Source organism: Phycomyces blakesleeanus (assembly GCF_001638985.1).
Source record: "Phycomyces blakesleeanus NRRL 1555(-) unplaced genomic scaffold PHYBLscaffold_3, whole genome shotgun sequence".
NCBI classification, from domain to species: Eukaryota; Fungi; Mucoromycota; class Mucoromycetes; order Mucorales; family Phycomycetaceae; genus Phycomyces; species Phycomyces blakesleeanus.
Genome location: NW_017265136.1, coordinates 1547403 through 1685222, shown reverse-complemented (window position 1 = coordinate 1685222; position 137820 = coordinate 1547403). Strand labels below are relative to the sequence as shown.

Genomic DNA, 137820 nt, shown 5'->3' with positions numbered 1-137820 from the left:
TGCATTTATGTGAGTGAGTGAGTGTTTGTGTGTGTGTATAGGTTTTCCTGCTTGTTTGCTTGATTGATTGCTTGATTGTTTGATTGTTTGATTGTTTGAGTGTTTGTTTGCAATGTGTATTAAAAAGAAGTATTCTATGAAGTAGGGCACGCAAATCCACCTGTTGCAGGCGTGGCAATAACTGTGGGTTTGTATCCCAGCCAGTCGAGACCAAACAGATGGAGAGTGATCCAAAAATGGAGCTGCAAGGACTCTCGCTGACCCTGGGTTAGATTTGCTGTTGCAGGCTGGGGCGTGCATGCTTTTGAGAGGTCAACAAAAGTAGTATCGGATGCATCTCTGGCCTGGTAATCTACACGGATTGGCAGCTGAATGGTAGAGATCGCTCTGGGGGGCAGCACAATCACTTCTGGACTAGGATCGTTGTTGTGCAGCCCTTTACCGATCAATAGGCCAGTCAGGGCATCTTTGGCAATTACCTGGATGGCCACAAGGCGGGTCGGTATCCGGTTCTGACGGTTATCAACCGTAACATTCACCAGCCACTCTGTCTCAAATGCTGCATTTCCGATCATGATTCCTTGTCTGGTCTGGGTGATCTTTGCTGCACTAGTCAATGAGGCTCCTTCAATCCGCATCAGTGGTGTCCGTGGCCAGAGCAGATAGGATATCACGGCAGCCATGATGACTGTAAAGAAAGTGCAGATCACCCAGCTGCGCCTGCCACAATTTGAGTTTGCCTTTGCTTGGCGCTCCTCACCTTCCTTTTCACGTCGCTGCTGCTGCTGTCGGCTCAGGGTGCTCTGGCTCGGACGCTGGCCACAGCTGAAAAAACAGCATCCGATCCAAAAGCCGCGCGGAGGTGGGGGAGGTGGGGGAAGTGGTGATTGGGACGATGGAGTTTCAAGAGGCTCTGCAGACGGTGTGCGTGGCTCTCGATGGGTCTCGCGTGTGCATTTCTTTGGGTGGGCTGCTTCCATGGCAACCGGATCATCAGCGTAATGATCTTCTTTGTCATCATGGTTTTTGAGAGTCAGTACCGAAGATGCATCCTCTGTCAAGGGCCGATCTTCTTCAAGGGACGTCTGGTGGTCGTAATCCCGGTCGTCATGGCGCTCGACAATATATTCATCCAGAGAATACGATCGGCTGGTCGGACAGTATTCACTCGATTCTTTTATACTGTGTGTGGGATGCTTTCCGGGATCGGTAAACTTTGCATAGATTGGTTTTTTTCTGTCAGATTGGACAAGTGTTTCCTGGCTACCCCAGGGGCGGCTGCTGCTTCTTCCCTTGACAGTACTTGACGGAGAAGCGATCGAGAGATCAAGATTGAGCAGATGGTTGTCTAGGACGGCACTTTTGCGTGATCCAGGTCCTTCGAGAGGATGTATATATTCAGCTAGACAGAATGAGGTTTTATTTATTAAAGAATTTGATATATATATATATATCTTTTGGTTGAGAGACTTACAATGTGGATATCTGTGACCGAGATCAAGTTCATCCATTATAGAGCGGGATCTAGTTCGATCCATTCCGATCCCATCAGAGGGTGATTGTTGGGCAGAGTTACTTCTCATAAAAGTATCTGCAATAGTGAGTCTCTTTGGACCAGGCACCAGGGCGAGGGAGCTGGGGTTGAGTAAGGTCCGCCCAGAGAAATTGGAGGCAGATCGTTCTCGCATAGGGAGAGAAAGAGTATCGTTTGAGTGCATTGACGAAGCCGAGGACATAAAACGGTCTGCTACAGAGAGCTTGCCAGTGTCTGTAGATGATTTGACCTGGTCTGGTATTGAAACTATGACTGGGCGGGGTATGTCTTGCTCTACTGACCGGACTGTGGAGGCTGACGATGAGGGTGAGACGTTTTTTGGTTGACTGTAGTTGTTACTCATGAAGCGGTCGGCAATGGACAGACGGGGTGCAGAAGAGGTTGTACTGGCACTTCGCAGAGTAGGTGCAGATCCACTTCCATTTCCATTTCCATTTCCGTTTACATTTACATTTACATTTATATTTCCATTTCCATTTCCAGGTACAATTCCAGTTCCGGTTCCTGTTCCTGTTACAGTTCCTGTTCCTGTTCCTGTTACAGGCACAATTACAGGCACAGCTCCAATTCCAGTTCCTGTTACAGTTCCTGGTCCAGGTACAGAAGGTCGAAATCGTTCGGAGGATTGTGCATTATCTTGGGTTGTTGAGAAAGAGTGGGTGCGCCGTGATCCAGAAAGGGGTACAAGTGTAGGATTTGTTTCTACCCCAAGGGAGGGAGCAAGTGATGTAGAAGGTCCGTCAGATAGTCGGCTGTAGATAGAAGGGCGTCTTTTTGTGTTCCTGTCCGTCTTTTCTGGAACTATGGATCCGGTGGTAGATGGCCTGCGTGAATGTGGATGTTTTGCCACCATCTGTATTTGTGTGTGTATAATATATATATAAATATATATAAATATATATATATATATAGCCTTTATTATTATTTTTGTTTCTGTTTTTATTGCGTACTAATTATCTTCTATTACTACTACTACTACTACTACTACTACTACTACTACTACTACTACTTCTTATAATTTATTAAAAAAAATAGTATATCTTTATATATTTATACATATATTTGTACATATATGTATATATGAGTGTGTATGTATTTATGTATCGATATACTTTTATATATATACGAATATACAAGAAATGTTTAAGAAATATTAGCTTGTACACAGCCTATAGAGATATTTTGTGTACAAAGGTATAAATAAAATAACTTAATAAAATTAAAAAAAAAATAAGCAAAAAAAGAGAGAGAGAGAGAGAAAGAGAGAAAGAGTAATAGGATAAGAACAACGACAGCAACAATAGCAACGGCAACAGCAACAGTAACAGCAACAGCAGCAACGGCAGAAAGAGTAAGAAAATAAAAACAAGTTGGAATAGAAGGGAGACGAAATAGAGGAAGATGTGAATGAGGGGATAGGGAACAACACAGATATGGATTGTGTTTAGGGAGCTTTTCTTTCAAGTCACTTGAACCTAACGGGTAGGGGAAATAATAATAATAAAATAAAAAATCAAAGAGAGACTCTTGTATCTTTTTTTAAAAAAAATAATTCTTACATCGACTCCTTGTACTTGCCTTTTTACTTTGTATCCTTGACCGTGCACTCCTGCGAAAGCTGTCCAGTTGGGTATGGCGGGAAATTCTTGTTTGCAAGTTCTGTTGCCATATTGGTCATCCAACAAACTCGGCGTTCTCCTTTTTTGATCAACTAAACCTTTATGATTATATGTAAGTAGTTGTTCTTGCTGTTCTTTGACAGCCTTTCTTGTGAAAAGAACGGTTTATCGTATGGTGATCTGTGCGTATCGGTCGATCTTTATGAATCTTACACAAAAGATGTGCACAAGACAATAGAACAAGATTTGATTAGATAGGAAGAAATTGATCATTATATATATATTTATATCAATCAAAATAAAAAGTTTAAAAGCCCTTGGGTCTAGAGACCTAGATAACAGTATATCTATCAATAGCCACGCCTATCAATTTTAATATGTATATTTATATTGATATCCTTATGTTTTGAGAGTATAAATATACCTACGTATCTATATGGCATATTGTCTATTTTGTTTTGGAGTCTTAACATTCTATTTCTTGTACTCAACTTATGGGGATCGCTTCTTTGTTTCGCATTTTTTTTTAATAAACTATCCTTACACTCCAGAAAACAAATAATGCTATATTTGAATTAAGAAATTTTCAAGCACAAGATCAATCGAATACTAGTCTTTACGTATATGTATATATGTTTGAATAATGCTGAGATTAAGACCAATTTAATGAAGTTCTAAAGAGACTTTTTATTTTACAGGACAGCTATTTATTTAATGGCTATCTACATGAATTAGTCGTGCGCCCAATATAATCTATGTCATATTTTTTTTCAAGAATCTCGAGGGAGTTATTAATAGGATTTTATGCTTTTTTTTAGGGACAATTAAGCGTATCCAATAATATGGTTTAATAAACAAAAAGAAATGAAGTACTTTTTTTTTTACCATGCTTATTGTTTCATCGGGAAACAGGCAATGGCCGCATTGTTCTAGTGTAATGATAGTAAATATTTGCCAATTAGTTCTGGACATTAGCCAACAAGTATTCCTCTCAAACAAATCCATAATATATACCTAGCTAGTTTTCTCAAAATTTACTACTGGTGCTTCTTTCTCTCTCTCTTTCTCTCTCATTGTTCTTATTACTCGAAGCGCTCTATAATATAAAGAAGTCTAAAATAGACTGGAGACCATTCGAACTTTGTTTCTACTTTATAGGGCTAGTAAATGAATCAAAATTTAATATTACCAAAGTGTATACAAGAGCTTATCAAAGTGACATCTTTGAATGGATTTAGGGAGGTAACATATAAAGGTATATAAAGACATCCCTCTTTATTGACATGATTTGATCGCCGTAGTATTTTTTGTGTAGTTTTCATTTCTTTCTACTGGTTTACTCTTACTATTATTATCATTCTTATCTTGTAGAATGTTATTGATCAGAACCTCTCCTTTTCTTCTTCTTCTTCTTCTTTTGTTCTTGTGCAAAGAAGCTTTTATTCAAACCACACACGCTATAAAATAGTTATACATAAATTGGATCATCCTGTTAATATAAATGCTTTACTCTACAAGATCAAATTACCCCCTCCTTCTCTCTCTCTTTCTCTTTCACACATACACACAAAAAGGGAAATAAAGATAGACAGCCAAAATAAAATAGGCAGTTCTTGTTGGAATACATTTTGCATTACCATCAGTAAATGTCATTGATTCATCGAAAGACTCTATGCTCTCTTCACTGACCAATATATTTGAACGACAACACATCCCAGAACCCGATTTCTGGATTTCGCTCTCTTCTCTTTTTCTTTCTTTCTCTCTCTTTGTCAAGCCCTTTTTCTTTCTTGTTCTTCTTTAACTTGGGCCTAAAGTCTACGCAGATTCATAGAATACAATGACTTTTATTTATGAAAATAAAAGTAGATTTATATACATACATATGCATTATTACCAAGCCTGTAGTTACTCATAAAGAGCATTGTTAGTTTACCCCCTCTAAAAGAAAAAGAAAAATCGATTTCACAATCACAGATATAATAAATAAGTAAATTAATTTAAACAATAGTCATTCTACTCATAGAATCTAAGGTCAAAGCAATCTTTGTAAAAGGACAAGGCCATTATATATATATATTTGTTTTCAATAAACTCTGTTCCATTCTTCTGCTTTTTCTATCTTTCCTGGGTCTTAAAGACAGTCAACCAATAAAATAAAAGGAAGAGAAAACATTGATCTTCTTCGATACTGTAGTTGTCTCATTTACAATAATGCCGGCGGCTTCAAAAATATACAAGTACAAGAGAAAGAAACATATATCAAGAATTCCAGATAGCCGGATACAACAAAGACTTGAAATATTATGATGTGACTCACTTGACTTTGCAAAAAGGAATTTTACAAAGTGTCCTGTATTTGATTGCAGAGTAACGTATTGGCCTATACGCATTGGGATCTTTTATTTGAACTATACATAGCACTCTTGAGCTGATATCTCGATAAATATGGTGTTGAAATGCCACCTTTTTTTATTTTAGCTCTATCTATAGCTATTTATTCAATTGGCGTGGTTAATTTTTTTTATGAGAGGAAATAAGTCAGTTACTAGCATACAAAAACAAAGGTACATTCTAAGCTCAGTACTAAATTATAGTTTTTAGACCCAAGAGTCCAAACACTATGAGAAATAGGTGGTGATTCTAAATTGTATTCCTGCATATTTTTCTAATATCAATGCATTGCTAAGATACTTTACAGCATTATCAAGTGGTATTTTGTTGTTCCTGTTGTTCCTGTTGTTGATTGAATACTCCTTGTCAAAAGTAGTAAGGCTACTATTTGATCAAAAGCACATATTTCCTACACTAAGATTATTACTGCTTTAAAAATAGTTTCAAATATCCCAAACACATTTCTTATCGAGCAATATAGGATTGATATTCTTTGATAAAGAGTCTCTGCTGTCCTGCTTATACAAGAGTTATTGTTTTGGAGCTCTGTTTTATCCCAAATAGTGCATTACTCAGATCAAGATATATAAAATACCTTTTAAACATGTAAAGCTCATAAAATCCAGCCTTTTTAATTAGCTAGATGGAATCTACCTATTAAATTGTAGGCCTACCTGATTTTAACAAAAACATGAGCAGAGTCTTAAAATAGATTCCAAAGAAAATTGCATACTTTATTAGGAAATTATTGAATTACTTTTTGAATACCGACAACGTGCACAACATTGGGAGGAACCGATATATATATTTTTAACTTTTTCCTTTTTTCTTTTCTTTATTTCGTTCTTTCTTTTTTTGGCTTTTTATTTTATTTTATTTTAGTTTTTTATTTTATTTTTATAGTGTCTCCCTTTCCTCTCCTTTACCTTTCCATTTTTAAGTTTACCATGAAGTTGTTGCCTCGTAACCTGTCTGGTTACCAGGCCACTATATCATTATTTACAGTCACAGCATGTCTCTTGAGTTCTGTAAATGCTGACAATTCAACCGACCCTTGTGCAGCCATCGCCCGTAAAAAGATTGCAACATTCACTGAAGCCAAAGCATGTCTTCAATATTTCCCATTCGATAAAGAAGCCGCAGACCAAACCCTTGACACTGTCCATAAGATTGTTACAGAGCTTTATGTCTTTAAAGTAAAGATACCATATACATAATACATAATACATATATATATAGTCTTATTCTTTTAATCAATCAATCAATTTATTTATTTATTTATTTATTTATTAATTATTTTGTTAATCTAAAACATATTATAATTAGGACATTGCAGCATCTCCACCAAAAACAAAAGGTCTTTCAGTCGTACCAGTAGATCTCGAACACGGAATCAACATCATCAGAAATCAGGCATGGAATTCAGATCAAGAATTCCAGGATTCTATATCACTACTTCTTGACAAAGTTCATGATGCTCACTTGGTAAAAAATAATAAAATTCATTCTTAATGCTCTCTTTATATCTCTTTATTTTATTTTATTTAGCCACCCCCTAATATTATTACTATTACTATAACTTTTTTATTGATTTATTGATTTTCTTTATTTTTGTGCATCGCTTGCCACTTTCATAGGCCTACTCCCCTTACTGCTACCGTCAGTTCCTATTCTGGCAACCAATTCAGCTCAATGCATTGATCCGAAACCAACGACTGGTTGTTAACGTAGCCTATGTAAAAAACGATGTCTGGCCCGAAGCCAAGGAATCTTGGGTTGGCTGCGAGGTTACCAAGATCGATGGTCGTGATGCATTCGATATGGTTGTGGACTATGCTGTAAACAACAACGGCGAGAGCAAGGACGTAAACACCTGTTTCAACAACATCATGAACACCAAGAGCTACTTCCACGGCTGGGACGACGGTGCTGATGATCTTGGCTATCATCGTTTCTTGCCCGCTCAAGAAGTACACGACTACACTCTCCGATGCCCTTCCAATGGAACCTCGCCTTCGAAAGAACAATTCGACGAACCTTTCACCGTGAGTATTCCATGGGTCGCACAAGTCCCACAGGGATTTCATTCTGCAAAGGACTATTGGACAAATTACTGTTATTCTGGACACTCCACCTTCCGTAAGCGTAGTCTGTCCGAGAACGAGGCTGTCAACGCTGCAGTCCAGATGCTCGACGTAGACGAACTGACCAAGATTCACAACAACCATGTCTTTGATCTCACGCCACCTGCACAGAATGCCGGTCCTGATAGCTCAGAAGGCGAATACGTCCATTTTGCCGCGCTTGAAGGAGAAAACTCCAAAGTTGGTGTGATTGATATCCGCAGCTTTTCGATTGCAAACGAAGATCGTGATGCCTTTGCTGACAACTTTACTGCTGGCCTTGAGAGCTTTGAGAAGAAAGGAATCGAAAAGATTATTATTGGTAAGAATATATATATATATAACTATACTTGGTGCTAATACTTACTTGATTGTTTAGATCTCTCTAGTAATGGAGGTGGAGATGCTTGTGCCGGTGAATTCATCATCAACACATTTTTCGACGCTACCCCTGAATATGCCTCTGACGTAAAATACTCACCTTTCCTTGAACGTGTGATCAAAAAGTCGTATGAGACAGACTCTGGAAAATGGATTGACTACAAGTCCGAGAAGTTCAAAGGCGCCGAATGGTACACACACCCTGTTGAGTATGAGCGCGGTGGTAAATCCGTGAATTTCTCTCAGCCCATCACCCTCAGCTGCGAAAGCTGGGACTCCAGCTTGACAGCCAAGCGCTACAACAACAAGATCTGGAAGGCGTCCGATCTCTTGATCCTGTCTGACGGTCGTTGTGGATCAACCTGTGCTATTGTGGCCTCTCGCCTGCGTCTTTCTCACCTTGTTCCTGCCATGGGTCTTGGCGGTGTTCGTGGCAACCCTATGCAATTTGCGTCCTTCCCGGGTGGTGAAAGCGAACGTCTTTCGGGATTCCTGCTTGAGCTCCAGTCTCTTGGTCTCCAGAATGATCCTGATGCACCCAAGCCTTTCCCCCAGAGAGCAGACATGGGCTGGACTTTCCGTGAATCTTACCGCCCCGCCAAGGACTCGGATGGACCCTTTGGGGATTCAAAGAACTTGCTCGAATACACAGCTACCAATGCAGACTGTCGCATGCATTTTACAGATGAGAATGCAGATGATATTGAAGTACTTTGGGGACAAGTTGCTCAAGTGGTCCTCAAAGGACAATGTCCTTTAAAAGAGGAGTAAGATAATATATATATATATATATATATATATATTTATTTAAAAAATATATAGTTATTATTTTTATAATTTTCTTTTCTTTTTCTTTTTTTGATTATTATATTTCATCTTCTCTACTATTCCACTTGTTGTCCTTGTCATTTCTATCTTTTTACCTTTCACCTCCTGGCCACCTCTTATTAACACCTTATTCTCTTCTTCCTTGTCCTCTTCTTTAAAGCAAAGAAAAACTGTGACAAATAAATAAAAACTTGATGATTTGAAAGCATTTCTATATCACATATTGTAAATATTCACATCAGTCTCGCTCTCTGGTTCAATAAGCTATAAAGAAAATATGGTATTTTAAGATATTACATGGTTTTTATGGTGTATTTTTTTTTTTTTTACTTTTGCTGTTAATTATCTATTTGAAATTTAGAGTCAGGATGTTAATAGTAGACTATAAAGTATTTGGTACATTAAGATATTATACATAAGGATATTCTTTTACTTAGCTTATCTATATTCTATGGGCTAGATTTACTTGGACACTGAGTTAGGTATGTGACCTTATGTCCAATCTATGGTTCTTCACACGGCTTAGCTTCTATTATTTTCTTACACTAAAACTTGCGGGATACGCTTATACCTAGAAGAAATGGAAAGGTACAAGATTTGAAAAAAAAAGGTAATTTAGACCATATAAATGTACAGCATTGGATCTTTTTTTTTCAGCAATTTTCAAAGTACCTTGAGTCTATAACTACAACAAAACCATCTGTTCTGTTCTCTTCTGCTGGTTGGACAAAGCTTATACTATATTTATTAATCTTTAAATTTATAAAATAAATAATAGTAATAGTGAGTTATCTACTATAAGCATAGACGTTAGTTTCATCGCTAATATTTGGGATGTTCATGATACCATTTTCCCAAGACTATGTACTTGAAAGAAAGTAACTTTTTCTTAGACTACCATATAAAAACAATTAGTTGGATTTTCATAGGGTTTTAGAAAAGTGTATTGAAACCTTTTGACTTATAACGAACGTCTCAGTTGATGAATTGGTTGAATTGCTAAATGTTTGCTTTAACTTCTCTTATGATGTACTCTATAAAGAAAAACCTCAAAGTATGTAGCGTTTCTTATTTATTTTTTTATTGCTTGGTGTGGCTGTGCATTTTTACCTCATGATGTTGTGTCCAGGTGTATAAATTAACCGCAGCAAACTTTATTTTTTAATATATGGTTATATTCTACTAGATTATATACCATGACTACTTTAATAACAATTAAACCCAAACGCGATAACCTACATCTTTCTCTACTTGTGATATTGCAACTATATTAGCCCTTTATACTCAATAATATATATAAATACATTACCCATGATTGCTGCTACCTTGCCATTCGAACTTCTCACACACATTAGTCTCTTTTTGTCTACAAAGGAAAAATATACATGTTCCTTTGTCTGTAAATCATGGCAGGCTCCGTTTCAGGAATCCTTGTGGAGTCTCCTAGTAATCTGTAGTCAAGTCGGCCTTACTTCTCTCTTCAAACTACTTTCTTCCAACGAAAATATCCTTGAAAGAACAGAAGATCAGTACGTACTCTGAAAGTACTTACAGACGTACATACCAACTCTGAACAATTCAGTCATCTCCAAAGCACTTTTCAAAACATTAAGTACCTAGACATTAGATACGATGGTGTATTGGTCTTAGATTTGTGGAAAAGCACAAACTGGAATCTTTGGAGTAATCTGACTCAAATGTGGATTACTTTTAATACGTTAAGAGCCGAGAATCAGACGGAATATTTTGTCAATACTATGTCTTATTTACCTCAACTTTGGAGGCTGTATATCAAGAACGCATCTGGGAAACAAGTCCTCAATTTTACGATGCAAGACTTGGAGAATTTACACGATAATTTACCACGCCTAAGAGAGCTCACGATAGTTAAGCCGACGATCTTATTCAGACCTGAAGACTGTCGCCATGTAAACGATGTATATCCAGCCAAAAACTTGAAAGTTCTAAAACTACTCGAAGTCGCCAAAGTACACCAGCAATGGATACATTATTTTTCCCGAAAATACTGCAACTTAAATACACTGATATTCAAAACCACCCATTTTATCGAACTTTCCAACCAACAAAAAGAAGAGTATGAGTCGATTAGCTCAGACCACAATCCTAGTTTTCCAGATCTGAATACCGTTGAAATCAGCTGTCTTAACGATCTATCAAAGATGCACACTCCCTTTTTTAACACCATTCGTACCCCAAGCCCACCACTCAAACGCCTGAAGCACACCTTTGATTTCAGTCATGATAACTCTGAAAATATCGAAAATACGCTCAAAGACTACATTAATACCTATCTCTCGACCCTTGAAACTCTTTTAGTGAACATTGTTAAATTCCGTAGACCTCCATATACACTGGCCGATATGTTTTATCCTTCTCCTAACATTGTTGAATTGGAAGTTACGGCACAATATTCCGACATGGCATTAGATAAATTTTTGGAAAAATATGTGTCATTGAGAAAGATGCGAATCTCTGAAGCCAGTATCTTGCTAACTCCAGATCTACTAAATAAGAAGCCAGCAAATACACATCCTCTTCGAGTTATTGAAATTAATGACGCAAAAGCCAATGCAGATGCTTTAGAGTATCTGTCTTCTCATTGCAAACATCTTAGCTACATGCGTTTATCCAGAGTTGATATATACGGGAATCAAACTCAAGATGCAAGAAACCTCAACATTGATATGTCCCACACGCATTTCAAAAAGTTGAATCTCCAGCTCGTCAAATTCTATCCGTTTTATGACCAATCGGTAGTAGACCACATCTTTACCTTTATTGCAATCTCCCCGACTTCACAGGATGTAAAAAGACGAAGCATAAGCAACCGCGGTGACGATTCGCCAGTGGATAACAATATGAATAACATTGATAATCTTGGGTTATCTGTTGGATCAAAATGGTTCAGCGTGACTTACAGTAAAGGATTTCGCAACTCACGCAAGTATTTTCTTACTAAGCTGGATGAGAGCGATGCCCAATGCGCCAGCCAGCATTTCTTTTCTAACAAAGAAAACCCTGATCCCGTCAATATTGTAAAGGAGCCATGGCCACCCAGACTTTTCAAGTACACTTGCTACCACACTCGAATATCAAACTCACAAGCTTATTGTAACTTCAAGTATGGCTCTATTGATAGCTTTAAATTTACTTTTGATGGGATACGTGATCAAAAGATCTGGGACAAAATCTTTAAATTGAATTGAATATATATATATTAGATGATTGGGCTTGTAATGTTCAATGTCGTAAAGGTCTAGTTACAGAATATTGTACTTTATTATAGTTTATTTAAAGCTTAGGATTTTCTCTATAATTTTCCCTCTTCTCTTTCACAGTGCTCTTTCAGATACTCTTTAAAAGAGCTATTAGATCAAAGCATGTTGTTTGTTCAGTTTATTTGAGCCTTTATGAAAGGTGTTGGCTTTAAATATTCTTCATAGTTAGAAATAAATTGAAAAAAAAAAAAGTTAACAGTCCATGCACACACATATTTGTATAATAATAATAATAATAAATTATCCAACTCAAATATAGCGATAATTTATATGATTAGCTTAACAGAGTCTTGATGAATTACCTTACTATGCCCACACATACACACCCTTTTTAAAGCTGGTTTTGGTAGCGAGATTCAAATCTGTGCCAACACTCAACCTTTTTTTTTTCAAGGTGTAGATATATGGCTTCCAAGTCTATTTTAAAAAAAAATCCTGGTTTATTTGACAAGTACTCGGGCCAACTCCACCTTTATTAATAAGAGTATTGACTACAAAGAAGGATCTTTCTTTTGAAGGACGATAATTTTATATAAATATATAAATATATAAATATATATATCTTAATATATTGGTTATTGGTTATTGGCTTGTATTACATACGCAGAAACACACACAAAGGAACACACAGACAGACAGAAAACTAAGAAAGGTAAAGTCTGTATTAGACCAATTGAAGTAATAGATGAAATCAATGGCTTATTAATCGGGTGCTTCTAATTCGAAGCATAGTATTATTACAAAAGCATGACTTTTGGTTCATTAGATTTTTCAAGCTTGATAGTGTACAATTCACTCCTTTAGATTTCATGTCCAAGCTTATCAAATAAAAAATTAAAAAGAAGAAGAAATGTGAGGTCAGGCGACTACAAGTACGATTTTATTTTTTGATTTGATTTGGTTTGGTTGGTTGGTTGGTTGGTTGGTCAAAATTGTGGTACTCTTCTTACTGTGTGAATTGTGTCCCTCACCCTTATCCCCACCCCTTCTCCATTTTTTATATACATTTTTTTATTAGTGATTTTATTTTCTCCTCTTTTCAGTAGGTTTTTAATTAACCAATCATCTCTAGACTTTAACCCCTCCTCTCTCCTGTACTTTCTTTTTTGATCTCTTGCCCTCTCTCTCTCTCTCTCTTTCATACATACTTTCCTTTCATTCCTTTCAACTCTCTTTAATTATTAGTTTTACTACTACTATTATTCTTGTGATTTCCTTTCTTTTTTGTTCACTCATTTTTTTATTTTAAAAAAAAATAACTTTCTATAAAAATGCTACCTTTTATTTGGAGAGTCCTGATCCTTTCGACAATAGGCCTTGTGTCTGTCCAGGCACAGGCACAGGCACAAACACCATCACAGACGCAGACACAGACACAGACACAGACACAGACACTTACAGGCAATACGAACAGCACCAACGGTGTGTCACCGGTGTCTACACAGTATAACGATGCATTTAAATACCATGGCGGAAAGATGCTTTACGATTCAGTCAATGGTATGACTCCATTCAATCTCATCACTTTGCTCATTCACTACCCCAAGTCTATGTAATCTTCTATGGCAACTGGACTTCTGATCAGTCGGCCAAAGAACAAACAACTCTGCTCAATTTTATCGGAAATGTGTCCAGTACACCCTGGTTTAAGCAATGTAAGGAACCCCTCTCCCCTTTTTCTTTTATATATGTATATACATATGGTGTACCCCTCTTTTGTAGTCAAAAGAACAATAATATATATATATATATAAAATAAATAAAATAAAACCTCGTTAATTTCTTATGTACATATATACATATATACATATTTACTTATTTACTTATATATATATGCTTATATGTATATTTGCAGTACAAGAATACAAAGATACCGACGGACACTCAGTTGCTGGACCCTTGAAATTATCGGCTGCATTGACTGACTCTGGTAGCCAGGGTCTTAATCTCACAGATTCGGAAATGCACAAAAAGATTGTCCTTGACGCTGTTCATTCGGGATACCTTTCGGTGGATAATCAGATTGATCGAAATGGTTTTTATCTGATAATGGGCGCAAGTGATGTCAGTGACACAGATTTCTGTCGTGTAAACTGTGGTCAACATGGCTACAGCGATGAATTCCAGTATATGTTTATTGGTTATCCTGGCATTTGCCCTGATCGGTAAGAACAACATATCATAATTTATTTATTTATTTATTTATTTATTTATTTTTGGTGTATGGATTAGTTGTATCCCAAGCCTCAACCAACAGAACTCACCAAATGGTAGTCCTGCACTAGACGCTGCGATTACCATCTTTTCGCATGAGATTCAGGATGTGCTGACAGACCCTCGAGGTGATGGTTGGGTTGTCCAGAATAATGACGGCAAGATTGAGCTCGGTGACTTTTGCGCCGGCTCAGGTGTGACACAGCAAACGTGGTTTGGTAATGTAACACAGCCTGAGGGACAGAATGGAACTTATAATCTAGTCATTGGGGATGCCAAATATCTCGTACAAACAATATACAGCCATGAGAAGAAAACGTGCGGGCTTTTATAAGCTCAGTATGGCTTTCTTTTCTTTTCTATATATCTATTTATCTAAAGTGGTTTATATATATAAAATAGTAAAAAAGGAAAGAAAAAAAACAAAAACAAAAAGCCATGAATATATTTATACGTTTATCTTTCTGATACACACGCAAAATCAAATCAAGAAAACATGAGTCAATTGGATCCACAGAAAATCTAGATGTGTGTGTAGGTTACTTTAATTACAAGACATATATTTATGAGAGGCCGAATCCATGTGTTTGTACCTTTTATTATTATCGCTTCTTTTTTTATTGCTGTAAAATAAAATATAAAGAAAATTGATCGCTATTACAGTAACAAAATAATAATATTAAATATTAAATATATTTAAATGACAGAGAGAAAAAACCAAATCAACTGGCTTTAATATTGAGCAATCTAGAATCATCCGTGCTTTTGTTCTTTGTTGAAATTATATTATATAAAAATAAATTAATAAATAAGTTTTTTTTTAAAAAAAAAAAAAGAAAAAAAAACAGTTGAAATTAATGGTATCGCACTGGTAAAGAAGAGGTTTGGTTACTGGGCTTATAGTTGATAATCTTAGTATTAATATTAGTATTAGCGTTGGCGTTGGCGTTGGTATTGGTTGTATTTGAGTTTGTGGAAACCATGACTGCTCGATCGCTTGGTCCAAATGCAGGCGATGAGACAGTTTCCCTAAAAGCTACGGGTCCTGGATGGGATACAGAATTTTCAAATGAGCTTTGCATGCGAAGATTTTCGGGAATGTTGAACGAAAGTGTCTGATTCTTTGGGGTTTCTTTGGTCTGTGCAGGACGGGTAGAAATAGATTGCGAGTTGGAGTCCAATCGGGAAGACGGGATTGACGTAACATGGAAATATTCGTCGTCGTCAGGGTATTTTCGATCAGAACGACTTCGACTAGAACTTGAGTTGTTTTGTCTGGGCAAATACTTTATTTCCTACAATTAACAAATAATATATATATATATATATATATATATGTTTAATCATCTTATTATATATTTAATTATAAGTATAATTAATTTTAGCATACCATCCCGCAGTTGTCGCAAAATGCCCCGGTACCGGTCTTTCTTTGGTCAAACCGAAGAGCTTCGACCAAAAGCGTAGATTCAATAAGCTCAAAATAGACGGTGAATGCCTTTTTGCGAATATTTATTTTTATATTTGTATCCGTTATTCGTTATTTCGTATTCGTATTTTGTATTGGTGTTTATGTTGATGTTCGTATTGGTATTAATATTGGAGTAACAAACGGCTGTTAGTTTTTTTTTGGCTAGACTCTTCCCCATCAAGTATGACGGATAAAGTGTGTGCGCTTTATACATATATATATATATATATATATCTATAATTTTTTTGGAAAACTTACATCAGATCTGTCGTTTAGGAAAGAGGTTACTTTGAGAAGATTCATGACCATATTGACAACGAATGTCAATACCAAACACCAAAGTGATTTTCTAGCAATGTGTTCAATAGTACGATTTTGCTGACTGATAAAAGACTTCGAAGTATTGATGTGAATATAAAGTCTAAAAATAATGATGATAATAAAAAAGGTTTACAAATTATTAGTATTAGTAACACTTATTATTTTATTTCTATGGTGATGGTGGTAACTATGGTGGTATTTTACCTTCGTACAAACATTCCACTTAGAAATAGTGTTGCAAGTGTGTCAGCTATAACATTAACAATCAAGACTCCATTACCCCTATGATAGTAACATAGTAAACATATTTAGTTAATCAAACCAAACGAACAAACATATAAACCATCAATACATATCAGTGTTGATATATTACCAAGATGCCCAGCATGTCGTTCCTTCTCCGATTATTTGAGTTGATATGTCTTTGATATTGTTGTATGCTAGTTCATAAGGCCAGTCTGCAAACCGGAAAGTGATCAAAAGTATTCCAATCGCTTTGATCCATCGAGAATTCTTGTCGGACTCGAGAATAATTAATCGCATAAACATTACTGTGTAAAATAGTATATAATCTAGAGGTAATAATATAATTAATATAATTAATATGAGTTATATAGCATTACAAACAATCAGCATTAAATATGAATATGCGTATAATCTATGTAATAGATACACAACATATATCTATCAATATCTTACTGATGTGCCATAGTCTAAACAAAAAACAAGCAAACAAACAAACAAGCAAACAAAACGCCCCAAAAAGAAAACGCCATTTTTTTATTAGTTTCTTATATTTGTCTTCTCTATGCATATGTGTGTGTGTATTCTATAAATTGACTTACGAAACAAGAAATGGATAATACACGCAAGTTGTTATTTCAAATAGTGGTATGAGACCGTAAAGTAGTCTGTGGATAAAGAAGACGGCAATTTGGGCCATATTGACTAGATGACTAAATTATTATTATTATTATTATTATTGTTGCTGTTGCTGTTGCTGTTGCTGCTACTGTTACTGTTACTGTTACTGTTACTGTTACTGTTACTGTTACTGTTCAGATTGATACTTTACGATCCTTTATATTTATTTTTTGAAATGTTAATAATACTAATACTAATACTAATACTAATACTAATACTAATACTAATACTAATACTAATACTAATACTAATACTAACAATAATAGATCATACATACATTTTACCGTGCGTCCGTTTGTATTGTTTAGAACTTACAACAAAGTTGCGAACACAAACCAACACAGCCAACCACATTCCTATCATATTTAGACGGTCTACGACACGTTCTCCGTACGGTGATAACTGGACCATAATGTGTATAATGCATCAAGATCTAAACAAAAACATATACATATATATATATATATATATTTATATTTATATATATATATATATATAATTGGTTGTTCGAGATTCTTTGTAGGCAAGACTAATTGTACGAAAATTATAAACGGGCTCTTTGCTCTTTGTGTTGTTTGGATTTTGATACAAGATGTAATAATGGGAGGTCAAGTGTGTGTGTGTATCTTTAATTGTTATAGAATTTATAGTATAATGGAGTATATAGGATAGTAAAGAAGAGGAATGAAAATACAATAAACCGTTGAATTCGTTTAAAGGAAGAGAGAGAGAGAGGAAGAAAATACAAAAATACAAAAAAAAAAAAAAAAAAAAAAAAAGCTGCGTCACTTTGGTTAGAGAAAAAATGTAACCTGGTGGGAAAGGCGGAAAAAAAAGAGTATAAAAAAAAAGAAAAAAGAAAAAAGAAAAAAGAGAAAAAGAGAAAACCTAATCCAATTCAAGTGGGCCCAGGATACCCCGCTTTTCGGTCACTGGTGGTCAATATTCTTATTATGGGTTGTGCTTACTATTTTATTTTATTTTATTTTTCTATTGAAAAATATAATTATATAGAGAGCAAAATATTCAGATAGATATAGGTATGGAGAGGTAAAATTCATCTTTGTTACCTCGACCATGCTTGTCATTAACCCTTTTGTTCTTCTTCCAATTTGCTTCATTGGTCATCTAAATGACTTTTTTGATTTATTTTACCCCATTTAAAAGTCTAATTTTAGGCTTTAGTAATTTATACAAATATATATATATATATATATATATATATATAGATCCAATCCGTTGCCATGGTTTTGGTTATATAAAACAAGGCAGCAAGAAGGTTTTATATATATATTAAGTATTTTTTTTTATTCTATTTGATTTTTATTTGATGTTTAACCAATAATTGTCATGTCAGGAGAGATCCAAACTTCCCAGTCTCTGTCATCCAACGGATTCCCAAATATTTTGAGAGCCGAGAGTTTGATTCGATAGATTCCGTGGGGCACATGGGCAATCCGACTAGATGTATTATTATTTGTGGTTGTGGTTGTGGTTGTATTATTAAATAGGGTTGGCAGAGTAGTAATGTGCCCCCTCCAATCTATGTTGTGTTCACGGTTTGTGTCACTATGGTCGTTCCTAGACAACCACTCTTGCCGAATCGCTGGTATCTCTCCTACACTGACATTAGAGGTATCCAAGAGTTCTCCTTTCAACAATGCTGTTGGATTACCCAGACGAAGGTACAGGTGAACAACGTTTGCTCGGCTGAAATCATATTTCAGAACCTGCTTTGTTGTGCTGTTGGTCTGATTGTTCTGATTGTTCTGGCTGTCTATCGTAGACCCGGATGATTGATCTATCGGGGCTGACAACCTTCTCCCGAGATAGTTTCCGATATACGGATATCCTTTCTAATAAGTAAATAGGAATATAGGTATATGTTAATGGTATTCTTATAAATCACATGCATGCTACGTATAAACGTATTTCTGGTTTTTTTACCTTTGTGTCAAATATAGGAAGATCTCTTTGCCTTCCAAGCGATCCAAAGTAAGGAACATGTAGTACTTCGGTCTCTGTATTATTGCTACTAGACCGTACCCGAATATAACCACCGTACAAAAGGTGGGGGTTGTCAATTGTATTGGTCCAATTGGGCGGAGAGAATGTCAATTTAACAGCTCTGGATTGATTGAATCCAAGTACAAATGCAGTCTCATTTATGGCTACATCTGCTCTATTGTCTTTGTAGTGAGGGCGACGCAATGGTACTGCACTCTTGGTGAAATTGTAACCTTGGATACCAAAAAAAAGATCAATACAAAAAAAAACGACAATTGTTTTCTTTCTATCCTGTTACTAATATCATATATGTATATATATTTACCTGATACTGCAATAGCAGCAGAATGTGATATATTGTACAAGCGTGTCATATTCGATGTGTTGGTAATTGTTATTATATTAATCTTATTAAAATATTCGGTGTCATTCAAGGTGATCTTGAAAGGATCTACAATGCTTTTGCTGTGTATTGTGTTGTGTACCTGTTTGTGTAAACATGTGCATATATTTAATTAAGAATTGTAAGAATAGTCATAAACGATCAGCCTTTTTTTTACTATTACTAAGGACCATTTGATTTTTACTTACTTGAACAAGTCCTGCTCCTTGCTTAATAGGAGATTCCAATCTGTGATGATATGTGCCAACTATTGGCCTTGCATGATTTAGAAATGCACGGTATACAGTATCTGGATTACGGTGCTTGGTGGCTTCCATATAAAGTGCCACACACCCGGCAAGGTAAGGCTATCCCAGAAGAAGAAGAAAAAAACCATAAAGCATGGGCCACACATCAGAAACTTGAGCTTGTCACCGCCACTACCGCCACTATCATTACCACCGATACAAATACCAATATCGCTACCGATATTACTACCACTAACACTACTACTAACACTAGTAAATGATAGAGATAACAATAAAAACCAGTCTAACATAATCTCCGGGTATGTATGACAGTAGTCCAAGAGCATTACTTACAGTAGCCATGCTTGTACCACTCATTGATTTGTAGCTACCTGTAATTACATTATAATGTTATAATTGTGTACACAAGCACATACGCATAGATATACAGATATATAGTTTTCTTCTTCTTTATATCTCAATCTACACATTACACACATATCACACACACAAAAGAATTATCCGAAATTGCCTTACCCATATTCACAGGAAATGTAGAATACACATAACCACCCACTGCCGCTATTTCTGGCTTAAAGTGTAGCTGCAATATACAAATTACTAGATTAGGAAACCCAGGCAAAAGAAAAGAAAAGAAAAGAAAAAAAAAATTGGCCAATGTGCATTGAGCACATTTTTTCCCAAAGTACAGAATCGCCTCTGTGTTTTGAACTCTTTTTTTTTCCCTGGCTTACCTCTGCATCAGGACCCCAGCTGGAGAATCTAAAATGGGAGGGTGGTTTTATTTTTATTTTTCAAAAAGGATTAGTAAGACATTTGATCAAGCTGAATATTATTATACACGCATACACCCATACACGCGCACTGGCTCACACATGTATGTCTGTGTGGGTGAGTAAGTGAATGTATATAAATCTTGTACAAAAGCAAAGCCTTTTTTTTCCCCTGTTTCCTTGTGTATCTGGGTAAAGAATAAAGTATGTATATAATAACTTACAGAGAAGGAAGCCCGGCTGTTTTGATTGGAGCCATTTGGTTGGAAAACGCTGCACCAAAACTTGTATTGCCATCCCCAGTACTCGAGAACATGGAGAATATGGTGCCACCGTCTTCTCCATTGATTGATCCAACTGGTATGGTGATATTCGCACCTTCGAGACCTATTGTCGTGGTCTCTTCGCCTGGGTTGTTGTACACCAAAAGACCCACAGCCCCTGCTTGTTGAACGTTTAGGGCCTTTCTTGAGAACTGACACTTTCCTCTGTGGACAAGCACAACCGAACCCACAAATCTATTGGGATCAAGTGGTTGGCAGCCATATTCAAAAGTATAGCTAGTGTTTCTGGTCTCGGCTCCAGTCTGTGACCCATTATCGGAATTCACTACACTATGTCCAGTAGCCATAATACGATAATACTTTTTGTCATCAAAATCAACCGAGACATCTGGCGAGATTTGGTATTCTTTTTTTTTTTTAAAAAAAAAAAAAAGGTACAATATATATATGAATATGATTAGGAACAGTTAACTGATAATATAATTATAGTCATTTTGCTCTTTTTCTTTCTTTATTAATATTAATATTGATCTCGATTTTAATCTCGATTTTGATTTTGATCCTGATCGTGATCCTGATCTTGGTCTTTACTAAGAGAGAGAGAAAGAAAAAAAAATAAAGCTTACCAAAATCGTACTGATGACTATTAGAATTTATGATATGTAACGTTCTGGTCTGTCGTTGAACATTGTCTACAGAAGCCACCGTGAGTACCCGCCGGCCAATAGATGGAGATGGTGTCTGTGAGATGCCTGTGAATATTATTTATTTAATTTTATAATAATAATAATAATAGGGGAAGAAAAATAAGTTTTTTTTTTTAAGTATTTATTTTTCCCACTAGGATTCTTTTTCACACGGTCCCCTCTTTCTCTCTTTCTCTCTCTCTTTTTCGTCTTTATAACTCTTTGAGCCATTTCTTACCGTCTTTTCCTTCGTTTCCTTGTGCTACTATAACTACTACCCCTCTGTCGACCAGGTTTGATAAAGCAACAGCCAAAGATTCCTACAAATACAATAATACACATTTATTTATTTATTTGTGTTTGTATGTATGTATGTATTTATGTATAAAGAAGAGCAATAATTATCGTTACAGCAAAAGTAAAAAAAGATATTTGCAAATAAAAATACCCAAGTATAAATGAAATAGGATCAATTTTGTATATTTATATAAAAGGGAAAAAGGGAAAAAAAGGAGGAAAAAAGAAAGTTACATCCAATAGTATTATTTATTTGACATTTTGATCTTTTTAATTTTTTTGTTACAGTTGACTTGTCCTAATATTATTATATTTATATTTATATTTATTTTGATCTTTATTTTTGCTCAAATTTGTCATATATATATATTAAAAAGAAAAATAAAAAGAAAATACCTCTTCCCAAGCATTTTGAGATCCACCCAAAGATAAGTTTATAATGTCCATACCAGCATTAAAGGCGAGCTCCTTTATATTCATATACATATACATACATACATATTTATTTATTTATGAGATATAATGGGAATGTATATATATATAAACTAATCAACTAATCAACTAGCTAACTAACCGCAGCCTGGAGTATAATGTCATCGTCTGTCTCGCCTTCACATCCAAAAATGCTTTTTTATATACATGTTTAACATACTGGTATATTGCGTGTCTGTATGTATGTCTGTGTATAGATATTAAAGATGTACTTACCGCCAAACACCCAATTCAACATTGGGTGCAACACCTTGAAAATTCTGGTAAATTATAAAAAAATAAATATATATATATATATAGCCGATGGAAGAAATCTATCTATTAACCTAACATACCTTGAGTGTATCATTAGCAGCAACTAATATTAATGAATTTATAAAGAAAACAGCCTGTGGGTGGTTAGAATATTAGTTTAATGTAGAAAATGAATACTTGCTTATGCCGGCTATATGAGTTCCATGACCATCACAAGTATCACTAAAAAAAATGATAGTATTTTGATTAATATTGATTATGTTATGGTTATCCTTGAATTATGTATGTACATTGGATCATTGTCAGCAAGTATCTTTCCTTCCTCTATAAAAACCAAAAAAGTTAATATATATATATATATATATATATATATATTTGAACAACTTACTGCCATAATTATCACCAACAAGATCATATCCATACGCTATTTTACATCCAGGCTATATATATATATATATATACATATACAAATCAAGTTAATTAATAAACCACAAGTGGTTATGATTAATTGAATATAACACATACACCAAAACATCCACCAAGGGCTGGATGAGTATAATCTACGCCAGTGTCAAGGATACCAATTTTGATGCCCTTTCCGGATATATTCTCAGATCTTACACGGGCAACGCCTGTGAGACGATGAGCTGCGGGCAGGTTGGCTATTCCTTCTTCCACACCCGTGTTTATATTTCCGAAGACAAAATTACGGGTATTATGTGTAGTTGGCCGAGAATATCGTTTTCCGGCCCAGTGCTTTTTTACTGATGGATGTGAGGCTAAAGCAAATCTTAAAGCTTGAACTTGAGCTTGAGCTTGAGCTTGAGCTTTATTTATTCTATATGTGCTATGATTTTCATTATTTTCATTAAAAATGTTGTTGTTACTGCTGTTGCTGTTAGTATTATTATTTTTCGAGGTCTTGAATGATGATGGTGATGATGGTGATGCTGCTGCTGGTATTGATGATGGTATTGATCGGGAAAATAATGAATTTTGATCAAGTGTGGATGTAGATGTGGACGTGAGTGTTGGTGTCAACTCGATTGATATGGCATTGATGACATTTGTGTATCTGTATCGAACCCTGAATTGGATTTGATTGGCAGCAAGGTGATCCAAAAATCTGTCCTGATCTGCTCTGGCTGCCGCCTGGGTATCTCCTCCAGGAGGCGAGTGGAATTGGACGGTAAATCGGTGCGAACTGGGTAAAACAACAGCTGATTCGTCGTCTAAAGGAGGGGGAGGGGCATTGATTCCAGAGTCACTTTTGGCATCATTTTCCAGGGCCCTGACCTTGTCCCCCCTGTGTAAAAGTGCGAGAAGTAGGAGATAAAATATTTGTTTGATAGAAATATTAACCTTCATAAATAAATAAAAAGAAATAAGATCAATAGAAATATAAAGAGCAAGTAACCAAGTAACCAAGTAATCAAGTAAACAGTAATAGAGGGAATATATCTATATATCTATATTGTTTGTTGGCTAATTTGAAATAAATGGAATGGGCCGTCGACTATATATATATATATATATATATCAAATAGTGCCATTGAGATGATGACTGAATGATACTGGATCTTTATTATCTTATTATTTGTATTGTAACTCTTTACTATTTCTACACATTCTTGCTTTTTTGTTTACTACCATTATGATTATGATTATACAACGTCAGTACACGTCATTATAAAATCAGTTTGATGGTATTAATTAATTAATTCATTAATTAATTATATACAAGGAAATAAAGAAGAAGAAGAAAAAACTATATGCTGACGTGTTTTCCAATAGCTTAAAAGTACAAAACCTATTGATCCATATAAAGCTACTTCTATTAAATATTTATAGTATTCCTTGGAGGGAACTTTGATTTTATTTTTACTTTTAAAAAAGACCCAACTTGAAACCATTCTTTATTTTATTTGATGACATAGATATATACATATAAAAAACGTTGTTTAATATTGTAGGCTTAACAAGGTATAAATCCAAACGAGATGCTAGAATATAGAATATACAATTTGTTAAAGTATTCTCACGAATGCCTACCTTTACCCAAGAACTTGTTTATATATATATAATGCCTATACCTACCTACCTACCTACCTACCTACCTACTTATTTATTTATTTATATCGGAACTTTGAAATTTTGAATTGAAACGATTAAAGATGTATAAGGTAAGTAGCCTATTAATCTAGTGTATCTAATTGGTGTCGTCGCAATTTCCTTTAGTCGGGTGTAAAACATAAAGGAAGATAAGTAAAAAAAAAAAAAAAAAAAAAAATCCAAAAAATCGCCTTTTGAGATGACTCGGTGAAAGCTAAAGAAGAAAAAAAAATCAACCAACAAAACTACATGGACCAACTGAGTTTATTAATCTTTTTTATTTTGATTATCAAAAGAACGCAACAACAAAAAAATAAAAATAAAAATAAATCAAAATTGAAAGAAGAAAAGAAAAGGATAAAGTCTTTTTTCTTACTATTATTGTATTAAGTAACTAAAGAATATTTAAATAAATAAAAAGGGACTCAATAAAGCATAATACAAGAAGTAAGTAGTAGAAGAAGTAAGTAGTAGAAGAAGTAAGTAGTAGTAATAATAATAATAAAAAAAGGTGACTATTTGATCTGGGCTTTTTTGTTTTTTTTTTTGTTTTGTTTGACTGTGTATTTTTAATAATCACCAGTTTCTATGGAAACGGTTGACTGTTTCAATAACTCAAAAAGATAAAATCATATCCACATATAGATAGATATAGATACAGATAAAAAGAAATATATATAATAATACGTATAAGAATATCCTTATCATTTATTACTTTATTTTTTGAAGTCCTTTCTACTTGAATTGAGTGTTGAATTGTAACACAAAGACCTAGCGGTGTTGAACACTGTACCCCACTCACCTCTTTTTTTTTTTTTTTTGCTCTCCTTCCTTTTCTGACATTTAATTGCGGAACCTTTTCCGTTTCGGGTAAATCTGTGGTAACCTATGGTTACTTGTGGTTATTTGTGATACTTGTGGTACTTCTAGTGCGTCAGCTAAAGAAGTCCATTATGACGCCAGACAATCTTGTTCGCCACTAAGAGAACGCCATTTGATCGGTATGAAAGACAAGTCAGCTTGTAATTGTGGGGTTACTGACACCGACTTTTTTTTTTTTTTCTTAAAAAAAAAGTCGTATTAGCTTGAATTCATTTATTTTGGGTCTCAATAATAAGAATAACAATATGAATAGGAATAGGAATAGGGACAGCAATAATGAAGAACAAAAAGGAAGTACCTTTAAAAGATGTGCGCGTGAACGTTTGCGTTTGTGGGGTTATACAGTTCAATACATATATAAATATATATATATAAAAAAATGCTCCCCTTCATTCTCCATTTTTTTTTGCTTTATATCCGGGGTTTAGGTTGTCTTTATTTCCACTTCTTTATACATACATATATGGTTATTACTATTACCACAACCACTAATACTTCTTAGCCTTCTTTTTTTTGTAGCAATGACAGTATGATAATTATTAAAATTGTACATGATTGGAATCATGACCAAATCTTGCTATAATCTGCTTTCAAGAGATTATATATGATGTAGATGAATTCAACAAACTTAATATTTCAGATTTTTCAGTGTGCATTAAATCACAAGACATAAAGCCACACACAGAAACACAAACGTATGCACATGGTGTACTTCTAGTTTAAGCGGTAGATTAAGGGTAGGCATTTCAAGCAGAAAACTCATATAGACATCTGTGTGTGTTGTACACTGTAATACATAATCCAACTTGCAACCAAAAGGTCTCAAAGTCCCTGTTAACTTTTTTTTTTTGACTTCATTTTTTTTTAGTGTGGGTAGTAAGTATGTACGTGTGAGTGTGTTTACGTTTATACGTTTACCCTACTAATTCCCTTGGTTTTGTCCCAATAATTGGTAAATTCTAGACGATTTTGTTGCCTTGGCGTGGGTAAAAAACCAAAAAAAAAAAATCGATTCATTTATATATATCAACTAACCAAAAAAAAACTAAAAGCTATAGTTATAGTTATAGTTATAATAATGGTGTGTACTGGGAACTAATGATCTTTGTACTTCTTCTGATTGTATATTGACCTTTTCCCATTTTTTATTTTTTTTAAAAAAAATTGTTTCAATTTGAGTCAATTGGTTTTTATGATCAACATTTCTTGTTTCTAAAAAGATAGTACCTGACAATAGGCACGTGGAAAAGAACAAAAGATTTGGTTTTATTGGAATTGGCTTTGTTTCAACTATAACTCTTTTCTTAATACATACAAATATATATATATATATATATATTCTCAACTTAACCCGCGGTTTTATAGATTTGTGGTTTTGGTTTTGTTGGTTTTTGATAGGAATACCAAATTGACTTTTTTTTTTGTCCTTTTTTGTCGGGAATTAAAACTGGAGGGAGAAGAAGAGATGAATCGAGTAAAATGAATACCTTAAATTGTGTACAAAACCAGATTTCGTTTATTCTGATCTACGATCCTTGCGTTGCACAGAAGCACAGAAACACAAAAAAATGATGCCTAAGGTAGTCGCTCTTGCAAATCCAAGAAACACAAAACAGTTCTTTTGTCCAATATGAATCCAAAGAAGTAAGAAAGGCAAGTAAGAAATAATTATAAAGTAAAAAAAAATAAAAAAAAAAAGACAAAAGGGACTCCGAATCGAATCAGAGTCGAAAACTAAAAAAGTAATTTTTTTTTATATTTTATTTCAATTGGTATTCTTTATACTGTATATATTTTGGTTGCGTTTTAAAATAATAACAACTAGGTATTATTATTTTTTGGTTGTTTCTGTTTCTGAAGTATATGTTTTACATATAAAAAAAGAAGAGGCCTTCCAAAGAACTAGTCTTGGAATCAATACAAAGGTTCATTTGAGTTAAATAAAGAGGTAGAGATATCAATGAAAATACATCAAATTTGTTACAAGAAAAAGACAAACCAAAGCAAAGTCCGTCTTTGGCCTTCTTATTCTTCTTCTTGTTCTTCTTCATTTTTGTTGGTTTTTTTTTTTTTTTTTTTTTTTTTTAAAAAAATATTGACATTTTCGAATAACGATTTATAATTCAGTTTCTATATAATTTTTATTTTAGGAATTATTTTTTCCGGGAAAACCAAAGAAAAGAAAAGAAAAAAAAAATTAAAAAAATTTAAAAAGAAATAAAAAAACCAGGTCCAAAGTGTCTTTTTGTTTTTTCAACTCTTTCATTTCACATTTCACATTCTTCTTTAAACTTCTTTATAAATATACTTCTTGTATCCAGACCCAAAACCAAAGAGAAAAAAAATTGAAAATCGAAATTAAATGAAAGAGTTCATTTCATCTGTTATCCGTACCGACCGATTCAAAAACGAGAAAAATTCTTCTTCTGATGCAGTGAGCGATGTCTATTCTGAGGACCACGGCTCAAATGAATCGAATGACTTTGGCCGCGGAAACGGTACCTTTATCACAGCCTATGCCAACATTGTGTGTGTCATTGCAGGCACAGGTACTCTCGGTCTGCCCAGAGCATTTGCTGACGGTGGTTGGCTCGGTATCCTGATTCTGATGCTTGCCTGGTCCATGGCCATCTACAGTGGTGTGGTCCTCATCAGATGCCTCTACCACAAGCCCGGTCAACGTCTTAGCAACTTTAAGGATGTCGGTTATGCTGCCTTTGGCTGGCCAGGTTATGCTGCCGCTTCCGCTCTTCATTTCCTCAACTTGTTTGGTTGTCCTGCACTTTACCTTGTATTGGCATCCAGTAACCTTAACGAACTTCTTCAGGGAACTGTAAGTTTCTTTAATTTATCTTTATTTATTTTTTACTAATCTTTTTTTTTGGATTTAACATTATAGAAAGGTGAACTTACAACTACCATCTGGACGTGCATTGTTGGTTCTTTCTTGCTCATCCCATGCTTGGTCATGAAGACCCTCAAGGAAGTTACTGCAATTGCTGCCATTGGTGCTCTCTCTACAATCATGGCTGTCTTCATTGTCCTCATTCAGGCCCCAATGGACTGTCTTGCCCATCCTGAAATCGAAGTCGTTCGTAACGGTGTAATCTGGGAAGGTTTCCCCACCGCTCTTGCCACCATTTCCTTCTCTTTCGGTGGTAACAACACCTATCCTCGTAAGTAACAAATCTGTAAACTTTTTTTTTATAAAACATACTAATTAAATATAAATTCATACCATAGACATTGAACATGCTTTGGGCAAGCCTCAGCAATGGAAATGGGCAATCTTTGCCGGTCTGTCTACTTGCACATGTCTTTACATCCTAACTGCCGTTCCCGGTTACTGGTCCTATGGCGCATCAACCCAGTCGCCTGTCTACCTGTCTTTGCCCGACGGTGCTGCCAAGAAGATTTCGATGATTGTCATGACAATTCACGTCATCTTGGCCATTCCTATCTTCACAACCTCTTTCTCTCTTGAATTCGAACAGTTCACAAAGGTCAACGAGCGCTTCGGTGCCGTTGGTTCTTGGTTCTGCCGCGCCATCATCCGTATCTGCACCATGGCCATTCTTGTCATCCTGGCCATCTTCGTGCCTTACTTCCACGGCTTCATGAGTCTCATCGGTGCTTTGGCCACCTGTGGTCTCGTGTTCTTGATTCCCATCTTGTCCTACTTGAAGCTGACTGGTTTCCGCAACAAGCCCTGGTTCGAACTCGCATTCTGTACCCTCACCGTATTCCTTGGAATCATCGGCTGTGTCTTTGGTACCATTAATGCTATCAAGGGTCTCATCAAGGACTTCCAGTCTGATGCTTAAAAGAGAGAGAGAAAAATCAATAATAATTACATCCTTGATTAAAAAAAAAAAAGGATGATGATGTACTTATAAACCATACACACGCATATATATATATATATATATACATATATATGTATAATAATTTATGTATTTTACTTTTTATTTTATTTTATTTTATTACAGCAAACAACCCACCCACCTACCCACCTACCTACCTCACCTTTACCTTCTATACTCCTCTACTTCTCTACACCTCTACCTACCAAACATAGTATTCTTTATATATAAGAATATATACATATATATACATACACGCAAACCCTAGTTACTTCTTTTTTTTTAAAAAAAAAAATTCCTTTCTTCCTCTCTTCCTAATGTCTATTTTTTCCTTTATTTATTTATACATAAATATATCAAACAATTACAAAAAAAATCAACAACAACAACAATTTTATACATTGGAGCAATTACATTTTAGAAGTTATATAAGTTGCGATTTTGTTTTCTTAATTTTGTCCACCATGATCTGTCAAATATTTATTCATTGATTATTATTATTTTTGAGTGAAATTTTTATTTTTTATTAAAAAAAAAAAAAAGGAATACTATATCTATATATCTAAATCACATTAACAAAGAAATGGTGATGAGAATTGTGCTTTTCTTTATATTCTCTACCGGGAAAATACTTTTATAATCCTTGGTTATATACAAATTTGAGAGCTCCGCATTTATATATTAAATACAGGCAAGCAGCCAGACAGTGAGAGCTATAGATATAGATATAGATATAGATATAGATATAGATATAGATATAGATAGATAGATAAAATAAATACTAACTGTAGGTAGTATATAAAAATATATACATTTACATATACAAAAGAACCAAATCATATCTCCCCATCTGTGTGACAATACGTATATAGGTTGGTATTAATATTAATATTATTATTATTAATATTGTTGTTCCTGCTACTGCTGCTACTGCTGCTGCCACTGTTGCTTTATAAGAGAGTATACATATACACTTTATATATATAATGTCAAGCAAATTATAGGTAGATACAAATATGGGAAAAAAAATAAGAGAAAGGGGAAGAGGGGGCGAATGCTTGGTTCGAATACTATTTCTTCTCCTTCTTCTTTTTTATAATATATATATATATATATATACATTGTGTTGACTCAAATTTGCCTTCTGGGTTTAAGTCGGATAACAAGATTGTGGTCTGTAAATTTCATAACAGAATTGATACTAAAAAAGGCTTTGTCTATAATTCTCATTTTTTTTAAAAAAAAAAAAAAAAAAAAAAAGCTGTCAAACTAAAATAAATAGATAAAGATAACCAAATACTCGGAAACCAAATATATATATATATATATATTTCAGATAACTACTGTGACAATAAAGGGAATTCCAGGAAAAAGATAATGAATCAACAATAAGAACAGGAACACAATTTATGAATGAATTGATTGATTTACATGGTTATATATTTGAAATATATAACCAAATCATTAAAGTCAAGTCAAAATGGAAAGCATTATAGAGCTGTAGTGTGTTGATCAGTAACTCTAAAAAAGAAAAGAAAAAGAAATGATAGTTCTGCACATGTCTATCTATATCTATACAAAAGCAGTAGCAAGAGCAAGTAAAATAGAAGAAACAGACTTCCTGTGTAGCCCTGATCCCAACTAAGAAACCCAACAAAGAAGAAGAAGAAGTAGGCTATACCGGGGGATATTTTCTGCCGGCCCGGATTTACGGGTTTCTACATTCACCTGAAAGACAAAAGAAATAGTTGACTGTACACACAATAGACTTGAGTTGGTCCAAGCTAAATCTATATGAATTTACATGAGTTCACATGTATAGTGTCTTGGCTGGTTATGATCAAAAACCATGAAATATTAAATACATATCCTTAATATCCTTTATCTGAATTCCGTTATCGATGAAAGAATATTTGGTACCGTAAATTGGTGTAACTTATATTGACTGTAATGAATGCTGGAGATTAAAGGTAATTTCCTATATATGTTGAGATTTATTTAATATTTTTTTTATATTTTATTTTAACTTTTTGAGAAATAAAGAAAGAAAGAAAGAGATAAGGGATAAGGGATAAGGAAAGCACTGAGATTTGTAGATTGTGTGTTATTTGCAAGATATATATTAGACTGTATAAATCAAACAATCATGTAGTTTTCTAATAAACCTTTATGTATAAAAGTAGTGTTAGGTTTAATTCATATCTCTTCTATCTGCAAATGGCTGTACTGCTATATAGCAATCATGAATAAAGCTTTGATCAAATCAAGTGATTTATATACATGATATATAAATATCGGATAAAAGCAAATAGAGCGGTTAAACACACAGATAGACATGTTGAGTCAATATGTAGCACAATCTATCTTCTTTCTTTATTACTGTGTTACTATGTACCACCACCATCTGGTACAATCTGGTGGTACGTAGTACTAGTAGGAAGAATTTGATTTTTTTTTTATCATTATTTTAGTAAGATACAGCCACAACCCACGCTACGGTATTTATGGTGTATACTGGGGAAAACACCACAAGAAGTCATTTCGCCACTATTATATATATATATATATATATATATCAAAATAATAAAAGCAATTGTCACACGAAGCTTGAAATGTCCTCTACATAATCTTCATACACACGTCAGCTTTATGAATCTTAACATCTATTAATGATCACATTTCAGAATGAGCAAGTAGACAATCAGGCAGTCAGAATACTTTAATTCTTGTTTTACAAAGATGACCAGAGTCATTTTGATTGATGAGCATTTGTTTTTGAATCTGTGGATTAGTGTTAATGAGAAAGTTTGTATGTTCTTGGAGTCATAAATGATATCTATTTCTCTCTTTCACCAAATAGACATGGGTGTGATATTAGTTAACGTGTCTTGTAATTGACGGCACAAAGATATGAGTTTGTTACTGTGCATGTTCACAACAGTCCAAAAGTAATACAAAACATTTGTGTTGTTTTGACATGGGAGCCAAGGCTTTATGCATTTATTCGTTTATTTTTTATTGAAAAGACCTTTATACGGCTCTGCATCATACTAGTATCATTACTTCTGAATTGTCCACAAAGAATTGGGAAAAAAAATAGTCTGCACAATATAAAAGGTTAAATATTAGTGCAATGTAAGACCTGTTTGGCGCAAGGGGACTTACCAAAAACCTTGTTTTTTATATATATATTTCATTATACTAACAAAACAATATTATGTATATAGTGAGAGAAATTCATCGAACAAGTCTGTATTTCCCAAGAGCTTAATTCTGTTTATCTATATTTTTTTATATACCTGTATGTCAAAGAAAAAAGGAAAAAAGAAAGAAAAGCCTACTTGATTCTTATTATTGTATAGTTTAAAATACATAATTTGAACGAGATTCTTGGTTTTGTATGTTCTTTATGCATAGCCTACGTTATCAGTGTTCTACAGGTATCCAATCAATAAAGATGCTCTGGGAATTATGCATTATATATTTATCTAATTATACATATTGTTTGTTGTGCTTTGTTGTACATTACAATATTGTGAAATTTATTCTTCTTGTGCTACTGTAGATGTCAAGTTCAAAAAAGGGAAAGGAGGTTATTGTAAATCAGAATTCATATGGATCGTGGCACTTGATATTATACTGTATAATATTCAGCTATTATTTTTGATTGATTGAATGCAAAGGGAATAGGTTTCATTCCGTCATAAGAAATTCACAGGCTGTACCAGGTATCAAATTTTTTTTGTATTGTGTGTTATTATGGGGGTGGGTCGGTTATTGATATGATTGGTTTGAATTATAAGTGGGTTATATGACAAAAAATAGAAAGAGAAAAAAGGGGTCGTCTTATCAAAAGGGTTAAAATGATAATAATTTATTTATTTATTTAATACGCCAAATCAACCCTTTAAAATAATCTGATGCGCCCTTTTGTTGGATGATCTTTTCAATCAGAAATGAGGAGCAGTAAATATAAGCACTATACTACAAACCAACAGAAATACTTTTATGTGTGTCTGTGTTTTTATTTCTATTACCTACAGACCAAACCAAATCGATACTAATCAATAAGAAGAAGAAGAAGAAGAAATAAGGGCAGTGTAACCTATGCTAATTGAGAATCCGCAAAAGCGTGTGTTTTATGTATTCGAAACCAAATAGATAAGGAAAAATCATATTAGAATAAAGACTTTAAGCCATTAAACAATCAATACATTTTCTTTATATGTATTCTGTAGATAAGATAATAGAAAACCTTTACTTTGTTTTATCTAGTCTAGCTATCCAAAAGGTAAAATAAGATTCTTTTGTGCATATAAATATATTCAATACTTTCTTTGTATTTGTTATAACTTCATGTGATGAATCTATTTGAAATAAACTGTTTCAACAAAAAACTTAAGATAAATAGAAATGACTCATAAAGACTAGTTTTTCTTACCCCTTTATCTGTTTCTTTTAGACAATAAATATAACAACAAAAAGGAGAGAGGTCCTGGTGGATCAAGTTACAAACCAAGAGTCACTCTGACGCAGCCAATACTTTTAACGGAAGAAAAACAAAAGAAAAAAAAAATAAAGGGCCTACCCGAATGATATGAATGTAACAATATCTCGCCATTTTTAGACATCAGCCTTTTTTATTTTTACTATTCAAAAAATAAAAATAAAAAAAGGTTCAACTCCTTCAAGTTTCTTATTTTATCGAAATTGTATATACATTTGTTTGTTGGAGGAGGAAGAGAAAGAGGGACATTTGTCTAATAAAAACAAGATACAATATATATATATATGTAAGTGGGGGAATGGTTGGTCTTGATTGGATAAAGAATAGGGAATAGGGAAGGCTAAGTTTTGGTTCTTTTTTTTTTTTTTTCCTTTTGTTTCAAGTATGACAGGAAATGAATCACATGAGTATAAAGATATATTTACCTGTTTTCTGTGGTGAGGTCGAGTGAAACAGAAGAAAGTGTCACCAGTGGTCAGGCTGACGATACACAGAGATATATACATCTATGTACATATAAGGAAAGGTCTTTATATCTAATTATATTTCATTAGCGAATAATCAAAAGGTCAATACTGTGAAGTTAAATGTTAGTAGATTATAATTCTTGTCAAACACCTAAATTACAAGATTATCTTGTTTTGCATCTTTTAACTAACTAACCAATCAATCAATTAACCTCAAGAATATTTTACATATATATATATATAAGAAGGGGAGGATCTTGGTGACGATCTCAACAAATAAATAAATAAATAAATAAAAGTACAAGGGGTGGGGTAAAGATAATAGTTGATTCCCAGGAACCACGAAACTGAGACACAAAATAGTTTACCAAGGGCAGTAAAATAAAATAGAATACATTACATTACATTACATTACATTACATTAATCAGAAAGTTGGTCATTAAAAGTCATGTTCAAAAGACCAATCCTTTCAAACGTCAAAGTCTTCTTTTCTTATTGGGGCTGTTTTTACAAGTATCGAACAAATCGGTAATGAACCATGGTGGAATAAAAGTTATGCATCGTTCCTCAAGTAACGTACAACATAGGTTCTATATTTGATGATAAACCAAACAGAATAATATAAAATACAGTGACATCATGTCTTGCTTATAGACATCAAAAATGACAGACTGTTTGCGTTATCACTATTTTATCCAAAGTAAGAAACTAAATAACCAAATATATATATATAATTTTATACATACAAAAAGAGTCATTACTTGAAAAGTATGGTAAAAAAAAAACAAAAAATCAAAGAATACACCCACACACAAACAGCTAATTTGTTTGTGATCCTGCAAAACTTCAAAATAAGCGGGGTGAATTACTTGTTATTTTGAGGTTGGACAAAAACAGCCATAATCTATAGCTTTTTTTTTGTATTTCCGCAAATTAGCATTGGTGGCACTGTATGAGTCTTTAGATATTTATCTAATAACCAAAAAAAAATAATAATAATATCATTTTTGTATTTTCAGGGGATACGAGAAATTATCTACCCAGAAGGTTATTTTTGTATAAAAAGACCAGCCATTTTCTTTTTCTTACCTTTCTTTCTTCAATATATAAATATTCTATTCTATTCAGTCAACCAAATACAAACACCAAAATAATGTTCACACCCGTATCTATGCCTGCAACCTGTGAAATGTGCGGAAACTGGCTTCCAGAACACAGCGTACGTCAAGATGATCAATATTTGACTATATTTGACTAACATTGTCTTTCTTAGTCAGAGTGTCCCAGAAATGGCGTTCACCCATCACAATGGGCCTTGTCTTGTCCAGACGACTTCTTGTTATCATCTTTTGACCTTGACCAAGATATCATCCATAACCACCATATTTCATTTGCCCCACAAACCTCTCAATTATTGTCGGCCTCCCAACTCAATCTCTTGACCGAAAAGTAAAATCAAACAAAATCATAATTTTACTATTTCTCATTATATTATGTATATCTATCTATCTATCTATCTATATTTCACACTTCAAACATATACCTCATGTATAAATAATGTATCATACAAATCTCCTTATTCTTTCTTATTTACATAGCTTCTTTTCAAGATAATCTTATAAACCAAAACATATAAACATAAATATAAAATCAATAAAATCAATAAAACATTATTATTATCATTGTTATTGCTTGTGTGCTGGTTATGTTCTTGGCTTCATCTTTTGCTCAGCCAAGGATCGAGGCTCATGGCAAATTATAGACACTCCCGTCATGCCAGCCTCTGCTAGGGCACTCGCCATCCATTGAATCGACGTCACGGTTGTCCATCGATAGGTATCTCCACTCCCAAACACATTCGCATGGAACGAAGAAAACTGGGTACGGATCTTTCGGCCATTGTTCAACTTGGCCCGTCTCGCCGGAGGTTCAAGTAGTTGGTTAAATGCTTCCGAAGGTGCATCCGGAACAACCGTAATCGACAGAGGTGGCACGCTTGTCCACAAGTCCGGATCAAACACCTCAACACCATTTCCACTCTTACCATCCCTATCTGTCTTTTGATTACCAAAGTGTGCCCTCAATAGGTACCTAAACCGGGCCTGCTCAAGTGGCCCTCCAATCACATCCACAATATTCTTGAGCCGGTCAAATGCTGTCTGGACCATACAGAGCCTTTTGTGTTCCAGCACCTGTCTGAGCTGAGGCAGGACAGGTACGACCGCCTCCCGTGCTGCCTGGATCTGCAGAGGCTCGCCCTGGACCTCGTCTGGCGAACACGCGTGGTGGGCCATCTCAGACAGCAGAGCCAATGCGGTCCCGACATCGATATTCAACACCGGCGTCGTCAGGTCAAACGGATCGACATCCTTGACCACCCCCGAGTACGTCTTTTCGATCGAGTCTGAAGAATCTCCAAGCATATGCACAATCACTCCTAGCTTCTCAAGTCTTGTCATCATCTCTCCGACAAACGCATCGTCATCTCGTCGGATCCGCATAAACGCAAAAACCACAGCCGGCCGGCGGAAATGAACGTGATGAGCCTCTGCACTCGCCAGAAAATCTCTTGCCTTTTTAAAGATCGGCAGTTGATTGATGTCATCCTCTCGTGATTGATAAACAAATCCATCCTCATCCTCATTATCACCATCATTTCGGCCATTTGAATCAAAACCAAAATCAGAATCTTCATCTTCATCTTCGGATAGTTGTTCAAGTCCTGCCATCTCATATCGCATAGCTCTTGCATTCTGAGCAAACACCTTGATCCACACTAGCTCACTTTCGGCAACAATATCAATCTTGATGCTCCGATGACGAATCATCTCTGCACGAGATCTCCACATATTGTCATTGACTGGAACAGCTACGGTCCGCAATACCTCCACAACTCCACCTGAGCTAATCAAGGCTTCATAGACAGCTTCAATATAAGTGAGGTTTGTGGTCTGAATGTATTTTTTCTTGATACGGGTTGGGTTATCCAATAACTAAATACAAGATATATGTAATTATGGTATGTGTGTTATTAAGGTATAAAATAAATATATATATATATATATATATATATGTATACACAAAATAATACCATACGCGTTCTAGAAATTGAATCTCTGAAGCAAGAGATTTGGTGAGCCTGTGGAGTCCTGGCAGTGAATGTTCTTCTAGCTCTTTACAGTTTTCTTGAATGAAAAGGCATCGTTCCAAGAGTCCTTGGACTTGGGGTATAAGTTCAGCTGACAATATTTGATCTTGTACTTCTCCTCCTGTTCCTCCTGTTCCTCCTTCATCATCACTATCAACGGATTTCTTTCTCATTTTGGAAACTTGATGATATAAATATAAATAATATGTATTTATTTATATATAATGAAACAAGTAAAAAAAAAAAAAAAAAAGGGAAATAATCAAGAAAATATATATATATGTGTGTGTGTGTATTGGTGACTGGATTTATAATAAGCGAATATGATGAATAAAAATTGGCCAAGGCTCAAAATATGGGTGATGGCACACACACACTTGTATATAGTAGGTATTGGAAATGACCTACTCAGCATGTAATTCTTCTTATAAATAACATTCATATTCACACTTGTAATTCATAGCTATATAGGAATGAGAATGACATTTTGTTTCTCTTGATCCTCCTAAAAGGTGGGGTAATTTAATGATGTGCACGAAAAATCTTAAAAGAAAGCCAGAGAAATAGGAAAAAATGGGGTAGACGATTTTTTAGAGTATAAAAGCATTTATATATTGGTATTGAATTGAATTTCATGTGGCTGAATATAATAAAGATTTGCACATTTATTAAAGAGTTTCCACATAGTTTAAGTTAGTATTTAATTATTGTCTTTTATTGAATTTCTCTTTAAAAGACACTCTTTTTCAGACTAACTGTTGTTTTTATAGCAGACAAGTATAATGTACATTTACTCAGTATAAGCCTCATTTTTTTTAAAAAAAAATCATATGAAAATGATAAAGACGATGTGTTTTTATGTTTTAATATTTTTTTTTTATTATTATTAAAAATTAAATTCATTTAAAATTATCCAAGACGCGCCGGCTACTAATAAAGTACATATTCTAATATCTGTAAAGAAAGAGAGACATTTATGAGTGAAAATGATCTTTCTTAAATATTTGTAGTAACAAATTGTTTATAATTATTATTATTAATTATTATAGTCAGGAGTGCTAAAAGTTGTTGCGTAAGCACCCTTAGGATGTTTGTCCGTCATGAACTCTCGGACTGGTGCCAGCTTGATATCATCATATAAAATAATAATAATAATAGAAAAGAAAAGAAAAATATATAAAGAAATATTGAAAAAATTGATAATTACCTTTTTTGTTATATATAAATATTCATATCAGTTGTTTGCTTTTAGTCATAAAAGTGAAAGAAAGTATTAAAAAAAAAAAAGTTACCAGGCTTTGTTTTTATAAGCTTTTTTTTTTTTTTAAAAAAAAAAAAATTATATAAAAATTTATTCAGCCAACAAAAATGTAGCAGTCAATGTGACCGGCAACTTCAAGATTTTTTTTTTATAATAATAATAATAATAATATAATAAAAATTATTTATATTAAAGTAATAAAGGTAAGGGTACTGAAAACCAAAAGAAAACAAAAGACCTCTCTCCTCACAGTGCACTAGAAAGACAGTTAAAAAATAAAATAAAAAATAGGGTGACGTATATACTTTTTTTTTTTTTTTTTTTTTGGCTTTGAGAAAAGTCACAAAAAAGGGTTGATTAAAGGGTGGGATTATTAATTTATTAATTTATTGTGGAAATATCCTCAGTTTTGAAACACCAGAAGAAGCCTATAGAAATTAAAGTATAAATATAAGGTGATCAATCCTCGATTTACAACCTTTGACTTTTTTTTTTTTTTTTTTGCTCCTCTCACCTTCTTAATTTGATTCTTTTCCAGAATAGAACCACAAAGATTTTGACTAATACGTTAGTAATAAATATAAATAAAAAATGGACAGGCAGTTTAATTTATATTTGCCAAGAGCTTTATTTTACTTTATTTTATTTGTGTTCTACTCGTTTTCTTCCTCTTTCTTGCTTTGTAACACTTGCTCAGTTTTATCTTAAAGGAAATTTCGCTTTCACACAGCACATTATTACCATTAGATAATATGCTTTTTAAAAAGATGAATAGTTAAAGGTAGTCTTTAGAAATCATATTATATTAACCATAGTATATCATGAAATATATGATATCTTTCTTACTTATCAATATTGTTTCTATGTCGAAGATCAAGTTAAATTGATTTTGTATATAGCAATCTATAATGACATTTGATCCAAGAATCCTTTCAAAATAAAAATCTGATAAGAAATACAAAAGGCTTTTTCTTTTCTTTCTTTTTAAACCAGTGCAGTCTAGAGAAGTTTGTCTTGCCGATTCTCGGCATCAAAATATAACTTTTCGCCCCTCCCCTCTTGGTTTGATCATCATTTTTTTCTTTCTTTATTCGATTCCTAATAACTGACCACAAAGTGTTTGATTGGAGTATACCCAATAATATATATATATATATATATATACTATGGTCAATAAGGTACAGCGGTAATCCCCGGGATACTCATACATTTTTACCTTGATAATTTAGTTGGAAACCAGAGAAATGATCCATGACAAATTTCTTATAAGAGTAAAAATAATACCTGATTTATTAATGACACAATTTTAGAAAATACAAAATACAAAATACAAAAGAAAAAGAGATATTTCAATATTTCTAATTTAATAACAAAAACCCACGATTAAGGTGTCTTTTTACCCACACTAATCAACGACAGTTTCTTTTTTTTTTTTTAAAAAAAAATATTATTATTATTATTCTTTGCACCTTTGTACAAAAAAGGAGAATTTCTTATATATATATATATATTTTTGTAAAAAAAAAAAAAAAAAAAAAAAAGAGTGTGTGTGGGGACACTTTTGATTTTGTTTCAATTTTCTATAAAACACATGTCATTTAGTTTACTATGCTGCTATATTTTACTCTATTTTACTTTGTTTAGTTTGTTCTTCTTTTACTTTTACTTTTTGGAATAAATATGGTCTTTACCAGTAAATAGCTAAAAATATACAATTCATTTGTCCAAAGAACAAAATTATATGTATATATAAAAGTAATGACAGTTTTTGTAGTGATTTATTTAAATTCAATGTAATTAGACATTTGAGATGGTCAAAATAAGGAAATAAAGACAAAGCTATAGACAAACAAATTAAAGGTACCTTGAGTAAATTTGGGTAGTTTATTAAAACAGATATGTATATATGGATATGAAAGAAAGCATTTAAGTTCTTACTAGATAAATCTCATGAGTAGAATTCTTTTTTGTTGTTGTTGCTGTTGTGGATCAGGTTGTCTGCTCTGGTTTGGAAAATTAAATAAAAAATAAAAAAAAGTCTATTGAAGCGCACTGACTCCGCTTTTTTTTTTTTTTTTTTTTTTTTTAGCACACGTGGAAAATGACTGGCAGAAAAAGAAAACTTCTGTTGCTTGTCAATTTGTATGATAAGTTTATTTTTGTTTCAAATTTTGAAATGTTGCAAAACAAATTGATAGTTGATCCTTTTACATCTCATTATTCACAAGCAATCAAATATACATACATAGGTACCTGGTAGGTCTATATCTTGTACAACTCTACAAACGTGTTATAGTCTTTTCTTTTTCTTTTTTGATGATAATGATGATATACATAGCCACAATACACAGCCATTCGATTTCACTAATTAATGTATTTAAAATTGTTGTTGCCTATTCGTTTGTTCTTTACCGATAAGAATCTTCAAGTTTTAATTGTACCTTTTACCAAGAATGGTACATTTGCTTAGAATATTATCGCTAACATCTTGTAACTCTATAACCAAGAACATACCCTTTATACATATTAACTAAAATATAAAAGATACCTTGCATCGTATTGCTTGGTTGCTTGGTTACTTGATTACTTGATTACCTTTTTATTCATTTTCTCCTTTCTCTGATTATTCTCTTATGGTCTGGAAGATGTTTCTTGAATTGCCATTTAAAGTTGATTGGTGAAACAAGATTGTTATTTTTATATATGCAATTATATATATATATATATGTGTGTGTGTGTGTTAGAGATATGAAAATTCCACAGAGCCTAGCAGCTCTCTTTATCTCTTTCTTATTTCTTCCTTTTTCTGTATACTACCATTCAGGTAGATTTACTTTTAATGTATATTTAAGGCTGTGAACGATGGGTGTTAGTTTACTGATAATCTATTATCATAATAATCATACCTTCTATATATATATATATCTGTTCTTTCTTGAACAAATTAATAAACAAATAAATAAATAAATAAATAGATAAATAAAGTACAAAATAGTAAATTTCTGACCAAAGCTCACTCGTGCTGTTCAAACTGAAATAAATAATAGTACAAAAAAGAAATGTAATAAAAAGTTGATACCCTATTCTTTTGACTCATGTTCACCCCCTTACAAGCACAAAGTACGACAATGACAAAGAAAAGGCAGTGATGCTATAGGCCGATGGTTACGGTTACTTGCTTAATCCTTTATTTATGAATTTAAAAGAAAATGATAAATTAAATAATTAAAATGCTGACTATGGAATTTTTTTATTTTATTTTACAGGCTACAAGTGAAGTCATGAAGTGTAACAATAAATATACTAAATACAGAGACCAAAAAGAGAGATTTTCTGGGTGGGAGTTTTTTTTTGTGTGCGTGCGTGTGCGTGTGCTTGTTCTGAAAAAAGAAAACAGGGCCAAAAAATTGAGCTTCTTGAAGAGGAACACAGCAGATGACATTCTCTAGAATTACAAGAATACGATTCTCGGAAATGTCAAGGAAGCACTAGAATTACAAGTATTCAATGCCAACCGTCGATAAGAGTAAAATAAAGTAGATGTACTGCAGTGTATCACTAGGCAGCCAAGGGTACCAAGGTTTTTTCACAAATTGACCACGAAAGAGACAAGAGAAAGTAGCACATTAGGCGTAGAAAAAGAGAAAGCAAAACCAAAAGAAAAAGAAAAAGAAAAAAAGGTCGGCAATATACACAAATTCAGCCATTCAGTTTGGCCAGTCAATTAGTCAGTCAGTCAAGTAATCATAGGTCCCATTGTTCCCATAATTACCGTTTTGTGTAATAAAGAGTGACCAGCATACATCACTATTTTCTATTTCTATTTCTATTCAATTTCTTTTTCTTCTTTGGGTTCTGAATTTTATAAACCCACGATCAAAACCAATGAGTGGAAAGAATTTCCTTTATATATAACAAAGTTTCAAGTCGTACCAAAGTCACCCCACACACACACAGAGTAGGTACTCGGTACCAAGTACAAAGTAGCTAAACAGAGATAGTAGACAGAAAGCCCCTCCTATCTTTGTATTCCTTTTAAAGACTAAAGAAGGTTAAGAACACACTGTCTACTGTACTGTGTTCACTTTGGATCACAACAAATAATAGAATTATATATATATAAAACACGATGCAGAAAGTCAAAAATAAATCTACAAACCAGCCTTTTTATTTTACTTTACTTTATCTTATTTTATATATTCACTATTTATCTATTTATCTTTCAATTTCCTTTCTTTTTTTTTGGATTTCAATCTTTGTCTTTTACATTTCTTTTTCATATTTCGATGACGCGCAGTTACTCACACTTTCAACTATCAGACTTCTTCTCCAAGGGGTCGATCCAGAAACCCACCTCATTTCCTGGATCATCTACACCCACATGCCTTGCCATTGTTCAGCACAGAAACGGAAGCCTGGCTACCAAACCACTTGTACCCAACAAAAAACGCTCAAAACATAAGACCCACAATGCGTTCCGACGGATCTTTCAAAAGGCCCAGCAGCCCATCCAAGTTCTCAAAAAGACCCAGCGATTGTGCTCACTCCCAACCGAAATACTCGTTTCTATCATCTCCTTTCTCGATCTGCCTGCCTTGCTATCCCTCTCATCCACGTGCCACCTCTGGCACCGGCTCTGCAGCCCTAGAAACCATATCGTCTGGAACGAACTTGTCAAAGCCGACTACCCTACTTCTCTGCAGCTCGGAGATCCCTATGCAGTCTACCGAGAAAACCACGCCTTGATAAAGCGCTGGAATGCCGGCCAGGCCAAGGTTTCGCATCTCACAGGCCACCAGGACAATGTGTACTGCATGGCCTGGGTGAGCAAGAGCCTGTTTGTAAGTGGCAGCCGCGACTGCTCCCTAAAGATGTGGGACATCTCCTCAAATTCTTCTTCATCATCATCAGTATCGCCCGGGCCAGTCAAGTCCAAGACTGTGCACCAGGGAAGCATCCTCTGTCTGGGGGTCTCGGAAGACAAGAGCATCCTAGTGACCGGCTCTTCAGACTCGACTTGCATCGTATGGAGCCTTCCAGACCTGACACCCAAGCCGCTCGTCTTCCGCAACCACCAGTCCGGAATTCTTGATCTCTGTCTTGCTCTGCAGTACTGTGTCAGCTCGTCTCGCGACAACACCGTCCGGGTCTGGAACCACACGACCGCAAAGGAATGCCACTCGCTGGTCGGCCACAGCGGGCCTGTAAACGCCCTGGATGCCGAAGGACCCTGGGTCGTCTCTGCTTCCGGAGACACAACCCTGAGACTCTGGGACGTCAGGACCGGCGAGTGTCTTCGAACATTTTCCGGCCATGCGATGGGCTTAACGTGCGTCAAGATCCAGGCATCAATGATCTATAGCGGCGGCCAGGACGGCAGGGTCAAGATCTGGGACCAGAACACCGGCATGTGCACCATGACCCTCGTCGGCCACACCAAGCTCATCCGTGCCGTGACCTGCCAAGACGGCAAGGTTGTCAGCGGCAGTTACGATCGAACTCTGCGGGTCTGGGACGCCAAGACCGGAAAATGCGTATTAAGGTACCAGAGTGAAGACTTTGGGTGGATCTTTAGTGTCCTGATGAACCGAACCCAGATGATCAGTGCTGGACAGAGCAAACAGATCATGGCTCTCGATTTTGGTCTAAACTCACTCACCAACCACAGTAACATAGAAATTTAATTGAGAAGTCATGTCTCCTTTGGATCTACAGTTTGGAATGCCTAACAACAAATTTACTCTGTTCTTTGCCGCAGTACACTTTTATACCCCCTCTTTTTTTTTTAGAAGACTTTCTAAACTTTAGATCACTTCTTTCAACACCCAATCTTCATGTTTAGTTTTCCTTTATATATATATATATATATATTATCTCTCTCTCTCTCTCTTTAAAGCCACATCTCTTCACCTTTCCTTTCTAGACCTTTTTTTCTTTTTTTTTTTCTTCTTCTTTTATCTTATTGTATTTTATTTATTTAGTTTTCATTATTATTCATCAACATCTATATATGTTACTCAAGTGAAGATCAAGGAAAAAAAAAACAAAAGAAACAAGAAAGAAAAATGCGTACATAATTCATTACAATTGTATAAATTTCTATATATTATAAACCCTAAATAATTATAACTATAATTATAATAATCATAATAATAATAATATTACCATTAACCCAATAACCCAATAAATTTCTTACATATGTAATGAAGCGTAATGCAGTGTAATTTAGTGTATTTGTACGTATATATTAATGTGTATGTGTGCCTGTGCCTGTGCCTGTGCCTGTGCCTGTGCCTGTGTTTGTATTTGTGTTTGTGTTTGTGTTTGTGCTTGTGTAAAGGATTTGCATAAGCATAAGCATAATACATATATATATATATATATATGTATGTATGTATGTATGTATTCGTAACTTTGTGAGATATTGTTACATTGTTGTTGCTTCTACTGCTTCTACTGCTTCTACTGCTTCTACCCCTACTGCTGCTAGCACTGGTGCTGGTGCTGATGCTGATGCTGATGCTGATGCTGATGCTGATGCTGGTGCTGGTGCTAGTGCTAGTGCTAGTGCTGGTACTGAATATGTATCTTTTATGTTACAAAAAAAAAAGGTTATTTAACTTGGATAAACATTGATATCTACAGCTTTCCTTTCAATCTGTCAGTCCTACCAAATCTAACCCACTCTGCACTTCTGTACACAGTTGCATGGAAACCAGAGAAACCAATAAATACATAAATAAATAAATAAATGTACTTTTTTTATTTATTTAGTTATTTATTTAGTTACAAAATAAGAAAAAACCACCTTCTTACCTTTCCTTTACCTTGTTTTGTTTTGTATGACTCTTATTCTAAATACCCTGGTTCAGGTCGAGAGCTCAAAGTGGTACAACGAGGCGTAAAATTATTTATTTAGTTATTTTGCTTCAAGTAAACAAATCAATCAATAAATGAGATATCTGTTTATTTTATTGACTATTTCTCTTTGTCAAGCCACATACACATTCATATATATATTTCCAAGTTGTTAGATTGTGTTGCCTTGCTTTCTCACACCTTGATGCCTATTTCTATCTATCTATCTAATCTGTCTATCTGTCTCTTGGGTTAGAGTGTAATTTGTATATTCTGGTATTCTAGTCGCACACAATTCTTTTTATTTATTTATTTATTTTGTGTCAGATTGACTATCTAATAGAATGGTCATAACAGTTGAAGCTATTACTCCTGGCTCTTCCATTGCACCAATACCTAATATATAAAGAATTGATATGTTTAGTATGATATACACATATCGCAAAGAAGAAGAAGAAGAAAAAATATACTAGAAGATAGGCTTACCAAGATCACCACAAGCAAGGAGTTTGCTAATTGGTGGAATTACTTTAAAATGAAGAACATCCTGGAGTATGTTTAGGTGTTGTGCCGTAAAAGGATGATTCCACATGTTGGTATTCATGGCCGGACAGACTACAACAGGCTTCTTTATATCCCATGCTCGCAATATACAAGTCTATAAGAGCCAGCGAGATAAGAAGATATTAAATTTCGGTTATTTTCATTTATAGTCTAATCGTTTCTTTTCTTAATATGATATATCTATACATACCAATAGGTTGTCGCACAGCCCATTGGCAATTTTGGCCAGTGTGTTGGCATCTAGTGGCGCAATAAGCATAATGTCTGCCCAATTACGAAGCTATAAAGAAGAGTTATTACACATTACATTACATTAAATTACATTACATTACATTAAATACACATACACATACACATCTATATAAAAGAAATTATTGAGAATATTCATACATCAATATGAAGAACTGGATCTGTCTTCTTTTTCCAAATCTATTTTTTTTAAAAAAAAAAGTATAAGTAACGGTGGAAATTATTCACAAAATAAAACAGAGACAATGAACTTACTGCCCATTCTTCTTCATCAGTATGTATCTGAGCATCGATATCTTTTTCTTTAAAAAAGAAACTTGAAGCCTTTGTTGGAACTACTTTTACATTTACCCTAGGATTCTTTTTTTTTTAAAGAAAATTTTACATTGTAAATGAATGTCATTATCAGAATTAGATTTTTTTTTAAAAAAAAACTAATAATAATAATAATAATAATAATAATGTACCTGTTTGAGGTTTAGAACAAGCTCGGACAACTTTATGCTAGCAACACTTCCTGTTGTGCCAATGAGGATGTTAATTTGTGAACTCATTTAATAGTAATGTAGCCTTTCTTCCATTCATTCGTTCATTCACATTTTCTTTTTATTTTATTTTATTTTTGGGTCCGACAAGATAAAACTGCGTCACTTTCCCCGCACAAATGCACTTCTTTTTTATATATATTGAATGGTGAACATGAGATTATGATCAAATTCCAAGTAAATGGCACTAGCTACCACCCACCAGAGATTCATAGACAATGTGATAATAGTAATAGTAATAATAATAAGAAGAAAAAGCAGCTGGGAAATACAGGAACTCTCCTTATACTCTTGTAACAGGTATGCTCCAATAAAGTTAAAGGTGAAACCAAACGTCAAGATGGTCAGACCATGTATTGGACTTTGATTTAGTTGGTATATAACATAAAGAAGTTGAAGAGTAGTTTATAGAGTTGATTTCCAAAATAAATGTATAAACTTTGTAATTTTGAATACAGAGGGATTAAAGAAAGAATAAGTTGCCTAGCTGCCTAGCTGCCTAGCTAGATTGGTATTAATTTTCTTTCAAATAAAATATAAAACGCCGCGCGGTTGTATAAAACTCTAATTGTATCATACGCCTAACTGTAGGTATGTATTTTGTGGGAGATACACATGAACTCTATCAATAATTCACAATATATATATATGTATTCTTTAGTTAGTTGGTTGGTTGATTATTGAATATGCTTATGAAATTAGGATCATAAAAATAATAATAGTAATAGCATGATATAAAGGTAATGGTTTGAGAGGAGCAGTTTATATGAATTTATTGCAAAAATGGAATTTATTGAAAAAAAGAAAAAGAAAAAGATCTTTACAGTTCAACCGACTCTAAAGATTGACCACATAACAAGCTAGTTATCTTATTGGCTTGAATAGAAATATATATATATATATATATTAATGACATGAACTCCTTATTTTAACAGATAGATAATGTATCTGAACTAATTGTATTTTGATGCCCTTGAAAATTATAAGATTTGGTTGGTGAGGTTCTAATTTTAATATATATATATATATATATAAAATTGGGCTTATGAAATACAAAATAAATAAATAAAAGAAAATGATGGAGATAATCAAAGCCTGTTCATAACAAATTATAGATAAATAAAATAAAGAGTCTAACTACTAATTATCTACTTATTACTATTGGTATGAAAGGGTTTATTAGATTCATACTGTTTGTAAATAGAGAGATAGAGTGGGGGGGGGGGGGGCTGTGTACGGGATTAAGGGTTTCTCCTCTCTTTCTCTTTCTTTTTTTTCATTTATGCACTCTTTTGAATCTATATATCCTATACCTTGGATACACTATATACAGTAGTTTAATTGGATTTCCACTAGAGATTATCTATATCTATTTAGCTTGAATAGCTGTACATATTCTAATGTGATTGCCAAAATAGAATAGAATATAAAATAATTAATGTCGTTAATGAACAAATGAATAAAGCATTGTCCCTCTATTATAAGATTCATAAGCTACCCGAGGGAACATGCTAATAACTAAACTAGGTTTTAACTATGACAAATGTTTGCCGTCATGGCTTATCAACCAAACAAACACTTTAATTCATTTTCTATTGTACAGCTAGCTTCTCTGTTTGCTTAATTCCGTTTGGACAATAAAGCTATCGATATTCTAGAGTATATTCATTTTTTTTTCTTACACCTAAATGATATGGTCTGGTTGTGTGACATAAAGGAAACCTATATACTAAACCTATAGTCTTTATCCTTTCTTTACTGATATATTTTATATAGGTGTGGGTGTTGGATTTTAATGAAAAAAGAAAAGAAAAGATAGAATCCTGATTGTCGACGTCACTTGCAATTACCGTACTTTACTTTACTTTATATGTCTTGGCAGAACCAAAAGACAGAACAACCAAAAATAAAATAAAATATAAAAAATTAATGTGAATTTGAATGTGAATGTGAATGTGGCCCATTCAATATCCGACCCATAAAGCTAGCACTCACAATGTAACACACCCCACGATCATCTTTTCTTTCTTATTTTTCGAGGCTTCATGGTTGACAAAAGTAGAAAAAAGACCTTTCTTTTTTTTTTTGGTCCAGTTTTTGCTTTTATTCCTCTAACCTCCAAGCCATGACGATAGACAAAATGTCTCATAAGCCTAACAAAGATATTCAGCTTATTATTTTTTATATTAAACAAAATATGCAGACTACATTATACAAAACGGAAATCTCATTTGGTTCAAAGCGGTCTTCTGATAACAAAATCTAAAACAAATAAACAAATATATATATATAGATATATAACTCATAAAACACCAATCCTGAATACGCAGCAGAATCACATGACCCCTATAGTTAGGAATCCTTTATAAAAAAAAATTAGCCTATTCTGCTCCCTCTTTTTCTTCTTTTTCACCGTTTCATTCCCCACTATGAAACTCACAATGAAGCTATTGAATGCCATCCTTGTCTTGGCATTAGGCAAGTCTTATCTTTTGTAGCTTAAACGCATTCAATACAATTACCATAAAAAAATAATATCAATTTTTTGTTATTAATAAGCTAAACTCTTACTTTTTATTTTTTATTTTTATTATCTTTTATATATATATGTACAGTCTGCAGTGTGTGCGCTGCTCCAATCAAAGATGTGTCAGTGACATCAGTCGATCTTTCTGAAGCTCCAATGAACAACAAGGGAGATGAGCACCTCTATATTACAGTTACCCGTGTTGACGACTTGGTTGACGACGATGGTTCTCTTCTTGCCGAACGTGTTATGGCTGTCCGTGTCCAATTCGATGTTCTTGAACAGCAGGTAAAAATATTAATAATATCTATATATAAATAGATATATTGAAAATAGTATTTTTAGTACAATAATCATCTTCTCTATTCTATTATCCCCCCTCCTCCTCCTTACTCCTTTATACTTTTACCATCTCTCTTTCCAACTCCTTCTATCAAACACTTGTACATAGATAGATATGGTAAATAGATACACATTCATTTATTAACAAAAAAAAACTTCTTCCGTTATAATCAATTTTAGCTGCGCTGCAATGGTGTGCCCGTGCAAATTGGTGTATCAAATATCCAAATCGAGGCCCAGATGGCTGCCAACCCAGCCAAGCTTTCGATTGAGTCTGCTGAAGATGCCGCAGTCCTTGAAGACAGCTTTGACATTGGCCTGGCTACCGTTGAAGTCAATGTGTCTTTGATGGACCAGATGACAACCGAGGATGGCCTTACCTTCCGCCGCCTCTTGGTCCAAGAACGTATTACCGAAATCAACGGACTCGAGGTAGTCCAGACTGAAGCCGGCCAGCAGGTCCTTGACGTATTTGACAATGGCAAGCTTACCCAATGGGGCGTCGATCCCTTGACTGGCTTTATGCTGCCCGAACCCCAAGCAAATGCTGACCAGAAAGCAGAGGAGTTTGGTATCATGTCTGACTCTCAGACTACCGGATGTGCAGGTGCCTTTGTTGCCGACTGGTGGAATACCCAGACCACCATGGTCCGCAGTCTTATCACTGGTACCCTCTGCGCCGCCCTGTTCCTCATTGCTGTTGCAATCCGCCAGTTGATTGTCACTGCCAGTCCTTATGAGTCTGTCAGCCAAGAAGCCGAAGACCAGGTTATCTGGCAAAAGGCCTCCATCAAAGAAGAAGATGAGAAGCGTCCTTTTATCTCTCAACAGTAAATACATAGCATAGCATAACAAATCCTAATGGAAAACCCCCAAATTCAAATTCAAATAAAATATATATCTACTATATCAAAGAATTCATTTGCACTTATTTTGTGTGTGTGTGTGTCTATTATCTATTGACTTATTGCCCTCTCTATACATTATCACACATATGTCATCTATGCAATGTCATAAATGCCATGTCATTTTTATATATACATTAAAGCCATTCGAAATAATAACTTTTTTTTGTTTTTTTTTTTAAAAAAAAATTCTTTATGTAGAGAGTAAACTCAAAATACAGATGATATACAAGAATAAATTTGTTGAATCTCTTGTTTCTATGAGAGAAAAGAAAAAAAAAGGGTGGATAATTTGATCTTTTTTTTTTGGTAGTTGTTTGATATTGTTGATGATATTTCATATACACACACACACACGCACTCTTAAATTATTGTGTTTAATCAATATCCATATCCTCCTTCTTCTCAGCGTGCTCCTCCATAGGAGTATCAGCAGCCTCAGCCTCGACAGGCTTGGGGGCAGGCTTGGGGCGGTTCATGATAGGAGAAGAGAAGGCCTCGACAGCCTCTTCTTCCTTCAACATGTCACGGACCAGAACAACAGGGTTCTCGTGCTTGATGGCCTTGGCCTGCTTGGCCAATTCGGCATCCAACCAGCGACGGGCACGGTCGCAACGGTCGACGATATCCTGGCGATCCTGGGGAGGGATGTGAGAGTACTTGTCATCAGAGTTGATGGCCTCCTTGGTCCAGCGCTCGCACATGGCGCGCAGGGAGCGCTCGGCACGGGGACGTTCCTCAGCCTCGCGGAAACGCTCGACGACGGGGTTACCGACATTCTTGAGCTTGGTCAACTTCTCGAGGTACTCGGACTTGGTGGCATCCTCGCCATCCTCGTAGATCCAGTCAACGACGGCGTTGAGGTCAGAGGCAAACGAATCCTTGACATCGGGGTGGATGTAGTCGGAGTAAGGGCCGAGGATCTTGTCACGCATGTCATAGCCGTACTCCTCAAGAGAGTTCTTGGCAGCCTCGGTGGCAACGATCAACTTGTCGTTCGAAGCCATCTGGCTTTCCTTCTCGGTGTACTCGTTCAACAACTCGCGCGAGATCGAGGTGTTGGACGAAACGACAGGGAGCTCACCAGTCTTGACAAGCTTCTTGACCTTCTTGATCTCCTTCTCGCCATCCTTGTTCTTAACTTCCTCATCAACAACCTTCTCCTCGACAGTGTAGGCAGACTCGACAGTCAAGATACCGTGGATGTTCATTCTAACCTTGACCTTGACCTGGGCAGGGGCCTTGTTGACAGGGGCAACGTTCTTGATGTTGAACTGGGCGATCCAGGGCTTGGTTCCGCGGGGGAGATCTTCAGGGTTGGTGTAGTAGGCCTCGAGGGTAAAAGGCTCGCTGCGGAAGAAGGTGAGGATCTTGGTCGAGGGGATCGAGTTGTTGCGGTCAAACACAACAAACTCGGTGTCCTTGTCCTCAGGGGTGGGCTCGCACTGGAACTTGATGGGGTAGGTGACGATGTCATTGACACGGAAGTCGCGGACCTTGAAGACGGGCGAGAGCATGGCGCACTGGAGGGCAGCACCACGCGAGACAGCCTCGTCCTGGTTGAGGGTGGTCGAGATCTCCTTGTTGAAGAACTTGGAGATGGTGGTCTTGATGGCAGGGATACGGGAAGTACCACCGACAATCTCAACAGAGTCAATGTCCTCAACAGTCAAACCGGCGTTCTCGAGAACCTTCTTGAGGGTGACCTCGGTACGGGTGAAGAGGTGGGCAGCCCACTCCTCAAAGTCGGTACGGTTGACAATGGTAGAGACATCCTTGTCATCCATAATGGATTCGATGTTTACGGGAGCCTGGGGGTTGGCAGAGAGGACCTTCTTGCAACGCTCGGCAGCGACGCGGAGACGGAGGAGGGCCTTGGCGTTGGAGTAGACATCGATCTTGTACTTCTCCTTGAACTCGGCAGCGAGCTTGTCAACGATGACCTGATCAAACTCACGGCCACCAAAGTGCTGGTCGTAGGCAGTGCCACGGACGTTGAGCTGTCCCTTGACAAAGGAAACAACGGAAGCGGAGTAGCTGGAGTGACCAACATCAACAAACACAACATTCTTGGCCTTCTCTTCGGGCAAATCGGTCTTGGTGATACCGTAACCCAAAGCAGCGGCGGTCAAGTCGTTGACGAGACGGAGGCAGTTGAGGCCAGCAATCTCGGCAGCATCGAGGATAGCGCGACGCTGAACCTCAGAGAACCATCCGGGGCAGGTAATGACACAGTCAGAGACGGGACCCTTGATCTCGACGGAGGTGGTCTCCTTGAGCTTGCCAAGGTACATGGCGAGCAACTGGACGTTGGAGAAGGAGTGCTTCTCGTTGAGGTAGTTAACCTATGATATAACATACACTTTTGATTAGCTTACATTTTTTCTCAACAAGACCACCGATGTTTGATTCCAACCTCTTTACTGTTTATCCAAAACAACAGTAATTTCTCTTTTCCTCTTTTGCTCTCTCTTTTGAAAATTTTCTCTTAATTTTATTACCTCGACACCAACTTGACCCTGGACATCAGCCAACTGGGAGAGGATGTAGGTCTTCTCAATTTCCTGAACCTCGGGGTCGTTGAGGCTACGACCAGCAAGACGCTTCAAGCTGCCAATGGTGTTCTTGAAGTTACTGATTTCCTGAGTCTTGGCAGACTCACCGATGAAACGCTGCTTCTGACCGAAAGACAAAAGGGAACTAAAGTAATAAAAAAAATTGTTGTTAATTACTGTTTAGTTTTTTTTTTTGGTTTGAGTTTGAGGGGGATGAGATGGGTCAAGCGAACTTACGGAGTAGCACGGTTGGAGACTTCATTGCAAATGACATCAATACCGCGGTTTCTGGCGACGGCAATAACTGCCTGGAGGTTACCGAGATCAATACCCTATAATCGTTTGGAAAACAAAGCAGAACATGTTGTGTTGGTTATTTGATGAATTTGGGTCATATAACAATGGTGATTGTTGACTTTTTGACTTACAACAACAGACATGATGTTTATAAAAAGCGAATTAAAGTAAGCTGGTTAAGAAACAGGTACGGCCAGCCGGCTATTTGGATCATTTGGTTTTTGCCTTTCAGCGCTGAGACAAAAAAAAAGGGAAAAATTCTTACACCTTCTATTCTACGTCATCCACAGTCACTATAGATACCTTGGACAGGTAGGATGAGCGACATGGTTTTTTTTTGACCAATGATACAGTGTATATAATTTCTTTGTTTTGGGTTCATAATGGGTATCTTTTTTTTTGGTTTCTGAGAAAAAGGAGTCTAAATGAGAAACATATGGGTAAAATGAAAATAATAATAATAATAATGATATAAAAGAAGCTAAAGGAGAACAATGGCTTAAGACTCCCTATGATAGACTAGTATAGTGATGATAAAGAAGAAGAATAGTAATAATTTTTTTTAGGGATTAAATACAGACTTATGTGCAAAAATTGTGTGTACTTTTCTTTTTTTTACTGCCTTTTTTGGGGAAAAATATATACGCAGTTAGAAATTATATAATATGTATATCCGGTATTTAAATTAAATTAACTGAATTATTGTCATTTATGGAAAGTGATTTATCCCAAAACCAGGGACAACTTGCCCAGGTACATCCATCACTAGTTGGCATGGCTACTACTATTACTACTATTACTACTATTACTACTACTACACAGACCTTTTTTTTTTTTTCTTGGTTCCCTTTCTTCCTCTTACTGCGTTCATTTCCCAGTTTAGAGAATAGTAATATATATAATAAGATCCATATGTTTTTAATCACGATTATTATTATGATTATGATCAATAATATCAAAGGAGACAATTAAGTGAATTGAAGGAATGCAAAGTATGGTATGACAATATTTTGTTAAAGTAGTATCTTTTCACAAGCAAAATGCGGTATGCATTTGATCAATTCAAGACTATACATACCTGTGAGATTGTGAATAAAGACACGTATATATAAGGCCACAATTATTTACTAGCAGTATTGGTATTAACTTTCATCTTTCTGCAATTCATATACTTCAAACAACATGAAAATCTTCTTCCTTACCTTTACTACTTTGATCGCCTCCGCTTTTGCAGCACCTTATGGACACACTACCTATGGAAAGATTGGAAGTGACGGAAAGACAATAGGCATGGTAAGTCTTGGAATCTATATCATTATATATACATATATATATATATATATATATATTATAATTGCCATTAATATTTTTGTCTTTTTTGTATTATAGCTCAACAATGTAGCCGAAGGTGGTCTCTTTAACGACAACTCCCAAGGTTCTGGTCGCAACTAGCGAACATGATATCAAGAATCACTCTGTTTCATAAATACCTGTCATATTTAATATAATTACCATTTCATTTCATTTCATCCTACTTCATCCCAATTCATCTCATCTCATTTCATTTACATGTGCAACTTCATATTGATATTTACAACAATAAAAATATTTATTCAATGACAAAGGATAATAATAATAATAATAACATTAAGAACAAAAAATAATAAAGGGTATTGGATACATTAACTTAGAAAAGGAATACAGATTGAGTAAGGGGTAAGCTTGAGACTGGGTCGCACACACAATGCTTTCCGTCAGCCGTAACTCGATAGGTCTCTGGATCAATAGTAATTTTAGGCATAGCATCGTTGAGCAGCATGTCTTTCTTGGATACATTCCGGCAATTCTTCACAGCCTCGGCACGCTTTTTCAGTCCGTACTTTTGAACAGTCTTGCTATCCAACGACAACTTTGACACAAACACCATACAGCTCTTTGAAAGACTTGAAGGATAAGCACCAAACATCGGCCGTGAGATGACAGGCTGAGTGGTAGGAATAGAACCGTTTGCATCACCCATTTGGCCCCAGATAATCACACCGCCCTTCAGAATCAATTCGGGTTTGGTTCCAAAGAATTCGGGCTTGAACACTACCAGATCTGCAACCTTGCCGACCTCGATTGATCCAATCAAGTGGCCTACACCATGAGCACGGGCAACGTTTATCGTGTACTTTGCAATATAGCGCTTGATTCTAAAGTTATCGCCCGAAACATCCTTGTCTTCAGGCAGCTTTCCACGTTGGTCTTTCATCTTGCTGGCCGTCTTCCAGGTTCTCAAGACTACTTCGCCAGCTCTACCCATAGCCTGAGAATCCGAACTGATGATACTAATAGCGCCCATATCGTGAAGGACATCTTCAGCAGCAATTGTCTCAGCGCGGATACGACTTTCAGCAAATGCGACATCCTCGGGAATATTCTTGGACAAGTGATGGCAAACCATCAACATATCCACATGCTCATCGAGAGTATTGGTGGTGAATGGGCGGGTTGGGTTGGTAGATGAAGGTAATACGTTGGGCTCACTGCAAACACGCATAACTAATTTTTTTTGTTTATAAAAAAAAGGGAGAAGAGGTTCAGTATTGAAATATATATATATATTTTCCAGGATAAAAATAAAAATAAAATAAATTACTTACTGTCAGGAGCATGTCCTCCACCTGCACCCTCACTATGGTACGTATGAATAGTACGTCCCTTGAACGCAGCAATAGAAGACTCAACAAAGCCAGCTTCATTGAGGGTATCGGTGTGAATGGTTGCTTGTACGTCAAACTCGTCGCAGACCTTGAGACAGGCATCAATTGATGCGGGGGTGGTTCCCCAATCCTCGTGAAGCTTGAGACCAAGACAACCAGCTTGGATGTGCTCAACCAACTCCTTTGTAGACGAACAATTGCCCTTTCCAGTGAAACCGAAATTCATTGGTATGTCATCCGTCGCTTTCATCATAAATTCAATGTGATGATTTCCAGGTGTACACGTGGTGGCGTTGGTTCCAGTATTGGGGCCTGTACCACCACCGATCAAAGTAGTAACTCCACTTGCGATAGACTATAGTAATTGGTTAAGTCAATTAACTTCAGTTTAAAGATATAAATAAAATAAAATAATAAGTTTACCTCGTAACAGATCTGGGGACAGATAAAATGAACGTGTGCATCAATGGCACCAGCTGTGAAGATCTTTCCTTCACCTGCCAATGCTTCTGTACCGGCACCAACGATCATACCTGGAGTGACACCGTCCATGACATCTGGGTTACCAGCCTTTCCGATACCCGCGATGATACCGTTCTTGACACCAATGTCGGCCTTGTAGATCCCATGCACATCGATAATCAGACAATTGGTGATCACAAGATCCAGTACATCCGCATCCGCCCGGTCGGTACTTTGACCCATTCCCTCGCGCAACACTTTTCCACCGCCAAATTTGCATTCGTCGCCATAGACAGTGTAATCTTTTTCTACACGAGCCCACAATGAAGTGTCGCCCAGACGAACCAGATCACCCGTGGTTGGTCCAAAGTGGTCTACATAGTATTCACGGTCAAGTTCATAAGCTGGTGCATGAGGCAACAGAGGTGTGTTGGCATCGTGCTTGAACCCCTGGACAGTCAAGTTCGACATTATGGACGGAAGACGCGAGAAGTCTACAGGGCCAGACGCAAGACTGTTTCCACCACTGATGACCTTGTTTCCACCAATCTCGACTAATGTGACGGTCTTGAAATCTCCGGGCTCAAAACGAACTGCCGAACCAGCAGGAATGTCGAGACGCATACCGTATGAAAGGGCGCGGTTGAAATGGAGGGCAGCGTTTGTTTCGATGAAATGGTAGTGGGATCCGACCTGGATGGGGCGGTCTCCGTGGTTGGTAACTGTCAAAGAAATGCGTCTGCGATTGGGGTTGAGGGTGATTTTTCCTGGCAAAACGACAATTGCGCCTGGTGAATCTGTCTTGGATCGACTGGCAGGTGCAGCAAACAGGCTCGGGTCAGGCACAGGTAAAAATGAGCCGTAGAGTGCTATGGTGAGGTTGCCGGCGTCTGTGCAGATTGGATCATGAACTGTGACAAGATAGGTGCCGTCTGGAAATGTACCCTCGACTTGGACTTCATGAACTGTGTCGCACGCATCGGGCAAAACATGTCGGCGGCCGAGCATCTGTTTACCCATGTCCATCAGTTGTGCGACAGAGTAAACACCATCTCGCATAAATTCCAACAGTTGGGATGCAATAAGGGCTGTTGCCTCTGCGTGGTTGAGTCTGATGCCGCGTGCGAGCCGTTTCTGAGCAAGAAACCCGACTATAAAGATAGATAGATAAATAAAATATGGATAATCGTCAAATAAGAAAATTAATACATAAAAAAAAGCTTATAATAAATATAAAATCGATTGTACTTTACCTTGGTGCAGCAGAAGCTTGTCGATCTCGCGAGGTACCAGACGCATATTTTTTTTCTTATGAGAAAAATAAATAAATAAAAGAGGAGAAGAAGAAGCAAAAGAACGCGATGATGGGAATGGTCAAAAGTCAAGGTTAATTTTTAAGTGAACGCTTATCAGTTTGAACAAAATGAGTTTGATAAGAAAATGAAGAAGATTGACTGGTTTAGGCTCCCTTTTTTTTAAAAAAAATTCTTAATATGGAAGAGAGATAGTGGATTGGTTTGCCTTTTTTGTTAAAAACTGGGGCCCTGTTATCTTTTGTTGTATATATATAGCTTTTAGCTTATTAGATACACAAGTTATCTTGATTTTGGCTTGATAAATATAGATACATAAAAAATACTATATATCTGCGAGTATAAGAGTTGCTTGTAATAGGTATTTTGGGTTTCATTCTATATTTTATTGACCAATCACATTCCTATCCTTTATCTCTTTCTCGAGCACATACCATCTGATCGAGTAAATTAAATATGAAATTTGTTCTTTTTTTTTGTTAAATCCTTTCACAATTATTTTCAAATGCAATTCTACTGCGCACACAAGAATCATTGGGTTTTTATGCTACTCATCATATTCATCTTATATGATTTTATATAAACTAGCAAGGATAGTGCCTAGCATATCGTATACACACTCGTAGTATCGGTTCAAGGGTGCACCAGAAAGGTGGAGAGAGTATATATATATTGCATATCTTTCATAACTTTTGTTAAATATACATCTTTTTTTATTTATTTCCATATTTCAATTCCATGGACTGATTGAATCTATGGACGCTTAGGATATGTCAAAGGCTCATCATAAAAATCTGGTATGATTCTTATTTGGAAAGCCTTTTTCTCGGTTCTCTCCAAAGAAAGTTTGATTTTTACCAAATTTATAGTTTAGAAATACAAAGTCTTTCTTTCAAAGTGCCCTCTGCAGACATCATGGCTATTCCAATCTCTTTTTTTAAAGTAATACACATGAAAAATAAACGCATAAATGAGGGAGCTCCCATTGACCAATAAGCACCAAAAAAAAAAGATTGCATAAATAATAAGTTTATTTATTTCTGTATCTCATATATAAAAGATCATATAAATTCTCTGCAGAGCCAATTTTTGCTTGGAGTATATATTCGTTAAACCATTCTAAAGGCTCGTCATCAAGGTAAAGGGGCAAAACATAGATGGCATCCTCGTCATTGATCCCATTAAAACGAAGATATCTCTTCATCTGTCCGATCCAATGACTTATAGAATTTGAGTGGCTAGGATACACCGATGGTTCGTCCCGGAGACCAAGTAGATATCGAGAATCTTTTCTCGCAGGTTCCCTTTCCGATCCTTGTCTAGAAAGCTCTATCTCGATTCGCTCCACAGATGCTTTGATTAGCTCCAAAGTAACCACAGTGTTCTCGTAAGCTTTTAGGTAACTTTGCTCTGCTCCCATAAGATATTTTATAGATTCTTAGTAAATAAAAACCAAAGTAAAGGGCTATTGAACAGTGCACCTTTATAGATGTATTCCAAGAGACTTAAAACCTTTCATTTATCATATAAATCCAGATGATTAACAGTACTATAAAGCTCACATGGTTGGTATAAAGATCTTGCTATAATACACTAGAGAAGTATATTATTTTATCATTCAAGTTGAAATAACATATCAAGCGAGTAATCTTGATATATAGTCGAGTTTAAAGATCATGAAAAGATTGATAAAGAAGAGCAAGCCTTTTTTTCCTCATAAAACCTAAAACAAAAAGTAGAATGTGAAAAATAATCAATTTTATTGGCTATATTTCTGTGACTTTTGATATTAATGTCATTAATTAAATATCTCTTTATTGGTATTCAAAGTAACCAAGCAACGGACACAAAGAGTGTAGTCATCTCTTTCTTTTCTTTTTATTTCTTTTCATTTCTTTTCCTTTCCTTTACTTTCTCTTTATATTTCTCCAATTTTGGTAATTATCTTTAGAGCAAATATTATTACTATTTTTTCACTAAAAGCATGCGTTTGTCTTTTTTTTTCACATCTTTATGCTTCTTGATAGATGACTCTTTTTTGTCCAATATTTACCTTTATTAACCACATTTAAACTGCAGTTTCTTGATTACTAATGCTGTACTTGTAATATATGACCACAAAACAGCTCTTTAAGTACATATAGCAATATGATATCAATACATGCTGAGCCATCTGGCTTCTATAACCCGACACCTGGCTAATTAATATACTACTAAACGGATTATTATTCACGTTATAGCTCGAAAGTCAAGTCGTCAGAGTTTTGTAATGTCAAAAAGGTATCGTGTAATTCAACTATTGGCTACCAAAAAAAAAGTTCTTCTTTATATGATCTGGATGAAAGGGTCTATTCATCAAAATATGATACTGATCTAGTTTTCCCCAAAGTAAATGTCTATTAAATGTTTTCAAAGAAGTTTTGTCTACTAGCAAAGGGTCAATATGTAAGATTATATATCTGGCGTATGGTTCTCAGAAGACTCCCCCCCCCTAGATTGAAAGGATTAGATAGATCATACACAATTATATTTCACTTCATTTTATTTGCGCAACTAAACCCTAAGCCAGGTAGCAAGTCAGCAAATATTACTAATAGATGTAGAGAACGTACCACAATTAGTTTACATTAAAAATAAAAGAAACACTCACTGAAACGTAAACAGACTCTTCTCCGTACTCCAAACATAATGATCCCTCTCTTTCCCTTTGAAATATTGACCAAGATTGGAAGACTTCTCTCAAAGCAAGACCAAGCAGAATGTACACATGTCTGCAGAGCATGGAAAATCCCCTTCCAAGAATCCATGTGGAATACAATCGAAATACTAAGTGACGCAAAGTTGGATCAGATATGCAGCTCGACAACCAACGGAATGCCTTATCATAAGAATGGCCATCTTGTCCGAACCTTGTTTCTGGAAAAATGGCTCAAGGCAGAAGATCGTCAACTCTTTACGGTCCAAAAGCGTTTCCAAAAGATAAATCGCCTTTACATCCGAGAAAAAAGCGTCATAAACAGAGACTTTAACAATATGGCAGACTGGAGTCGGTGGAAGTCATTGACGCACATGGAAATATGCATTTCCGGACTGTACTTGGAAAATGAATCGAGAGATTTTCTCAAGATCCTCGAATGTCTGCCGAATCTTAGATGGCTAGAGTGTCCTCAAAGATATGGTTACGCGTGGCCCTATACGTTAGAAGAGTTTGACACGATCCATTCTTGTATACCAAAAATTGAATACCTCTCATTAGTCCTTGATCTTGCACCAATTACCGAAAAACACAAGACAATCATTGCAGAAACACAACCCACGAGCTACCTGAAAGTAATAAAACTTCGGATGAACAAGGTAGACCTTCGATGGCTGCGTTATTTTGCTCACAAATATCCAAATGCACACACTATCGAGTGGCATTCAGATATTCGGTCGGATACAAGCAACGCATTTCGAGAAGAGGCAATCTCGATGTTTTCTACACTCTCCTGCGCGTTTCAGCATTTGGAGAATATTCTGATAGACGGAACATCTGGACGAGAGTGGTGGTATATCACATTTTTGGATCTCTTATGCCATTTTAAAACCACGAAAGCAAAACGCATTGAATATCGTATGCGCTATGGACACAGCAACTTAGACCTCGAGAAAAGAATCATACATCAATGCGCACAAACTTGTCCCACAGTCATGTCACTTAATTTTATTTCAAGTGATCTCGATTTACCTGATCCAACTATGATCCCAGTAACAATCGATTTCTGCCCTAGTATTCTAGACTTGCGTATAGATGCCCTCTCTCTTCCTATTGCAGTTGACATTCTCTTGGACAAATGCCCGTCTTTGAAAAGGCTAAGATTAGCTGTAAAATCTCTCAGTATTAGCAAAGAAGCTACTGGAACTCATGGATTGCGGCTGATAGAATTTGTGGGATCAAAGATATGTACCAATGTATTTTCATACCTGTCTTTTCGTTGCAGATGTCTAAACTATCTGCGGCTGACAAAAATGGAGGTAGTTGGACCAATGTTTCAGGGAGGATGTGTGTGTCTTGACATGTCCTATACACATCTAGAGTATCTGCAGCTTACTTGCGTGACCGTTTCGGCATCAGATGGCGACGATTTCAATGTTTCTACTGTGATTAATCTGATTGCTCTCGATCAGCTTAATAGGGTTCCACAACAGGATAGTGTCATAAAGGCAGCATTAGCTACTAAAGATATTTATCCCGTCTTTTCCAAACTGCTCCCATGGGCTCACATGTATTGTATCTGGGACGGAGGTTATGAGATGATTAAATTGAGAAAATTGGTATCCGAGGAAGCTGCATATGTCCAAAGCTACTACCAGTCGTTCGAACAAAACAAGGAAACCTATGGTAGCGCTCATTCATTTAAAAGACGGCGGTCTTATCTTGGCCAGTTGGACCAAGAGCATTGGAAAGAAGATCTTGACCGAGGATTTGTTTTATTTCGATGTGGATCCGTGAGAAATTATTTTATTGATACTCTTGGGTACTACGATGATGAATTTTGGGAGAAGCTTCAAACCAAGTTTATGTAATATGCACTCACCAGATAAGCTTGATAATTATATATCAATATTTGAAATACAAAAGATGTTCAATGAACAGTCTGTCCATACGACATTACTAACACATAAATTTATAAAATAAAAATAAAAAAAGGTTCGTTTATTAAGATTGGTATTAATAAATACATGCATAAATATTTATATTGGGTGGCTTTATTACGATTATACAAGAGAAGAAATACAAAGAATATATAGGTATTGGGGATTTTGTTTTATTTTTACTTGTGGGAAACTTGAGTCTTTTCAAAACTGGATGACTCGAGTTCGATCTGACTGATTTGGGGTTTACCGTCTCCGAATTCTTCAACATCCACTGGCTCATCCACATATCGAACTATGTGGCAGCCCCAGATTGCATAAAACAGGACATATACATATGCAATCAATGGGATGACAAAAGAGATGTGAATACCAACGCTGTCCTTGATTGCCGCCTGAACTGGTGGGAGTAAAGCACCACCTCCGACACCCATAATAACTAATTGTTACAAAAAAGTGTTAAATACAAACATTAAATCCAAAAAATGTATCTAATTACCCATAGATGCTCCTCGTTTGTAGTTACGGCCCAGATCTCTGGTTGCTAGCGCAAAGATTGTTGGGTACATAACAGACTCAAAGAACAGTAGGGCCAAAAGAGAATATGTTGTCTTGGGAGTACGCATAGCAATAACAAAAATATTGATGATAGAAGCACATGCAGAAAAAACTGCCATAAGATGGTCTGCACGGAACTTGCGTAAAAGAATAGCTCCAAAGATACGACCAACGGTAAAGCACAGCTGACCATACGAAAGTAGCTGAGAGCTATAGGAATCCTTAAACCCTCCAACCTCATTTCCATAGAAAATGAAAAGAGAAGCAACACACACTTGAGCACCTGTGTAACAGAATTGGGCCAGCGCGCCAAGCAAGAGATGTGGAGAGGCAAGGGAAGCACGACGAATCGTAACACCAGTTGCAAGAGCTTCGGCAGCCATCATAGCCTCTTCATCCACTTCAGGAATCTTTGCAAAGCAAAACAGTACACCAATAACAAACACACCTATTTTTTTATATAGAATATATCAATAAAATATGATTTATTGACCCTTTGAAGAAGAAGAAAACTTACCACATGCGACACCAATATATGTCCACTTGACTGTTTCCAAGCTATCTGTGGCCCCTTCATCACCACCAAAGAAAGCATATGATGCAATAACTGGAGCAACAGCAGAGGCAATACCGTTGAATGCCTGGGCTACATTAATACGGAACGGTGCCCATTTACGAGATCCAATGATAGCAATATATGTGTTTGCGCCTTTAAGAATATACATGAGAATCTGATTTAAGAACAGTCGGTTTCGAAACAGCCTTGTACTTACAGTTTTCAAGTGTGGCCAAACCGCATGCAATAACAAATAGGGAAGCGACGAAACCTCCATACTGGAGTGTAACCGCTGAGGGGTAGAATCCGATAGCACCGATAACGTATAGTGCTAAACCAAAGATGATTGCGCGCTTATATCCAAATCTTTTTGAGATCATACCAGCACTATATAAACAACAAGATGTGAGAACCAAAAAAAAAAAAACAAGAAACATTACTAGATAATGCCATCTTGCTAACTTACGGTATACTGAATACAAAGTATGCACCAAAGTATGCGACTTGCATAAAGGTTGTTTGTGTAGTTGCTAGATAGGTTCCAACCGAGATCAGGTTAGGAGAACAGATCAAACTATCATAACATGAGTATTATGTACTTACTGATATGAAGTACATTTTGAAAGTGTTTATTTAAAGTATCGAGAAGTCCATAACTGAAACCCCATAAGAAAAACAGAACAGTAACTAGGGCACCAGGAATGAAGTAACTTGGCATTTCCGGGTTGTCCGGATCGACCTGTTTCTTTGCAAACACAGATTTTGTCTTTTGTAATAAAGTCATTGGAGATCAAGAACAAGTAGAAGGTTTGGATTAATGTACACCAAGCCGATATTGCGTTAAGGTATTTATATTTTTTTATTTTAGAGGGAAAAGAGCTAGATATATGACGAAGTCGGCTAATGTTCTCAAGTTTTCCCACCATTTGGAAAGCGGGGTAACCAAACGGAACACAAGATATTAGAGTAAAAGTTCAAAGACATTGTTAACTACTAAAATAACACAAAAAAGTCTGTAATGTCTCGATCAAGTGAACTGTAAGTAAGATTAAATCAAGTAGCCTTGATTAGAATATATTTGATGCAGCCCTTAATAGATGCTATCTTCCGTCTTTTACCAATCAATATTTTGGTAGTAACAAAAACAATTCCGCATGAGTTGCCTCTCTGCTTTTACTACTCGGAGATTTTTTACGGAATAGTGCAACCTCAATACAATATTACCAGCCATGGCTGATCAATTAAAAGATCCCTGTTATTTACCGTATTAGTCTTCGTGGGGAAAATGGTCACTGGGTCTTGTAGCTATTGAGTTAACCTTGATTTTCTTGTAATAGTAATAATTGAAAACACTACTAATAGGAATACCGAAAGAAATAGGAATATCAAGATAAATAGCAATGCATCGCAGCGCAGTTGCTACATTTGTAATAAAATAGAAATGTTTTCTACAGCTCCTAAATATCCATTTATTTTGGGAAATCAATTTTTCTTCATCTCTATAGTATAATACTCTTAGTAACATATTGATTGACAGAATTGATCCTTGTTGGAGTATGCAGAATAAAATGTTTACATAATAAATCACGGGGAACTTAATAATGATAAATTCAAAGTGAATCAGGTGACCGCATAACATACCACAGTATCACGGTGTGCTACTGGCAGGGTAACAAACCTACCTTTACAGAAACAATATGTCGAGAATACAGCCAATATCTCCAACTAGTCCTGAATTCAAAGGAATCTTGGAACTCAATATTATCTACGAAGCTGGTAACAACATTCCGTCACACAATTACGAAATTAACCCAAGAAGAAAAAAATAAAAATAAAATAAAAATAATAATAATGCTTGTTCAACCCGTCTAATGCCACTCAGGTCTTGATAGTGAAAGTAGACCAATTTTAGTATTATGCGCAGACAACCTCCCAGACCCAAAGGCAATCGACTACAACCTAATTCTCGGGTAATTTTTTTATACTGGTACATTTGACAATGAAGCAAAAACTCAATCACTTTATTATAATTCAAGATTTATCTTGGCAAGACTGTAAGTTTTATTACTGTATTTTATCCTACGCGACTGCAGGGCTATACGACTACTATCATATACGACTATTATTATACATGGCTACATGACTACATGACATGATTTTATGACGTCTCATTGACTTAATATTAACATAATCATGAGTCTATACGACTATGTGTATATCTTATAAAATGCATTCGGGTGCTTGTAAAAAAATATTGGGATACCAATTGATGGGGGTGGGCTGGGGATATATTGCAGGGTAACTGACATATGCTTATTTGGTAGAGACGAATTTGTCGAAAGTGATTATGTGCTTGTATTTTTTTCATCACCAGCAAAATTCCGCCCTTCCTGGCTGTGGCTCTTACAAGCCTATCGCTCTTTAGATAGAAAGTAATATAAATTAATACGCTACGTTTATAAAGAAGAAAAAGGGAAATTAAATTAAATATTTATATATGTAATCTCTTTACTTAGATACAAGAAAAACCTAAAAGCTCTTTATGTACTTCATCTCACAAAAGGCTATCGTATCATTTTCAATCTCGCAAATAAGATCACAAGGTAATTTGAAAATAAAACTAAAAATAAAAATAAAAATGAACTTTGCTAATACCATTATACTCACGTTTGAAATAGCCCAAAGTTTGCCAAGAAGCTGCATTATCTTTCATCTCTTAACGAACTTCGCTCACAAGTACCAATCCCCCCTAATTTCATTCCACAGTCTGTTGTCAAATATGATCGGCAGGCAGCTGTCAAACCATATGTACCAAAAACAAGAGAGGTCACCCCAATGCAACATGTATCATCGAAACCATCACTTGCTTTTGGGAGAAGACTGGAAGATTTGGCGACAATTGAGGCCGATGGCAAACCAGATGTCTTTGTTCCCAAAGTAGTCAAAGCCCTCGTGAACCATTTGCGTCTTCATGGTAAAAAGATAGCGAAAGAGAGAGAGAGAGAAAGGTAGAGAGGTATATTATACATATTTTAACACAAAAACTTAGGAATGGACAAGGAAGGGCTGTTCAGAAAGTCGCCCTCTAGTAAAGAACTACGTGTAGTAAAGGAAGCCTTCAACCGTGGTAAGAAAAGTTTAATTACTGAATAAATATAAATATAGATGATTAATTACTGTAAAACATAAACCAATTTTTGTGTGAATAGGTGAATCTGTAGACTTGTCTCAGTGTGGAATAGAGGTTGCTGCTTCACTACTCAAAGTGTTTATTAGAGAATTACCAGAGCCTTTGATATCCATTGATACAGTGCAAGAGATTGGATTCATTCCAGGTGAGAGAATATATTATATTTTCACAATGAAAACGCGCCGCTTTAAAAGAGGAAAAATAAAAGAAGACCTTGGCATGACTAATTTACCATCCCGTCCGTACTCAATAACAGATACAGAATCTTATTCGACCGAGCAAATCGAATTGGTCAAAGCAAAGATAGAGCCGATATACATCAAAAAACCCTATGAGGCCGCTCTCTTAAAATACCTCCTGGCCTTTTTAAGAGAGGTTTCCGAGAATTCAGACAAGAACCTGATGACTGTTCACAACCTCGCTGTCGTGTTTACGCCCAATCTGATTCGAGTCACCGAAAATAATAAGGAACACTCAGAAATTGATGCAGCTGAGGTTGAGGAGATGGTTTCTGTAAATGCAGGACTTTACTTGCATCAAATGAACCAAGGGATTGGCTTGGTGCGGCTTTTGATTACTGAGCGGGATCGTCCATTTGGTGTGTCTTCCAAATAGCGTTATCCGTATATGACTTTTGTGTGTGTGTATATGTATGTGTGTGTGTATTGTTCATACCGCGTTTATTTCCTTGCCCAGATCAAGCGGAAATATGTTTATTACCTATCCAATAACCAACGCAAACTCTGTTGCTTATACCCATGCCACATCTATTATTATTATTATTTTAAAAAATTTTAGAGATCGCGATAAGCATATTTTTCAACCTAAAGTCTAATTTTTTTTTCTTAAAAAAATTCACTTAATTCTTTTCTCTCTCTCTTTTGTTTGTTTGCTTGTTTGCTTTTTTCTCTTATTTAAACGTCATTACAGAGGCGTATATTTAGAGAAAATGTCCAATTCCTCGCCCACATTTAAGCAGCAATCAATTGACGCGCACAAAGCCGTCAATGATGCTCTCAAGGCTGACCCTAACGGAAATACAGTATATTCATTTAACCCAGAGCTGTCGCCAGAACAAAAGAAGGCTCAGGCCGAAGAAAGTGCAAAAAACAAAAATTTACCTAACACAAAGTTAAGCACACCAAAGGCAGCCGAATTGAAAACAGATCTCGACACAACAGATACACAACAAGTGAAAACAGTATTAAAAAGCGCTTCAGTAAAGCCAACTATAAAATCCACGCCTGATGATAAAGCATTGGACACGACGCCTGGAAGTTTTACAAATAAATCACAAAACGGAATACCTGAATGGTACAGCGTAGGGTGGACGGCATTTTCGACTTTACCGAATCCAGGCGATGAGAAAGCAATCAAAGAACTGTCGCAAAAATTAGGACCAGATACAGTTGCAGAGCTTTATAAAGGCTCCCGAGCACAATCTGGAGCGGGGGATCAAAACGATCTACTCGCACAGATTATTAGTGACAAATACTATGGAAAGTGGTTCCACAATGGAGCTGCCCTGGGGGCAGCAGTAGTCTCTACATGGCTATTGACAATGTTTGGATTTGGGTTACTGTCTTGTCTTATAGTGGGTGCATTTTTAGGTAAGTGTGTGCAGATCTTCCAAACTTTAATATCTCATGCAACTTACTATTTTTTTCATATATCCTTTTTTCTTTGTCTCAGCCACTTATTATCAAACCTCGATTCGCCGCACCAGGCGTGCTGTTAGAGATGATATCGAGCGCGAGATGATGTTGACCCATCTTGATACTGATGCAGAGTCAGTCGATTGGATGAACTTGTTCCTTGCTCGATTCTGGTTAATCTACGAGCCCATCTTGTCTGCACAGATCATTGGCACTGCAGATACCATTTTGGCCCAAAACACTCCGTCCTACCTTGACTCTATTCGTCTGAGTTCATTCACCCTAGGAACCAAAGCTCCCCGCATTGAGAGCATCAAGACTTACCCCAAAACAGAACCAAATGTTGTCGTGAGTAAATAAAGTAAAGTTAGATAAAGTATCATATAATGTTTATCTAATTTTCTCTTTAATGATTTACAAGTGCATGGACTGGAAACTATCCTTCACGCCAAATGATATATTGGACTTGAGTGCTCGCGATCTCCAATCCAAAGTCAACCCAAAAATTGTTCTTACCATCAGAGTTGGTAAAGGGATGGTTGGAGCGGGTATACCTATCCTCCTGGAAGATGTAGCCTTTAGTGCTCTCTTGCGCGTCAAGATCAAGATGTTTAACGAGTTTCCTCATGTAAAGACGGTCGAAGCCTCATTTTTGGAAAAACCATACTTTGACTATGTACTAAAGCCAGTGGGTGGCGAGACATTTGGGTTTGATATTAACAATGTAAGACATGCCCCAGGTTCATTTAGCATGTTTATCAAAGTCTTTGTTTTCTTAGATTCCTGGTCTAGAATCATTTGTAAAAGATCAAGTTCACTCTACTCTCGGTCCCATGATGTACTCTCCAAATGTATACACTTTGGATGTAGCAGGAATGATGGCAGGCACATCAGACAAGGGTAATAATGAAATTCATATAAGCTAACTATTTATGCTATACTAAATTAATCAATATTTACTGTTTGCAGATTCTGCTAATGGAGTACTTGCTCTCACAATATACTCTGCTAGTCAACTCAAAGGAACAGATATATTTGGATCGCTTGATCCATATATCACTTTTCACATCGGTAGTGCAAACCAGCCAGAAGTTGGGCACACATCTGCTCATGAAAATACGTCTAGCCCCAAGTGGAACGAGACCTATTTTATCTTATTAAACAACTTATACGACACTCTCTTCCTACAAGTCATGGACCGTAACTCGGGCCGCAAAGATTCAGAAATTGGTATTGCTAGCTACGATTTGAAAGAGATTGTAGACTCAGATAATATTTCTGAAGGCTTGTAAGTACAAGATATATTGCGATAAGTCTACATACATTTACATTATGTGTGTGTATAAACAATAGGAACCTTTCTGTATTGAGAAGTGGAAAGCCAGTTGGTGAGGTAAAGTGTGATATGCGATACTTTCCTGTATCAAGAGCTGAGAAGCAGGAAGACGGGTCAGTTGTTCCACCTGAAGAATCAAGTAAGTCTCTTATTCTTATACATAATACATACTGGATTTTTTCTAAAAGAAGCATTATCATTATAGACAGTGGTATCCTACGTTTCACTATCAATCAATGCAAGGAACTCGGAGGTGGTTCTAAAAAGAGTGGCTTTGGTCTTCCTTTGATCGCTGGAAGTGGGGTTGATGTGGATACTTATGCGATTTTGACTGTGAACGGCAAGGAGAATATGCGTACACCAGTGTTTAAGCACAGCATTAATCCTCGCTGGGACAAGTCAGTTGAGATATTTATTGCGGATAAAACCAAATTAGATCTTGGTGTGAAGATTCTTAATAGCCGTGACTTTGGTGACGATGATGTCGTTGGTCAATGGTCGTCCAGTTTGACGAAATTTGAAGACCAGATCGTGAATGAAAAAATGGACTGGTGGAATCTTCAGAATGGCTCAGGAAAAATTCATTTGAGCATGCAATGGAAACCAGTGGCCATGACAGGTTTTTCTGAAGGTTTAGGTCACGGAGCTTATCGTACGTATAGTTTAAGGCACACATACACACATACACACGTGCAAAGAGTCTAAATATTAACTATTTTTTTGAATAGGCCCTCCTGTAGGAGTTGTCAGAGTCGAACTGTTCGGTGCTACAGACCTGAAGAACGTGGAAGCTTTGACAGGAGGAAAGTCAGACCCTTATGTTCGTATATTGTCGGGGATGCAGATCCGTGGCCAGACCGAATATGTGGAAGACAACTTGAATCCCGAATGGAACACCGCAATATTTGTACCTGTCCATTCTGTTCGTGAAGACCTTATATTTGAAGTTATGGACTGGAATGACATCCAAAAGGACAAGTCATTAGGAATACACGAATTTACACTCAAGAGTATCGTGAAGGAATCAAAGACCGATTATGGTCAAGCTGTGTATGAAGCCTTGGAACCAGTCGATAGGTAATTTAACAAAGAGCGACAAGAAAGCATATACATAATTTATTTATAACACAACTTTTTATAGTTGGGTCGATCTTATGGGTAGTGACCGCAGAAGAGGAAAGGGTCGTATTCACTTTTCTGCAGCATTCTACCCTACAATGGCTTTAGCAAAAGCAGCAACGGCAACAGATAAAGCATCATCAACAATAACGGAAGGAGAAAACAAAATAGCAAATACTAAAGACAAGGGTAAGAGCTCAATTGCTGCACCAGTAGCAGAGTCTTCTTCAGAAGATACCTTCAGCAGAACAGCATCTGGAGATCCAAGCGACCTGGAACACCCTGAGAAAGATCTGCACGGAGAGGTGATTCAATACTCTAAAGATGGATCCAAGATCGATCTTCTTGCGTACGATGCTGGTGTTTTAAGTGTCACAATTTATAAAGCAAATATCCCCACACGTGAAAAAGTTACGGCCGATATCCTTTTAGACTCAAATGATCCACAGTACCGAACCGCACAGATCAAAGGCTCCAATTTGCCTTTCAACGAGACAGGTGATGCATTCGTAAAGGAAATGGACTTTTCACGCTTGGTTGTTCGCATCAAAAAAGTTGACGAAAATAAAGACGACTCTTGTATCGGTTACTGGGAAAACTCTGTAAAAGACATTGTACGAAACCTTCAAGACCTTCCTACTAGCTCCGATGAGTCTAGCGAAGAAGTCAATGGAACCGATTACAAGTTGCTAAATTGCCAAGGTGGAACAATTCGATTGGCTTTCAAATACACACCCGTAGTACAATTTAAGCTGGATCCTCGCGACAGTCTTGAAAGTAAGGCAATCATGATATTCTTTTATATATAATTGTATATAGCAAGTACTTAATACTCTTTTTTTTTGTTATTTTTCTTTGGAATTATTGTTTTTTATCATATAATTACAATCAATAGATCAAGGCAACCTCTCGGTTACAGCAATTAGAGCCACCAATCTCAGAGCAGTAGACAGATCCGGGACCAGTGATCCTTATGTTGTTTTTACTCTTGATGGAGCAAAAGTGTTCAAAACTCAAGTCTATAAAAAACAGCTCAACCCGATATTTACCAAAGACGAGAGCTTTGTGCTTGCAGTACCAGGTCGCATTGGAGCTAACCTGGAAGCGGCAATTTATGACTGGGATCAGTTTGGAAAAGGAGATCTTATTGCAAAGGCTAAAATTCCTTTTACGGATGATGTTCTTGAAAGCTTTTTGGCAAAAGAATTCGAAATCCCACTTGAAGGCAATTCTTCTCTTACTGTTCGACTTTTGTGGCAGCCTCAGCTTTTACCTCGCAAGCGGGCCGATTCGAATGTTCTTACAGCTACGACGCGTATGTTGACATCTGTCCCTGGAGCAGGCGTTCATTTGGCCGGTGATGTAGTTGGTACTGGTTTGAACGTAGGCACTCAATTGGCTAGTGGAATTGTTGGTACTGGATTAGACGCAGGTGGAATGGTGCTTGGTACTGGTACCAAGATTGTCGGAGGTGGTGTTTCAGCTATAGGAAGTGGGATCAGAGGTATTGGAAAGTTTGGAAAGAAAGACAAGACTGTCGCCAAACCTTTATCTGAGTATCCAATCCCCCCTGAGCCAAGAACACACAATGAAGTGCACGACCATTCAGATGTACAGACTTATGGAAGCTCAGGGTTTGATTCTCCAGTGGACAACAGATCATTGAGACAAAAGTCGATTTTTGATGGTCATCCTGGAGGTAAATAGTGCCTTGTTTTCATATATATATATATACATATAGGCACAAACAGGTTGTACATCTTTATAGCAATATTGATTAATCTCTTTATTTATTTTTTGTGATAGATAATCCGATTTCTATAAAGATAACCATCATTGCTGGACGTAACTTACATCCTATGGGTAGAGAGAATATGAACGATGCTTATGTGCGTGTACGTATTGGAAAGCGGGCAGTATACAAGACACAGCACATCAGCAAGACAAATAATCCAGAATGGTATGTGTTTTTTTATCATTAATATTCTTTTAAAAAGAAATTATAGCAATAATAATAATAACCTTATCCACTTTATAGGAATGGCTCATTCAATGTGAATGTGAGCAAAGACAAGTCTGTATTGAACTTCAAGGTTAAGGACCGCCATTTATTTGCCCACCTTGACGGTGGAGATGTGTCCCTCAATATGTCAGAGATTCTTGTATCTCCAGATGAACCTTTTGATCAGTGGGTTGAATTATCACCTAAGGACAGTGGATCTCTTCATATTCGTATCGAAGCTATTTCTTAATTTGCATGATGTTTTTCTTTTTTCTTTTCTTTTCAATATTATATAAAGAGCAGAGCCTTTTTGTTAAATAGTAGATGGGTTGCTACCTAGTCCTTTAAAGTATCGGCTTAGGCTAAGTGGATTACGAAATTTGCAAAAATATTCTAATCCTAGCGTTGATTCTCTTGAAGTTCTCTGTTTTTCGGTATAGAGAATATCCCGTTCTTTTAACCATACCTTATTTGCTTTACTTTTCCAAGACATTTTCTTACAATTCTATCAGTCGTGCCTTTAAAGAAATAAATGAGCCAAAAGTCCCTCGACTAGCAGTGAGCTATCATATTTTGAATTGGTATTTCTTGTTGCTAATCATTGTATTCAAAGGACACGTTGTAGTCAACTTGCCTACTGCTCTTTTTTTCTTTTAGTTGAAATGTTTCTTCAATCAAACAGGATCACTCTTTACTTGGAAGAAAGCACTAATTGATAGCATTAGTAATCCATAAGTCTCCAATCATGTTAATTTCTATATAAGCATATATTTTATTACGACGGACTCTCCATCATAAAATAAAGGATTTTAGAGCCTCGTTTCATTACTCTCTCTATCTTTTATTTTTTACCAAGCCGTTTTATAAAAAAAATACCACACTTCTAAGCTTACCTGATTCCATATTTACCTGCTTACATATATATCCTTATGTTCTTTTCTATACACATACGCACAATAGTGAGAATATGGTTTAACAGACTTGTTTCTTCTTTTTCTAAATTTTTCAAAACGACAATCATTTTATAACAAACCGCCAATCATTTCTCAGCTAGTGCCACTTCTTTTTTGATACCCGACATTTATTTTTCTGAAATCACCATGTGGGTGTATGTGTATGTGTGTAGTCTATTCAATTGGAAAGCTATCGATTTTCACACCTTGGGCACAAGAATTCACACACAAAGCATTTGATTTCTCTCTCTATATTTCTCTTCAATCAATTACATTATATGTAAGCAACTTTGTATCCCCACAAAGTCCAAAGCCTTCTTTCAAGGAGTTTATATAAAGATATAAATATGACTAATACCAAAAATATACGATGGCTGTACACCTTGGCGGGAAAACTAGTATTGGGTAAACTCCGGGAAATATATATATATATGTGTGTGTGTGTGCGTATATTTGTATCCTATACCATTACACTCCTTCTCCCCAATTTCATGTATTGTATGTGAAGGTAAAATATATATGCCATGTTAATGAGAAAAGCACCTTATATTTATATACATATAAAAGAAATATTCCTATAATCAGAGTATAGTCTTTTGGGAGAAGAGGCATAAAAAAAAGATGATATGGTTTTTATTCATTTTGTTGTGTACCTGATCCGAATTTATCGCCACGGAAACAGTCTAGATGCCTCATAGTTTATTTTACATATATATATAAATGTTTTACCACTAATAGAATTAGGAGAGAGTTCCATAAATAGGATTAGAAAAATGTAGGGGAGCTTTTACAGTCATTTGGCCAGCTACGGTTTCATTTTTTGTTTCTTTGATTAACTACTACTTGAAAGGCTTGTAAGTAGTATTTGAAATATGAATTATAAAGTCTTGGCATCCTTCTTACTATTTGACCAAGTCTGTATGTGGTGTGAATGTGGGTGCCTTGGGTTAATAGGTTTCGGCCGACTATTATGACTTATATAGTTAGATCAAGCTACAATAGAACCATCTATATGTATTATATATTAATGAGTAGATGCGCCACAATTGGATATGAACTGATTGGTATACCAATATTAGCGGAAAAAAAAAACAAATACATAGGCATGATAAATGTTTCTAAATACTGACACACAAAACTATAGTCGTGCAAAAGAAAATAATGATGGTTCCTTTTCTTTTGATACCAAATAACAACTGTCAGCAAAAACTCTGTTGAAAACTATGTATAGGCTTTTTTCTCTTTCTCTCTCTTTGTATGTATAATTCTATATAATGTAACTAAATGCAAATGGCCACATAGTAAATATAACCTTTGTATCAATAAATTGAAACATATATTTTCATTGTTGTTTTTTTTTGGCCTTTATCTTGAATAATCTGGTGTAAACATTAAGTATCTGTACATCTTTGGGCAAATGTAATTTTAATCATTTAAGCTATTCTCAGTATGACGTGAGAAATTTGGGATGCCCTTAAATACATGGGTAATTCCTTTATTATGATTATATTAAAAAATAATAATATTAGGGAACTCTGAGGAATAAACGGTAATCAGTACGACAGAAAAATTAGATATATATATGCATGATCCATGGCAAGTTATTTTTTTTTCTCTCTCTCACTCTCTATATGTAAATTGGTTTCTAGTACAACCTTTAATATAACCTATATAATCTTTGATTTGGCACATGAATATATTGACCCAAAGAATAATCAAAATTGAAACAAGAAAAAAAAAGAACAATGATAGAGACATTTTTAAATTAATTAATATAAATAAATAAATAAAGGGCTTCAGCAGTACGATTTTTTCTTTAATATGTCCTTGTAGCTAGGAGATAAATGACACTAAATTCATTTTATTTGACGATATTAAAGGTAAAATTATCTGTAAGAATACATTTTTGGTGCCTGCATTAGTGCGAGTACCTGCACAATAAGTATGATATTATATTGGTTGCGGAATTGACTTGACTTTACAAGGGGTGAAATAAAAATCAAGTAATTTTGACGTGTCCTTATATAAATATGTGTGTAATACTATTGTTTATTTATTTGTTTATTAATTTATTTATTTATTTTAATAGAATGAGTTCCGAGACGTATCATTCTCATTCTAATATCCTTAGTGGTTTGACCTGAATATATATATATATACGTATTTATATATGTGCGTGTGGCGTTTTTGATAAGGACTTTAATCCACATCTAGTATTATACTTGCTATTGACAAACCTGCTGTGACATTACTCTCAAAAAGGGGGCGTAATAATGTACATTTCAACTCTGATCCAGTTACTGTTCCAGAGTGTACTTTAACTTCCCTGCTTTTATGATCATTTAACGTGGCAAAAATCAAACACTGTACCATCAGGCCCCCTTCTCTCTCTCTCTCTTTTTTTATTTATTTATTTTCTATTTATTTTCTGCCTCCTTTGTCGAAATTGTCTTGGCCTTGTATGGCAAAAAATACAATGAACTCACAACGTGTTTTTGACAAGCACACGGATATGAGCCATTTTCGAACTCGCTTTCTATAATACGCATATGTATATATACAGGGTTAATCCAAAGGTTTATGTAAACCTTTACAACAGCCAAGAAATAAATAATAAGAATAAGAAAATATACTAAAAAAAAGGTACTTGGCGGTGCCTGATCCTTGTGCTTAAATTTCGTCTTCTTCTTGTCCTTTAATAGGCTTGTGTTTCCTTGATCCCTTTCTCTCAGTTAATGAGATGCCATAATAGGCGCATTAGTGTAACTATCAAACTTCACCCGTATCAAACCCCATCGGAGGTAGTCTCTTCCTGTCCTCCCACACCCTCTCTCCTTCTTCTTTTTTTGTTTTTTGTTTTACTTACTTTAGCTTGTCTGCTATCAATTACCTCCAAGATAGTCAATGCAAACGTCGGCATATTCTCTAAACATTTTCTTTATTTCAAACAAACTTTCAACCACCAGACCTTGGTTTTTCTCCGTGTGGAACAAAAAAAATAATATTTAAAATTAAAATAAAAATATATATAAAAAGATGAAAGTGGAACAGGCGTGACTGTCCATCCTCTCACTCATTTGTGCGGTGATGAAGCTTGCACAACTGCTTCTTCCCAAAAAACAATTAAAAAGGCCAACGCGCCCACCTCATTTGGTAACCAAGCATCCTGCTTTCACTCTATTTTTTTCTTCTTCTTTCCCCCCCTCTTTATCATACTTGCATTCACCAAAGTCTTAAAACAAAAACAAAAAACATATACACACACATACATTCTTGACAACAACTCCTCTCATTAGGAAACTCCTCCTATCTACGCTGTCACTTTAGAACCAAAAGAAAAAGAAGAAAAGAAACGAACCTCCACTGCCTCATCTCACCTTCCTCTCCCCTCTCTAACCCTCTCCAACTCGTCCCCCCTACCCCTCACACATAAAGCCACCGATTCTAGAACCCTAATGTCCTCGCCGAGCAAGCCATCGGCTCTTCACCGATCTCTCTCGGGCCATCTCCAACGCCTTCATATCTCCGGCTCAACAAATGTTCCAGACATGCCTGAAAAGCGTTCAGGTATAAATAATAGTAAAACAAAATAATATCAATCAAAGCTACACACACACGCATATTTGAATACATATAAATATATACATTCATACATTCCTAAATTCCTACATTCCTACATTTATACATTACACATACACATACGCATACAATCACAACCATAATAAAATATGAATTTTCAAAAACAAAAAAAACAACAAAAAGAAACCAATTATTGCGTCCGAGAATCCTATTTCTGATGATGTTTTCCATTCTAGTTCTGGGACGCAATACATCTTCTAACCGCCCAGCTAACGACAATGGCACAGACGTCTCTAGCACAGCAACAAATTCACCACTTGGAACACCAATCGGAACACCACCCCCACTCTCCCCCGTCTCAACCAAAGAAACCTCGGGCTCGTTTCTTTCCAGAACGTTATCCAGTAAACGCAACAGATCCGGCTCTAGCAGCGGCCGTACACGCCATTCACCACCCTTGCCACCCTCTACCAGCTCTCCTCTCATGAAACAATCTACTCTAAAACATGATACCAATCTATCCACACAAGAACCCCAGCCAAAACGCATTAGTGACCAAAGTGACGAATCTGGGTCTGGCAACAGTGCGTCTTCGCCATCCAAAGAAGTACTCAGCACTTCGGCTGGAAAGACAAAGGATCGAAATGCGTTTAAAGAAGTATTCGAGAAAGTTGTCGGAAGCTTTAATGGTAGGTTTAATCGTTGTTTTCTTTTATTTCTTAAATATATAAATATCCATATCTATACATATCTATACATATCTATATATAATTATCACTAGTGTATTCTCTTGTTGCCATTTGAGGTCTGACAATGCTGTAGATTTGATTAACAAGGACAACAGTTCAAAGCAACAGGAGAAGGAAATGGAAATTTCTGGTCCTTACAACGCAAAACACGTTACACATGTCGGGTTTGATTCAACTTCTGGAGAGTTTACTGGTCTGCCTAGTGAATGGCAGGTTCTCCTGAAACAAAGTGGAATCACAAAGACTGAACAGTATCAGAATCCTCAGGTGAGCGCAACAAACTAAACGGATCGGCTGTGATGTGGCATGCACAAGAGAAAGAAAGAGAGAGAGAATGAATAAATAAAGAGACAAAAACTGATGTTGAGGTTGTGACCAGGCTGTATTGGATGCTATTGGATTTTACCAAGAAAACCGAGACCACGATGATCAAGTCTATCACAAGATGGAAAAAGCACATGCACAGGGTAGTGCCACAATCCCTTTGCCTTCTACAGATACCAACGGCACATCGAGTGATCAAGAAGTCTCCTCTCCTTCTACATCCAATGGAAAGATTAGCGGCTTCCAGCATTTACCCACCTCCCCTACACCCGGAAACAAATACAACAATGACTATGACTATGCTGCCGACTCTAACAACGACAATGGTTTCTACCTTGACGGCCAGGAAACTCCCGGACACCCAGCTTACCAAAAACCCCAAAACGAAGGAATTACGGTAAGTATTCGATACAATAATAATAACAAAAAAACGCACGCACATACTCGTATCTAATTTTACTCGAAATTACTTTCTTTTTTTTTTTTAAAAAAAAAAGCACTCTCAATCGACAGGTGTACCAAGCAAAAGTAAGCATTATTTTGACAGAAATTTAATTAACAATTTTCACATACTAATTACTTCCTTATTTTTTTTTTAAAAAAAAGATCTCGAACGCCAAGAACCACAATCAAAGACCAACGAACGATTTTATGCCGAGTTGGGTATTGAACCTCCACGATCCAGTCCATCGAACAGCCAGCCAGCTCGAGACTACGATATCAAGCGAAAATTGAGCAACAAACAACGCGAGAAAAAGGAAGACAAGACAAAGATTGGAGCCACTACTACCACTACCACCCTTACTGCATCTCCAGGTACGGTCAAGCAGCGAGTGCCCCGAGAGCCCCGGACAGCTATGAGAGATTCTCAGGTGATCTCAAAACTTCAGACGATCTGCAAGGTGACCAATCCTCGCCAGGCATATATGGGAATGAAGAAGATCGGACAGGGTGCTTCGGGCGGTGTTTACACAGCCTATTCTGAAGGTGGATCCGGACCTGTTGCGATCAAGCAAATGAACCTCGAGCAACAACCCAAGAAAGAATTGATCATCAACGAAATCTTGGTTATGAAGGACTCTCACCACGACAACATTGTGAACTACATTGACTCTTACTTATGGCAAGGTGACCTGTGGGTTATTATGGAGTACATGGAGGGAGGCTCCCTGACAGACGTTGTGACCTGCAATATGATGATGGAAGGCCAAATTGCTGCAGTCTGTCGTGAGGTCTTGCAGGGTCTGTCCCACCTTCACTCACGCGGTGTTATCCATCGAGACATCAAGAGTGATAATATTCTGTTAAACATGCATGGCGAGATTAAACTTAGTAAGTTGTGGATTTAATTGGACTGAATTTATTCTTTTTTCTTTTCTTTACAAACAGAAAAGAAGTTGGAATAAAGTAGAGTAGAATAGAGTAAAATAAGAGAAAGATCATCTGGTTACTTACCTGATATTTTCTTAGCTGATTTTGGATTCTGCGCACAGCTCAACGACTCACAAACCAACCGTACCACTATGGTCGGTACACCTTACTGGGTAAGAAACTTGATCAATCTTATATTGTATATTATTAGAAACAAAGTGAGAGAAAGACATTAAGTCTTTTACTCTTTCTCTTGATTTTGTTACTTTTAAACTCATGTCACACACACACACATATATATATATATATTATGACAACAGATGGCACCAGAAGTTGTTACTCGCAAGGAATATGGACCTAAAGTGGATATCTGGTCTCTCGGTATTATGGCTATTGAGATGATCGAAGGAGAGCCGCCTTACCTCAACGAGAACCCTCTCCGTGCACTTTACCTGATTGCTAACAACGGAACACCTACTCTCCAATGTCCAGATGCACTCACTAGAGTATTCACTGACTTCCTTTCAAAGTGTCTCTCGGTCGATATTGATCGTAGACCCACAGCCGATGAGTTACTTCTTCATCCCTTCCTCAGACTTGCTGACCCACTCCCAACTCTGAAGCCTCTCATCAAGGCAGCAAGAGATGCGGCTAGACGTAGTGACTGAGTTGTATGATTTTTTCCCAAAGAAATCAAAACAAAACAAGTTGTACATGCATATTTCCAAGTATTGGGGAACTCTACAAATCAAAAAATTCAAATAAGGGTTTCACATTTCCTTCCTATCATTCCGCATTGGCTCCCTCCATCTATCTATCTATCTCACTCTCACTTCTTCTTTCCTCCTCTCCTGTGCTCATTTCTTCCCTCAACCTTTTCTCTCTCTTCCAATCTTTCTCTCTTTTTATTATTACCTTGGTGGCTTTTGTATATATATAGAGATTTAATAAAAATCATCAGTCAGTCTCACAAGGATTGTTATTACAGGGAAGTGTACTAAAACAAAATGAATGCTAAAAAAAAGAAACCATGCCAAATCCATTAAAATTATAAATGTATATGTGTTAAAATTTGGCATGAACAGACTGAAAGGTTCAAGAAACTCTGGCTGATTGGTCTTTTTCCATTTCCAATTGAATTGAAAAGAAGATCAGGCTTTTGATAGAAGAGATGGTATTATTAGTACTTAATTTTATCGAGATGCATTTGAACTTTTTTTTTGAACTTTTCAGTCTGTCCACACCAAATATGTTCAAGAATAAAAAAAAAATAAACTCCGGAACTCATGAACATTAAGCCCAAAATCAACCAACAAAATAAAATACAAATACAGACACAAAAATTAGGATACATGACCTAAGCTGAATTCATCGTGATTTCTTTATTGTTATTTTATTTTTATAATTGGTGTTATTGTAGCAGCAATAATGACACAGCATTCTACTCTTTCACTCTCAGAAGTAAACTTTTTGATTACTTTGTTCATTCATTACATTGAATACATTACTCACATTTTAAGTCTAGTTGGCCAAAGCCTTGGGTTCTGAAGGCGCATCTGCCTCTCAGGTCCAAGGTACATCGGTAAGACGTGCAATCTATTTTCAAACACTTTACACGATCTACAAGATCAAAATTCTGAATATTTATTTTTCTTTATTCTTTATATATAATAATAACTATAATATTACATGTAATAATCAATTAATTAATAAATAAATGCTATATGTATGCATGTATTGGAGTAGACAAAACCGCTCTGTGAAAACATATTTGATGTTGAAAGAGGAGATCTATATGATGTTTTGCAGAGATTACGAAGTGCCTTTTGGGCTGATTCTGTACAGAATACCGCTATCACACCCACGCCTTTAGTAAAACCTACATCCCAACCTACAGACTTAGAGAAAACATCAAAAGAAGCAAAGAAGGCTTTGGAGAATATAAAGGTGCTATCACAGACATTAGCAAGTTCACCACGAAAAAAACAAAAAACAATGCTAGTTACACCGCAACCTCACCTTCAACAACAACAACAACAACCTCAATCACAAGCACAAGCACAAGCACAAGCACAAGCACAAGCACAGCCACAGCCACAGCCACAGCCACAGCCACAGCCACAGCCACAGCCACAACTGCAACTGCAACTGCAACTGCAACTGCAACAACTGGCTCCAGCCCCAGCTCCACAACTACAACCGCGACAGCAAAAACCTGCGTTAAAGATCAAAAAACCAACGGCAGCTCTACCAAAATACGTCACCACAAAATACTCTTCATTGTGGCCTTTGAAAGCCCATATTATGCGTCAACTGAAGATGAGTCAAATGAGTAAGTGAATAGATTAGAATTTAATTTCGTTTGTAATTATAAATGATAATAAAACTAATAATAATACACGCACATATATTTATATGTAATCTATCTCCTCTCTTTATTTGTTATTTCCAGATTACAAAGAAGCAAAGGTATTGAAGGCACTGTCCGAGTATGAGCAGACACTCGGTGTGGTTCAACGGCGTCAATTGGCAGTCTATCTATTACCAGTTGCCACTGGATTCAGAAAACCTACTGTTGAAAAAGTATTACAAAAATGGTGTTGATTTCTATCTCTATCCCTATCTTTATCTCTACCTCTTGCTCTGTATTTTACACAAAAATGTGACATTCTTTTTTTTCTTCAATTGTGAAACTCAAGCTCTTTATTCACCTAACAAACCCCCAAACAGAAAGAAGAAGGTTGCTTTGTAAATTTATTGCATTTAAAGTATAGATATATATATGTGTGTGTGGGTGTATAAAGCTTATCATTAGAGTGTACAAAGATAAAGATTTGTATTAAAATATCAAAAAAAAAAATACTGACTACGATTAATTGGCGTGGTCAATATAACGAAGATACATCGGAATGAGATAAAGTGAGCCTCTATTGCAACATAATAAATTATTGTTTGTGATTTATAAAGAAATTTTTTTTTTTAAAAAAAACGAAGGCACCTCACCGGAAAAGGCTGGGAAAATATAAAAGTTGGAAAGATAGAGAGAAAGAAAAAATGTAAAGATCAAAGGAATGGCATGGTGGATTAAGTTCAAAAACAGAATCAAACCCTATTTGATTCCTAGTGATTTCAAAAAGTACGTATAGAGGTTTGTGTATTTATGGTATCCCACTGCTTTAATGCCCAGGATTCAATCTTGTACATCTCTCTTGGACATATTTATAGAAATTTACAGCTAATGATATAATGTATAAAATAGCAGAGCTGCAAATAAGTTTTTAGTAGATGTAGTTAGATATTCTACGCAGGTAATATGATGATTTTATTCATTGTTATGTTTGATATATACCTTGTTTTGATCTTTTGCAGTTTAAATATAGCGATATTCGAAATTATATGAGTGAATGTGTAAAAGAAGTATATATACTTTAACACGCAACATAGGTTAATTTGGAGCTATATGGCTGATGTGATTGTATCATATAATTTTGTAATTGAATTGAATTGTCATAAAAAAATTCTATGGGAATTTCCCCCCAAAAGACTGAGCAATAGATACTGCCATAATAAGAAGCATCTACTGATAGATCAAATTCAAGATTTTCTATATATTTTGAAACAATAATGCTAAATACTTGACCCGATATTGCAAACTTGATGCTGGTTTTCAATGTTTATATCACTTACTATTCCAGTATTATTGTAAGTCTTCTTATCATTACAAAGTGAGATACAAAACTCAGCATGGCCAATTGGTTCCTTGTACTTGTTTTTATAAAGCACGGTGTCATAAAAGAAGATGACTATCTGTAGAATTGAATTATACCTCGAGCCATTTTGAAGATAATTCGGTATGCCTCATAAAATGCACGAAAAACTTGTACAACAATTGAAATAGTCCAGGTACGCTTCGTAGCATTTTTCCTTTTCTTCTTTATTATAAATGGAGCACCAGATTCTTCAAGATAGACTAGAGGGCTGATATATCATAATATATACAGGTACCGGATTTAAAGAGCTGTAGGAAGAGGGATGATATTTAATTGCGGAAAGAAACAGAGCTTCATGTATTCTTGCTGAATTTGTTATTTCTGCTCTCTAACAAAGAGAGACGAAAATTAAAAAAACATCTTCTTTGTGTACTATATATTATATTTTTACTTTCTTGGTTCTGCTGTGAGCTTAATATAATTAAGAGATGCAGTACTATTAATTTTAGTAAAAGAAAAAGGGCAAACGCAAATAAATAAAGTTCAATATTATTTATATACTTTATTTATGTTAGAATTGGGAAATATGTCAACTTTCTGCATACGTGTTGAGGAGCCGGTTTAAACACCGAATGCCATTTGGTGCGATAAGTTTATCTACTATAGAATGCAGGCAGTCATATTTTTCCGAACCTGAAAGAATTTGGCAGGTCCGGCACAAACTCGGTGTGGACAGACTAAAAGTTCGTAAAAAAAGGTTCAAAAAAGGGTAAAATGAGCTCATCTTGAACTTGGCCAATCAGACTAATTTAGGACTGACCACACCTTTAAAAAAGTTTGAAATTAGTGGAAGTACATTTAGATAAAATTGTACTTATAATTCCTTCCCTGTCATTAAGTAAAAACCTATTTTTGCAAGTTATTCTAGATCTCACATTCTATGGCACATTGTTGCTATAAAAATTGATCTTTTTTTGCCCTTTGCCCTTTTTTTTTACCTTTTTTTTTACCTTGAAATTATCACAACTGGACACCTTTATTACACGTACTCCCTTGATAGGCAACTTCTTCAATAAGCCGGATGTCATTTATACTTGGGCTCATGTTCATACAATATTCATCCAATATTCGGCTTGAGCAACAATTTATCAATTGATTGGAACTTTTGATTACGTCAAACCCGTGAGAACTACGCATTGGATGTTTACCTCTTCGTTTTCTTTTTTTTACCAACAAAAGAAATCGTGTAGAAGGGCCGGTGAAAGACTTGGAGGAATCCTTCTTCATTTCGATGAGAGACCGCGTATAAGAACTTGTCAAGCAAACTAAAACTCAAGATAAAACAAGTGAACTGAAAAACAAGCTCCTAAATATAAAAATTCTACCTGTAGCAATAATAGCTAACGTACCACAACTTACCAAGTTGGACAGAAAAGAAATGCGCTCACATATGGAGCACCACCCTGGGATAAAAAATGTTGAAGAATGGAAGTTTGTGTCTCAAAACCTCGACAAAATAGCCGAGGCTGCCATAGGTTCGATCGTAAAAGACATAGCTAAAGAATACTCTTATGCTAATCCACCAAACAAACAGCCTCTTCAGAACGGATCTCCCTCCTATTGTAAAGACATTTGTGTGTACTAGATTACAAGATTCGATGGTTACCTCAACATACTATACCCGTTGCCTTTCGGCACTCGTAAATATGACAATCAGTGAGCTGAGGACTAGCGATTTTTTCTTTGACAACAATGATATCAAGATTAAAAAAGTTCATGGCTTCAACCTCTCAGAATTTCTGCCTTTTGTTACAGCCACCGAGCCAAAACATACTACCCAGCCGCTGGACAAGAATTTAATTGGCTCTAAGCGGTTTGATACTGACTTCAAGTGTCTCTTCACAAGCCAGAATCTGCAAGTCATGTATAGCTACTTTTTGGTGCCTGTGGTGCTAAATAAAACGTTTTAAACGCCATCCCTATGCAGAATAGTCTGTTTTGTTTTTTCAAAGAATCCGGTCTTAATAAACAGAGCTTCTGTCTTGAAAAAGGGTCATAATCGGCAATGGTGATGGCTCTTAAAAAGTACCTGGTCAACTTTGAGAATATGTGGGACGGCAAAAAAATAATCGACAAACTTTTGGACAAAGTGATACTAGTGCTACTTCGCCACAATCTTGCCCCCCCTCCCCCATAGAGAATCAAAGCGTATCTCAACCACAACAACAAGGAAACCACCTGGAAAGGAGGCTATGAGAAACCATACGCGTTATTTTTGCCGTGCAGAGGATAAAAAGCTGAAAATTTTGATACAAAAAAGGAAAAACTAGAAGAATCAGAAGGAGAAAAGTGGACAATTAAGCTAAATAGTGCGAAGCAGCGTCTAGCAAAGTTAAGCCATACTTTTAAAAATATAAAGTGGAAAAGCTCTTTATTGGCTTGAAATCGCCAACTAATGCTTCGTTTTATTATAGAAGATAAGCTAAATGCTGAATAATAGAAAGCAAGCTTCTGCGGGACACGAGCTCGTTGTTCAGGATCTAAACATCGCGGAAGAGCAACAGGATTTTTCTGGAAGAGGAAGGGACTTTGGATGATGATGTTTCAGAAAGGAGATTGAATCAACTCAAGTCCATAATCAAACACTTGGTTTTTAGCAATGATACGCCTGTATATTTAGAAGATGTCAAGCATCAGTCTCCTGAGGCCTCCACAGTTAAACAGTCAGTATGCTCGTTAATCTGCAATATGTTGAAGAAGTTCCTGCCTCCGAAAAAACAATATCGCGTAATTGCGTATCAGATCTATTTCTGTATATTCACAAACGACGTTCTTAAATATGCACGTCATACAACTTTTACTCGCGCATTATGTCCGTCAACAACATTTTCGTGATTAAGTGCACTATACCCGGATTCAGTTGCATTATATCAGTTATTGACCCAGAATCCAGATCAAAAAAATAGGAAGAACCATCATTACATACCAGCCAGCAAGAAAAGAAAGGGTATAGTAGAATGATACTCTATGGGTATAATAGGGATGAGCTGATAGGATCTCAAGACAAAGCGCTTCAAAACAAACATGCCACATTTAACGCGGTATTTGATATGGGAGATATTCAGAGAGCATGTGAATTGTATAGTCTATCTTTTGCACATCGGACAACATGTCTACCAGGAATAAAAACAATACGATTATTGGGATCTAAAATAAAAACCGATGGCACCGTAAAGAAGGGGACAAAACAGTCATATGAAGCACGAGTCTTAAGAAATCCAAGCATTACACAAGAAGGACGAAAAACAAAGAATGTTCTTTTTACTTAGCTTCGAAGCTTAACAGAAGAAGTCAAGGCACTTGAATCTGCCCGTAAAAGAGAGTTAGAGCTACTAAAAGATAGCAGCTTCCGAAAGAAAATCAAGGAATGCAAATCAAATTGAGGGAAACCAGATTACAAGGATCAGTTATACTGGGCGATTAAAAGTCATAAAGAATCGAGATATAGATCTTATATGACGGTTAACAAGACCAGAAACGAACTCGCCGAAAAAAGACACCAGCTATATTTCCGACAGATGGCAATTCGCTCCAAATCAAAGCTCCACGATGTTAAAGATGTCCCTCAAGGTAGTAGAGCCCCAATTGAGAAATGGGACAAAGATGTACCTAGGGAGGAGAACCGAACTGTTGCGAGTCCTGGTGACTTTAACTATGCGGGTACTGACAATGGCACGGTAAATATGACAACATCAATATTGATGTTGTTAAAAAGACTGAAATTTCACCTAGAGCTTTTCAACTATTACGCCGCGTTAAGCAAGGACTCCAATGAAGACAGTATCAGCTTAAATCTATCTAAAGAAGAAGAATTATTCCTACATTTGCCATCGGTTACGAGTACTAAGGCTAGGGATGATGATGTTGGCTGTGGGTATTTTCGTCAACGAAGATATTTAGAGAGACGAAAGAAGTATATGAATGCAGGAGAAAAGGTCCAGTTAATAGAAGATTGAATGAGAGAAATAGAGTCGACCCCAATCACTTCTATTGACATGGTCCTCCAAAGCTTTCGTAATAAATACGAAAAACGACGAAGACGGCGGGATTTCTACAATTCTCCAAAAATCATCAGCCAAAAAAGACTTGTAGAAATCCAACAACACCGTTATTGGCATCACCTCTGTTGGCGAGAGAGATTGGAATTGGAGAATTTAGAGAGTAATAATTTGTTACCAATATTAGTGTTGTATTCGATTTTTATTAACGCATATTATTTTGGCTCAACAGATAAGTCGTCTTCTAAAAAGCCCTTGATACTCTTCATTGGTGATCAAGGGACCGGTGCCGGTTTTCAAATCAAAGCCTTTAGAAAGTGTAGTGGTAAGTGGAAGCAGAATATACATGGGGAAGCAGTTAATATCTGCATCACAAATGAGTGCAAGACCTCCCAATCGTGTATATTATGCTTTTCGCCTTTAACCAGCCCGAGGATTCCTGGTAAGAAGGAAGGAAGTTACAAAGTCAACAAAGGCACCTTCCTTTGTATCAATCTTCGGTGCATAACTGTCAAGAATCGATGTTCAAGTAGCCCGAGAGATGCACTTTTAGCTCTCGCCATTGCACTGGTAGGGCTAGGATCAGTTATATTTGGTGCTGCGCCATCTCCTTTTTACAACGTCAGTCAAATAACTGCTGAAATTATACAGAAACTACATCTGACTTCTGTACACGAAGAGACGGCTTGGCAGCTACGCTGTAGCTTTAGAGGTAAATACCATTGCATAGTACCAATGCCTGTATGAATTTTTAATTTATTAATTATTATTACCATTTTTTGTGGTAAATAAAAGCACTCCATTTATGGCTAATTTGAATGAAGCTCAATTTGATTCCTAAGGCCATATCATTAGTTACAGCTTATCAAAACACTGTAATATACTGATAAATAGTATGTTTATTAATATTTTGTGGCTTACGCTGGTAAACACTAAAATTCATTATAACAATTGAATATGAGAGTCTATAAATACATTATATGGCTTGGAATAATGTGTAGGTTAAATAATTGTATAGATTAAAATGCTTTCAAATGCTTGCTTTAAGAATAAAAGCAAGTAGATATTCGTGTATCCATATTCTTTTAGCCTTCAGTCCTTCCGATTTGTACCGAGCTGTATGAGAATAATAATAATAGTAATAGCTGAAATGTATTTGACTGATGTGTCTTTATTTATTCATGTTACACTCAATTATACAAGCATTCTCTCTCTCTTTCTCTTCTGAACAAATAAGTTTTAGCAGCATAGTTCTTGATCTTCTTCCATAGCTCCTTGCACATATTAGGAGCTTTGATATTTTGCTTAGAATATTTTTATTCTATTTTTATGATTGTGTATATATTTTATACTATATAGCAATAAAGCATTTAACTTCTAAGCACATTTTATACTAGATAGTACACACTACACTCTGTACATTGTTTACATAGTAACATTGAGATACTGGGAAATTTTTACTTGCAAGCATTTAATTGAAATGTAATTTCAATTGCAACAAAAAATAATAAATCAATCAATAAGGGTTTTTTTAAAATATTATGGCTTGTTATTTTGTGACAATATCAAAAAGAAGCAGTCTTTTGAGCTTTTAATACCTCTCCTCCAAAGATCATTGCTTATTTGTTGTTCTTCATAAAATCCAAAGTTTTAAATTATGGTACAGTGCAGTACAGTACAATAAAAGCTATTGTATTCTATACTTTGTTCTGACGTTCAAGGGCAATTGCTTTCTCATCAGTGGCGTAAAGGCTCCTCCTCCTACTCATCATGCCTAATTCAGTCACATATAAAGCGTATGCATGACATTTAAACCTACGCTGTCTCGTTAAATCAAGAAGTAAAAAGAAGAGTATGGATATCTAGAGTAGGAGGAGGAGGAGGAGGAAGAATAGGAAGAGGAAAATTATATCAGAAGAAAAATTTAACTTTAAAGAATAGCAATCGATCCTACAAGTTAAACCCATACACCTATACATTCCTCTCTTTTTTTTCTCTAGGAAAGTATATAAAGAAATATTTATTTCTTTCTTTTCATTTTATCTATAATTTGTATCTATTATAAATGTATAACATTCAGTCAGCAGCACAATCATCTTACTCTGCAGCGCCTTCTACCATTAGAAACTATAGCTGGAAGTACAATTCCGGATCTTCATATGTGAAATTTGATGAAGGCGTCCAGGAATTTCTTGAGACATTGTTCATCAGAGGTACCAGCGGAAATGTACAACTGCCCTCCTTCGACGACAGGCCAGTCTTTGTGGATCCTAGCTCAGGCATACTAAAGTACGGCAATGAGACCTACCATATGGTCCGTTTCTAAGACTATCAAAAAATGCTCCTTCTCCGCCGATCAATAACTCATCAAACACTATCCAAAGTAACAGCAGCGGAAGCAACAAGAGCAAAAAAACAACAACAACAAAAGCAACAAAAGCAACAAAAGCACAAAAGCACAAATACTATCCAAATATTTTGGAAAAGATCCCATTATTGAGGGAGCCATTTTATTATTCAGTAACAGAAAAATACGTCTTTACACCTTAATTATTAGTTCTTACAACATATACTTATAAGTGGAATAAGTAAACCCTCAATATGCCTTTACGACTATTCAATACGTACCATTATCATTATTTTTGCTCAAAAAACCCCTACAAATATCCAAACATGCATTTCTTCTTTTCTTATTATATTTGTAATTTATAATCGTATACTGTATGCCATACTTTCTCTATTTTATATGCTCTATTCTCGCTATTCTGTATGCTCTACTCTCGCTATTCTGTATGCCTTACTTTCCCCATTCTTTATATATAGCTTTTTATCCTGTATATATGTAAATGTATGCATTTAGAAATATAATTTATTATTTATTATTTATCTTTATCTTTATCCTTGTTTCTTATTTTAATTTTCCATTTTCACAAAGCAAAAATTGTTAAATATATAAATTACTCCAATTGAACACACACACACACACGCACATATATATATATGATTAGAAAGGATTGAAAGCTTTATATATCATATTATCGTGTATGTGAATAAACGCTTTATTGTATAATACAAATCTACTCCAAGACTACGGGATAATGCTAACAAAAAATATGTCTTGGTCGTAAAAACAGCGTAAAATATTTCAATTACAGAGTCAAATGTCATTTATAGTAATATATAATAATAATAATAATAAAAATATATAACATGAGCTATTGATACGAGTCGCTTCTAATAAATAATACACTATTCACAGAGTCATTGTACATTTTTCCGATTATAAGATGTTGTTCTATCATATTTGTATTAGAAAACACATCTTACTATTATTCTTATTCTTATACATTAATTGTTCTGACAGAATGACATTTGACTAATGAGATCATGTGGCAGCAATAGGGATGAATGATGTTGTTCTGGCATAATAAGTCCCATCTCTCTCTCTCTCTCTTAGACAGAATATTAAGAAGGTGTTGACAAAAACATAATCATACATATTATTATTAAGTATTAAAAAATGGCTTGGAAATCAATAAAAATTTAAAGTTTGAGAAGCCATATTATTATCAGTTATATTATAAGTGATACACAAATGTTTTAATCTATAGTTTATTTGCTTGATTTTTAAAAAAGGAGACCAATGACACCATGCAGACTAAAGTTAAAGCCAAATAACTTTACAAGAATACAGTGGTCTTGTAGACTTCAGTTTTTTTGTTCGGGTAAGTGTCTGATGAGAAAATGGCGAGAATTCAGAGTCTAGAGTTTGAGTCCAACTAAAAACTTTTGGAATCTTTTGGACAGTTGTGCGCTCAATATGTTATTTCACCTCACAACTCCGAAACAAACGCGGTAGAGAGAGCAAAGCCATGAAAAGAAAGGAAATTACAAACGAACCGGTTTAACCAATTGTAAAACAAATTTTTGTTTTCTTCTTCTTCTCAGGATTCATAATAGTATTGGTATCAATAGAAGGATAAGAGGCTGTAATTTTGACAAGCATATTGCTATAAATTTATCAACTGTATATATCTATATGAAGAAATAAGAAAAAAATGTAAAGATAACTTAATTAACACCCATCTCTGAGATTAAAACAAGTAAGACCACTAGTTTTCCTTCTTTTATTTTAGATATACATAAAACTATGGCTTCTACACAAGTAACCAAGAAGATACTACAGACCTACGCTTATATACATTTATATATATAGTAGGTATTTGTTGACATTCTAAAGAATACAAAAGGCAAAATACAAATTGATGGTACATTTGTACTCTTGAATATATTACCATATTTATACAAATAATATTAATGGAGATTTTGAAGTAATTATTAGATAATACAATAACCCATATCTCAGACAATTAACAATCCTGTATTTTTTTTAAAAAAAAAAAAAAAGAAAAAAAAAACCAAATTCATACATATATATAAATATATATGTAAATATGTATGAATGATCTAGACTTGTCTAATATTACAAGACCTGTAAAACGCATCTTTATTGGGATTTTTTCACATGTCTATTATATACATCTCTGAACTTTGGTCTTTCTACATAATTATTTTTTTATAATCTTCTTTTGTACATGAAAATAAATAAATTAGTAGACAATTGATGAATATAATGGATAACTGAAGGTCATTCATAGGACCATATCAATCTTACTCTCTAGTTTGTGTGTGTAAGAGAAAGTGTACATTTTCAAGTATGTATCAAGTATAGCGAATCAAAGTAAAACACAAAACACAAAACACAAAACACAAAATAAAAATAAAAATAAAACCGGTGTGCCGTTTGTTCCGAGAAATGGTATTAGAAAGGTAGGAATGGTATTTATACATATATATATATATATATATATTAAAAAAAGTGAAATAAAAACATAAAGTCTATTAAGTGGTTTTTGATGATCCCCACAGCATGTTCTTAACTGACTGCCGCTTTGATTTTATGCTTGCAGACCTTGAACGCTCTAGTCTTGTTGGAGGATGAAGAGGATCATTGCTATGGCTACTATTGGACTGTGGTACTGGAGGAAGTGGAGGAAGGGGTTGTTGTGCGTGAGAGATGGAGTGGAGTGAGTTTCCACGGTGGAGTGAAGGTGGAACAGGGAACTCTGAGTGGATCGAGAACTGATCAGAATCATGAGGGAAATCAAGGTGGGCATCATAGAACGATTGACTTTTCTTGTTTTCTATTGTTTGAAATGAAGGCTGCTGTTGTTGTTGGTGTGGTGCTGATGATGATGATGATGATGATGTTGTGGTTGTGTTTGTTGTTTTCGGAGGAGGAGGAGGACCTGTTTCCGATTCTCGAGGAAAAAGGGAATTTTCGGAAATTCCGAGAGTACCGGATTCTACATTGGCCAAGAGAGTGTGGGGTGCAATTGAAGGGTATTCGAATGAATCTATATCACTTTGGCCATATATTCCCGGCGAAAGCAAAGGGGAAGACATGATTCCAGTTGGCTTGGCGTCTGTTGGAAGACTTGAGATAGTCGAGGCAAGGTACGGATGTCGGGAGTGAACATCGTACGCACGGTCCTGGTGAAAGTGAGGATCAAGAAGACTGGCCGATATTGCGGCCGAGGAAGGTACTCCAGACTCAATTGCATATTCTCCATAGCTATTGTCAAATGCTTGCTGCTGATTTTGCTGTTGTTGCTGTTGCTGTTGTTGTTGTGTAGAACGATCGTTTTGGCTGATCGACTGTTTGGAAGTAGGGTGTAGATAGTGTGTTTGATTAGCACGTCGGTTCAATTCCACTGTCCACTCGCGTTGCTTCCGTCGTGCTTCCTCGAAAATGGCAAACCAATTGACTGGCACTTCTACACGTAAATAACGGGTCCACAAATGTACAGGCGGATTTCCGGCTTCATCAAATGCATTGTAAGCATCGAAATCACCAGGGAGATACCTTTTTTTTTAAGAAGAAATATTAGATTTAGCCTATCGCATTTATTTTCTTTTCATTCGATATTGTTAAAAGTTCAATTGACAAAAATCATGTGTATTTTGCTTGCCTTGCTTCTGACCACCGCATTGGGGTTGCATCCATGCCTTTTTTTTAATAAAAAAAATCAATTCGATTCAATTTGATTCAGTTCGATTCAGTTCGATTCAGTTCGATTCAATTCAGTTTAATTCAATCACCCAACTAACAAATAATATTATCATGTAATAATAAAATACTACTACTACTAATAAACAGCTTGTACTTACGGAGAACTGAGAAGCAACAAAGGTCATCGTTCCAACCTAGATTTCAGTAACAAAGAATATATAGATAAATACATAGTCAAATAGTATTTTAATAAAGAAAAGAAAAGAAAAGAAAAGAAAGAAAAAAAAAAAAAAAAGGGGGGGGGGGGGGACCTACCCTCAAAGAGTGTGACTGATACTTGGTTAATCTTTAGGATATAAAGAGAGCCTTGTTTCAGCTCATCATGTTCGAGGGATTCCAAAGGACCATCAAAGATAGATTGACCAGCATTCTTCTTATCGGCTTGGGATGAGTTTGCCGAGGGATGCCAACGGGCAAGTTTCTGAAGTGCGCTGGCGTTACTATTTCCTCCGCGCGATTTTCCTTCCAACATTTGTATGGGTGATCTAAATGAGCTTGCAATAAATAAGAAAGGAAAAAGAAGAACAACGAGTTTAAAATACAAGTATTTAAATAATTATATATGTGTATATCTATATAAATATACACTTTAGTTTATCAGCATCAAATTTGAGTATCAGACTCAAAAAATACCTATTTACCAATGGCCCAACTGAGAAATCCTGAACCAGGAAAAAAAAAATTTAGATGAGACGGAGTGAAAAAAACACAGTCTGCCCATACCAATTAATCTGTTTAAGAAATCCGTGCAACTTGGCCAACATACACACATACATACCTATGGACTTGACGTATCATATTCGCTTTCTCAGACCAACTTATGAATCTTTCACACCATTTTTTTTCTCTCTTAAAGATTCATAGTTAAAATGAACCTATATCACAATTTTATATCAAATTATCCGTCAATATTTAACATTATTCTGGTGTATAGATAATACAGTAGCACCGATTAAAAAAAAATGGTTGAACACTTTATAATCAAGAACTTTTTACATAACTGTAAGAATCAACAAATTTGTTCAGTATAGCATGGATCCAGTGGTTTGTACCTCCAAAGTGCATACCACACCAGCTGTGTCTACCTAACCGAATATAATGCACACATACTTTCTCTATTTCTATCTCTTGATTTTTTTTCGTGTTTTTTTTTATTATTATTTTATTTATAAAAGAAAATAATATATATATATAAAACCGAAACATTGGAGGGAGGAAAGGATGCGATAAAAGAAAAAGAACAAAACGAAAAGAAAGGGAAGGAAGGAATGAGTGATATTTGGTAAGATGTTAAAAGAAAATAAAATAAAAAGTAAATTGATCAAGATTTGTTGTATGTACATAAAACGAGGTTCTCCAACAAGGCAAAAAAAAAGGGATAAGAAAACACTAAAGAAAAAGAAAGGAAAAATAGTAATAGTAATGGTAGTAATAGTAGTAGTAATAATAGTAATAGTAATAATAATTGTAGTAGTAGTAGTAGTAGTAGTAGTAGTAGTAGTAGTAGTATAGAAACAAGTTTTTTTCTGAGGTCCAAATTCCTCTTATGCAAGATGTGTATGATGATAGAAAAGAATAGCAGTAATAAGAGAAAGAGGGAAAGAAAACAACAAGTAGCTTCAACGAAAGAGAGATAAATAAAGAACAAAAAAAAAGACTTTTATCTTGGTCGTTGCCATAGCCTTCTCAAGCCATTTGGATCATTTGTTAGGCTTCTTCGTTTGCCTTTAGGACCATGTTTTTGAGGAATTTTTGAAGAACGTGGCGCATGCGCTGAGGAGTCATTTTGGGCGAGTATTTGTGCATGCGATACTCCAGACACCGACTGATGATATCCTTTGACACAAACGATCGCTGAGACTGTTGGTCTGGTCTATTATCATCCTGCTGAATATGGTCTCCGAACCGTCTCTTTTTGGGCAACACAACCGAGGTGGCAGGACGACTGTAGTAAAACGAAGGCGACATCCAATTTGCGTGCGAGTTCTTTTGTGTAGATGCCGAGTACCACGATGGTGACATCGACATGCTGGGCAGAATCGTATTGGTAAATGAAGGCTGGTAAAGTGGCGGTGGCGGTGGCGGCAGGTGCGGTTGGCGGGTCGAGATAGACATTGAGGTCGTCGATCGATCGTCGTCTTGGTTACCAGACTCACCTGGTGGGGACGACGGTTGAGGAGATGATGGTGTGGATCCCGATACCGATGCCGAGGATGATGCAGCCAGATGAAGATAGTTGTTTCGCATGGCAAACTCTGGTGGTATGATGTCCAAAGTGACCGCATTCGTCTCGTGGAGGTTCTGGATGGCCTGAAGTATCTCTGGTACGTACACATACTCTAGAAAACATCTGTTCTTGAAGATCTTCTTTTCTTGCATGCGCTGGATAATCTTCTGCCAAAAGTTGGTGCGTGTGCTCCAATAGGGCCAGCCATACTGCATTAGCACAATCATATTTCCTGCTTTCTCATCCCATCGCATTGCAGAATCAATCGATGCCATTCCGCCCTTTTGTCCGGATTCGCTATCCAGACTGACAATCAAGTGTTTGATGCACCGAACCATCAAACCTTCTTGGGTTACTCTCATCATACCAAACTCGTGGCCCTGGAAGATCGTGGCAGCGGTGTAGCAGTCCTTTTCATCCGCAATAAAATCGTTTTCATCAAGTCCATTCGGTGTAGGGAATACAGAAAGAATAATCGCAATCTCCAATGTCGATTGCTATAATTAATATTTAACACGCAAACACAAAACATTTATAAGTGAGTAAATTAATACCAATATATATATATATATATATATATATATATGTATCTTACCTGTAGGCTACCAACCAGCAGATAGATCACTCCAATATTATAGAGTACTCGAAAGGCAAACATAAACGGAATCTCAAACTCAAGTTCGCTTGCACTATCTTTCTTCTCTCGTCTTCTCTGAAGCTCAATACGATCACAGATCGTCTGGGACAATTTAAGCGCCTTTGCTAGGTTTCCAGGAACCGAAGGCTTTTAAAAAAAAATTAGAATAAAAATTCAACCCCGGTCATTATAGATATATAAATACATATGCTTACTGATGAAAGGGCAAGATCGCTTCTGACTAACAAGACAGCATTGTGGATATCAAATGGCAGTTTATAGGTATCAATAGACTTGCAAAATTCTATGCAATTTATAAAAAGATAAATCTTGGTTAGCCTTGATATTCCGAATACTACTACTTATATATTGGGCTGTATCAAACAAGCAAAAAATAATAATATTTAATTTACCTTGTTCCCAGCTGCCATAAATGTTTGCCCAGTTTGTGTTAGGTGCCGCAACATTAGCCCACTCCCAGAGATCGACAATGTGTCGCAGGCAGTCGGCAGCTTTACTTAAGATCTGAAGTGCTTCGTCCACACCACGCATACAGTAGGAATCCAGTCCTTCTCCGCGTTCTAAATTAACTCCCGCTGCTGTTGATGTTGCTGGCTCCATTCTAGCCTTTTTTCGTTTGCTACTGTCGTTTTCACTATTCCCATTTTCGTCTTGTATTCGACTTTTGTCAATAGAGTTGGCTGTTTCGGTAGAGTGAGCATCTCCTCCCATTAACGTATTGACAGGCTTTGATTTTTTGGGTCTTTCTTCTCCCCTGTTACTGTCATCCATACCATCATTACCATCGTCGTCATCGTTACCGTCGTCATCGCCATCATCATTATCACAATTAACACCAGTATCATTCTTGTTGTTGCTATTGTTTTCTTTATATTCATTTGTCAAGAGTGTCCGATGAGGTGCAAGTGAGGGCTGTATAGCACACACAGGAATCAAACACGTCTTTTCGTCTTTGTTGGGCGCATTGTCATCCAGACCACACACTGCTCTGTAGTACTCGTGGCTAAATTCGACAAACTGGGCCGCCACTGCCATAAACTCACACATGAATGCCACTGCCACATGAAGCTCTTCGTGGTAGTGTGTGCCATCAGACGGAGGTGAATCAGACTCGCTGTCTTCGAGATCGAGTCTGATATATGATCGTTGGTTTTTGAGATATTGGAATCTGTTGACATGAGATTGAAAGCATAATCTACCAAGACGAGCATATCTAATAGTGATAATAAGATAAGATAAAATAAAAGAAGATAAATAAAGTTAATATACATACACAAGCACAAACACAGATATTCCCTCTCGTCCTTTTTATTTTGTCCCTGATTTTCCTTTTCTTCAGTACTTTACCCGCTACAGTCCAACATCGCACAAGTGAATTTTGTCAATTCTTCCCATTCACGTTGTTCAATATAATATTGCTGGCCAACCAGCATGTACTGTTCGAATAATTTGTAGGATATGACGATGTAGTGTTTGCTGTCTGTAGATTTTATGGACGGCTGCTTATCTCCTCTTGCCAGCATCACGCGTTGTTTCCATAATCGAGGTAACAGTTCGGTAACTATTGATATTAAGATTAAGATTAAGATTATTAGTATTGGTATTAATATTAATATTAGCGTTATAAATATAAATAAATAGTGCCAATTAAGCCCTATTAAACTTAATACAAATAAGATTGCACAAATAGTATACTATACAATAAAATAAAATAAAATAAAATAAAATAAAATAAAATAAAATTGCTTACCTAATAATTTGATGCATTTCTTGCTGGCATCTGGTTTCATGGCCTGAGCACACAAAATTAGTAATTTAATGGAGCGTATCTAAAATAAATAAATAAACACACGCCAAAAAGAAAGAAAGTGGCACAATTGGTTAATTTTATATCCGGATTCACATTACAGTAATTAGCAGAAGAAATATATTATATATATATATATATATCTTTTTACCAAGTATTTATACGCGTGTCGTGGGTATGCTTGAATATAATCAAATAAGACGTGGAATGCACGAAAGGTATCGGCTTCTTCAAGATAGCCTATAACCACCACACAATAATAATAATAATAATAATTACTATTACTTTTACTTCTTCTTTTTTTTTCTCTATTTTTTTTTACTTTACCTGTTGCGCTTTCTACTATGGTTGACTGGATCAGTGCAGGAAGAGAAGCAAAGAAGCCTAATGATGTATCAATTATCAAAGAGAAAACAAAATCAAAAATACTGGATTTTTAGATAAAGAAAACATCTTTGCTTGAAGAAGAGCAGCAAAAAAGAAAGAAAGAAGATAAAGAAGAAGGAGAAGAAACGAACCTCTTTCTCTTTCTTTCTTTTTTTGTTAATTCATTAATTCATTAAGTAGATATATAGATAATACTATGATACATATCTCTCTCTCTTTTTTTTTGTTCATGCTTTGATACTTACGGGTCATGTGGGTATCTTTGGAAGGGTCAATATGGTCTGCAATAGTAAGAACGTATTTCTGGAATACGGGATTATCTGAGCTGTTGGTTTGCCTGCGAGACAAATTTATGTCAGAAATAATATGTTGCTTCTTTTTATATATTTATATATGTATAAGCCATAAGAACAAATATACTTACAGCATAACAAACGATTGTATAGCTTTTTCAAAGTTGCTTTCTTTTACAGCTGCCTGATGACTTAGGAACTACAAAAAAATGAAAAGAAATGAAGGGTCAAATTAACTACACCAACTAAAACATGTATACAAAGAAAAGTAAGGTCTCGGAACTACTTTCTTACTTCAGTCTCAAAGTCATATGTCGATGATGTGTAGGTCCGGGATTCATCGTTTCTTTGTCCAGAAGTCGTGGCAGGACGGCTAATAGACGTGTCTTTAGGTCCTTTTTCTGCCTGACCGTCAGATGAATCAGGGGCATGGGACATGGCAGCAAAAAGAGGAGTGGAAGGGTGTGTATGTGTGTTCAAGAAAAAGTACCAAAAAAAAAGAGACAGCAGATAAAAGCTGTCCCACGCATGTGTCGATTTGAGCGCTGAGCAACAAAAAAAAAAAAGAAAGAGAAAACTAAACAACGCTTGTTAACCGAGGCTTGCTTACCTAAAAGATTTCAAGGTCCGGATAAAATTCCCAAAGAAAGAGGAGAGCACCAGAAAAAAAAAAGATAGCCTTGCAAAAAAAACAAAATATGGAAAAAAATGGAAAAATAAAAAAAAAAGCCAATCGAATGTCTTTCACAACTATGTAGGGGATTCAATTATAATCGCAAATATGTCGTTTACTGAAATATATTTTTTATTACGATTTTATTTATCTTGGATATTAAGTCTATTTAATAAAATAAAATAAAAAGTCAGGTTGAATCAGTCTTTTATACTTTAGATACTTCAACCTTCCTTTACTTGTATAAAGGAGAGACAACTCAAATAAAAATCCGAAAATAGAGGGAGAATAAGGAATATTAAATGCCTTTTGCCTTGAGAAGCAAGAATGATATCCGGTTGGTATTTAAAAATAAGTGCGAGGAAAATACAATGGCAATATTATTAGAGAAAAAGAAAGTTTAAGAAGAATGGCAATACTGCCTTTCTTTTTTACTTGCTAACAAGCACCAAAGCAATGACAAGCTGTCTAGATTAGTATAGGAATTTACTAGGCCAGGCATTTCATTTACTACAAATCTTTATTTTTGTTTTATTTTAAAAGAAAAAGAAAACGTAGATTCTAGAAGTGCATTTAATTTACTTTTAAAAAAACACAAATTCACATTTTTTACGCTATATTTATATTTGATTTCAATGTCCATCGGATCCAAAAGCAAAACGCCAAAAGAGGAAACCTAGAATATTCTTCTTTGCTGTACACACACACATGGGGCCATCATTACACGAACAAGGCATCTATTTGCCTTGATTTATTCATTTGTTTACTTTGTACGAATAGGAAAGACGGAAAGAGATAAAGAGAGGGAGGAAAAAGAAGAAGAAGAAAAAAATGTAGATCAGAAAGCCGGGATTGATTGGTTGTCTAATATTCTTTCTGTGTATCCAGTCCATTAATACACATACAGCTTACCTAAGCTACTCTCTTTCCTCGGACCACTGTCAAAAGGTACAAATCCAATAAAATGTAGTACAGCTAAATCCAATATACACACACACACACTTATTCACATTACTCGCCATTAATCAATATTAATATATATATATATATATACAAGTCAACAAACATTGAAAAAGATCATAGGAGTAAGAGTAAATATAATTCATCTCTTCGTCTCACTTATTTATACACTTTGTTAAGATCAACTTTTGTATCTATAAAACGACACTCCAATATATGTATATGTATATGGCCTTTATATCAAAAAGGCATTATTGTTACTATTATTTTAATCTGTCGATGCCTCTGTCGGAGATCGTGTTCCACGCTTTCGACTCTTGACCTGAACAGGTCCTTCGCTAGAATCCAGCAACGGACTAGAGCTTGTGATCCCACTCGACAAACCCGTGGACTCTGGCACAGAAGAGTTTACAAGCAATGGTGCTGCCTCTTCATTGTCGTTAGCTTGCCTATCTACTCCTCCCCCTCTTTCTCTTTGGGTATCCAAGGTAAATGGAAGTTGTTGTTGGTTTGGTGTTCCTTCAAGACACCCAGGGCAGCCTTCCAGAATAACTCCAATTCTATCTGATCTAGATCGTTTTCGCAGTAAGCCGTGTTTGGCTCCTAGCAACAGAACGTAGCCCACATAAGCCGACCAGAGCCACAAAATACTCTCGAAAAAGTAAGGCCAGAAACCACCGTAGAAAGCTGCAAGCGCCGCAAGTTCGGATATCCGCCACAACAGATAGACGATCTCGAAACCCTTGAACCAGGCCCGTTCATAAAGCTGCTGAGAGCGGTGGCCATCGTTACTGTTGCTATTGGGGTTACTGCGACAATAAAGATCACAGGAATCAACTGTACGCCAGGCAAACAGGAGAACAAAGACAGCAATGTCGTCGCAAAAGTGCATGGTGGCATACATCCAGGTGTCGGAGAGCGGAATCCATTGTTGATTGAGAACAAGTCCCCACATGTAAAAAGTTCCCAGTCGTTCGTCGGCCGTCTCTCCGGTGGGGATAAACTCTGCCCTGAACCAAGGCAAGCACACCAGGCTAAGGATTGTAATCCAACACATAAACCAGCTCAGGAAGTCAACCTGGGGGAGTCGTACGAAGCGCAAGTACCACAAGAGACACTGTCTGTAGAGACCTTGATAAGGACTCTGGTCTACCTGGTCCAGTTTGTGGATTTCGACCAAGATCTGGTCTCCTTTAGACGGGTAGATATCTGCCCACACTTTTGGCACCAGCAGCAAGGTCAGTAAGCCAACTACGGCCAGGATCGAAAGTCCTCGCAGGGTGGTCGCGAGCTGGCCCTTCATGACCAATTTGCCAAAAATGCCTGACTTGATGTAGAGGCGCGAATGATCAACTCGGAACAATACCTCGGATTGGCCTACTTGTCCATCTGGTGCTGTGACCTGAACAACCAGGTTGTGGGTCTGAAAGTCATTAAAGTCGTTGGCTTCCCAAGAAGACACCCAGAGCGGCAACGACGAGTTTCCGACAAACAAGGCCGGGAATGGGTGGCGGTTTCCGTCGACAGACAGCCGGACTTTGAGCTCATCCGGGCTGTATTCAGAGAAGATGAGCATTCGGATATGGGTACTTGTGCCAATTCGAGCAATTGGTTCTTTGTGGGCTAATGTAAACTGGGCGTCTTTTGGATTGGTGATCAAGATGACCGGCGCAGGTTTGATAGGCGGATCGGGCCACTCCAGTTCCGGCGAGGGTTCAAAGGCTCCTATTTGCGCCAATGGTAGGTCAACGTCCACAAATGAAACCAAATCGTGGTCGACGGCGACAATTCGGTATGCGCCATGGTCCTTGAGGTCTCCAACCTCGAGCTCAAGTGTGTCGGATGTTGGATCATAAGATTTCAATACATCGCCTAGACCTTTTTATGATTGCAGATAAATAGATATACCAGAAAAAAAATGAAAAAAGAAAAAGTATATATATATGTGTGCGTGTGTGCGTGTGTGCATGTGTGCATGTGTTTGTGAGCTTTGAATATCTATGGGGTCATTTTTTGATGCTACTGTTATTGCTGTTTCATTACCAGCAACAAGACGATGAAGATGGCCACAAAAGTAGACACTAATATGCTGGGCAATGTCGTGGTAAGTGTGGCCAGTTGAAGAAGTACCGAAGAGTACAGTTGTGGTAGGATAATGCACAAACTACCAAAAACAGACAGACAAAAGAAAGAAAGCATAATTATGTATTAGTAACAGATAATACTAAACTAGATTAATAGATGAACACAAAATCAAAAGTAAGTTGCAATAGCAAGGTTAGTTAATAATGACAATTACAAGAAAAGTGTGGTTGTATGATCCTTCCAAGACTTCTGCCTCTAGTCGATCCATAGTGGTTGAAGGCATGTAACCGAAAAAGTTGAAAGGTCGAGCTGGACCCTTTTTGGGACTAATGAATTATAACATATACGCACACATATATACGTATATTATTTGTTAAATGAATCAATTAGCTATTAACATATATATATATATAGATATTCTTTACGGCTTACCACACATCAGCAGCAATAAATTTGTATTGTCCAAAAGTCTTATTGGCGCTCCAGCTGTAAACTCCCTGGCCTTGTTCTACAAGTGAGGCACTCTTTCCGTATTTGCGATAGAGGTTTTGATCGGAGGACCAGGAAGCCATGTTGAAGCAATCGTGGTTTCCTCGCAAATCATACCACGGTGTGTCTGATCCTCTTTCTTTTACAGCTTTTTCGTAAATTTCCCACTCTTCGGCTGATTGATAAGAATTCACTCCTCCGGGATCTTTTGCATCTGTTAAATCACCCGTAACAACCACAAACTCTGGTCTATATATATGTATATGTAATAATAATAAAAAGGGACATTATGCTTAGTAACTAATTTACTAAAAAGTTGAAAATAAATAGATAGAAGGAGACATGGTAATAAATAGTGTATATATATTTGGTGTGGAAGTAAACAATACTTGATGGTTGGAAGCGATGACTGGAGAAAGTGTAAAAAGTTTTGAGTATGGCCTTTTGTCTTGAATCGAGAAATGTGTATGTCAGAAACCTGAAACCAAAAAAAAAAAGAAAGTTTTAGATTACGCGACATTTTTTTTGTATATCTATATCTGTCTGTATTTTATTGAAACTTGCTTGGATAAAATAGAATATATTAGAGGGTTTGGCTCCAATGACTAGTGGATCGTAAATTTTTTTTCTCGCATTTAAGAGGTCGAGATCATTGTTGTCTAAATGACTTTTGGATGGACGAAGACTTTTGGTTGAATCACGATACAGATTACATGCTCGTATAAATGCGATGAATGTAATGACAAGACAAAAGAGTGTTGATGGTGATATTCGTTTATTCCACACCATAAGTGTAAGCAGGGAAGTCTATATGCGTATATAAAATACAAAGAAAAATGTTTATAGGAACAAAGAAAACCAATACCTATAAAAAAAAGGGTATTTTATTACTATGGTTACTGAAATAAAACTATTACTACTACTATTATTATTATAATTTATTTTAGAAAATTGATTTCATCATTGCCAATTGAGATTCAACTCTATAATGCCTCTTTTTTCTTATCTAAAATAGTTCGATTGTCTAATATCTCTATAGTATATATAAGCGCTTAAATTATCTTTGCTTTCTTATCACTCTTGTATTTATAGCATTTATAAAGTAGAAGAAGAATTCAAATATTGTAAGGCCAAAAGCCTGAATCTTAACACCTATACACACGTATTTATATAGAAAAGTTCTTTTTTTTTTCTCTCTCTTTATTTTTGGTCTGTTTGTTTGTTTGTTTATTTGGATCTACTCTGTATCACTTCTTTACGGACAGTTATTTCTCTTCTTCTCCTGAATAATTAAAGGAACAAAGGAACAAAGGAACAAAAGGAAAAAAAAATAGCACGATGCTTTGTAATAAGAGGATTCCTCACATGTACACAGTTAGAGTGTCTAGAATGTATATATATATATATATATACACGTCTTTTATATTTTAATGCTGTATATAAAAAAGAGTATTTACTGTATAGTCTAAGACAAAATGCATTTATGGGTTGATGTATGTGTGTAGGTTATGTAGGTGGATGAAGTGAATAAGCATGTAAATAAAGTAAAAATAGTAAGTTAATGTAAAAATAAATAAATAAATAGAATAGAATAAAAGAAAGTAAAGGAATATTATATGTACAAAAGAGTTGGATTTTGTGTAAAGTGCCTCATTACTTTGTGGGAGTTATATAAAGTTGGCTCTGTATTCTAATTCACTCACGCATCTATACACCCATACACGCACTCGATCACGCACTCGATCACTCAACTTCCTCACACGCATACACACACCAACTAAGGATGTAAAGTGAAAAGGGAGTGTCTGTTTTTTTTTTGGTTTTTGGAGGAAGGGGAATAATTCCCCTTAGTCTGTCCATGATATCCGGGGTGACATTTGGCCATCAAAAGAAAAATCTTGAGTTGATGCTGTACCGTCAGTATCAACCAGGCTAGGTGGAATGGATAAAGTATCATAGTTGCTGCTGTTATTGTTGATTGTGCTGTTGATGTTGATGTTGATATTGCTGCTATTGCTGCTGCTGCTATTGGTGTTGTTGATGTTACTGTTGTTGTTGTTGTTGTTTTCTTGGAGAGATTTAAAAAATCCCAAGACATGGTTACGTGTCATGGGTAAGGATGATGTGTCATGATGTGTTCCTGGTAAATAGGCCATTCCACGATCAGTTGTCTTCCACCATCGTACCCGCCGAGTCCTCAGCCCGCCGCAATCACCATCACCACTGTCACTGGTGTCCGGATTGTCGGTAGACTGCATGTACCAAATTTCTACCTGGACATCAAATGAATCCTTGTGTTTCAAAGTGCGCTCCTCAAAGAGGTTGTGCTGCATTAGATTCTTATCAAATCGAACGTCCATCTTTGAAAACCCTTTCTTGTGTACTGCATCCAGGTCTGCGGAGGTTTTGGGCTCAAGTTGGAGCCATCGCCCGTCTCGGTTGTACTCGATTTCGTATATAATCTTATGTGGCTGGATCAAACGCTTCAGTCTGTATTGAACATTTTCTAGTTTTGCCAGGTAACGATCTGAAACGAGATTCTTAGCGGGTGGTTCCTGAACTGAATCGGTAACTAGTTTTGATCGTGCTTTTGACAGTTTTCTAGATAACCAGCGGTTACAAGGATGCTGTGCGTGTGATTCTGTATTCGATAATGATGATGAGGTTGTTGGTGACGCTGATGAGATTTTTGCTGGCGTTGTTGGTTCTGTGGGTGTGTATATGTGGTAGGGCTCGATGACAAGTGAGGATAGATTGAGTGCCCGCATGCTGTGAGGGACACAGCGGGAGGTAGGCAGGTTGATTTTGAAAGAGGGGGTGTCTGTCTTTTCGGCTGGTTCGTCAAAGGGATCGTTGGAGTTTTGTAGAGAGTTGGCTGAGGAGTTATTGGGACAACTGGCCGACTTTTTGAGTTTCGAAATCGCCTTGAATAGCATAATTTCTTATGGATGGGGTGTACGAAAGGAAAAAGGAATATAAAGCAAAAGAAAGCAAGAAAAGGGTGATTTGAGATATAAAGGATATCTAATTATAAATATGTATATAAATATATATATATATATGTATAAATCTTTCTAATTATATATAAATATAAATATAGATATAGATATAGGTAACTAGGCAACTAGGTAACTAGGTAACTAGGCAACTAGGTAACTAGGTAACTAGGCAACTAGGTAACTAGGTAACTAGGTAACTAAATATTTGGCTGATTTGATATTTATTTATTTATACTAGTCGAGTAGATTCTTCACCGGAAACTTTTTTTTGAGTTTTCATGGCCTCCGTTTTGATCTCTTGGTCTGCGTGGTGAGGATTTTTTTTTGGGCTTGTGACAATCGGTAATAAAAACCCCAAAAAGATTTCTCTCTGTGTTTGTGTGTGTATATTTGAGTGCGTAGGTTTGTATATGATTATGTGTATATATGTATATATGTATATATTGTGCGTGTGTGCCGGTAGTGTGTTTATGTGGTAAAACCTGTAAAATTGTTTATTGTTTGTTTTTGAAAAATAAAAACAAGAATATTTATATATGAATATATGTATAGAAATGACAGTCTTTATATTTACACATATACACACATACACACACACACAAATATACGCATGTCATCACAACTTCTTCTTCTTTTGTGTTGATAGGGGTGTATGGAAGATGTTAACGATATATATATATATATGTTTGTGTACTTATATCAAAAGTGAGCAATAATAATAATAATAATAATAATAAAAACGGGGTGGTTTTGAGAATAGTTTCATAGTAAAAGAAAAAAAAACCAAGGCGCCTGCCATTTGTGTAAATGACTACAATACGTTGCAGGAGTATTGAGACCAGCTGTTTATTTGATCCGGCATTTGGTGTATAGTGTATAGTGTATCATCCCTGACCACAACCACGTTTTCAGACACTATCTAACCTTTTTACCCTCCTTTTATTATCAGTATCATTATTATTGTTGTTAGTCCCCTCACCATTAATATATTCTTTTTAAATAAAGGGTTGATAAAATTACAAGTCAATAAAAGTAAGATAGTAGACATTAATTTTTTCTTTCTTTTCCTTTGGCTTGGTTTGGCTTATTGCTATTGATATTGCTATTGCAGCTACTATTACTGTTATTATTAACAATTACCTAACCTTAAGATTTCCGTTGTCATGGAAACAATTCTATGTTACAGTATGATGTCATGTCTGAAAAGTCAAAACATATAAAAGTAAAAAAAAAACAGAAAAGAGAAAAAAAAAGCAAGAAGCACTCTCTTATTTAAGGACAAGCTTAATACGCCATATCCCATGACACTACATACTAGTCAGCGAAAAAAAATCCCCTCAAGCTTATGATGCTTGTGCATAGTTATTAAATGAACCATCTAAAATACGAAACTTTCTCTCTTTTTCTATTCAAAACCATTAAGGATTCAGATTCAAGCCAAGCTGAGCCTTTTTAGCTTCACAATTGATATATATATATATATATATATATATCTTCGTTTTCTAAAAACAAAAATCATTTCTTATTTTCTACAGAATATAATATCATATTGCTTTTAAGTATGTGTATGTGTTGATGGATTAAGGTTTATTAGAGCATAGATATAAAATTATAGCCAACTTCTCTTCTTTTTGTAGATAATTTAAACAATTTCTAGAAACTTTTCTTCTATGTAAGCCCAGTGTGTAACATTTTTCAATTTTTTTTTAAAAATAAATAAACTTTGTCCAAAGAGTAAAAGAAAAAAAAAGAAAGAAAAAAGAAGAAGAAAAGGCTTGGCGTATCACAATTTCTTTCTATATGCGTGTGTGTGTAATTTATGCATTTCACCACCACCAGCTCTTTACCTCTTTCTTTAATTTCACTTTTTTAAAGGAAATATATATTCAAATAAACCAAAGCCGGATAGCCTAGTTTATTTATGAGAGCTGGTCTAGAAATGGGTTACTAGTATAGAGAATGAGAGGTATGTATCTCACTTGGAAATAAATGATCTTAAAATTACAACAAACGCAATTTATATCAAACCACATAAATTAATGAAGATTGCCAAAAACTAAATCAGATAATTTCTTGTATTGTTTATTGGAAAGTAAAGACACAAAATCAGATAAAAGAGAAACTAGAAAAGTCTATAACACAAAAAGAACATTAGTGGTACAGGGATTATGAAAAATTAAAAAAATTAATGAAGAAGATCTCTTTATGTATGTATACGAGAAAGGAATGCCAGTGCGTGCTGTAGCCCTGTAAGTAAATATCGGACCACGTATAGCCAAATGTTTGGTTCAAAAAGATACATGTATATCAATAATGAGCCGACAATATCAGGCTGTAAAGAATATGGGAGAGTGGTAACCCTCCATGACCTCTACCAAGCTACAAACTAGAGCGAAGAATGCTATTGACTACTATTTTAACTTTCTCTCGTGTATAGTTGGTAACATAGAGAAACACTAAATCTCAAATTTTAAATTGTATTAGGACAAGATGAATAATGAGTCTTTCCGCCAACACAAAAATGGCAACAGCTATATAATTAAACCATTCCGGTTCGCTTGGGAAAATAAATAAATAAAGAAAACAGAGATTAGGGACATATAAAATTTCACATAGTTTAATACAAAAACAGAAGCCTATGATTATAACAGATAACTTGACCATTTGTTGTCATGGGAGATCCATGGCAATAGTTTGCAGTTAGCCCACTATATATGCGTGTGTGTTCAAGGTGCTGGGTTGTTTGCTTATAAATTTTTGTTTAAGAAAGAATACTAATATTAGTAGTAGTATGTGCTATTCAGTTAGTACTCGAGCTAAGGTTTGTTGAAAACAATCGCTTTCATTAACCTTGATGTTTTTGCTTTGTTTTGTAATAATAATAATAATAATAATAATAATAATAATAATAATAGATATATTTTATCAATTGGCAAAAGGTTCAAGTAGCATAGGAGTCTGACACTTCTGATATTCACAGTTCTCTTACGTTGAATAACTTTAAGCAGCTCAAGATATCATCAGCGAAAACTAAACATCCATAATATTTATTATTATCTTTAAACCCTATAACTCCTTTTTTTTGTCTCCAAAAAACTCACAGAATTCATAATATATATATATATATATATATTTACACATATTTAGAGCTGCTTGGCAATCTGTACTGTAATTTTATTTCTGACAAAAGAAACAAACAAAAGGCTGTACTCCCAACTCAACTCAACGCTCGCTATATTTACCAAAGAAAGATCTTCAGCTTAATTGATTAAAATTTTCATATTTTGCACTACCCAAAATTAAAGATTATCAGAATCATTGTTACATTGTAGCCTCGATATTTTCCCTTTATTCAAGTCCGATGAATTAGACGTTTGATCTTCGACTTAAATTGAAGATTGCCAACGAGTTTACAAGGACAAAAACAAGAATAAGAATAAGAATAAGAACAAGAACAAGAACAAGAACAAGAACAAGAACAAGAACAAGAAGTAAAATATAAAAATATAATATCAATTTTTTATCATCATTATTGAATCATTATAAGTTTAATATAAAAGGCTTCTTCTTCTTCTTCTTTTAATTTTTTTTTTCCTTTTATCATATCCTTTCATTCTTTCCTTTGTTTTGTTTTGTTTTGTTTTGCGTTGCTTAGCATCACACTTTGCTTAGCAAGAAAATTAAATGTAAGAAGAAGAAAAAAAACCCCCTCTTTGTCAAAGATATAGAAATAAAAAAGGAAATTTATATAAAAAAAGAAAAAAAAGTGTAATCGTATTTTAACCTAATGTGAAAAAGGTATTATTTAGAGTGTGCACGGTTAAAAAAAGCATATTTTTATACATATGAATCGTATTATAAAAATATAAAAAAAAAATATTACTACACACACACAAACACACACACGTACACGCGCATGTATTCTTTATACTACTGAGATTATAAAGCTCTTTAAGATTCAGCAATATAAATTTTTCTTTTTTATTAAAATAAGGTTTTATGTATAAAACAGCAAAATTCTATTAAAAACCGCAAGGTATCAAAAAGTACATAAAAAATCAAAAATCAAAATAGAGTATTATCCGAGAGAGTAATTATTTTTCGAAAGGCGATAAATTTATCCATGTATGGAAGTGCCGCTATACGAGAAAATCTTATACTATATATGGATAATCTGTCATTTGTTTATTTTATGTGTGTGTGTGTGTATGTAGATGTAAAACAAATTAACAAAATTCAGGTACGGGTTTTTCTCTGAGCAATAGACTATAGATCCCCTTTTTTTTGAATTTAAGATGTAAATCTACATATCAAGGCTTAAAATTCTGTGTCATAGATAAGTTTGACATACAAAAAAGGAATATATTAAATATTACTGTATTGATGTATACTATATATATATATATATGTGTGTGTATTAAGAAATAAACATGTATAGTCTATCGTTATCTGTCACCAATAAGCAATCTATTAATATGTAATATCTTAATCTGTCTTTTTTTTTGCCCCAAGAAATATGGGGTGTAAAACATAAAAAGACTCACTGTGAGCATGGATACTTTCCTTTTCTACATTAAAATATCCACTCCTTTCTCAACAAGAAACAATGAATTGTATAAAAACTTATATATATATTTGCGCGCGCATTTAGAAAAGGTTCCTTACTTGAAAGAAATGTTACATGTGTAGAGATAGTCTATTCAAAATAGAGAGAGAGAGAAAGAAAAGAAACCAATAATAAGTGTAAGCGTAACATTAATAGCAGCAACAATAAAATATTTTTCTCAAATAATGATTAAGCTTACAAACTATTTGTATCTCTTTAACGGAAAAATTAGAAAATCATTTTTAATGACTAAACTCATCAAATCCCTTCTTTTTTTTTAACTGAAATAAGAAGCTGAATACACCGGGCATATGATAAATACATATGTGCCTATATACATTCTCACACACTCTTTTCTCTCTCTCTCTATCGTTTGCGGAACCATCAAGATGTTCTTTTTAAGACTTACTACTTATACTAATACCATTTCTACCCCCTTACAATAATAGAGGAATTAAATAAATAAATAAGTAAATAAATCTACGCTTTCCTATCGCTTGATTCTAATTCGTCTGAAGATTCCAGACGCTCAATTGTCCAACGCTGTCTAAAAAAAGCCTTATGATTTTCACCTGTAAAAAAAAAAAGAAAAGAAAACGAGGATAGAATGACTGTTACATGAATGAATTCTAAAGGACAATAAAATAAAAATAAAAGAAAAAGAATAAAAGAAAAAAAGAAAAAAAGAAGGAAGGAAGGAAGGAAAGAAGGAAAGAATTCTTGTTAAACCACACGGTTTAATAAAGCCAATAGAGAACAACGACTGAAAAGCCGCTTTTTACTATTACTATTATCGTTTCTTTTTCTTCTTAATATTATTACTATTATTTACATACTCATGTATAATTAAAGCATTCTAGAGCTTGTTATGTTTCGCATAGAAGAGTTTCAAGATTTGCTTATTGAGATCCAAATCTAAAACACATTCCTGTTCTCTTTTTTACTGATGTAGTTTGGCGGACTCTTTATATATTTATATATCAATCTTATTGTTCTTGCTTGTTGCCGAAAAGACCGAGAGAATAAGACAAGACATAGATAAGGCGTGTTTAATAAAAGAGTGTTTTGTTTGTCCCTCTGATAAAAAGGCTCAAGAGGCGATATATATATATATATATACATACATATATTATTGTTTAAAGAGATGATCTATAATATGTAACAGCAGTAACAACAACAAGATATAAAGTATAAATGTAAAATGCAAATGCAAATATAATATAGTATATTACAGAGATAAATAATCTAACTAGTGAGATTAGAAAATAAAGATTAGCACCAAGGCTTGTATCTGTATTTTATTTTATTTTATTGCCTAGCAAAAATTGACAAGCAGTATTGGTATAAATAAATGTATATTCTCTTAAGATAATAATACAATAAGAAGTTTAGAATATCATAAAATAGCTCAACATCATTGTTGTATATTTCAATACCCAGAAACCAAATAATTATCAGCCAATACTTTTTTTTTCTTGGCTGGCTGGCTGACTGGCTGACTGGTTAGCTTTATGAATACAAGTATATCATAACTGCACCATGCACATACAAACACACATTGATTATTATTATTATTATTTTTCTAATATTACCGCGCAGTGATTATAACTGTGCCGGTCATTAAAATTCAAAATAAAAAAGAATATTTTTGTGAGATCTGAGTATTAATTAAAACGTTGAAAATAATTTATGTGTGTTTTGGCTGTATTTTTTGTGCACAAACTTGAGCCACACGTTCAATCGCCTATTGTAAATTTGTGTCCAATCCAAATTAGTATTGAGTCCGAAACCTTTTCTCAATTGAATGAAGGGTTGTGTTACAATAAAAAGAAATGTGTTTGTATTTCTTTTAAACTTTTTTTAGATTTTATAGTTTGTACTTTTTTTTTTAAAGAAAAAAAAATGGTATTGTAAATGAGCCAGAAACACGGTTCTGTTCTTTTTGTTCTTTTCATTATATACGTATGCCCAAAGTAAACTCCCTTATTTTCGTCCCCCCCCCCCCCCCCAAAAAAAAAAAAAAAAAAAGAATGAGTAAACCCTGTTTTTAGTTTCATTTTTCTTTATTATCACACATAGATATAGACAAAGCTAATACTTTAGTGAGTACAATTTATTAAAGATCAAGATATCATTTTTGTAGTTAACTATTTACATATATACTTTGACTTGATTTCTTTAGCTTTATCCTTAAAACAGATGTGTATAATACTTGATAGGCATGAAATTATATTATTATTGTTCAGTACAGAAAAAAAACTATTCAAAATAGTTATTTATACAAGTGGTGTGATATAAAAAAAAAGGATTACAGAAATATTAGTAAGAGAAACGATCTATGTAATTATTTCACAATTCTATTAATCTTTTTTTCTTCTTATTTTAGTTGGGTTTGGTAAGGAAAATGAGCTTAAAAGATAAAAAGGTTAGTTTGAAAAAAATAATAATGATTTAATGAGTGAAGTGTAGGTGATGAAGTGAACTAGATATAGATATAGATATATACATATACATATACATATACATATTCTAGAGTGTTGGAAAGAATATAAGGGATGTGCGTTTGCCTTTTTAGGAGAAACGGATATTTCTGCAAGGATAGAAAAAGGACTGATGGTAAAATAGACACAAATGTATACAATATAAATAAAATAAAAATCCTGAAATCAAAAGATACAAAGATACAAAGTGTTCTAGCTGGTTGTATGGCTGTATATTCAATGTGTTGTGTGTGAATACATACATACATATTTGAATATGAATATTGGTTTGTTTTACAGAAAATATTTTAGAAATTAGATGGGATGATGTATAAGATTGTTTTTTCTTTTCTTTTCTTTTTAATTATATGATTATAGATCTAATGATATTTAAGTTTAATAGTTGTAGCTTTAAGTGTAGGTATAGCTGTAGGTGTGAACAAGGAACAAGTCGATTTTTTTACGATCACTCAATACGACACAATATAAAATAAAATAAAAAAAAATGTTAAAAAACGAGTATGCGGTGTGCGCGTGTTTGAAAAGTTCTTGACAAGCCTGCCTTATTGTTCGCTAATTAGGAAGTAAAATAGAGTGAACAGACATTCAGGAACAAATAGGAGAACAACAAGGGCATTCAATTGGTTCTATCATTCTTTTTTTTTTCAAGTCATTGTATAATTGTATGATTCCCTGTGTTACCATTGTACATCAAATGGTAAGAAGAGAAAGTGTTTCAGAGATCTTTCTTTTTATATCATACTGTATTGTATTGTACTATGTCTACCTAGCTACCTTGTGTATGTATATTGTATTTTTAACATGGATATTCACATTCTTATTGTCTCTTGGTTATTTTGTGTGTGTATGTATGTCATTCGAATTCATGTACTCCCCGACTAGTGTGTTTAAATAAATAAAATAAAAAAGGAAACCAATGTATCTTTCATAATCATAATCATAGCCATCATACTTTGTGGCAAAGTCTGAAAAGAATAAAGGCATTGTACACTTGTATAGAATGCTTACATACATATAGCCCAAGATATAATATATATCTTGCTTTTTAAAGCATTTTTCATGATTGCATTGATCTTTTACAAGGATTGTTACTCAAGAAGAAGATAAATTTATATAATATAAAAAAATAATAATAATATATTTGTCATGAACGGCATGTCATTTACGCCCAGAAACCATTTTCTCTTTTCTTTTCAGGTAACACCTTCCATTTTAAAAAATATATATAGAATATAGATAAAAATAATAAAATAACACTTTTCTGAAGATCGAAATTTGAATAGCATTTTTTCGATCCTCACAACAAGTTGGTTTACAAATCAAGTTAATTCAAATATTCTATATACTTGGCTTAATTTTATGTAGATTACTACAATTACTTAATCTAGAAAACTACCACACAAGTACACACACGCTATTTACACCATACACACACGACACACACTACACACACTACACATAATAATTATAAAAAAAGCAATCTATATAAAATAAATCAAATAACATCAAATTCATAGAGCTATATACACCCACATCAATTCAATCATTCAAAACAAAGAATTCACACAATGAAGAAGAAAAATTATATCTTAGATAGATAGATAAGTTGAATTATTTTTAGTTTAGTTTATTGAAAATAATAAGGATGATAAAGACTTGTTACATGTACTATATATTGTTCGTATTCGTATTCTTATTATTATTATTATTATTATTAATATTAGTATTTCTACTAGCAAGAAAAAAAAATTATATATATATATATAATTTAGACTATGGAAAATCGAGGGTTTGGGTATAAATCAGAGGTAAAATTAGGTGCGCGGATATAAGACAAGTTATAGAAAAATTTAGCTATATTCCTAGTATAGACATTTATGTTTCAATAAAACAATAAAACAATAAAACAATTATAATAATTTTTTTTTTTAAAAAAAAAAAAAACACTTTATTCTTCAATTGTATTTATATGTGCTGTGTGTATGTAGATTTGTTTTTGGCATAGTAAATGACTTTAAAAATATTTATTTGGTGTATTTGTGTGTATGAATTTTTTTTTCTTTTTCTTTGGTTTTAAATATATATATATATATTATATATAAATGTGTGAAATCAATATGCATGTCAATAACAGTAGCAACAACAACAACAACAACAAAACAAAAGCAATACAAGGTAATAGTAGTAAAAATAAAATAAAATAAAATAAAATGAGGAACATGCATGGATAATTTAAAATAAAAATAAAAGTAAAAATCAAGAGGGTATGTACAATGCAATAATGGAGATATCTGTTAAATAAGAAAAGGGTGGATTGAATCAAAAGAATAGTCTGCAATCCAGTGCGACTATTCAGAGAGAAGGTAATATGAGGGATAAGAAAGAGAAAAAAGAAGAGTTACTGACTAGCTTAGGAGATTTGGGTAAATATATAAATAATGTGTGAGAATAGTTGAATTCGGAGAGCATGTATATATATATATATACAAGCATTGATGAGAGAAAATAATGATACGAATAAGAGGAAGAGGTAGAAAAGGTTTGGTGGAAAAAAAAAGCAGTAAATGCTTAAAAAGCCAAAGCAAAAGTTAAAAGAGCAGATTACTGTTACTGCCGTTGTAAACAAAGGAAGCTTCTTCAGCAGGCATGTAGAGAGGAGGGTACACAAATCCATCAATGGTGTTTGGGAGAGGAGAGACTGAGCTGGGAAGGGAAATCATCTCGTGAGGATAGATCGACATTTCATTAAAGGACATCAGATCTTCAGAAGGCGAGAGATAAGAGTTGAACTGATTCATGCTATTCTGAGCAAGCTCATCGATAGCCTGGTAGGATTCAGTATCAAGAGGCCATGAAATACCGCCAGGAAGAATATCCTGAGGAATAAATGGCTGGTGTTGGTGTTGGTGTTGGTGTTGCTGAAGTTGAAGCTGAAGTTGCTGAACATGTTGTTGCTGAGCTGCGGGCAAGGCGTTATTTTCAGTGATTGTGTCAAGACTAGCCATCAATGGAATTTCTGGAATTGGTGGGTAATTAGCAATCTGAGGGATCTGCAGAGTGCTTGTTGGCGAGCTAGTGACATTTGGGTGGCGAGACTCGTTGGCGGTAGTCTCTGGGGTAGGTGGTGGTGAGAGTTGGAAGACTGCCTCCTTACTCTGCTCAGTGGGTGAATTATTGGATCCCTTGACATTTGACTTCTTGGCTTTCTTTTTCTGAACTGGAGCAACAATAGTAGTAGCAACAGAAGATCGGCGAGAGAGAGGCGAGCTTCTCTTCTTCGACAATGCCTGTGATGCTAGAAGGGCCTGTTTGCGAAGACGTTCATTCTCCTTACGAAGCTCCAGAATTTGAGCCTTGAAATCTGATTCTCGCAGTATAGTATTGGAAACTAAATTAAAATTATATATTTAGATATTTAGATATATTACAGACAGAGGCATATATATTATGTTTGATTCTCACCAAAGTCAAGGGATCGTGCAACAATCATTGTCTTGCTTGGGCGACGCTCGGTCTGAAGGGTTGGTAAGGCATGTGCCAGTTGTTGAAACTTTGTGTTCAAATGTTCGCGTCTTTGACGTTCGAGAGCGTTATGAGCTGTACGCTTCTCGCACTGAGAACTATGATCATAAGATTATGAAAATAATAAAAATAATAATACATATATTGTAAGTATCGATGATTTAATACAAATAGTAATAATTTCTTACCTTTCATCCAAAGTCATCGAAGAACCATAAGGCATACCTAAGGCACCAAAATTTTTAAAAAAATTAAAATTAGAAACAATAATTCATTAAACTTTATGTGCAGTAATATTATTACCAATGCTGTAAGGTGAAGAAGTACTAAAGGTACTGATAAAGTTGTTTGTAGAGTGACGGAAGGGACGTCCAGTGCTATTGATTCTGAATTTCTCTGAAGACATTTTTTGTATTTGTATTTGTGATTGTAATTTAATCCTTCTTTATGGTGTAGTTGGTGTTGCTGTAAAGAGCAAAGAAAAAGGAAGTAGGTTTGTAAAGGTGGGAATGTATTAAAAGAATGAGAAAGGGAATTAAAACAAAGGAGGTTTCTTTTATACTCTTTTTTTTATTTTTTTTTATTCTATTCTATTGTATTTTTTTTATTTATTTCTATTATTCATAAAAAAAAACAGTGTACATATATAATATATATAATATAATATAATATAACATAATATACACACAAAATTGTTTGAAAAAGTCGTGGGGGAGGAGTAACAATACGTATCAATTGAAAGGGGGGGGGGGGGGTCAGAATAACTGCCGAACAAAATAAGAATACAAAAATGATTGCAAAGCACCTCAATATGGTATATTATAGGCGCAGATTTAAATTATATATATATAAAAAATTGCGCTCTATTTTTTTTTTTTTTTATATTTTATATTTTAATTTATTTTTAAAAAGAAGTAATGTTCTCAATATTTTGAAACACTTTGCGCAAAAATTATCAAAGAGCTAAATTTTCAATAGAGATGTATATTATAGAATACGCTATTCTTTACAAATTTCCTCTTAATAAATCTATTGCGAAAGAAAGAAAAGATATCAAGTATACAGATAGTTTCTATTAAGAAATCAAATTTCTCTATTGTTTATCAACCCAAAATTTGATCGACCATAAAAATATTCTATTTGCGCGATTTAAATACACTCAAAATATATTTATATTTATATGTAATACGACCTGTTTATGATAGCCCATTTTATGGGTAAAGCCTCTCTCTTTATTGTAATATGGATACTGGGTAGAATATTTGTAAACTGTGTAACACATAAGCATATATAGAAGTGTGATAGTATATGTGGCTTTTAGATATAAAAGGAACTTTTGTCTGTCGCACTGTTGATCTTGTCGGTCTGAGAAAAATAAATGTCGTTTTGCCAAAAAAATAATAATCGGTCTTTGAAATACATGTCAAAAATCATTTGTTTTGTCGGTTTTTTCACAAGAGCGTCATTTTTTTTTAAATAAATAAAATATTTTCAATGATGCTTTGTTATATCATTAAATAGCTTGGCACTTAGAGTGATCATAAAAGACCTAACAGTCACTAACGGGTATGCCAGCAATTCTGCCTGGCAATTCTTCTCCAGTCATCAATTGCTGGTGTCTCAACTTCCCCTTTATTATAAATACCTTCATATTTTTCTGAACTTAATTCAATCGAGCCTTTCTGGTCAGTTATGATGAGCAAAATAATACACAATAAATCACTGGAGAAAGAGACTTCGAGAACGAGAATGGAATATATAAAAGTAATTCATGATTTTAACGATCTTTTAATGGGAATTAAGCGATAATCAAGATGCTGCAGCACTAATATATTTGTAACAAGCTTCTCTCTTGAGAAAGCAGGAGTTTTATTGAGTGTCTCTGCACTCTCAATCAACACAATATTTAAAATTTTGTGATTTCTACACGGAGCACACTAACCTCACATATGGTTCAACTTATCAAAGCCACTAGATTAAACCATTTGTGTTAGTAGTTAGTCCAGCACAGTATTTCTCATCAAATACAAGATTCAAAGTCTCGTACTAGCATCCTCATTTCTCGCTGATTTGCGTACATTACAATTAACTTAATATCCACCCTTTTTTCAAGTCTCCCATTTGAGCTCTGTGTTCTTGGCTCACATTCAACGTCTTTTTTTTTGGCTAATGGTTCTGCGTGTGTATATATAAATACATGAATATGTGTTCACGCGCTGCGAGAGTAGACTTACCCCAGTGTCCTTTCTTAGGTATCTAGGGCAATCGGCGCCTTGTACTTTGTTCATTATTTAATACCAAGACTCACCACCATAAAGGATTTGGGGCTTTGTTATACAAATGACCCGAATCTTCTAATGCTCATATCACTGACGAGAATGCAATTCAATTCTTCAGAAAATCACAGGTATCCTTCATCGCTGACAAATGGCTCAGACTAGTAATTTTCCAATCTTTGTATCTCTCTGTTTTGTGTTGCTATCACTTTTATTTGCTCATTGTAAATGTTGGGTAGATATAATAGTCTTTAATCTTTTGACAAGAAATACATTTCAATATGCTGATAGTTTAAATACAAGTAATATTGACATTTATATTATTACTTTTAAAACGCATTATAAAACTAGTTTATGGAATAAATTTCAAATTGTGTAAAAGATTGTATTTGTATTTTTTTCTTATACATAACTTCAATTTAACTTGGTCATATGTTTATACGAATTACACTTGACAGATCCAGAATGGAAACTATCAATAAAATAATATTAGAATAACTACCGCTCACTCTGTCAAGTTCATGAATAAACTTCTTGGGGTCATGGGATTTGATAAAAGCTTAAAGAAAAGTTATCTTGCTATGGATAATTGTTCAATCCATAAATCGAGGCCAATTATTAGAAAACTGGAAATGATATATTGTGATTTACCTACCCCCTTATTAACCTGAATTAAATCCCATTGAGCAGTTTCGAGTTATAATAAAGGGGAAGTTGAGACACCAGCAATTGATGACTGGAGAAGAATTGTCGAGCAGAATTGCTGGCATACCCGTTAATAATCGTTAGGTCTTTTATGATCACTCTAAATGCCAAGCTATTGAATGATATAACAAAACATCATTGAAAATATTTTATTTATTTAAAAAAAAATGACGCTCTTGTGAAAAAACCGACAAAATGTGATTTTCAAAACCGATAATTTTTTTGGCCTGAATTGATAAAATACATTTTGATTTATGACAAATCTTTCAACGACCGTCAATTATCTTTCTCAAACCGACAAAACAAACAGGTTGCACTGTATATGCAATTACATGTAAAACAAATAAATAAATAAAACCCCTCTCCCCCCCCCCCCACTTTTTTTTTTACTTTTTTAAGATTTTCTCTATCTATTTTTGCCGATCAATGAGTCAATTCTTATCCTTATACCGATTCTATACAAGCACTTTCCTAAATTAAAAGTAGCACAGCCTCTAATTGCCATTTTTGGTATTTTCCTGAATAGTAAAGAGAAAGGACTCATATTCCTGTAGCTGACACCTTTTTTTTCTCCTTAATGTGACGCCACTCACATTTTATTTATCTTTCTATAGATTAAGATGATACGGTTGGTGTTCTATTCAAAGTTCAGCGACAAAAAAAGGGAATTAACTAAAGTCCAATGTTCTTACCTACGACAATATTTTTTTTAAAAAAAAGGACAAGAGGAGAAGGAGGGATACCCAATAGCAAAAAAACATAATAAATAAACTTCAAAATAGTAATGACCACATTTAGATATATAAAAAAGAAAGAAATCAAGGTTTTTTTTGTTTCTTTTTATGCTATGGTTTAATCTACTCTGCATATGCAATGCAATGCAGTGTAATTCAACTATGCTGACATGTCAAGTAGGTCAGTTTTCCTTTACTCTTTTCTTTTGCTCTTTTGTTCTCGTTCTTGGTCTTATTCTTATTCACTCTTGTTATCGTTCCTTTTTAAAAAGTTTTTGTCAAACAACCATGTCCAATAAGTCGCAATCAAACATAATAGAGATAGATCGATATATATATAAAGGTATGTATATAATAATATAATAGAAAAGCCTCTTTCATTTACTATTATATCCTTCAAAAGGACCCAATATTCTGATACAAAGAATACATATACATATAAGAATACCATAGCTAAATTCCCTTTTTTTTTCTTGTATACCAGACACACACACATATATATATATATATATCCTTGTACGTTTGATCACAAGAATAAGAACATTTTATTCCTCTGTGAATTTCAAGATCATGTGACACACTCGATAACTTTGTGGTATATATATTAATTACGCGTGGCTACAAGGATAGTCTCGGTTCAAAAAAAAAAAAAAAGAGAGAGAAAATATTAATAGATTTTTTTTATGTGCACCAAGAATAACAATAACAATAACAATAACAATAACAATAGCAATAGAAATAGCAATAGAATAACTTTATCTATTGTTATTTTTCTTACAATTTTATATACATAAAAGTCTTTCCATGTAAATATTTTTTTTTAAATAATAAATATATTGATCTAATTATTATCGTTAAAGAGTTTTGTTACATATAAATTATATATATATATATATAAAAGAGACCTTTAAACTAACAACGAATATTATCTAGAGTAACAGAAAGGCTTTTTTGTACTCTTGTAATACAACCACAACCATAACGACAAAGTTGTGCAGATCAAACAAAGAATCATACAAAATGGATTTGGCTTTTACGATATTCAAACGGACATTAAATCCACTTTGTAAAACTACAAGTTTTATTCCTGAAATGTAAATGATGATAATAATGGTTCAAACATTATAAACACCGACCGCAAATATTTGTATCGCCTATTAAATAGTTTTTTTTTATAAAAAAAACCTTGACAGTTCAAATAAGGACAGCCCGCCAACAGAAATTTATTCTCCGGAATACAAAGAAAAATATAATAAAATATAATGAAAATAACAATTATAATAATTATAATACTAATAATAAGAAGAATTACAATAGATTTAAGGCGGAAGAAGAAGAAGAAGAAAAAAAGGGTCCTTTCTGTAAAGGTATACTTATAATTATTGTGTATGTATATAAAGATTAGCATATGGAGATCATATTCAGGAGGTTTATTCTTTTGACTCAACTTATTTCAGTTGTCTATTAAGTAGCAAAAGTAAAATGATAATAATCCCTTAAATTGAATGAATGAATATATTTTTATTTTTATTTTTAGTTTAATTATTATATTCTATATAATGTTAGAGAATTCCCTAATGATCTCTTTGTTTCTCTCTCTCTCTATTATTTGCTTTCCAGACATAGTCAAGGTTACGTGACACTCTGTGGAACCCATGCAGTTACTGAATGGGTTGTTACTGGACAAGTGCACTTTTTTTTTTATTTCTCTCTATTTTATTGTACTGTACTGTACTATACTGTACTGTACTGTATTGAATCTCCCTTATTCCATTCGATCGGTTTTGTATCATATTATCTAGTCTTATTTTATGGTATAAATAAATATCTAAAAGACAGTAGATCAATCGATTCATGTTCTACACACTAAATATATTCAAATTCGAACAATTGAATTCAATATATATATATATATTAAAAAAAATGAGTGAAGAAACGAACGAATGAATGAATAAAAGAATGATCAAAAGAAATAAAAAGGTTCCTTATCTTGTATGAAGCAAACGCATTGCCATAAATAGAAAAAAATCAAGATGCGCGGACCAAAGAGATTTTCAAAGTATGTCCTCAGCAATATCGCCATCATTCACGAACAATAAGAATAATAATACTAACAATACTAATAAGACTAAGAATAATAACAGTTGATACAATTTCCGTCAAGCCCGAATCACGCTTCAAATGCATGGAAACCGCAATCGACTTGAACCTTTGTTTGCGCGTGTATGTGTATGTGTACATGTACGCGTAGCAGATCAGATATTCTGAGATATTTTTATATATTTTTATATATATTTATATATATGTACTTATTTTATATAATTTTTCATATACTACCACCATCATTATCACTATCACTATCACTATTACTAATACTATTAATATTATTTGTTATGTGCTTAAAAATAACAATATTACATATAGATTCTATTTACAATCCTACACACACACACACACACTTACATTCAGACATAAATATCCATCTCTCCTGTGTGTGTGTGTGTGTGTTTGAATACTTGTTTGTAAAAGCTTATACAAGATCAACGCCCTCTTCTTCTATCCGATCTGGCTCAGGAAGTCCGCCGAATCCCAAGTATTTTCCAAACATCTCCCTTTCCCAGAAACGTAACATGTACTGATCAACATGTCCCACGGCAAGTTGCATCTCATCTTCGTCTTCATCTTCGTCTTCGTCTTCTTCATCTCCTTCTTCTCCGTCTTCGCCCTCCTCATTTTCATTTTTTCCTCCTCCTCCTTCTACTTGATCAGTCGCATTTTCTTCTGTTCGTCTAATCTCTTCCCGAGAGGCCAAACGAGCAGAGGACGGGGTATTATTATCTACAGGACCTGGTGATGCAGACACACTGTGGGAACAAGAACCAGGGCTACTCTGACGACGTGGCTCTTCTTCTTCTAATGGTTGCTTCTGTGGCTGGCTGGCAATAGAATCTTCGAATTCAATCTCATCCATAGCCATCTCATTACGTGCTGCAATAGCCGCTGCTGCATCATTTTCATCACCTTCAGCCTCTAGTAGTGCCTTTTCAAAATCAACAGGCTGACCACCACCTCCGACATTAGTAATAGCAGCAGCAGCAGTACTCTTGCCGTTAATATTACTGTTATTGATGCTATTTGTAGTTGATGTAGCCCCAATCGCCCGGTTATCACTACTACCAGTCACTTCAGGAAGGTCACGCCACCAATCCATCCTATGGAAATAGTCTGTAGTAAAGGCACCATCTTGAATAATGACATTGTCAAGCATCCTATCAATATTGTACATTTTTGTTAGTTTTCTAATTATACAATAAACCTTTGCACAAATGACATCAACGCAAATCAATTGAATTGAATTGAATATCAGAAAGTAAAATAAAATGAGCGAGAATATAGCCACGTTTTTACCTCTTTTGGTTGGCTTTCTTAAAGATATTCTCTTCAATCGTGAATTCAGTCACAAAGCGGTAAATATGCACGTCTCGAGTTTGTCCAATACGATGTGTTCTATCTTGACATTGCTTATCCTATATATATAAATGATTAAATGAATAGATGAATAATAAGAACAAGAGCAAGAATAACAAAAGTAAATAGGGTATCGAGCCATGGCACTATACCCTATTTTGCTTTTGTTCTATTTTTTTTGTTATATAAATATATAAAGGCAGTACAATCCTATAATTGTATATCTTTAATATTACCATTGAAGGGTTCCAATCAGAGTCATAGAAAATAACTGTGTCCGCCCCAGTTAGGTTGATTCCTAGTCCACCACTTCGGGTCGACAAGATGAAGCACAAGATTCGCTTGTCATTGTTAAATTGCTCTGTCAAGCCCTGTCGCTGTTCAATTTTGGTTGCACCATCCAGCCTCAGATACCGATGACCGTGCATATTCAAGAATGTCTCTAAAACGTCCAAGACACGTGTCATCTGGGTAAAGATGAGGGCCCGGTGGCCACCAGCTGCCAGAACCCGCAGCAATTTCTCCAATTTCTGAAGTTTTCCACAATCAAATTGAAGTAATCGCTTATCAGGAAAGGCAATAGATAGCCGAGATTGGATAGGGTGAAATATATCATTGTCCAGAATAGTGCGCAGTTGAGAACTCAAGACAGGTGGACAGTATGGAGGTAAAAGGTTTGGCTTTGGACGGTAGATCACCGCAGGTGGAGTAACAAATCCATATCTCTCGAGTGTTTCATTATTGTCTTTCATCCTTTTTTCGTAACTCTGAACCATATTTCGAACACTCTCGGTTCGGTCAAGGAAAGTACGCTTATCTTTGGCTGACGGGAAGAAACGTTGGTATTCAGTATCTGCCACGGGACGCCGCAAGATGTCTATCAGACCAGCTCCATACACCGGCTGGCGACCACATCGGAATTGGTTGACACTCAACATTGACTGCCATCGTTGAGCGCACGCAAGATGTTTTTGAGTCTCTCGGTAGGCCGCATATTTCTTCAAGTCTTGATAATCTTTGGAGACAACCCCGCGGCTTTCGGCAAAATGGCCACGTATGGTATGGCGTTTAATCACATCTACAAAAAGAGGCGTGGCGTCTAAAAAGCTCATATCCTTGGCCACTGTTGCACTCATCTCCGTCTCATGTTGCATTAATATCAATCCCAAAAATCCAAATAATGTCTTCCGAAGATTTTGCTCTTGAATTGGCAAAAATCGTTTTCGCACCCATTTTTCAATTCTCTCGCCTTGGACTTGGACTTGATCTGTCATCGAAAAACTGGTCAAGATAGGTCTTTCTTCAAAAAGATCTGGGTGATTGCAGACTTTACGGAGTTGCATAAGACAATTGATGATACTCAGGAAGTTAGCACCTGAGAGGGTCTCTTTTGTTTTGGCTCGGCTCATAAAGTCGTCATAGAGATAGCGTTGGCGTTTTGAAAGACGGCAGTAAACAATATGTTCGTGTTTTTCTGGAAGTTGTTTCTCTACGTCCGCCTTAAGTCTCCTGAGAAGATAGGGTCTAAGGACTGTGTGAAGCTTCTGGATCGCCTGACGGGATTCCTCATCCATGCCTTGTTGACCTTCAATCATTCGGTCCACAGGATGAGAGAACCACTCCTGAAATTCTTTTAGATTCGCAAATCCGATGGGCATTGATTGCGAAATTCCATTTGGCATCAAGAAATACAATAGTGACCAAAGTTCCATCAAATTATTCTGCAGCGGTGTTCCGGTCAACAGTAATCTTCTCCGTGAATTGAAGTTTAACAAGACCTGCCATCGTTGGGATCTAAAGTTTTTGATATGGTGTGCTTCGTCAAGTACGAGGTATTGCCAAGCTTTACGCCGAAACGCCGTCTGATCTTGAATTACGAGTTGATAGGAGGTGATACAAACATGGAAGGCGTTTTCCTTGGACCACCCAAATCGTTTTTCTTTACGCTCCTTTGGGTTGCCGTAATAGGTCAAGATTTTGAAACCAGGCAACCATCTCTTGAATTCCATTTCCCAATTGAGGATTACAGAGGTAGGTACCACAATCAGGTGGGGTCCCCAGATCCCCTTCTCACATGCTAGATAGGCTAATAAGGCAATGGTCTGGATTGTCTTACCAAGGCCCATCTCATCAGCCAGGATACCATTCAAACCATTGCTGTAAAGGCTTGCTAGCCAGTCTAAGCCAACGTGTTGATATTCACGCAATGTACCGCGCAATAAGAACGGAATTGGGGTGTCGACATTTGTAGTTTTCAGTGTCGTTCCGGTAGGAAGTTCTGGCTCAGCTAGAGTAACCAGTGCAGTGGACGAGGAAGTTTTTGAATTGACAGCGGTAGGCTCATCAGAAGTTCCTCCATTCTTACCCACTTTATTTTCACGTTTAATATCACCACCAGTGTTGCTATCACTATCCTCGCGGTCATCTTCTGGCTCAGACGATCCATAATCAGTCACAGTTTGCTCATCATCAAGATCATCCCCAGGCGCCTTGTCCTTTCCATCGTTATCTGCTTCATCATCTACTCCCATAATATCAATTTCCTCTTCATCGTCTTCCTTATCATTCCACACTAGTCGTCTGCGTTTGAGGACAGGTCCGTCTAGAGATTCAATTGATCTTCCCTTTTCGATTTTTCTTTTCTCATCATTATACAGCATAGACCTTGATCCTGCTACAAGTTCCTCTTGTTGCTCTTCTTTTTCCGCCTTCTTTTCCTCTTCTTCTTTTTCTTCTTCTTTCTCCTCTTTCTCTTCCTCTTTCTCTTCTACGTCATCTTCTTCATCATCTGCATCTGTGTCGGATTGCACGTAGCTTGGATTATAATTGTAGCGCTTCATCAATTCTTCAACTGACATCTCTGCTTCTTCTGCTAGTCCATTGAGTTCAACGTCATCATCCTCACTCTCTCCATCGTTCTCAATTGGTATATCTTCCTCTTCGTCATCAGCTTGTACTCCGTACTCGTCATCGTGGTTCACAGGCTGTGTCCTATTTTCAGATTCTGAGTCCAAGGACAAAGTCTGCTCGTTATCAAAATTTTGGTGCGTATTCCCGGCTTCTGAGATATCCGTATTTCCGGAATCGCTTTTGGCGCCATTTCTGTCCGACTCACTATCCTCATTGGGTCGGTAGTTGTACTTCTTCATTAGTTCTTCGACTGACAGGTCCTGGTCAGCTGTCAGTTCTTCCAATTCCTCGGCATCGTCCTCGCTTTCCCCTTCCTCTTCAATTCTGTGGTCTCGTTCGTCCTCTTCCCAATCAGGCTCTGGGGATCCAACGTTACTACCACTATCTTTTGACACCGATAAAGGTTTGTGAGAAAGTTCTTCCATTCGCACACCCAGCATTTGTTCCGAGTGTTCCAAGATAAGTTCCAAGTGGCGACGTCCCTTTTTTGCCTGCTCTTCCTTTAATAGCTCCTCGTGACGTGCCTCACACACCCTCTCTACCACCTTCCACTTTTTCTTCACTTGTTGAGCTGCCCACTTGGCAAGTTTAGCCATGCGTCGAGATTCTTCTTTGACCAACCGTTTGTCGTGGGTTCTAATCGACTCCCAGTACCGATCGACGGCTTTGGCACATCGTCTGGCTGCATTACGTCGATATTTTGTATTTGATTGGAAATTCTTTGCGGCTGCGATGCAATGTTGAACAAGTACATCATGGTGTGTGTCTAGGGTTCGTTCGATTCCAGCAGGTCGTCGACTGGCTACGGCCTGGAGTCTGGTCGAGAACCCTCCACGAGCCTGCAGAGCTTCGAGCCGTTGACGGATGATGATTTCTTTTTTGAAGAGCTCATCTGCTTGTTTGGGTGTAATGTCTTCGTTGTCATCAATAGAGACAAACGAGTCCATATAATCTCGTAGGTTGTGGAATTGTCGATGGTGGCGTCTGATTCCAGTGCCGGTATGAACAAGGCTGGTGTATGCAGGTTCGAACGGCTTGGGTGCGTCAGAGGATATAAGGGCAGTGTCTTGGTTGACAGAGTTTTGGAGCAGTTGAACAATAGAGGTTCGACGTTGGGTGAGTGGTTTTCGAGTATTTCGTGAAGATTGATTTTTTTGGAAAAGATGCTCATCAACCAGATCCCACAAATCATAATTTTGGGTAAACTAAGAAAAAGTGACATTTGTAACGCATTTATATATTATGATTTTTTATTATTATTATGATTTTTATGATTTTTATGATTATAATTATGATTATAATTATGATCATGATTATGATTATGATTATGATTATGATTGCTGGTGTTAGTATTATTCTTATTCTTATTCTTATTATTCAATGAAAATAATCTACAAGTAGCTTTGTATTGTCGTCTCTCGTATATATGTATGTGTATTTGTACACAGTTGTTGTTATTCTTATCTGTTCCTTTCTTTCTTACCTTTAGCAAACGTTCATCATTATTACGAGCCATGGCTTCAGGATTGTATCCAAGCATGGTTTGATAAACTTCTAGGTGGTAAAGTTCTCTCACAGTAGCATCATGGCGTGAAAGAATAGCCTGTAATTTCTTCTCTCTTTCTAACAGCCACTCATTTCTCATCTGATCCAAAGGTGTTTTTGGTATTGAGAGAAGTGTGGCAGTTTGATGGTTTTGATGGTTTTGGTGATTTTGATTGGTTGTTTCAGGTCTGCCCCAACCAGGAAGTATCATAGGCATGGACAAACCGCCTGAGCTGTTTGTACTGCTATTACTGTCACTACTTAGAGACCGTGGACGGCCTTTTGTTGTATGTCGTTTTGATAGACCTATATCTGCTTTGCGTCGTCGCTTAGGTGGCTCTGGCTTTTTAAAATCAGCCTTTTTGGATTGAATATTCGGTTTTCGCCCAAGAGGTGGTCGACCAGGCTTTTGGCGTGGTTGTTTTTTGACGACAGCAGCAGCAGATTCAGAAGGTTCGGGAGAATCTACTTTGCGTTTTCGTGAATTGCGTGTTGACAAGGCTGGGCTACTGGTTGGTGCAATGATGTTGTGTGTGCTGAGATCACCATCGGTGTCAAACAATGAGCGTGCCATGACACCCTTGAGTTTGGCTTCGATTCGTAGGGCACGTTTGGATATTCGTTGCCGTTCTGTACGTTCTGATTCCGAGATTGTGTCCTGGGAAGTATTCCTAGCTTCGACACGTGTCTCAGAAACCAGTGGATGGTTTGACTGGCTAGAACATAGAGATGATAAGACCAAAGTGGACTGAGAAGAGTCATTGGGGTCGTGATCAACCATCGTAAGCACTCTGATTACGTTATGGCCTTCTTAAATGAGAAATATGTCAGAAAATAGTAAAAGTAATAGTGGAATCGTATACAAAAAAAAGAAATGTAAAGAAATGAAATGAAAAATGAGAAAAAAAAATGACTGAGATGGACAAAGCGTCGTTGGATAAAATAGTTAAAAAATAATAATAATAAAATAAAATAAAGTAAAGTAAAGTAAAATATAAATTATGGGAAAGAAGTTTTATCTGCAAGTCAGCTGGGATTTAAATCTTACTGGGAGGAATTAAAGCCTTTACGAATCAAGCTCAGTTTTTTTTAGTGAATGTTTGTTTGTTTGGTTGTATATATATATATGTATTATAAAGCACACTCTAGAAATAGGATATTCTGCTTTAAAGGAGAGACAGTTAATAATATAAAAAGAACCAGATCTATCTTTAGTCTATATTAGGGAATTGTTAGAAAATAACTGTCTGTTTTCTCATTGATTTATTGTAGTAGTGCGTGGAATATTAGAATCCATGAAGATCAATTATCTACAGCAAAAGATTATACTCAAAGCACCACGCGCATAATGTACACATTATAGATCTATTGCTATTTGATGCTCATGTCTTTCACAAGAAATTACAATTTATTCAACAATACCGTCCAGTGATAATAGTTGATATTCAATAATTTCTATATCTCTCTACCCCCCTTTTTTTTAAAAAAAAAAGTCTCGGTACTTACTATCTTGAGCTCTTCTTGTATAATAGTCTTGATATCTGTCCTATATCTTTTTATAAGCTGGTCCATGTACTGCTCAAAATTATCTCGGCAACCGCTCAAATATGGCCTACAAGATTCAAGGCAGCACCTTAAACAACCTAATTTACAACAAACCTTTGATTATACAGATTTTTTTTTATTGATATTAATTATTTTGAACAGGAACTATTAGATTAATGAACAGCCTGTTCTCGAAGCCGAAATATTTTTACCTCAATTATTTAATGTATCTAAATTTAAATTGAACAAAGAAAACACGAGTCAGACTTTCGAGAAACTGATTCTAGAGTACCGTTCTATCAATAAAGACCGATATAAAGAAGATGTATGTATAAGCTTTTATCCAAAGGTAGCTTTGCAACCTTTATATTGTACTTTCACTTTTTGCTCTATAAACTATATATCAACCTGTTATATTGTCTATCAATATTTAGGAAAACTTTGATATTTCTATTAAATCTATCTACTGGGAGGTTGAGCTCATCATACAAAAAAAAATAGTATTGGCCAACTGTTCAACTACTTTACTCATTTGATTAGCTAAATAATTCTTTATTACACTTCATTTAGTGCGTGTGTAGATGTGTGCGTTCAATCGATTTTGTGATCTGTAAAATGGTACATATCCACATACTGCTTAAGAGATAAATAGGAAGAAAGCAATTTATATATTTCTACACATAGTCATTTCATTCTATATTAACTAAAATAACAGGATATTTTAATTGGTGACAAGCTCTTTCTAAACAGTCTGTACATATCGATTATGAATTATTTTATGCAAGTAGTAGTAATTTAATATTCTTTAAATATAACAGTAATTTATATATATATATATATATTTTAAAAAAAACAAAGGGTTGCTATGATCTAGTATGTGCAAAAGTTACAATGTTGTAAGACAGGATAGATTATGATTAATCCGAGTATATGTATACATTTAACGTATTTAATACGCTTAACTTTTAAGAGCCAAAGCTCTTTTATGATATACAGCAACTCTTTGTTGAATTCTGTTAATACTTTAAGGGTAAAACATAGTCTATTTTATTATTTACATAATGTAAAGAAAGCCTTTTCGGTGTATTAATATAAAAGTTACTGCAAACAAGTGATAATAATTCTAGAGAATTTGAATAATATTATCAGATATTTATCTGTAAGGATTACTTTTATAAATTCAACATGATGTCGCTATTATTTTAACAATTGACATCCGAAAAGTAGGCCATGTTATTACAGCCTATTTTATTGAACAGATGAAAATTACTCTGACTTAATAAAACTTTTCATTTCTTTTTTAAAACAGGAGTTACATTCATCAAAAGCTAATACTTCATTTTAAATCATTTGGCTTAAACACGGAAAGCTTTCTAAGAATAGTTTCATAGGGTCAATATATCGCTTATAATACTTTTTATTATTTATCATTTATCCCAAAAAATTGTTTGGAAGGCCTTGATTAACCTTCCCTTCAGCTACTGTATTCCATTGTATAGTTGAACTCTTTCGTAACACTGCTTTATATTGATACAAGTCGTAATTACGCTGCACAAACGAGTCAATAAGAAGAGAAACTAAAGGTAATAATACGAAGTTACAAATATCTGCTCACAACTTTTAAATAAAGAATATAGATAGATAAACAAATAGACGTAATCACAAAAGTATAAAATTTGACAAGAAGTGTTGTCCCCATTGTCTTTACCCAAAATAATAAGAATATCAAGGGGATGAAGAATTGAAAATGGTGTTCGAGGGGTTGATCTAGGCTAGAGAGATTAAACCCCTTTCTGCACTCAATAATAGCATTGATGCAAAATATAAGATATTTAGAATTCTTGAAAGAATACTTTTTCTCTCAATTCTGTAATATGACCCTGAAGAGAAAATCACTCCAAATTGGAATTTATAAGAAGACAAGACCACATACAATGCACTCGTGTCATAAAAAAAACAAAGATGGCATTAACGTTGGCACTTTTGAACAACTTCCAAAGAGTCTGGTTTTGAGTCCAATAGAGAATTATGAAATATTTTAAATAACCACACAAGATCAAGTCATTGTCAACGTATAGTCCTAAATAAAGTAAACAACATACCAATTGAAAAGTGCTAGGCAACCAATTAAGTTGCTTACCCAGAATATTACTTTAGAACTCATAAAAAAAAAAGAAAGAAGCAATAATAGAAATGCTTTATATTAGACAAAAAAACTCGTTTTTTTTGGATAAAGTACATAACCTGAGTTTAATAATTCTCGTGTTTTAGAGTTATTAAATTTGTACGAGATTAGTGAGATAACTATAAAGATAAATCATTTGTCTTCTATTTGTATTTGTGCTTAAACGCTTGTGTGTCTTTGATGTAGCTGTAGAGAAGCGGGACTACTTACTGGCTTGTACAAAATGTGTTTGGCCAAAGTATAATTGACTCAGTATAGGAAGAATATAACTCTCTCTCGTATACCATGGGTAAAAGTAAATAATCCGATGATAGTATATTTTAACTTATGACAATTAGGACATGTAATTAAAAGTTAAGAGTGATTCGATTTGGTGTCATAAAAGATAACCACACAATAAACATATATTTTTATAGAAGTTATAAATATATCACAGCCTGTTTTCGACAGCTTTCATAATCAGGAAAGGATACTAAGATTAATGTATGTATTTAGGCAACAGAATTTGGCACAAACTAAATCCTGAAAAGATGATATTGTATATATTTATAATAATGGATTAAAATCATAAGTTTTTTTTTAAAAGAGTTATTTTGTCTCGGTACTTTCAGTCAACTGTTCATTTGCTCTCCGTCTTGTAGTAAACTGTGGCAAAGTAGACTCCAAGGGAATTGATTCTGACGTGTCCTGTTCATCCTTGTCCTTGTGCACCCATCGCTTCAAAAGAGGTACTTGGAAATTGCCGATGAACAACCTAAGATGGACAAGCTTGGTCTCAGGCATGATGTGAATGATAGCTGCAAGGGACAATTGACTTACTGGCAAATATGATACATCAATAGAGGAAGAGAAAGCACACCGACTACACCAACGCTACTGTCAGCATAGAGTACGTTGATCAAAGGGATTCCCATGGATACTGTTTTTGTGGCCCCGCAGTACTTTAAATTCATTGTAATTCGCATGAAAATCTCCTTAGTTTTTCCTTATTCAATTTTGTAGTTATTTTCTCTCTCTCTTGATGATTATACTAACCATAATAGCTACTGTGTCTTTCCGTGAAAATCTCCATCTATCTAACCATGCTGGCTCCTGCATAAGTTTATGGGGCCATGGAAGACGTCCAACAACAATGCAGGCAGTACAACCAAACAGATACATAAATATATCGACTCCAATCATGGCTACGGTATCTGAGGCGCTCATTTTACTAAACGCGTGGGTTGCTACACCGTCACAAAATACAGACCACACCATACAAAGCAAAGCGAGACTGTTGATTATAGAGAATTTTAGTTTGACTGCAAGGTACTTTATCTGGACAGGGAAGATATATCTTATAATCTGCCCGACAACCAAAGGGAGTAAGACAGTTAGGCCAAGGTTCTTGAGTACATTTAGATAATCAGGTACTCCTTGTGCTGATCCTGGGGGGAACAAGAGCTTATCGTTTCCAAATACTACACATTTTTTTTTAAAAAAAAGATAATAATAATAAGAATGAAAATTAATTCTGAAACATATTTCATCAAAATTTCTTACCGGTCATGAGTGCTGGGGAGATAAAGATACCGAGTGTGTTTCCTAGTGCCGCATTAAGTAAAGCTGCACTATCATTTCCGTCTGCATTCCTAGTCATGACAGCATTGGACGAAACCGTGGTGCTGGTAGACAGGGCAATAATAAGACCCTGATAGACAACAGGATCTATATCTGCATTTACCGCGCTTAGAAAACGTACGATGCCGTAAAGTACAAATGGCATGAGTAGAAAACTGATTGCTTGCACAAGCAAATGAAGTCGCCACCTCAAAATTGTTCGCACCATGACCTTTACTTCAAGTCCCAAGCCAGATAACAAAAAAATCAAGATGACAGCCCCCCACTTGACTGTATATTGAGCTTGTATTGAGCCATGGGATTTTCCGACCTGTGGAAATGCCCAAGCAAGGCCAATTGCAATTGCAAGTCCCAGAAGAAACCAATAACGGAAATAGAGCACCTTGGCCTTTTCGAATAAGATCTTGTATTTTGAAGATTGTTGTTCAGCTTGTGATGGTGTTCGGGAAATATTTTCAGCTCGCACAGTGATGACTGTAGACGCCTCTGAAGGCTGTAACATAGTGGTTGACATTGTAACAATGTTTAGTCAAGGAGGAGGAGGGGTAGATCAAACCCAGAGTAAATGTAAGAAAGAAGATAGTCGTAGACAAAAAGCAAAAGATCAAGGGAAATAATATAGGCAAAAAGGCAGAGTGTATTAACTATGGATTTTGTATCACTGCATGATGTACAAACACAGAGCCAGTTAACAAGTGATATTCTTGTACGACGACAACCTTGATCTATTGAGTAAATTTGACTTGGAAAGGCATCATCATCAATTTTAAAAAAGGATTATGTATTGCATGGAAAATATAGATCTTAAAAGTTACAGTAAAAGATAGAAATTCAAAGTATAAAAATCTGAATTAAATACTGGATAGCATAGTTATAGCAGGGTGTTCATTAAGGCATTACTTCTTTTTCGTTCTTTTTTTTTTAAAAAAAAATGTATATGTATGTGTATATCTTTATATATATATATACATACATATATATTGTGTGTGTTTGTACGTGTGTTTTTTTTGTGTATGTATGTATGTGTGTATGTATGTATGTATGTATGTACGTATATCCGTTTCATTTTTTTAATGTAATTCACTTGAAATGAATATGACTTTTGTTTTTGTCTTTTTTTTTGTCTTTTGTCTTTTGTCTTTTGTCTTTTGTCTTTTGTTTTTTTTTGTCTTTTGTTTTTACAATATAGTTGGCAAATCTGCTGGGGAAGAGAATTCCATAGGCATACAGTGATCAAGAGGAGAAGAGATATCAGCCATAGGAGTGGAAGTCATGAATTCTTCGTCAAGAGCACTGCTAAACGTATTATCTGAAAACAGCAGAGAAGGCGTTTGATGCATATCCCAAGGAGTGTCTACAAGGGCTGAGCCATAGGTTGTAATAGGCTCATCTTCACTCAATTGGCTCCATGGTTCTGGAATAGAGTTTCCTAATGTTTGATGTGGTGAAAACAAAAAGTCATCCCAGGCTACCTGGGATTCCTTTTCATATTCAAGATTATCATCTTCAAAATGACCCCACACATCATCGTGGTCATCTTTTAGGGCCGCTTCTACCATGGGGTCTTGGACGAGTTCATCTCCGAACAGATTGAACATCTCTATGAAGTCTTTGCTTGGATCTGGTTGCTCTTGTTTACTTTCTTCAGGACCGGTAACATTCTCTAGCTTTTGCAAAAGATCTCGCCCGGGATTTCGATAAATAATATTTTCCAGTAGGTCTGGTTCTGGAACTATGGTTAAAGGTGTATCTGCGCTATTGGCGCATCGTGGACAGCTGTAAATATCATCCAAGGCGCCTTCATTAAGACCAGTACAGTCCATATGAAGCCATACTCTACACTGGTCACATTGGATCATCATTCCTCTGTCTTCTTTAGCGTTATCGCATATACACATGATAATTGCATTCTTTTCTTCTTCTATTTCCTGTTTAACCAGGATTGCGCTTCGAGACTTGCATCGATCCAAGTGGTACGTAAGACCATTGCGGTTCTTGTAGCGCTTGTTACATGGCTCACACACGAATTTGCGAGTTCCTTATTGTTTTTTTTTAATTAGATGAGCCATTATCACCACAGCGACAGAAATAAATATATACATATATAAAAAAATCGTGCATTGATTTGTCTTTTTTTTGTTTTGCCATTACCATCTTCAACTATTACTGGAGAGACATTTACGGCTGGTGTACGTCTTTTTGGAGTCGTGCAAAGCTTTTTCTTGATAAGTTTTGGCGTGCGTGTCTTTCTATCCTTGGGAACCTTTTCAGGGTTGCTAGTCAGTAGAGATGTATTGGTGATCTTCATACAAGGTGTCGCCCGTCGCCTGTCAAGAACATCCGCCATGCGAAATCCAGTCCGCTTCTTGCGTCCGGTGTTACGTGTGCCAAATAAGCGGCGTCCATTCCCAACAACAGAAAGGGAACAGGATTGGCTACGTTTTGATGATAATTTGATAGGAAAAGGACTAAACCAGCCACTTTGGTGCTGTTCGGTCAACGGGTTAACTGTATCCGCACCCATGACTCTGAATTTAGCTTGTGTAAGTCGCACTTTAAGAAGTTCACCAAAGCTCTTGATGGAGTCGTGGCTAAAGTCTCCCAAGTGAGGCTCTCCCTTCCAGAGGGTCGAACATGTTTTGAAGAGACTAGATTGTTTCTCCTCAGCTTGGAAGTCAGCAAGAATTGACATACCCGCACGCTTTCTAGTATGACTGTGTAAAGAAGGTAATGCTGGCTTAGTTGGTGAGTCGTGTGGTGATGCGAGAGGAGCCGCTGGATCAATACGCCTACTGAGAAGCTTGAGTTGTTCGGCTGATAAGCGTTTCTGCCTACGACTGGAGGGCGCTGGTTGGTGATGTTGGTTGTAATTGGATGTGACGGGCAATTTTCCGCCAAAAGTTGTTCTTGGACGACTTGCCTGTACACGATCCTTACTAATATTCTGGTTGACGGTTTGAATATCAGATAGATGAGTATCACCATCTCTACTATTTTCTTTTGAGATATTCAGGTTTCTTTGATTTAAATTTGATCTCAAATGCGCAAAGGGATCTTCATCTTCAGAGCCGATCTCCACTTTTAAGCGAGCTTGAAGGGTCATGGGCATGGAGTGATCTAGGTCTGTCTTGGGCTGTATGATAGATGCAGTATTTTTAAGAGATATTGAACCCACACTACCGACTGTGGGAGACTTTTGACGCTTGCGATGATTAACAGTTGTGGTTCTTTTGACTGAGCCCAACTCTGATAATTTTCTACAAAAAAATAACAATAAAAAAAACAAACAAACAAAAATAAAATAAAATAGTAAGTTTAGATTCCAAAAGACTCGCTCGATTGATTCATCAAGTGCTGCGCAATTTATTGTTCAGTTTAAGTTAAAGGTGTACTTTGGTAGTGATGGCTTTGGATGGGTCACAATGGACACTGGATTCACCGATTCCATGATCAGATAAAGAGAAAGGACGAACAAAACAGGAGGAACGCATTCAATACTTGATATTCATTTGGACTTCCGCCATGGTAAGCAAATGCTCTCATTGTATTGTGACGTACTC

The 137820-nt window shown here is 35.4% G+C and overlaps 38 protein-coding genes across 38 annotated transcripts; 18 read left to right on the top strand and 20 right to left on the bottom strand.

The window, feature by feature from the left end:
• Positions 1 to 134: 134 nt before the first annotated feature.
• On the bottom strand, positions 135 to 3647 carry PHYBLDRAFT_163756 (hypothetical protein; the record flags this gene model as incomplete). Its single annotated transcript, XM_018434865.1, has 4 exons — positions 135 to 1402; positions 1475 to 2408; positions 3115 to 3272; positions 3599 to 3647. The coding sequence occupies 4 exons, from the start codon at positions 3645 to 3647 to the stop codon at positions 135 to 137; spliced, it is 2409 nt and encodes an 802-aa protein (XP_018296702.1).
• Positions 3648 to 6478: 2831 nt separating this feature from the next.
• Positions 6479 to 9124, top strand: PHYBLDRAFT_77076 (secreted peptidase family S41). The gene is made up of 4 exons (XM_018443223.1): positions 6479 to 6764; positions 6895 to 7053; positions 7206 to 8013; positions 8071 to 9124. The coding sequence occupies exons 1-4, from the start codon at positions 6516 to 6518 to the stop codon at positions 8841 to 8843; spliced, it is 1989 nt and encodes a 662-aa protein (XP_018296701.1). The 5' UTR covers positions 6479 to 6515; the 3' UTR covers positions 8844 to 9124.
• Positions 9125 to 10211: 1087 nt separating this feature from the next.
• Positions 10212 to 12127, top strand: PHYBLDRAFT_140720 (hypothetical protein; the record flags this gene model as incomplete). Its single annotated transcript, XM_018430450.1, has 2 exons — positions 10212 to 10429; positions 10483 to 12127. 2 exons carry the CDS (start codon positions 10212 to 10214, stop codon positions 12125 to 12127), a joined length of 1863 nt encoding a protein of 620 aa, XP_018296700.1.
• Positions 12128 to 13360: 1233 nt separating this feature from the next.
• On the top strand, positions 13361 to 14782 carry PHYBLDRAFT_77077 (hypothetical protein). Its single transcript, XM_018443224.1, has 4 exons — positions 13361 to 13699; positions 13747 to 13854; positions 14055 to 14364; positions 14432 to 14782. The coding sequence occupies exons 1-4, from the start codon at positions 13471 to 13473 to the stop codon at positions 14745 to 14747; spliced, it is 963 nt and encodes a 320-aa protein (XP_018296699.1). The 5' UTR covers positions 13361 to 13470; the 3' UTR covers positions 14748 to 14782.
• A 214-nt stretch (positions 14783 to 14996) lies between these two features.
• Positions 14997 to 16759, bottom strand: PHYBLDRAFT_179634 (hypothetical protein). The gene is made up of 5 exons (XM_018438185.1): positions 16579 to 16759; positions 16410 to 16487; positions 16143 to 16305; positions 15804 to 15911; positions 14997 to 15708 (listed from the first exon to the last, which is right to left on the bottom strand). Exons 1-5 carry the CDS (start codon positions 16752 to 16754, stop codon positions 15268 to 15270), a joined length of 966 nt encoding a protein of 321 aa, XP_018296698.1. The 5' UTR covers positions 16755 to 16759; the 3' UTR covers positions 14997 to 15267.
• A 1704-nt stretch (positions 16760 to 18463) lies between these two features.
• PHYBLDRAFT_62590 (secreted subtilisin-like serine protease) lies at positions 18464 to 23942 on the bottom strand (the record flags this gene model as incomplete). Its single annotated transcript, XM_018440987.1, has 19 exons — positions 18464 to 18985; positions 19077 to 19369; positions 19462 to 19621; positions 19728 to 19886; positions 19913 to 20080; positions 20121 to 20158; positions 20304 to 20370; positions 20522 to 20549; positions 20785 to 21250; positions 21471 to 21596; positions 21769 to 21850; positions 22224 to 22295; positions 22402 to 22453; positions 22536 to 22579; positions 22655 to 22677; positions 22783 to 22796; positions 22865 to 22898; positions 22963 to 23014; positions 23100 to 23942. The coding sequence occupies 19 exons, from the start codon at positions 23940 to 23942 to the stop codon at positions 18464 to 18466; spliced, it is 3243 nt and encodes a 1080-aa protein (XP_018296697.1).
• Positions 23943 to 24748: 806 nt separating this feature from the next.
• Positions 24749 to 29742, top strand: PHYBLDRAFT_179633 (hypothetical protein; the record flags this gene model as incomplete). Its single annotated transcript, XM_018438184.1, has 4 exons — positions 24749 to 24757; positions 27940 to 28401; positions 28468 to 28744; positions 28812 to 29742. 4 exons carry the CDS (start codon positions 24749 to 24751, stop codon positions 29390 to 29392), a joined length of 1329 nt encoding a protein of 442 aa, XP_018296696.1. The 3' UTR covers positions 29393 to 29742.
• Positions 29743 to 35069: 5327 nt separating this feature from the next.
• PHYBLDRAFT_163749 (hypothetical protein) lies at positions 35070 to 35859 on the top strand (the record flags this gene model as incomplete). Its single annotated transcript, XM_018434864.1, has 5 exons — positions 35070 to 35106; positions 35159 to 35179; positions 35426 to 35453; positions 35535 to 35625; positions 35680 to 35859. The coding sequence occupies 5 exons, from the start codon at positions 35070 to 35072 to the stop codon at positions 35857 to 35859; spliced, it is 357 nt and encodes a 118-aa protein (XP_018296695.1).
• Positions 35860 to 36057: 198 nt separating this feature from the next.
• On the bottom strand, positions 36058 to 37727 carry PHYBLDRAFT_185288 (hypothetical protein; the record flags this gene model as incomplete). Its single annotated transcript, XM_018439055.1, has 2 exons — positions 36058 to 37399; positions 37503 to 37727. The coding sequence occupies 2 exons, from the start codon at positions 37725 to 37727 to the stop codon at positions 36110 to 36112; spliced, it is 1515 nt and encodes a 504-aa protein (XP_018296694.1). The 3' UTR covers positions 36058 to 36109.
• A 5959-nt stretch (positions 37728 to 43686) lies between these two features.
• On the top strand, positions 43687 to 44499 carry PHYBLDRAFT_107287 (hypothetical protein; the record flags this gene model as incomplete). Its single annotated transcript, XM_018427990.1, has 1 exon — positions 43687 to 44499. The coding sequence occupies one exon, from the start codon at positions 43687 to 43689 to the stop codon at positions 44497 to 44499; it is 813 nt and encodes a 270-aa protein (XP_018296693.1).
• A 708-nt stretch (positions 44500 to 45207) lies between these two features.
• Positions 45208 to 45554, top strand: PHYBLDRAFT_62595 (hypothetical protein; the record flags this gene model as incomplete). The annotated part of the gene is made up of 2 exons (XM_018440988.1): positions 45208 to 45388; positions 45427 to 45554. The coding sequence occupies 2 exons, from the start codon at positions 45208 to 45210 to the stop codon at positions 45552 to 45554; spliced, it is 309 nt and encodes a 102-aa protein (XP_018296692.1).
• Positions 45555 to 45954: 400 nt separating this feature from the next.
• Positions 45955 to 47050, bottom strand: PHYBLDRAFT_77081 (hypothetical protein). The gene is made up of 6 exons (XM_018443225.1): positions 46954 to 47050; positions 46742 to 46846; positions 46628 to 46666; positions 46428 to 46517; positions 46160 to 46331; positions 45955 to 46069 (listed from the first exon to the last, which is right to left on the bottom strand). Exons 1-6 carry the CDS (start codon positions 47038 to 47040, stop codon positions 45987 to 45989), a joined length of 576 nt encoding a protein of 191 aa, XP_018296691.1. The 5' UTR covers positions 47041 to 47050; the 3' UTR covers positions 45955 to 45986.
• A 2393-nt stretch (positions 47051 to 49443) lies between these two features.
• On the top strand, positions 49444 to 50811 carry PHYBLDRAFT_179630 (hypothetical protein). The gene is made up of 3 exons (XM_018438183.1): positions 49444 to 49509; positions 49647 to 49846; positions 50081 to 50811. The coding sequence occupies exons 1-3, from the start codon at positions 49461 to 49463 to the stop codon at positions 50732 to 50734; spliced, it is 903 nt and encodes a 300-aa protein (XP_018296690.1). The 5' UTR covers positions 49444 to 49460; the 3' UTR covers positions 50735 to 50811.
• Positions 50812 to 50906: 95 nt separating this feature from the next.
• PHYBLDRAFT_176859 (hypothetical protein) lies at positions 50907 to 53836 on the bottom strand. The gene is made up of 4 exons (XM_018437822.1): positions 53789 to 53836; positions 53598 to 53692; positions 53307 to 53505; positions 50907 to 53150 (listed from the first exon to the last, which is right to left on the bottom strand). The coding sequence occupies exons 1-4, from the start codon at positions 53798 to 53800 to the stop codon at positions 51183 to 51185; spliced, it is 2274 nt and encodes a 757-aa protein (XP_018296689.1). The 5' UTR covers positions 53801 to 53836; the 3' UTR covers positions 50907 to 51182.
• Positions 53837 to 54839: 1003 nt separating this feature from the next.
• PHYBLDRAFT_140708 (hypothetical protein) lies at positions 54840 to 55109 on the top strand (the record flags this gene model as incomplete). Its single annotated transcript, XM_018430449.1, has 2 exons — positions 54840 to 54950; positions 55047 to 55109. The coding sequence occupies 2 exons, from the start codon at positions 54840 to 54842 to the stop codon at positions 55107 to 55109; spliced, it is 174 nt and encodes a 57-aa protein (XP_018296688.1).
• Positions 55110 to 55243: 134 nt separating this feature from the next.
• PHYBLDRAFT_179628 (hypothetical protein) lies at positions 55244 to 58123 on the bottom strand (the record flags this gene model as incomplete). Its single annotated transcript, XM_018438182.1, has 4 exons — positions 55244 to 56201; positions 56303 to 56717; positions 56786 to 57975; positions 58078 to 58123. 4 exons carry the CDS (start codon positions 58121 to 58123, stop codon positions 55345 to 55347), a joined length of 2508 nt encoding a protein of 835 aa, XP_018296687.1. The 3' UTR covers positions 55244 to 55344.
• A 1044-nt stretch (positions 58124 to 59167) lies between these two features.
• PHYBLDRAFT_163740 (hypothetical protein) lies at positions 59168 to 59557 on the bottom strand (the record flags this gene model as incomplete). The annotated part of the gene is made up of 1 exon (XM_018434863.1): positions 59168 to 59557. The coding sequence occupies one exon, from the start codon at positions 59555 to 59557 to the stop codon at positions 59168 to 59170; it is 390 nt and encodes a 129-aa protein (XP_018296686.1).
• Positions 59558 to 60540: 983 nt separating this feature from the next.
• On the top strand, positions 60541 to 62703 carry PHYBLDRAFT_62601 (hypothetical protein; the record flags this gene model as incomplete). Its single annotated transcript, XM_018440989.1, has 2 exons — positions 60541 to 60582; positions 60802 to 62703. 2 exons carry the CDS (start codon positions 60541 to 60543, stop codon positions 62701 to 62703), a joined length of 1944 nt encoding a protein of 647 aa, XP_018296685.1.
• Positions 62704 to 62951: 248 nt separating this feature from the next.
• Positions 62952 to 64604, bottom strand: PHYBLDRAFT_107575 (hypothetical protein; the record flags this gene model as incomplete). Its single annotated transcript, XM_018428004.1, has 6 exons — positions 62952 to 63211; positions 63272 to 63778; positions 63848 to 64039; positions 64104 to 64273; positions 64353 to 64416; positions 64490 to 64604. The coding sequence occupies 6 exons, from the start codon at positions 64602 to 64604 to the stop codon at positions 62952 to 62954; spliced, it is 1308 nt and encodes a 435-aa protein (XP_018296684.1).
• A 979-nt stretch (positions 64605 to 65583) lies between these two features.
• Positions 65584 to 67951, top strand: PHYBLDRAFT_157602 (hypothetical protein; the record flags this gene model as incomplete). Its single annotated transcript, XM_018433651.1, has 9 exons — positions 65584 to 65662; positions 65769 to 65856; positions 65923 to 65940; positions 66211 to 66318; positions 66403 to 66489; positions 66565 to 66860; positions 66936 to 67013; positions 67096 to 67221; positions 67333 to 67951. 9 exons carry the CDS (start codon positions 65584 to 65586, stop codon positions 67689 to 67691), a joined length of 1239 nt encoding a protein of 412 aa, XP_018296683.1. The 3' UTR covers positions 67692 to 67951.
• A 146-nt stretch (positions 67952 to 68097) lies between these two features.
• PHYBLDRAFT_96108 (hypothetical protein) lies at positions 68098 to 72533 on the top strand (the record flags this gene model as incomplete). Its single annotated transcript, XM_018443952.1, has 11 exons — positions 68098 to 68484; positions 68554 to 68686; positions 68769 to 69079; positions 69153 to 69455; positions 69511 to 69631; positions 69701 to 70019; positions 70085 to 70180; positions 70259 to 70719; positions 70796 to 71144; positions 71230 to 71963; positions 72082 to 72533. Coding segments are annotated over 11 exons (3666 nt in total), but the record flags the coding sequence as incomplete, so codon positions are not given.
• Positions 72534 to 77338: 4805 nt separating this feature from the next.
• On the bottom strand, positions 77339 to 78229 carry PHYBLDRAFT_157601 (hypothetical protein). The gene is made up of 2 exons (XM_018433650.1): positions 77957 to 78229; positions 77339 to 77708 (listed from the first exon to the last, which is right to left on the bottom strand). The coding sequence occupies exons 1-2, from the start codon at positions 78204 to 78206 to the stop codon at positions 77659 to 77661; spliced, it is 300 nt and encodes a 99-aa protein (XP_018296681.1). The 5' UTR covers positions 78207 to 78229; the 3' UTR covers positions 77339 to 77658.
• A 351-nt stretch (positions 78230 to 78580) lies between these two features.
• On the top strand, positions 78581 to 78881 carry PHYBLDRAFT_103888 (hypothetical protein; the record flags this gene model as incomplete). Its single annotated transcript, XM_018427796.1, has 2 exons — positions 78581 to 78736; positions 78849 to 78881. Coding segments are annotated over 2 exons (189 nt in total), but the record flags the coding sequence as incomplete, so codon positions are not given.
• A 769-nt stretch (positions 78882 to 79650) lies between these two features.
• PHYBLDRAFT_130798 (hypothetical protein) lies at positions 79651 to 81107 on the top strand (the record flags this gene model as incomplete). The annotated part of the gene is made up of 3 exons (XM_018429386.1): positions 79651 to 80125; positions 80264 to 80337; positions 80485 to 81107. The coding sequence occupies 3 exons, from the start codon at positions 79651 to 79653 to the stop codon at positions 80830 to 80832; spliced, it is 897 nt and encodes a 298-aa protein (XP_018296679.1). The 3' UTR covers positions 80833 to 81107.
• Positions 81108 to 81592: 485 nt separating this feature from the next.
• Positions 81593 to 83127, top strand: PHYBLDRAFT_179625 (hypothetical protein; the record flags this gene model as incomplete). The annotated part of the gene is made up of 4 exons (XM_018438181.1): positions 81593 to 81625; positions 81690 to 81746; positions 81911 to 82496; positions 82617 to 83127. 4 exons carry the CDS (start codon positions 81593 to 81595, stop codon positions 82766 to 82768), a joined length of 828 nt encoding a protein of 275 aa, XP_018296678.1. The 3' UTR covers positions 82769 to 83127.
• A 664-nt stretch (positions 83128 to 83791) lies between these two features.
• Positions 83792 to 84962, bottom strand: PHYBLDRAFT_62607 (hypothetical protein; the record flags this gene model as incomplete). The annotated part of the gene is made up of 5 exons (XM_018440990.1): positions 83792 to 83967; positions 83991 to 84142; positions 84326 to 84370; positions 84480 to 84613; positions 84873 to 84962. The coding sequence occupies 5 exons, from the start codon at positions 84960 to 84962 to the stop codon at positions 83792 to 83794; spliced, it is 597 nt and encodes a 198-aa protein (XP_018296677.1).
• A 350-nt stretch (positions 84963 to 85312) lies between these two features.
• On the top strand, positions 85313 to 87317 carry PHYBLDRAFT_140699 (hypothetical protein; the record flags this gene model as incomplete). Its single annotated transcript, XM_018430448.1, has 5 exons — positions 85313 to 85496; positions 85528 to 85798; positions 86532 to 86765; positions 86915 to 87104; positions 87204 to 87317. The coding sequence occupies 5 exons, from the start codon at positions 85313 to 85315 to the stop codon at positions 87315 to 87317; spliced, it is 993 nt and encodes a 330-aa protein (XP_018296676.1).
• Positions 87318 to 87389: 72 nt separating this feature from the next.
• On the top strand, positions 87390 to 87890 carry PHYBLDRAFT_140698 (hypothetical protein; the record flags this gene model as incomplete). The annotated part of the gene is made up of 1 exon (XM_018430447.1): positions 87390 to 87890. One exon carries the CDS (start codon positions 87390 to 87392, stop codon positions 87888 to 87890), a length of 501 nt encoding a protein of 166 aa, XP_018296675.1.
• A 39-nt stretch (positions 87891 to 87929) lies between these two features.
• On the top strand, positions 87930 to 90258 carry PHYBLDRAFT_140697 (hypothetical protein; the record flags this gene model as incomplete). Its single annotated transcript, XM_018430446.1, has 3 exons — positions 87930 to 88095; positions 88165 to 88644; positions 90041 to 90258. The coding sequence occupies 3 exons, from the start codon at positions 87930 to 87932 to the stop codon at positions 90256 to 90258; spliced, it is 864 nt and encodes a 287-aa protein (XP_018296674.1).
• Positions 90259 to 92834: 2576 nt separating this feature from the next.
• On the bottom strand, positions 92835 to 94537 carry PHYBLDRAFT_163730 (hypothetical protein; the record flags this gene model as incomplete). The annotated part of the gene is made up of 4 exons (XM_018434862.1): positions 92835 to 93858; positions 93977 to 94001; positions 94164 to 94199; positions 94321 to 94537. 4 exons carry the CDS (start codon positions 94535 to 94537, stop codon positions 92835 to 92837), a joined length of 1302 nt encoding a protein of 433 aa, XP_018296673.1.
• A 672-nt stretch (positions 94538 to 95209) lies between these two features.
• PHYBLDRAFT_179624 (hypothetical protein) lies at positions 95210 to 99875 on the bottom strand (the record flags this gene model as incomplete). The annotated part of the gene is made up of 11 exons (XM_018438180.1): positions 95210 to 96789; positions 96888 to 97076; positions 97145 to 97233; positions 97343 to 98163; positions 98298 to 98511; positions 98701 to 98743; positions 98909 to 98997; positions 99085 to 99141; positions 99390 to 99481; positions 99569 to 99636; positions 99732 to 99875. 11 exons carry the CDS (start codon positions 99873 to 99875, stop codon positions 95773 to 95775), a joined length of 2823 nt encoding a protein of 940 aa, XP_018296672.1. The 3' UTR covers positions 95210 to 95772.
• Positions 99876 to 101189: 1314 nt separating this feature from the next.
• On the bottom strand, positions 101190 to 104463 carry PHYBLDRAFT_179623 (hypothetical protein). Its single transcript, XM_018438179.1, has 6 exons — positions 104209 to 104463; positions 104034 to 104122; positions 103588 to 103893; positions 103370 to 103481; positions 103114 to 103234; positions 101190 to 102948 (listed from the first exon to the last, which is right to left on the bottom strand). The coding sequence occupies exons 1-6, from the start codon at positions 104431 to 104433 to the stop codon at positions 101339 to 101341; spliced, it is 2463 nt and encodes an 820-aa protein (XP_018296671.1). The 5' UTR covers positions 104434 to 104463; the 3' UTR covers positions 101190 to 101338.
• Positions 104464 to 105491: 1028 nt separating this feature from the next.
• PHYBLDRAFT_62613 (hypothetical protein) lies at positions 105492 to 106580 on the bottom strand (the record flags this gene model as incomplete). Its single annotated transcript, XM_018440991.1, has 1 exon — positions 105492 to 106580. One exon carries the CDS (start codon positions 106578 to 106580, stop codon positions 105492 to 105494), a length of 1089 nt encoding a protein of 362 aa, XP_018296670.1.
• A 9350-nt stretch (positions 106581 to 115930) lies between these two features.
• PHYBLDRAFT_77090 (helix-loop-helix DNA-binding domain-containing transcription factor) lies at positions 115931 to 117758 on the bottom strand. Its single transcript, XM_018443226.1, has 4 exons — positions 117576 to 117758; positions 117461 to 117497; positions 117213 to 117370; positions 115931 to 117138 (listed from the first exon to the last, which is right to left on the bottom strand). Exons 1-4 carry the CDS (start codon positions 117676 to 117678, stop codon positions 116339 to 116341), a joined length of 1098 nt encoding a protein of 365 aa, XP_018296669.1. The 5' UTR covers positions 117679 to 117758; the 3' UTR covers positions 115931 to 116338.
• Positions 117759 to 124391: 6633 nt separating this feature from the next.
• Positions 124392 to 124883, bottom strand: PHYBLDRAFT_107969 (hypothetical protein; the record flags this gene model as incomplete). Its single annotated transcript, XM_018428023.1, has 2 exons — positions 124392 to 124514; positions 124692 to 124883. The coding sequence occupies 2 exons, from the start codon at positions 124881 to 124883 to the stop codon at positions 124392 to 124394; spliced, it is 315 nt and encodes a 104-aa protein (XP_018296668.1).
• Positions 124884 to 125666: 783 nt separating this feature from the next.
• On the bottom strand, positions 125667 to 126683 carry PHYBLDRAFT_99676 (hypothetical protein; the record flags this gene model as incomplete). The annotated part of the gene is made up of 1 exon (XM_018444103.1): positions 125667 to 126683. A coding segment is annotated over one exon (1017 nt), but the record flags the coding sequence as incomplete, so codon positions are not given.
• A 6480-nt stretch (positions 126684 to 133163) lies between these two features.
• Positions 133164 to 134787, bottom strand: PHYBLDRAFT_179620 (hypothetical protein). The gene is made up of 4 exons (XM_018438178.1): positions 134183 to 134787; positions 133676 to 134100; positions 133460 to 133581; positions 133164 to 133394 (listed from the first exon to the last, which is right to left on the bottom strand). Exons 1-4 carry the CDS (start codon positions 134772 to 134774, stop codon positions 133229 to 133231), a joined length of 1305 nt encoding a protein of 434 aa, XP_018296666.1. The 5' UTR covers positions 134775 to 134787; the 3' UTR covers positions 133164 to 133228.
• A 234-nt stretch (positions 134788 to 135021) lies between these two features.
• PHYBLDRAFT_185275 (hypothetical protein) lies at positions 135022 to 137708 on the bottom strand (the record flags this gene model as incomplete). Its single annotated transcript, XM_018439054.1, has 3 exons — positions 135022 to 136298; positions 136412 to 137517; positions 137653 to 137708. The coding sequence occupies 3 exons, from the start codon at positions 137706 to 137708 to the stop codon at positions 135439 to 135441; spliced, it is 2022 nt and encodes a 673-aa protein (XP_018296665.1). The 3' UTR covers positions 135022 to 135438.
• Positions 137709 to 137820: the final 112 nt, after the last annotated feature.

Excerpts from the sequence above, each read along its gene's own strand:
- PHYBLDRAFT_77076 (XM_018443223.1), top strand. The coding sequence starts at position 6,516 with ATGAAGTTGTTGCCTCGTAACCTGTCTGGTTACCAGGCCACTATATCA. Across the intron at positions 6,765-6,894 it reads CAGAGCTTTATGTCTTTAAA|GACATTGCAGCATCTCCACC; the intron begins GTAAAGATACCA and ends TATTATAATTAG. Across the intron at positions 7,054-7,205 it reads AAGTTCATGATGCTCACTTG|GCCTACTCCCCTTACTGCTA; the intron begins GTAAAAAATAAT and ends CCACTTTCATAG.
- PHYBLDRAFT_77077 (XM_018443224.1), top strand. The coding sequence starts at position 13,471 with ATGCTACCTTTTATTTGGAGAGTCCTGATCCTTTCGACAATAGGCCTT. Across the intron at positions 13,700-13,746 it reads GCTTTACGATTCAGTCAATG|TCTATGTAATCTTCTATGGC; the intron begins GTATGACTCCAT and ends CACTACCCCAAG. Across the intron at positions 13,855-14,054 it reads TACACCCTGGTTTAAGCAAT|TACAAGAATACAAAGATACC; the intron begins GTAAGGAACCCC and ends GTATATTTGCAG.
- PHYBLDRAFT_179634 (XM_018438185.1), bottom strand. The coding sequence starts at position 16,754 with ATGTTTATGCGATTAATTATTCTCGAGTCCGACAAGAATTCTCGATGG. Across the intron at positions 16,488-16,578 it reads ACGACATGCTGGGCATCTTG|GGGTAATGGAGTCTTGATTG; the intron begins GTAATATATCAA and ends TTACTATCATAG. Across the intron at positions 15,709-15,803 it reads TTTGCGACAACTGCGGGATG|GAAATAAAGTATTTGCCCAG; the intron begins GTATGCTAAAAT and ends TGTTAATTGTAG.
- PHYBLDRAFT_77081 (XM_018443225.1), bottom strand. The coding sequence starts at position 47,040 with ATGAGTTCACAAATTAACATCCTCATTGGCACAACAGGAAGTGTTGCT. Across the intron at positions 46,847-46,953 it reads TTGTTCTAAACCTCAAACAG|AATCCTAGGGTAAATGTAAA; the intron begins GTACATTATTAT and ends TAAAAAAAAAAG. Across the intron at positions 46,332-46,427 it reads GGCTGTGCGACAACCTATTG|ACTTGTATATTGCGAGCATG; the intron begins GTATGTATAGAT and ends TGGCTCTTATAG.
- PHYBLDRAFT_179630 (XM_018438183.1), top strand. The coding sequence starts at position 49,461 with ATGAAACTCACAATGAAGCTATTGAATGCCATCCTTGTCTTGGCATTA. Across the intron at positions 49,510-49,646 it reads CATCCTTGTCTTGGCATTAG|TCTGCAGTGTGTGCGCTGCT; the intron begins GCAAGTCTTATC and ends ATATATGTACAG. Across the intron at positions 49,847-50,080 it reads TCGATGTTCTTGAACAGCAG|CTGCGCTGCAATGGTGTGCC; the intron begins GTAAAAATATTA and ends AATCAATTTTAG.
- PHYBLDRAFT_176859 (XM_018437822.1), bottom strand. Across the intron at positions 53,506-53,597 it reads GTCTCCAACCGTGCTACTCC|TTCCCTTTTGTCTTTCGGTC; the intron begins GTAAGTTCGCTT and ends TTATTACTTTAG. Across the intron at positions 53,151-53,306 it reads AGGGTCAAGTTGGTGTCGAG|GTTAACTACCTCAACGAGAA; the intron begins GTAATAAAATTA and ends GTTATATCATAG.
- PHYBLDRAFT_157601 (XM_018433650.1), bottom strand. The coding sequence starts at position 78,206 with ATGAGAGGAGAGCTGGTAGAGGGTGGCAAGGGTGGTGAATGGCGTGTA. Across the intron at positions 77,709-77,956 it reads AGATGTATTGCGTCCCAGAA|CTGAACGCTTTTCAGGCATG; the intron begins CTAGAATGGAAA and ends TATTATTTATAC.
- PHYBLDRAFT_179623 (XM_018438179.1), bottom strand. The coding sequence starts at position 104,433 with ATGGTGTGGAATAAACGAATATCACCATCAACACTCTTTTGTCTTGTC. Across the intron at positions 103,894-104,033 it reads TCATCGCTTCCAACCATCAA|ACCAGAGTTTGTGGTTGTTA; the intron begins GTATTGTTTACT and ends ACATATATATAG. Across the intron at positions 103,235-103,369 it reads CATACAACCACACTTTTCTT|TTTGTGCATTATCCTACCAC; the intron begins GTAATTGTCATT and ends TGTTTTTGGTAG.
- PHYBLDRAFT_77090 (XM_018443226.1), bottom strand. The coding sequence starts at position 117,678 with ATGTCTTCAGAGAAATTCAGAATCAATAGCACTGGACGTCCCTTCCGT. Across the intron at positions 117,371-117,460 it reads TCGATGACTTTGGATGAAAG|TTCTCAGTGCGAGAAGCGTA; the intron begins GTAAGAAATTAT and ends TTATGATCATAG. Across the intron at positions 117,139-117,212 it reads TGCACGATCCCTTGACTTTG|TTTCCAATACTATACTGCGA; the intron begins GTGAGAATCAAA and ends ATTTTAATTTAG.
- PHYBLDRAFT_179620 (XM_018438178.1), bottom strand. The coding sequence starts at position 134,774 with ATGTCAACCACTATGTTACAGCCTTCAGAGGCGTCTACAGTCATCACT. Across the intron at positions 133,582-133,675 it reads AAGACACAGTAGCTATTATG|TACTGCGGGGCCACAAAAAC; the intron begins GTTAGTATAATC and ends ATGAATTTAAAG. Across the intron at positions 133,395-133,459 it reads TTGATGTATCATATTTGCCA|GTTGTTCATCGGCAATTTCC; the intron begins GTAAGTCAATTG and ends TGTCCATCTTAG.